Genomic DNA, 113,635 nt, shown 5'->3' with positions numbered 1-113,635 from the left:
ATGGTTTCCCTAAGCTAGACAAGTAAGGAATGTTAACTGAAGTGTGTGTGTGTGCATGCATGAGTATGTTTGGCTTAGTGTACATTGATTAGACGTAGGGGCTGGATGTTAAAGTGGCCGGGCAGATATGGGAGAGGTGTCATGTATCCTTAAATGGGCACTAACAGGAACAGACATCTCAGCCTCAAAAGGAACATCACTTTCCATCAGTGCCTTAGTTGCTTCCTAATTTGGAGCTTGCTCTCCCTTTATAAAGTGCAGACCAGTGTACCGTTCCCACACATCAAGCTACTTTGCTTCTCGATTCAGTCTCCTGACTCTGTGCTCGCTGTGCTTTAACAATGGGTGACTCTATCATGGCTGAGTTTGGCAAAGCTGCTCCGTACCTGAGGAAATCCGACAAGGAGCGCCTGGAAGCCCAGACCAGGCTATTTGACATTAAGACCGAGTGTTTTGTGGTGGATGAAAAGGAGGAATACGTCAAGGGCCAGATCACCAGCAAGGAAGCCGGCAAGGTGACCGTGAAAAGAGAAGATGGGACGATCGTCACTGTGAAAGAGACAGATGTGCACCCTCAGAATCCGCCGAAGTTTGACAAAATCGAAGACATGGCTATGTTCACCTTCCTCCATGAGCCTGCCGTGCTGTTTAACCTCAAAGAGCGTTATGCAGCTTGGATGATCTATACCTACTCTGGGCTGTTCTGTGTTACTGTTAACCCCTATAAGTGGTTGCCGGTGTATGACCAGGAGGTTGTTAATGCTTACCGGGGGAAGAAGAGATCAGAGGCTCCCCCGCACATCTACTCCATTTCTGACAACGCCTATCAGTACATGCTGACAGATCGTGAGAATCAATCTATCCTTATCACTGGAGAATCCGGGGCAGGGAAGACTGTCAACACCAAAAGAGTCATCCAATATTTTGCCAGCATTGCTGCTGTAGGTGGTGGCAGCAAGAAAGATGCAAACAAAGGTACGCTGGAAGACCAGATAATCCAGGCTAATCCTGCTTTGGAGGCTTTCGGCAATGCTAAGACTTTGAGGAATGACAATTCCTCTCGGTTTGGTAAATTCATCCGCATTCATTTTGGAGTAAGTGGAAAACTGTCTTCTGCTGACATCGAGACGTATTTACTTGAGAAATCTCGTGTCACCTTCCAGCTCAAGGCTGAAAGAAACTACCACATTTTTTACCAAATTTTATCCAATAAAAAGCCAGAGCTGCTGGATATGCTGCTGATCACCAACAACCCTTATGATTATGCCTATGTCTCACAAGGAGAAGTAACTGTTGCTTCCATCGATGACGGAGAGGAACTGGTTGCTACTGATAATGCTTTTGATGTACTTGGTTTCACAAGTGAGGAGAAAGTTGGCGTCTACAAGCTGACCGGTGCAATCATGCATTATGGCAACATGAAGTTCAAGAATAAGCAACGTGAAGAACAGGCAGAGCCTGATGGAACAGAATCTGCTGACAAGTCAGCCTATCTGATGGGACTAAATTCAGCTGACTTATTGAAGGGTTTGTGCCACCCTAGGGTCAAGGTTGGCAATGAATATGTTACCAAGGGTCAAAGTGTGTCACAAGTCTACTACTCTATTGGTGCACTGTCTAAGTCAGTGTATGAGAAGATGTTCAACTGGATGGTGGTGAGAATCAACCAATCTCTTGAGACTAAGCAGCAGCGTCAGTACTTCATTGGTGTGCTGGACATTGCTGGATTTGAGATCTTTGACTTTAACAGCTTTGAGCAACTCTGCATCAACTTCACCAATGAAAAACTGCAACAATTTTTCAACCATCATATGTTTGTGCTTGAGCAAGAGGAGTACAAGAAAGAGGGTATTGACTGGGAATTCATTGATTTCGGCATGGACTTGCAGGCCTGCATTGAACTAATCGAAAAGCCCCTTGGGATCATGTCTATACTAGAGGAAGAATGTATGTTTCCAAAGGCCACAGATCAAACTTTCAAGTCTAAGCTCTATGACAATCATTTAGGAAAATCAAACATATTCCAAAAACCACGGACAGTGAAGGGTGGACCAGAGGCACACTTTGCCCTCGGCCATTATGCAGGAACTGTAGATTACAACATCACAGGCTGGCTGGTGAAGAACAAAGACCCGCTGAATGAAACTGTAGTAGGGCTTTACCAGAAGTCTTCCCTCAAACTCCTTAGTCATCTGTTCTCCAGCTATGCAGCAGCTGATGGGGCAGAGAAATCTAGCAAAGGGGCGAAGAAAAAGGGCTCATCTTTCCAAACTGTGTCAGCACTACACAGGGAAAATCTCAACAAACTGATGACGAATCTGAAGACCACTCACCCCCACTTTGTACGTTGTCTGATCCCTAATGAAAGGAAAACACCCGGGATTATGGAGAACTGCCTTGTTATGCACCAGCTGCGGTGTAACGGTGTGCTCGAGGGCATCAGAATCTGCAGAAAGGGTTTTCCCAACAGAGTCCTCTATGGAGACTTCAAACAGAGATACCGTATCCTGAACGCTTCCGCAATTCCCGAGGGCCAGTTTATCGACAGCAAGAAGGGTACGGAGAAACTCCTTGGATCCTTGGACATCGATCACACGCAGTATCGCTTTGGAAACACTAAGGTATTCTTTAAAGCTGGTTTGCTGGGTACACTGGAAGAAATGAGAGATGAACAGCTCGCTCGCATTATCACAAGGATCCAGGCTAACTCCCGTGGTTTGCTCATGAGGGAAGAGTTCAAAAAGCTTGTGGAACGCAGGGACGCACTGATGGTTATTCAGTGGAACCTTCGTTCCTTCCTTGGTGTAAAAAACTGGCCGTGGATGAAAATGTATTTCAAGATAAAGCCACTTCTGAAGAGTGCAGAGTCGGAGAAAGAGATGGCCAATATGAAAGAGGAGTTCAATAAACTGAAGGAGACCCTAGATAAATCTGATGGCAGGCGAAAAGAGCTGGAGGAAAAGATGGTCTCACTACTGCAGGAGAAAAATGATCTGCTTCTCCAACTGCAGTCTGAACAGGACACGCTTACTGATGCAGAGGAGCGCTGTGAGCAGCTGATCAAAAGCAAGATCCAGTTGGAAGCCAAAGTAAAGGAAATCACAGAACGAATGGAGGAGGAGGAGGAAATGAATGCAGAACTCACAGCCAAGAAACGCAAGCTGGAAGATGAGTGTGCAGAGTTAAAGAAGGACATTGATGATTTAGAACTAACACTGGCCAAGGTAGAAAAGGAGAAACATGCCATAGAAAATAAGGTAAAAAACCTAACTGAAGAGATGGCCTCTCAAGAGGAGAACATTATGAAGCTTACAAAAGAGAAGAAAGCTTTACAAGAGGCACACCAGCAAACACTGGATGACCTACAAAGCGAAGAGGACAAGGTCAACTCATTGACTAAGGCTAAAGTTAAGCTTGAGCAACAAGTGGATGATCTTGAAGGCTCCCTGGAACAAGAAAAAAAGGTCAGGATGGATTTGGAGCGTGCCAAGAGAAAGCTTGAGGGAGATCTTAAGTTGACTCAAGAAAATGTGATGGATTTGGAAAATGACAAACAACAACTAGAAGAAAAGCTCAAGAAAAAAGACTTTGAGATTAACAACCTGAACAGCAAGGTTGAGGATGAACAAATGGTTAGTATCCAGTTACAGAAGAAAATGAAAGAGAGTCAGGCACGCATTGAGGAGCTTGAAGAGGAGCTAGACGCCGAACGAGCAACACGTGCTAAAGTAGAGAAGCAGAGGTCTGACCTATCCCGAGAACTAGAAGATATCAGTGAACGTCTTGAAGAAGCTGGAGGTGCCACATCTGCTCAAGTGGAGCTCAACAAGAAGCGAGAGACAGAGTTTCAGAAGCTTCGCAGAGACTTAGAAGAGGCCACACTCCAGCATGAGACCACTACAGCTGCGCTGCGTAAGAAGCATGCTGATAGCATGGCTGAGCTGGGAGAGCAGATCGATAACCTCCAGCGTGTGAAGCAGAAACTGGAGAAAGAGAAAGGTGAGCTCAAGCTGGAACTCGACGACTTTGCCTCCAACATGGAGAATATAGTGAAGTCTAAATGTAACCTTGAAAAAATGTGTCGTACTCTGGAGGACCAAATGAATGAATACAAGGCTAAAACTGATGAAAACCAACGATCCATCAATGACTTAACTACTCAGAGGGCCAAACTGCTGACAGAAAATGGAGAGCTCAGTCGGCAGCTGGAGGAGAGAGAGTGTCTGATCTCCCAGCTTACGCGGGGGAAGAGTTCCTCCACGCAGCAGATGGAAGACTTACGCAGGCAGCTGGAGGAAGAGGTAAAAGCCAAAAATGCACTAGCTCATGCAGTGCAGTCAGCCCGCCATGACTGTGACCTGCTCAGGGAGCAATATGAAGAAGAGCAGGAGGCAAAGGCAGAGCTCCAAAGGGCTCTATCCAAAGCTAACAGTGAAGTATCCACATGGAGGGCTAAGTATGAAACCGATGGTATCCAGAGAACCGAGGAGCTAGAAGAAGCTAAGAAAAAACTGGCTCAAAGGCTGCAGGAGGCAGAGGAGGCTGTGGAAGCAGTGAATGCAAAGTGCTCCTCCCTTGAAAAGACCAAGCATCGCCTGCAAAATGAGATCGAGGACCTCATGCTGGACCTTGAGCGCTCTAATGCAGCATCTGCAGTTCTCGACAAGAAGCAGAGGTCCTTTGACAAGGTCATGGCAGAGTGGAAGCAGAAATACGAAGAATCTCAGTGTGAGCTGGAGGCATCTCAAAAAGAGGCCCGCACTCTTAGCACGGAACTTTTCAAACTAAAGAATGCGTATGAGGAAGCACTTGACCAGTTAGAAACAATTAAAAGAGAAAACAAGAACTTGCAGGAGGAGATCTCTGACCTGACTGATCAGCTTGGGGAGGGAGCGAAGAATGTTCACGAGCTGGAGAAGATCAGAAAGCAGATAGAACAGGAGAAGGCTGAGCTGCAGTCCGCTCTTGAGGAAGCAGAGGGCTCTCTGGAGCATGAAGAGAGTAAGATCCTTCGTGCCCAGCTAGAGTTCAACCAGGTAAAAGCAGAAATTGAACGTAAGCTCTCTGAAAAGGATGAGGAGATGGAACAAGCTAAAAGAAACTATCAGCGCATGGTGGAGTCCTTGCAGACATCCCTTGAATCTGAAACGAGAAGTCGAAACGAGATCCTGAGAATCAAAAAGAAGATGGAGGGAGATCTCAATGAAATGGAGATACAACTGAGCCAGGCTAACAGACAAGCTGCAGAAGCCCAAAAGCAGCTCAAATGTGTCCAAGCGTACCTGAAAGACTCCCAGCTACAGCTGGATGATTCTGTACGAGGTAACGAGGAGCTAAAAGAGAATGTTGCCATTTTGGAGCGTAGAAACAACCTCATACAAGCAGAGATAGAGGAGCTGCGCGCTGTAGTGGAACAGACAGAAAGGGGGCGAAAGTTAGCTGAGCAGGAGCTTACAGAGGCCACAGAGAGAATGCAACTCCTTCACTCTCAGAACACCAGTCTGATCAACCAGAAAAAGAAGATGGAGGGGGACCTCATGCAGCTGCAGACTGAGGTGGAGGAAGCGGTGCAGGAGAGCCGCAATGCAGAAGAGAAGGCCAAGAAGGCCATCACAGATGCTGCCATGATGGCAGAGGAGCTTAAGAAAGAGCAGGATACCAGTGCTCACCTGGAGCGCATGAAGAAAAATATGGAGCAGACCATTAAGGACCTGCAGCACCGTCTGGATGAGGCAGAGCAGATCGCTATGAAAGGAGGGAAGAAGCAAGTCCAGAAACTGGAAGCCCGGCTACGGGAACTGGAGAGTGAGCTGGAAGGAGAGCAGAAGCGTGGGATAGAGTCCATGAAGGGAGTACGCAAGTACGAGAGGCGCATCAAGGAGCTGACCTATCAGACAGAAGAGGACCGCAAGAACATGGCACGGCTCCAGGACCTGGTGGACAAGCTGCAGCTTAAGGTCAAAGCCTACAAGCGATCCACTGAAGAGGCAGAGGAGCTGGCCAACGCCAACCTGGCCAAGTTTCGCAAGCTACAGCATGAGCTGGAGGAAGCAGAGGAGAGGGCAGACATTGCCGAGTCTCAGGTGAATAAGCTTCGTGCCAAAACCAGAGAAACACCTGGCAAGAAATCACTCGATGACTGATGGGCTTTTAGCAGCTAAGCTATTCTTGAGTTTGCATGCGTGCCCAATTCTGTCACATTATGCCAGTATTTTACAGAAATTCTTGAATTTAAATTTAAACGTATTCAGCTATTCACTAACAAAACTAAAAAATAAATATCCTTATTATTAGGTATTCAGCAGTTTATACAGCATCCAACACTTCCCTGCTCTAAAATACAAAATAATTTGAAACTTTCTATTTTACCTGTTTTCACACAAGTAACTGACAATTACTTGATGAGGCATCCCTCTGCTGTTTCAATATCCAATATCTCTTGGCACGCTATTTCACATGCAGGCCTTCCCTGACAACAATTGCTGTAGCATCTGCCCAATCCTTGGAGGGTAAGCTAAATTGTTTTCAGGAAACTGAGGATAAGTGATGCAACTGGAAATTGATACATCAGGGACTGGAATAATGGAACTGAAGCACTAGTTACATTTTGATAAAAGGCAGCTGATTAAATGTACATGCAGCACATTGCACTGGAAGGGCAGATGCTCAGAATATTATTCTTTGGTTTTCCACACTCGTCACAGCAAATATGAAAATTCTCTGTGCAAATTTAGAAAAGATAAGATATAGTATTAGGGGTTTCTTTGCAGTCTCCTGCCTTAGAGAATCACAGTTATAATGTATGTTTACCCATGAAATAAAAGTGAAACTTTACAGGAAGTGAAAACATAAAACACACAGAGCAAGCTGAGGTTTGAGTTGCATGAAGAATGCGTGACATTCAGGGTTGGAAAATGTTGGGTTTTTAAATCACAAATATGGTAAAATAATAAAACACTGTCAAAAAATAAGACTGACTGCTTATGGGTCTTCTGTGCGTGGAAAAATAACTTCCTTAAATAATATATTCATTGTAATCTCTCAGAATTATTTATTGGAACCAGGGAGCAGAATTAAAGATTTAATTTGTGCCTTCATTCTCCTTTACTCCTCCTGTCATTCTCCTCCCACAGTTCCACTTTTATGTAGCCCTAAATTGGTCTTGCTGGAATAGCAACCACGTTCACCGGTGATGCACGATGTGACCTAAACAAGCCGCTTTGGCCTGCTGTGACAAATGAGAGTAACGCTGTGCTCATGCTCAAATAAAATCCGGGCGAGTGCTTGAGCTCAAAGGGTGAAACTGTCGATACGCAGCGCAGGAAACACTAACATCAGGCTTGAAGGAAAAACAGAAGAGCCTTGGTCATTGAACACTGAGAAAAATAACCTCACACCTGCGATCATAATATTAAGGGGTTGGCAGTTGTTTTTCCACAACCAAAACATCAGGCACTTCTAGCACTGTCACAAACTGACCTTGAGTTTACACAGTGCCATAAGAACAGGGAACAGCCAATGAGACATTAGCACATGCATAGCAAACAAAGAAATGAAAAGCTCCATAACGACCGAAGACCAGGTAAAAGAAAGAAACTCTAAAGAAAAGAACTGTAAACACACCGAATGAAAAGCAATAAATCGTAGTGTAATGTATTACACTCATCATGTGATCTTCCTGAAAGCAGTCATTTTCACCAGTGTTTTCACCCCACTCGCAGTATCTGCTTGGTTGTCTTTTGTGACATCATTCCTGAATTGTCCTTTTCGAGATGGACAAGGAAAAGTGAGGAGTTCTAAAAACCTTGCTTTCACTCTGTGTGTTAGTCCATTGGTTTTTCAACCTTTCGGACTGGTTTTAAAAATAACCGAGTTCGGCCGTTGCGGGGAAATTACTAGGCAACGCTATTTCCAGATGGCACCGGGAGGTGGGGGAGAGAAAGGCTTTCATTGGCTGGGCAGCCTTGACGAGAAGCACTCAAGCGGACAGAGCTGCCTCACAAACACGGACGCGTTAAAATTCAAGAGGCCGTGGAGAAGGAGCCTCGAGGGCTGGGGGGGCGGGAACGCAGAGCTCAGTTCCTCTGCCACCGTCTGACTCTCTGCATCTGTGGGAGGTTTGGGGAGGACAGAATCAGTAACTAACATCCCCACCATGTCCTCTTTGACTCTAGACTCCATGACCAGGCATGAGTCTGACTGGCGATGGTGCAACTTAGAACTGCTGGAACGATAAGCCAGACGAACTCACACTCAAGATTCGCACCGTGAAGCTCTTCATTTATCAAACTTTGCATCTCTTTCGCATAGTCAGTTCTTCAATCAATTGGTCTTCTGACCAACCCCAGACTAAAATGAAAGCCCCTTTGTCTTAACAGTGTGAAGTTTAAAGCTAGATGAGCGATGAATCTCAGATAGCCAGAAGCTTCATCTGAAACACTGATTTTTATCATAGCAACGCTATAGCCAATGAGCATCCTTCATCAACACAATGAATAGTCAAACAGCAATTGTGGGGGGGGGGGGGGGGCAATAAAAAGGACCTAGGCTGATGGTTTGGTTTGTCTCGTATTTCAAAGACAGCTCAGAGGCATTCATGGGCACCTGTGGTCCCCAGGTTCAGCTGGGTCACTTGAGAAACACGGATGAAATGCGGGCAGTTAAAAGTCACCTTGGAATGATGGGAACGTGATTGTGGGTAAGTTTTGGCAAGTGCTGGTGTAGATCTTCCATGATGTTGGATGCACTCCTGAACAGCACTGCCCTGATGGAGCCAGCAAATGACTCAGCAGTGATACAATTCACGGAGTCCGGCACCGAGAGCAAACATCAACAGCAGAGCAACCAGAGAGTGGCAAGGCTCCAGCCATTTGGCAGAAAGCTAATAATGATGATGATGACAATTATATTAGTAACATCCACCCCCCTGAAATTTTTTTGCTACCGATCAGGCATATAGCCAGGTAGTGAAATTACGAGTTTGCACACCCCCTGAAATTTGTTCCAGCCCCCTGGTCAGCAAAATCTACAGGGGAGACCCCCCTAGTTAATGAAATCTACCAAGGGGATGCCAGCGCCCCCCCCCCACCTCAGCAAAATCTATTTTGTGACTACAGGCCTGATTGACAGCAATAAATCCCTAGCTGTGCGATAATTCCTGCCCCATCACCTTTATCTGCGTCAAGAGAGAAAACAACCCTGCTGACTGGTTTCTCTCAACCGCTTCTAAACTCCGCCTGTTTCTTTAAACGTGGGTGGAGAATTCATGATGGCCCTGCGCTACATTTACCAGAGCAAGTCAGCGGGCGAGCTCTAAAGGACTTACATAAGACATGAGATACGTGGGCAGGTGGCACCAGGATGGATATGTTATGAAAGGACACCTTCAAAGTCAGGGCACCCTAATGCACCCACAAAATATGTGGCTTATTTAATATCAGTGCTGGTGATCTTAAGATGTTTACAAATGTGTTACCAACAATAAGTACTAACGTATGCAGCAAACATAACTTCTTCATCATTCTCAGAATATGCCAACCTGCCAGCATGTCTCTCTACCCATCTGTCTTACCTTTCATGTGATATTAAATCTTCTGTGCTTTCTGCACCAATGCAGGCACGGTAAAGGCTGGAACCAGCGGTTGTAAGTGAATTCAAAATTAGAAAAATAATCCTCTAGGCAAAGCATTCATGCGTACAGTACAGGCCGAAGGTCAAGGCAAAACATCTCCGGTGTGTTTTTGTCAGATGTGTTCCACGTAATCACTCTCACACGGTCACATGTGAACGCAAAACGAACGGAAATGCAGCGAATGTACCAGCCATGTAAATATCAGTCAAGCACAAATGAACAACTCTGCCTGTGTATATAGTTAGTGTTTATTAACTTTATTTGTGTTCGTGTACAAATTTGATACTTCAAAGAGACGACATCACAAAGTATGTACGTGGTGCAATCCCCCCCCCCCCCCCCAAATCCATAACGTTTCTCAAACAATTTCTAAACCAGAACTGAAACAGCTACTTAATTATTCATCCGTTAAATATAAATATAAAACTAAAATGTGAAGGTACATGACACACAAAAGGCAAACGAGTAGTATTTAGTGTTTTTTTACGCTTCTGTCGCCATGTTACATGGATTTTCCTGATAGAAAAACTGACAACCAAGGATAATTTCAAATCTGCTATATGGTGATTAGAGTCGAATAGCCTGTATGGCAAGTATAACATAGGCACTACTGTTGTACAGTACATTCTACAGTACAGTATAGAAAAATATTAATAACATTAGAGAGTCACAACCCAACAGCCCATTGATATTCTGACTAATGTTTACAGCAGTGTTTTTAAGGCCCGTGACTGTTCAACATGTCACTCACATCCAACTTAGGAAAAAAAAAAAAAACAGGAAGAGAAAGTTCACAAAGTCCAGTATTATTTGAAATCATCTTGAGTCAAGGCCTTCTTGAACTCCGGCTTTCTTTTTTTTTTAACTTTTACCATTTCCGTGGACAAAAAGTCCTGTCAACCAGTAACAAGTTATTCAACGCTCAAAAAACCTGTAAATGGATTCCATCTTTAGTCTCACAAAACAAACATAATTTCAGAGTTTGTCTGTCAGGAAGGAAAATTATTAGTGATCTTTGCAACGGTCTGAGCCTCAGTGTGACAGGCTGACTCACTGCCTCAGATCAGCGCCTGTTCTGAAAGGAGGCTTTTATCGAACCCTTGTCACCCTACTCCCGGACTGGCACCCGCTGACGAGTGCTGTGCACCCAGCGAAGGCACTTAGATGTACACAGGCTTTAAGAGAGGAGCATGTTTTTTCACTGCATGTTTGTTTCACTTATTTACATTATACGGGGGTTTTGATGTTGTTTAGTGGAATGACAACTTACCTTAAAATGAAAATATATTTCGGGCCTTTGTTGCTGTCTCCCATGTCATCATCACAAATTTCCTGACTAACACAACATCGAACTCAAGCAGTACGATTAGATGCTCTGAAAAATAAATATAAGGCTACGAAAAACCTCCGGGAGATGGATTGTTGGTCTACCCCAGGAATATGCTGCCGTAGGGGCCACCCTCTGTCTGCACCGCGGAGCCCTGGTCCACCTGCTCAGGAAAGTGCTCTCCTACACAAGCGTTTACGGCGTCACGCAGGTCATTGGGAAGTGTCCTTATCTTGTTATGGTACTCTTCCAGGGCCTGCTGGTTGAGCTGTGGTCAGAAGGGGAACAGCGGTCAAAAGGCAGGGAGTGAGGATGCAGTTAGCTCTAAGGAAGTAGTCATCACAGGACTGAACACCCAGCTTACACAATAACAATGCAATTACCCCTTACATCTTAATTTCCATCCATACATCCATACATCCATTCCCACTTGTTCTATGCAGGGTATTTAAAGCACAGTAAAGGATGAAAATAATTTATTCTCTATCCATTTAATCAAAGTAACCTTTACCTTTTAACCGTTAACGTCTCATTTTAATAAATCTACGAGTAGGCCAGGGTGAGCATCCTTAAGGCAGTGACTGATCATGTGAAAAAATTAGCAAAATTTTAACCATTAATACCGGCCTATACCATAAACCTGCAGGTCACCCTGATACAGTAACAGCCTTCCAACAACACAGTTGCCTAAATGTAGCCCAAACACCTCTCTTCTCCAGAACTTTGATGGATATGGCTTTTTAATAACCAGGGGCGGGTAGTTCTGGTACAGAGAGTGAAAGTCCAGCCCAAGATTTTGTTTCAACCAACCAGTTGAGTACTCTGTGACTGTGACTCTTTATACTCACCTGGTTGGTTGAAACAAAATCTTGGTCTAAATTTTTACTTGCTGAACCTGAATTACCCACCTCTGTTAATAACCGGCGGCATTAGCCTGTTTACCTGGTTGGTCTGCTCTTTGATCTGCTCTACGGTGGCTGCCTGCTTCTTCTCGAGTAACTCCTGCTGTGCAGCATACCCATCTGAGAGCTGTGGGTAACACAAATGAGAGGCAGCCGGTCAGTGTTCCCATCAAACAGCCAGCGGACAGACTGACACTGCTGCCCTGTCTGAGTTCACATCCTCACCTTCAGAACTTCTCACTTGAAGCACCTCAGAACAACTTTTTATATTTACTAAAAATCAGTTTCTCTTGGGGGGGGCACTCGAAAAGGATATTGCAATTTATTTCAGATGCATATCTACGTTTTGAAACACTGACGTGAATCCTCAACGCAGAAATTATTCAGATTGAAAAAGGAGAGCTACACCGGGTTGATTGGTGAGCAACAGTGATTAAATTAGGATGAATCTTAATGAAAAAACATGTAAACGAGGAGGACAATAACATTCACTGACTCATCACACATCTAACCATTTCTGTGTATAAAAACTGTGGCGGATCTGGGGGGGTGGGGGGATTATCTGTGGGATAAATCAATTGAAATTCTGCCGATCCTGCGAGCGCAAGGCTGATACTCTGGGAGATAGGGGCTTTGTGTTTTCCCAGTAAGTGCAGCACACCATGCATTCCTATTGGCTGCACCTTCTATTATATCCCACCCACTGCCATTACAGATGAGTACTGAAAACAATGAAACATTAATTCTACATCTTATTTTTACAGGCAGTACAATGTTGCCATTTTTTGTTTTTTTTTCCAGAAAATCCAAGATTTTAAGTCACATAAAGCAAATATGCTACATGAAGCAAAAGTCCCTTGACATTTATTACAACAAAGTAATTACACAATAATTTTTTCTGAACGTCTGCCGCAATATTTTGGCTCTGAAAAAAAATTGCAGTTTAGGGATTTATTAAAAGCTGGAGGAAAACACACGCCCTGGGAAGACAGGAGGAGAGAGGGGGTCGCTTACGCCTTGATTCGTCTGCTCCTCTGACTGTCCTCCATCGTCTCCTTTCTGTGTCCTACAGTAACATTAAATGAGGTTGATTCAGCCTTCTGAGACATTCCTCACAGGACAGGTCATTCTCTGCACCAGCGGCCTTTTGGGGCTCACCTGCCCTTCCCCGAGCCTGACTTGCCAGAGGACGTCAGCTTCTTCTTCTTATCTTTGACCTCCCTAGAAGAAAGACTGTGTGAGGCCACCTGCCAGCACTGAGGATTTCATGAGACTATCAGCTGGAAGATCGCGGCTGGTACATTTCAAAATAAAGGTCTGATCAGTATCCATAAGGCGAAAACCCATCGAACCTGGTATAACCAGGCTTTTTGTTTGTTTTTCATTTCTGCCCATGGAACAGGGTAAATATTGAAGATGCTTGTCCTGTTTTAGCGAACAGGAGTCCCGGACAGGATAACAGAGCCCGTCATTCTGACGGACCTGTTCGAAACCCTTCACCAGTGGACGGCAAAAACACAGGGAGGCAGGATGACTCACTAACTGCAGACTCATCCCTCTACAGCACCGCACACTCACTTGGCAGATGTGGGGAAAAGCACTGGCTTTGCAAACGCTATACCTGCTTTCGCAGCTGTATGACAGGAATTAAAGACACACAGGACGTCGACAACCTGGCTGTGAATTTGTGGTGATACAGTGGCAAGATACAAGCTTTCTGTGTGGGGGTTGAGATTACGCACAGGTGGCTCAATCCACATATTCCGATACTGTGAGACAGTGTTTCTCAACCCGGTCCTCGGGGACCCCCAAATAATAAAAATTTTTGCTCCTACCGGGAGCTGGAAGGAAGCAAAAATATGTACTGTCTGGCAGGGAGCTTGGAGGGAGCAAAAACATGCACTGACTGGGTTTCCCTGAGGACCAAGTTGGGAGACACTGCTGTAAGATACAAGAAGCTCTTGCCCTCCCCCTTGACCCCTCCCCAGAACTGGCTGTTCAGTTCCTGTCCCATCTCTGTGCCAGGAATAGGGGCCCCACCTCTCTCGACACTCTCGTAAGGACTTGGCTTCGCTCGTGTGCCTCTCCTTGGCGATCTCCAGCAGTTTAGCTAATTGCTGTGACATGGGATGAAGAAAATGAGAAATGTCACGGTCACTTTTAAGCCAAGACGTGTGCCTGGAAGTTGAAAGTGATATATCATTGGGCAGGGGGCGGGGGGGGCGTCATGTGAGCAAAAAAAGTGCACGTGTAGCTGTTGTTCTGGTTTATCTGCTACTGTGAAACACAGCAGAATCAGAAATCAAATCTCCAAAAGATGGATGTCTCAGGCTTAATAGAGACGGACTAGAAATGAACGTGCTCAGGTTGACATTCACTGTGGAGCTGACAGGCTGATATATGACCCATTTCTGATGAACAGCTGAGCTGCATTTGGGCCAAGAAACACAAGCAACCGGGAAGTTCCAGCTAAGAATTCCTTAATAATTCCTGGAGATGAATAAGAATGTTGCGTGACTCATTTAATAGTTTTCAGTTTGCATCATATCCTGATGACATATGCTCACATGTACAGGTGATAAACTAAATGTCACTAACGTTCTGCTTTGTGCCTTGCTCATATTACATAGTTCTGCGGAGAATTCCTGAGTGATTTGCTATTCTTCTGTATGATATAATGCCCCAACTGACCTACGCTGAGAAGGTCGGAGCTCAGCTCTCGAGAGAAGTGCCATACCTCAGTAGTGTGCTGCTCCTTCTTCTTCTTCACCAGCTCATACTGATCTTCACGCAAGCCTTTGAGGTCCGCATGCAGCTTTGCCTTCAGCTCTGTCACCTTGTCACCCAAGTCAACCTTGTCGGCCCTGCAGGTCATAAGTAGAGCAGGTTATGAACATGGCAGAAGGGTGTGGATTTGTATACATTTACTGTATGTCTCTTACTAGAAACTCATATTCATATCTACTTATATGTCTTTGAGCTTTTCCGAGTGTACCGAGCATCCCGCCCACGTTTAAATGCATCCCTTTCTCTCTTTCCATAAACAGCAGATTTGAATGTACTCTGGGACTCATCCTCCTCTCATTCCAAATTATTGAAAGTGAATAAAATAGGCGCAGCAGCAGGAGCGACACACTGTAGTGAAAAGGTCCAAATTCCAGTAATCTAGTTCCACCTAGTGGACACTGATCAAAATTGCGCATCAGGAAAATGAGACTTGAATAAAATCATCTATTCAAGAAGTCACTCAGGAGATTAAACGGAAACTGTGAAAGGGAAGCCATTACTCTTTCTTCTTCACTGAGTTCTTCTTCTTGATGGATTTGAACATGTCTCTGTACTTCTGAATCAGTTCTTCTCCTTTCTTCTCGTTCTTCTTCTCCAGCTCCTTTATCTCTTTCTCCTGTCTCTTGGTTACCTTGACGAAGCTCTTGTGTTGTGTCAGCTCCTCTATGCTCACAGTTGAGAGCTCTGTGGGGGAAAATGTAGACAGAATGAACATCTGTGCACGGCAGCTCTGAATACGGGAAAAGTCTGATCAAAGCAATATTTAGAGAGATCTGCGTTAACCAGAAAAAAAAAATCTGTTTTGATTGCACCAACCAATTGTGCACTGAGATAGCATACTGCATATTAGTCACGGCAAATTCAGGCAGGTTAGGAGAAATTAGGAGATGGGAAAGGGTTGGTGGATTGTATGCCTCACCTGAAATCTGAGTTTGTTGAAGGAGGCTCCTCTTTATTTGGGAATAAGGCATCAGCTGAGGAGTCAGAGGAAGGGTTTGATTCAGAATCTACAGAAGGTCCAGCTTCAGTCGATATGCAAGGGTCCATTATGACAGTACAGACCACAGCAGACTCCTGAGTAATATCTGGAACTGAGGGCTCATCTGAGGGGGAGCTGTCTTGGTTGGACAGACATCCTGGCTAGAGTCAACGTCAAGATTTGGGGCAACATCAGCAGCAAGAGCTTCTACCTCTGGGTTGGGGTCAGAATCTGTGATTTGAGTTGTGGTGGGTGGAGCTTCTACTTCTGGGGTCGGGTCAGGATCTGGGATTTGAGTTGTGGTGGGTGGAGCTTCTACTTCTGGGGTGGGGTCAGAATCTGGGATTTGAGTTGTGGTGGGTGGAGCTTCTACATCTGGGGTGGAGTCTACTGCGACAAGGGAACTTTCTTCAGGTTCATCTGCGGGTGCAAATTCAGTTGCATCGCTTCCAGCTGGAGTAGGATCCACAGATGAAACACAACCCTCTTTTGGTGTAGTGCAAGAGCCAAGATCTTGATGTTGTCTTCTGATGTGTCAGAAGTGACAACCCCATTTTGAAGGCCAGTGTCCTCTGGGGGAGGGGTAGATCTTTCAGTCTCCGCCCCTGCATCAAATAAGGTGACATTTTGAGTTACTGTGTGACTTTCCGTACTGTTTTTCAGCCGCCCATCATTCTGTACTTGGACACTTCACAACCTCAGGAAAGCAGTCAATTTACCTGAGTCTGTCTGTGCACTGGGGAGCTCCATCTTTTCTTCTGTTGCCCCAGGAAGTGGCTGAAAGGGCATCTCATAGGGGCAAGTATACTGGAGGAAAGACCGCAATCTCAATTTATTTCTCAACAGCTACCAACAACCCACAGAAAATACTCACTGTTTGTGACTGGCTTACCTCAGAAGACTTGGTTGGCTTGTCGGAGGATTTTGTTGGGTTGAATAAGGCATCGCTGAAATCTGGAACACAAGTAAATCGTTTGAACACAACAAAAAACATCGAATTGTAGCTCCTAATCTGTTGCATTTTATGTTCCCAAAACCTTGAATTCAAAGACCCACTGAAACCGTTAATAATAGTATCTAGCTCTGTTTCACCCTGTTTTTATTTATGTTTCCATTTGTGGTTATAAATGGCTGTGTTTTACTTTGATTTTCCCCCTCTGGATTTGTTAAATCCACCTCCACTCCCACCCCCAACAGAAGTCATCATTCCTTTTCTCCCAAAATCATGCGACATGGTTCCATTCCACATCCCACCTGGAACGAGCCTGTGCATTTCATCATTGATACCCTAAATGGTCACAATTTACACTTTCACCAACAGAACATTTGCAGTTGCCCATTTAAATGCGCATAAAAGCTGCTATTGTTAAACGACCTTCAATCTACTGATATTGCGCCCAGCTGGATAAAATTCAGGTTAGATACATAAACACAAACACATCAGTGACGACAATCTGTTGCCCTATTGGTTGTGCATTTTTAGGCCACACGGTGATTTTGTGGCGATTTGCATTTTCAGTGAACTTGACTGCAACTCTGTCGGTTGATGAGAGAAAGAACGTGAAGCAGGTTACCCGCAAAAGCAGCTGGAATGTAGTCCTTCACCTCGATGTACACGAACAGGGATGGGAGGGTGAGGGGCACATTGCTCTCGCTGCGGAGGCAGATGTGCTGGTAGCCTGGAGGATCGAAATCACAAAACGTCGGCAAGGCACAGCAAAGCCTGTAACACAACTGGTAATACGGTAAGCCATTTTACAAAACGCTGGTATTACACCGTAAAAATCTCTTTTACCTGACTGTAAGGCATAAATAGGGATTATTCTGTGCCCGAGGAATTTCCCGCTCTCGTCATGAACCACAAGTCTAAGGGACGCCATCTCAGGCAGCAGGATCTGGTGGGACAAATTTACCGCTTAAAAAAAGTACTCTTTATTAGCCAGGATTTTTTGTTATGGCAGCTGTCCATCAACAAAAATAGGATTGTCAGCTCACCTTCTCAAAGACAAAGGGCTCCTCATTCCACACCGGATTAATGGCATTGGCAGTGCTTGACCATTTGGTCCGGAATTTGCGCTTTGGGTCATTGGGCAGCCCTACGATCTCTGCCTCTACCCCTGTTTTCACATTTTTGTCCGATAGGAACTGACCTGAATAGACCTGGATGATAAACAAGGGCAGAAAGTCCATGGCAAACACAGTTTGGCTTTGCAAACACACAAAGCACAATCGCTGGAACTGAGAGCTGAGTGATTTATTAATTTCAGGAGAGGATGAAGAAGACTCTACAAACATCTCCCCACCAACATAGCCCTATGACTGCCAAGCCAGAGAGCTCCCCAGGGTGCCTTAGGGGGACATGGTGACAGTATGACGTTGTTCACTGATGCAAAGAACTTGCCACACAGCATTCCTAGCATTGACTCATCGTAAGCATGTGCACATACATGCCTTCCCTGGGCTGTATTCCTTTTCCGTACCACAACTCCTAAAGGGCAGAAAATAAGTCTGAGGAGTCTATTGCTGCCATTACAAGTGCAGCATTGCTGATACCTTGACTGTCAGAGTGCTGGCCACGATAGTATCAAGCCGGTCCGTGTGAGGGTCGAACGTCTTGTCACCTCCGCGCAGAAGCTCGTGCTTAAGAAGGTAACCTGTCCTGCCATTGAACTCAAACAGGGCCATATTCAGCTGCATTGGAAAATCTACAAACCACAAATGTGATTGGTAAAAAAAACACATTCACCTTCTGTAATATTAGTCTCTTTGTAGCGTAATTCTTAGGTCTTTAGTCCTTCGTCTTTGGCGTTTTTATTACTTGCACAACAGTGGTCTCTAGTGGTGTTTTTGAAAAACTGTAAGGTACAATTCTGGATGGATTTTACTCATTTCTTCAGTTGGCAGAGCCAAAACCAATTGATATTCACTTGGTACAAAACATCATAAAGGAACATTCATTATTACCAGGCTATCAAACTGAAACATTTTACCCATAGTTTGGTAGTTGAGTGCTACCATTTGGCACCCAGCGTTCCAGAAAGGCTGAGGGTTGTAGTTAGAAGAATCCATTCTGGTGCCCTTGGGATAAATTCTGCTCATTTGTCTCTTGTTATATCTGAAAAGGCTTGTATAGGAACCCGTGTCTCCATAACATACAGGGTCTGTGAAGATTGAACTCTGCCTGGCATCACTGTACTTAAAGGTTACATCACAGGTAAAAAAGGACTTTCCCAGGAGAGGCCTGTTGCTGTATCCTTGAAAGATTCATTTGACACAATAAGCTTCGGTAAATAAGTAGGATAATCCTGGACAGGTATGGAGTGCATTCTAAACAGGATGTCTGTCAGTCACGGGGCACATGTTCTGAGGGCTGAAGAAAAAAATATTGGTTCAGAGAGATAACCAATCAGAATGTAGATGAGGTGGGTCCAAGTAAGTAGAGGAGGCGGGACCAAGATATCTGATTGGTTGGCCCTGCCTAGTCTAGTTGCTTGGACCCACCTCCTCTACCATCTGATTGGTCATCAGTCTAAACCAATCTTTTTCCTTCTACTCTCAAAACAAATTTTGTGTAACTAAAACTCCCATGATCTACATAACCTACAGGGGAATTCAGAAATGCCAGTTATGCCAGAATGTGCAGACTCCACACACACAGAGCGTGAGTGGGAATCAAACACCGAAAACCTGTTGTGTCTGAAGACAACGTTACCCCGTGCTGCCGAAGAAAACACAACAATAACAGCAATAACGTCCTGTCCTTAGGCCCACTGTCACACATGTCCATCACTCCTCACCAAGGAAGGATACTCGACAAACTCCACAGCCGACTTGGAGATCAGATCACTCCCTTTGGTCTCCACAAAGGAAGATATTGCATAACTCCTATTTTTCTCTGGTCAAAGGAAAAGTAAAAATCACGGTCACTTTAGCTGTCACATGAGTGCGAGGACCTTCTGTCTCTGTCTCACACCCAGCAACATAAAACAAACAACACAAAGATCATCTTACTCCTGATTTCACCCCAAACACAATGCATCTACCCCACACCTGAATGTCTTACTTCTGGCATTCTCGAAGGAGATGAATTTATTAGGCTGTATGTAGTTGACCAGGGAGGACATGGCTTCATACGCTGTCACTTCCTGTCCTGCCGTGCCCTGATTGGAGAGTTTGAGTGAGAAGCCTATTGGCCCTGAGAATGATCATATGGACATGTGGGCACCCTCTACCTCATCAGAGTTCTTCATTTTCTCTTCGTCTTGCTCGTCGTGGTCGTCATGCTCTTCATGGTCGTCAAGCACCTCCCCATCTGGAATCACGTCTCAGGTTTTAAGGTTACAAAGGTACATGCACATTTTCATACATACGCAGCTCTTCGGCTTTTACAAGGGTCCTTCTTAAATGAAAGTTAAGAATCCCTATAATTGAAAAAACATCCTGAACTATTCTGGAAATTGCTGTTTGTACTCAGTATTCATGTGGCGTCTTCAGATATGTATGCGATGTAAATGCCAGAATACAACAGCCTCTGCTTTAAAGCACAGAATGGCTGTGTAACAATCGATAAGGGAAGGGATCCAAATTCCCCATCACTACAGGATGTGAAAACATATGCCTGACTAGTGCTGGTTGGCCTTTTCGAGATGCAACCATAAATATGTTCTGGGTGAGAAAATAGGGCGTTAGGACCTGGAATCCATTCATCATGAGGAAATGTTGGCACTCCACAGGTGACAAGGCTTTCCTCACAGATGGGAGTGGTGAACACACCTTGGCTTTCATGTGGGCCCGACATGCCATGGTGCTGATCCGGCCCTGTGGTCTTCTTGGCAGCCCCCTGGCTCTGTTTGTCGGAATTGTTCTTCTTGTTCTTGATCAGGATCTTCCCCATCAGCTCAGCCGGGCTTGGAATCTGGTGGCCTGGCTCGAGCTGGTGAGACAGAGAGGACAGGCACATCGATGGGCAGACCCACATGCCGACAGGAAGCGGAGGAACACAGATGTAGCGGACGGACATTCGAATTAAATGGCCCAAGTCGAACGGACGTGTAACAAATGAAGGAGCAAATAAGCATTAAAAATGCAGGCAGACAAGCAGACAAAAAGATGAGAACAAGCCTAGAACATTGTTTCATCTTGGAGAAGGTAGGAACAATTATTTAGTACAGAAATACACAGAAGGAGTGAAGGTTATTGAGGCGGAAAGAGGAGGGTGGGGGGGGTGTGTTTGACAAAATACATGAGCCAAGTAATGTGAATGCCCAGGGCCTTTTGGCAGCATTAAAAGGAGAGATCTTTAAGGTGTAAATGACTCAGTGCAAATGACCTTTCTGATAGCATGAAATGCTTAAAAACAAGTGCCACAGTGCAGTAACCTCTCAGCTAAATTAAGTTTGCAGCCTGCAGCTGAGGGAGGCCAAAACATTTTTTTTTTGTTTTTTTTTGTGACGGATGACTTGTTGTCGCCACCTCCAAAATAGCTGCAATGTCAGGCGTACAGCATTGATGGGAAAAGATGAAAGACTCACCTCTGCGACAGACATTGAAATAATAGGCAGCTGAGGAAGTGCAGGGATCCTGCGGGGGGGTCATATGATTCAGACAGGAAGCAGATACTCACAGGATACTTTTCCAGGGGGTCAACAAGGAGAGAATCGCCAAATATGGTCCTCAAATAGTTGGCCATCTTGTCCTGTTGCTTGACCCTAAAAATATTCATAGAATCATTTAGAATAATCATTCGAAGTGTCGCCCTCAGAGCAAATCTTCCTTTAAATAAACAGCTGAGTCACACCTGAAGAGGACACAAATATCAATTAATGGAAGAGCTGGGAATACACATGGTAGCATAAGTTCTTCACGGTGAAACACGAGGAAGCGATGCAGACGAGGTTGTCTTACGAGTCAACGTGGTTCTCAAAGGACAGGATGACCGGGTACTGGGAAGTCTTGAAAGCACTCTCGTGAATGGCCTCGATCACATCCTGTGTCACAGAAAGGGATTTGATTATTCACTCATTTCCCAGAACTGCAATTTAGGGTCATCATTATCTCCGAACCGATGCTGAGAAACTTTGGATGCAAAACATTGTGCGTCTTAGACAAGATGCCCGTGCGTCACACTACAAATTCTACCCTTTCCTATTGTGGCAATACTGTGTGACGCATTTGGTAGCCAAGCTAGTCTGCTTGGTACCATGAGGGCTGGTGACGTGGGTGTCCGTCACCCTTAGATGCGCAGGCTTACTGACATGGGCAGGCACAGGGCACAGGGCCAGGATGAGGGACAGACTGACATGTCTCGGCCAAGGCAGAGAAATACCAGTCAGGCTGCGACACAAAGCAGAACTCATTGCCCCCACACTTCCTGAGATGTGCCAGAGGCTCGGGGAAAAGGTTGCATTACTTTATTGCATTACTATCCATTAAGCTTTCCTCTGATCTTTAAGTGTGGGGTGGAATCCATGCAGAAAGGATGCATCTGTTTGTTTGTGGTTTGGTGGGTTTGCTAGGCCAGACAATATTGGTTTGCTTATTGTGTCTTATGCTACATTACAATCTTAAAAGGAACATCCGTGGCAGCATTTATGAGAGCTGTTAATGGAAGGAGTGATTGAAGTAATGAGATAGTCATGGACTTTGAGGTTAATAACAGCCTGTCACACAATAATGACGATCGCCATAGGAAACGCATTATGACCATCAGATCTATAGCTACTGTAGCTCTTCCCCAAAGCCTAGCTTGCCCCTAAACTTTCATCAACCCCATTCCCAGAGATGGGAGGTATCAAGCACCTTGAACAGGATTTCAGTGGTCATGGTGAAACCGTGGGTGATGATTGGCTCCTCATCTACAGGCTTGCCCTTCCAGCAATCCAGTTCCAAGCAACGGCATCCAGCCAACAGACACTGACGGTACATCTCCGGGGACGATATGCCGGAAAACTGACCCGCTGTCGAGATGACCAGAGATAAGGTTTCAGTCAACCTCCAGATGTTCCAGAACATGACGGACTTGCTGAGATACGCAACCCGAATACCACAAACGCCCATCGCATTATAACAGTGTCACCACTACCTTTATACCATGCATTTGATAGTCCACATGCTGGCAAGGAAAATGAACAGACAGGTAGGCATGGGTTCCCTCACCTGTGAGGTAGGTGTTGTGAGATGACTTGACAAAGTAGTGAGGCACTGGCTGCATCATGTCCTGGTACCTGGCGAGCTTGTCCAGTGCCACAACAGAGAGATCGGGCCCTATCAGATAGTAGAGGAGCCCTTCAGGGGAGATGTTGCCTGGATTTTGCAACACAAACACAACACACGCAAAGTAAATGAAACAGTAATCAAAGTCTGAATACTCAACCTGCAAACCCAAGCGTAAAGGTGTGTGTGTGGGGGGGGAGGAACTCTCACCTCGGTTGGCAGTGGAGGAGCAGGGTTCATACTTCTCAATAATCGTCTTCACCTGCTCCAGGCGCAGAGGCGGGAACAGCTCCTCATTGAGCCGTGAGTCGCGCTGCTTCTCGTTCAGGAATTTGAGCAGGGTCTCCTTTGTCATATACGGCTTGGTAGAGCTGCCAAGAGGCAACAGGAAGTTACCAGGTAATCAACTTGGTTGATCTCTGCTCACACAACTAAATGTCATACTCAACAATTAGAAAGGGTCAACCCTTAACCTACTGAAAGATAGCAAGAAGTATTTTTTCATAAGAAATTACTTAAAGAGGCTCTATTATGCTTATTTTCACTGTTCATAACTTTATTTTTGGGGTGTACTAGAATAGACTTATATGCTTCAATGTTCCAGAAACACTTTCTCATACTGTACACCTCTTTCTGTATAACTCTGTTTATAACTCTGTCTGAAACGTTCTGTTAGAGTTTTAAGCCCCTCCCCCTATGAGCTCAGTGGTCTCTGATTGGATAGGTTGCTCGATCAATCAGCTTGCTCTACACATTCCATGCTGTCTTACAGTCTGCAGACAGATCCTTGCAGGTAAGCGACCAATAAGGATTGTGTTATGAAGTGACCTCACCATGTCACAGAAGTAAGGGCTGGAATTCCAACAAGGCGTTTCAGGCAGATTAGAGAAGAGTGGTTTCTTTGGACTTTGCAGACCGTTTATATGCACATAAAGCTACGCAAAACACCAAAGGAAAGAGGGGAAAACCGGAAAACCTTAATAGATTCCTTTTAATAAGTAAATGTCACATTCCTGGCCTTGTACAAAGACAATATCTATGGGCATTAACCCAAACTGTCTTGAATCTGGCCTTAGTGCTGAAGAAATGTTACATCATTACACTAAATTTCATGATTCTCAATCATATACAAGGGTAATTATAGCTTGCTGAAATTTGATTGGCTATTGTCAGCCTATTTAATGAATAGATGAACTTTTATTAAATGATTAGTTAGGACATTTGCCCAAGAATACCTATCCAAACTTTCAAGTCATGAGCTATTTTGAGTCGAGTGCTAACTACACCTAGCAAGTTTTTATGAGAATCGGACGTTTTGTTGATCAGAAATCAGTCATTAATTGCAAAAAGGCCTCTCTCAAGAAATTTCTTTGTCTGTAGAATCGGAATGATTTGCCATAGTCTCAAGATGCGGCAGTTCACATTTTGAGTGATTCTGATGAATCGTCTAGGACAAGTTCGAAAAAGTAGATTTTTAACATGCAAATTAGCAAAAAAAATCAAAGTAGGTGGAGCTTCCTAGTCCCAGTTGCAAAAGTGTATTTTTACCATGAGCCAGGGAATGTCTGGAAAAAGGAATTTTGCTTCTATGACTCACGATTCCAGAGATATAGCCCAGAACATAAAACATCGCACTAAAGCAACATCATCAGGAGAATTGCTGAGATTATGCTTGCCTGAGAAATGTGGGGAATTCTGCTCCACTCCACCAAATTTGGTGCTTCTACACCTTACATTTTCTGCTCCCCTTATCATTTTAGTGCAAAAGAATAATAATAAAAGAAAAATCCTAACACAGCATTCTTGGTACCCCTAATAAATGCAATGGATATACTGGAGGCTTCGACAAGGAAACCAGATTGTGTCCAAAGAGACTAACTAGGTTGTGAAGATTTCATATATTTCTGGCCTGGGGCACAGGTGCGTCAAGAAGGCTTTAAAGGCAGATTCGGTGAAGACATCTGGCTTCATGGTGTCCCCCTGTGCAGGAGAAGGAAATGCATGACATCAAGGCTGCACGACCAGCAGGAAGACAGAGGCAGGGCGACACACCGCTGAGAGGCACGGAATAAGCGTCACCTTTCCTTTCGGCAGATTGGCTGCGGCCAGAGCGCTCTCCACCCTCTTCTTGTCCGCAGGGAACATCTTATAGATGCTAGGAGACAGAAACAGCAGCAGGTGCATGGGCCAGGTGTTCCACATGTTTTACATGTAGCTAGAATATATTTGGCTTTTCAAGAAAAGTGTCAAGACGAATGCTCACTTTTTCACAGGGATTTTTCCATCTTTGTTGGTCTGCAAAGAGATGCGGATGAACCTGCAAAAAGCCCAGAAGGAAATGGGTGGGTGGTGGTGGGGGGGGGGGGGGGTCCTGTGGGAATCTCACATTACCACTTGCGTAATGTTTGTAATTGCCTAGCGCTGCACTTCTTGGGGACTGTGTGCAAACTTGGATGGTAGTAAGAGTGGGATCATTTATCAAACGGTTCACTCACACTTTTTCCAGGAAGACATGTTTGCAAGCGTTGTTCCTCAGCGTGTTGTAAGCAATCGCCAGGATGTCTTCCGCCCAGTGCTGCAGCCAAATATTTATCATACTGTTTTATGATGAAATAAAACTTGCAATGCAGGGAACTAGCAGTCTGTACACGTTCAACGCCGTAACAGGCAAGTGAAAAGAGCTAACTGTAGAATTAAACTGCAAGGCTTCTTGCTAGCACTATAGAGAATCAAAATAGCTTCTGCTCAAGGGAAGCGATCCATTATTACATTGTACCAAACACATTTAATCACAGCCAGTTATATCCAGAATGGACGTTGATATGGTGTCATAAATATATCATAAAAAATACTGAAGTGTCAGACAGCTGGTCTTCTTCGAATTCCTGCCAGATTAACCTCGAATTGCTAAAAATGCTGTGATGATTTTGTTGTCCATTGCTAAACTATCTGCTGAATTCAGACCTCATGTTTAATGTCTGAAGGATGAAGGGGAGATGCACAACTTGGGTAGCCTACCCTCCCTTTTCAGGATATCGCTCAAGATCACAACCCCTCACACGATGCTCATCACTGTTCCTGAGACATCCCCATGGCCTCACCTCCACTACTTTCTCCTTGTGGGCAAAGAAGTTATGGTAGGTCAGGTTCACCATGTCCATGCCAGACACAATGGTCAGCATTTTGGCTAAGTGGTGACTGTCTGGAAAGTCCATGTTGAAGACATTGCGGACCTTGGGATGCTGCAGGTGTGAATGGCACAGAAGAATCACAGTTATTGCACGGAATCAAAATTAGCACGGGTGTCTGCCAGTCACATCAACACTGTTACCAACACTTTGAAGCGGATCAAACCTTGAAAGAACAGAATAAATCCCAAGTAAACATAAGATAAAAAAACCTTAAAATAGGTCATAATAAAGCCTTGTGCAGTGAGCCTAGACTGTGTGTGCGGAGCGCACTGTAACCCTAGCTCCAGCTAATCGCAGCCAAGGCTAATTTGCATGGGAAGTAGTTCAACCAAAGTCACCACCCCCCACCCCCCCGCCAATGATTGAGTTACCAGGCCCCATCCTGTATACAAGGTTTTCATACCAAGGCCTATGCAAGGAGAAGCTTAACCCAAACAGGCAAATGACAAGCTGAATGCAAAGCAAGGACACGTGACTGAAAATGCGCTGGAACTTTCCGCTGGTGAGGCAAATGCTCAGCGAGAGAAGAATTAAACACTCGGCTACAGCTGAACCCATGACGTGAGACTGAGGCCAGCACTGCGACATGCAAACATAAGGATGGCCGGTACCTCTGAGCGACGTTTGGCTGTCCCATGTTCTAGCAACTCAATGTTCCACATCTTTGATTTTGATAAGACCAGCATTTATAAGTCATATTTGTAATTAATTAGTCCTCAAATTACTGTAATTCCACCCAGGGTGTTTCTGTCTTGTGTGCCATGCTGCCTTGAATAAGCTCCAAGCTTCCCCATGACCCTGCTCAGGATTAGCAGTTAGAATATGGATGGATAATCCCCAAACTGCCTCTGTTTTCTTGCCATTTTCATAGATCCTTCACAAAACACTGAACATACGTGTCTCACTACAGATTCTAAAGCACGTTTTCACAGCAATGGCTGGTCCGCTCTGCAGATCTCCAGTATCAGGCTCTGCGGAGCACTGTCCACTCTGGGGCCTCTTTGGCCTGACTGGGCCTTCACACAGTGGGTCTGCTGCGTCTGCAGGCTGCAGTGCCCAGTCATGGCGAGCAAAGTCTACGGGTCACAAAGAGCCAGCTGGGACTCCACCGTTTGCCAGGAAACATTGGCTCCCGATGCCTCCAAAGCAGGGTTGAAAATAGCAGGATGGGAACTTCCAATTATTTCTATTACTGTCACAATGGGTGAATTGTCTTCCCAGCATCAGAGACATTTAGGCTTACAAATTTAAGATAAAAAAAAAAAAAAAAAAACACGCTAGGATTACATTGGCTCCCAGTCAATATCCACATGCCCCAATGGCCTCTAGAGAACATTCGTCTGCAGATTCGGGAACATCGCGATGGCTGAGCCATGGAGACGTCCAGAGTGGTAATTCTGCCAGCGCAAGGCAAAGCACTAGCAAAATGCCATACAATCAGGTTGTATCACAGAGACTAGCACAGGGATGGTGTTTGGATGAATCAGCAGTGCAATCTTTGTGAAATTAATTAGCAGCTCAGCTCCATTAAATACAAAGTCCAACAAGACTGAATAATATATAGAATGTTTTTTTTCTTCTGCGGCTGAAGCTACTGGGGGTGTATGAAAACCAATGCAATGCACTGACCTCCGGACGGCACACATTTTTGCTGTCTCCCAGTTCCCTGGGAGCTTGGAGGGAGCAAAAACATGGAGCGCCTGGGAAGACCCCAAGGACGGATTTTAAAAACACTGTGTCCGCTGGCAGGGTCTGACCAAAATACACATCAACCAATTACGTGCTTCCAGGCTCCAAGGTTTTGTACTCAGCAGTAGGTTACTCTTTTTTTCTGAAAGCATTTCTCTCTACACGTGCTCACTTGTGTGTAGGCTGCACAACCACAGGCTCTGTACTCTGGTGCCAAGACGAGAGCGGCAAAATGCGCTGACATCAGACCCGACGTTTGCGATGCAAATCCTCTGCAGAGACCGCACGGACGACCCCACGACGCGACAGCCCGAGTTAAATGGTCACATCCTCAGCTGACATCATATGACAGGCCCCCCAGTGCGATGGCAGTTCACGGGGGGAGCGTGAAGTGGCACTGATGTGTCCCCTCATCATGCCAGACTTAAAAACAGTAATGGCAGGAAGCCCGTTACGGGAGACGGAGTTATACCTCAGAAAAACATGAATGGAATTCGTCGTCGTCCCCCCCCACCACAGAGGAATAATACATCTCTGTCAACCTGGGTCTCAAACCTAAGGCTTTCTGGCCTCACCTCCAAGGAGGAGATCTATAATTCATACATGACTCCAAAGAGACAGAAAGGTTATTTCCATACACACACACACACACACACACAGGAAAGGACAGGCAGAAAGTGCACAACAGATAATAATGGCTCATTCTCCCTCTGTCTTTCTCTCTCACCCACAAATGTCAGTTCAGTTATATACGAACACGTGGATGCAGAGAGGCACTCAGCTATCGATCTACCTGGGGACTGCAGCATCGAAGGAGTACACCTACCTTTGGCATTTTGGCATATTTCCCACATCTTGTGTCTCGGATGGTGGCAACATCCAGGAACACTGTCTCCTGTATTTAATAACAGACTTATATTTACCACAATGCCAAGAATGAAGCAGTTACTGCAAACATGCAGCCGCATCTACACTGGGCACCCGTCATGTGACGTCGTGCGAAGCCATCCGGTGATTGTCAGTCATAAGCAATTCGCCAGGGAGCGACGACCAAATTGAACCTGGAGGCAGCATTATTCAGCACATTTGCATACAGAACAACAATATTTTTGCACAGATGTTGTGGTTTTTCTTATTATGAAAACACTTGGCTGAGATCCTGAGGGTCTTACATCACTACAGTGTAAAATAACAGGACTATATCTATTATTTATGTATGTTATGTATCGTTTATGTGTCTGTCCAGGATACCTGTATATATTCAATACACCTTATATTAGCGAACTTGTTTTATGTGCTTCATGTAGTAAATCATGCAATCGCCTAGCAAGACGACCCAAAACCTCAAACACCCAAAAAACATGCAAATACCTGTTACAACTCAATGGGAAACACCACTAAATGCTTAATAAGCCATCCGGATTGTGTTATTAGCCATAGTGTGCACAGTAGCGGGTGTAACCAAAAGTTTCCGGCACCTCTCACCCGGTTCTGATTGGTCCAGTAGAGGTAGTAACCTTTCGGGTCCATTTTCATGGTGACAGGTGAAGTTCTGGTTGACTCCTGTGACACACAACATGAAGCATATGTACCATCTCCACAGGTAGATTATAGCTTCACCCTTCCTGCATAGATTTTAGCCAGAGAGTGGCTAGGAATTACCACTGGAACAAAGCAAAGCTTTTTCACTCCTGCTGAAGGACAGCACTACTGTGAAGCTCAAAGCAATGTGGAGTCAAGTATCCAAACAGAGGAACAGGAGGCTACCAAATACATGTGGGTAAGGTGGGCTTCCTGCTGGCACGGATACCTGCTAAAACAAAGGCTGCTATCGTCATAGTAATAGTGACTGGAGATCAAGAATGCAGTGCGGTGAACATAGCATGGAAATGAACAGGCTTCCTCTAAGCCTGAAGAGCACTCTCCTTCAAGCAGATGTTTGAAACAATTCTGTTATCGGTATCCCAGCATGGGGGGGGGGGGGGGGGGGGGGTGGTTGTTCTGGACGCAAATAACATTTATTAAAGGAATAGAAAAAAAATCTGCCAAGAGTAATGAACTCAAATTCTGCTATTAAAACTACATTCGCAGGCCATTGCCATGACGACTGCTTTTTATACGAATAAACGTTCAGTTTTCTTTTACGTGACCTGAAATATATTCTGTTTAAATAAAATAGTTCATTCATTTGCCAAATTTCCCCATTGCTTTTATGAATCGCTTTTTGATTTCTGCATACTGTGGTCTTTAAAGGAATTTTCAAGATTTTTTATTAAAAAAAAAAAACACAACCTCAATAGCTAGGAAGCAGATGAGTTTTGAAAAAACAGGCAAAACAAAAGCTTTTGCTCTGAAGGATTAGTAACTATGATGGATTATATTCTGCAAACAGTTCTTTGCTTGAATGCGACAGCTTGAAGAATGACTTTCCTAATCTAAACTCCCAGAAGTCTCTGTGGCCAACTTAAACTTCTTGTGAATCCATGGTAGATTGTATGATGAGATACACTATTTCATGTGATCTATACAACCCACAAGCAAACTCCGGTTTAGCAGCAGAAGGCAGTCTGTGAAACAAGACTGACGATTAGGTAATGTCTTGTCAGTCTTGAGTTACAGTGGCATGCAGTCAAACATTGAGCAAAGTGGCTCATTGTACCATAGATAATTTTTTACAGACTGTGTGTTTAGCATACCAGCCTGGGTTATCCCTCAAATACTGAAAAATCAGGGCTTTTGGCTGGTGCAGTGAAATTAAGAGAGATGGATTAACTAGCAGATGGCCGGTTTTCTGCGAACTTACTTCTGTCCATTTGATGAACCTGTCCCCTTTTATAAGGTAGTCTTTTACATCTGGAGGTTCCAGACCACGAGGCTTCTTCTCCATCTCTGCCTCCACACGTGCTCGATCACACGGCTATTCTCTCCCCCTTCTCAACGAAACCGTCGTCTTGTCTTGGTACGTCTGACACCGGCGGATATGAAATCCCTACATCATCTAACCCGACCACAAAGCTGTGAGCGTCTGCACCATGCAGGAAGCTGGCGTGCAGCAGGGCACCTGACAAACTCTCCAGAAATGACTGAGGAGGAGGTTGCCTGGTGAGTTATGCATTGCAAATTAGTGCAGTGACGAATGGGACACCCCTTACAACCACCCCCATATAAGAGCAATGCCGCAAAGTTATTGGGGAGGGAGGCAACTGGGCACTTCTGCATCTGAAGAAATATGGAACAAAAATGATCATTTGACGTATTATTCTCAGGCTTTTTCGTTTAATCATATGTGAGTATTTGGGTCAATACTCAAACACGTACAATACGAATGAAAGAACACATCTACATTTGACTCATCGAACATCTAATTTACAGACTCAAGAAAATTTTTTTTCATCATAAAAATATTCCAGGGTATTCTCAGGTCTGTATTGTAAAGAGCTCAGATTTGTAGTCAATTGGATCTAGGCAGGACTGCTCTTCGAAATTTGTGTAGTATTCAAATGGGAAGCTTTGAGTTTAACTCTTCAGGCAAATAGTACGGAGTCACAACCATCGTGCAATGATTCAAGGACACAAATGACACAGATGAGGCATGAAAAGGAAACCGAACCTGCTAAGTTCAGAAATGTGACCCGTTGCCACGAAATGAGTCTTAAGTCGCACTGGTAGAACTGCACCCATAAGACTTTGTGGTGATGGGTCACAAATGTAATCAAAGGGACGGGAAAAGTACCTCTTCATGTCCCACTCGACCAGCCGTCACTCCACAGTCGCTGAGGCATCTCCAACTTGGTGCTTCAGAAACAAATATTTTGGGGTGCTTCAAGTCATAAAAATGGCTAAAAAGGATACTGTAAGGTGTCTTACGCAAAACAAATACAGCATATCGTTGATTAGAAGCGACATGTCCCTCTGCAGAGCTATCAAGAAGACGACTGAAATAGAAGGCTTGTGAAAATGAGGATTGCTGATACAGTCCACTCAGCATCAAGTGGTGCAACGGCTGCAATGCGCAGCAGGGACCTGTCTGCAACTTAGTAATGTCTGCGCCTTATCAACTGTCCACAGTCTCGCTATCAGCCAAGTGCATCTGTGTGAAAGTCTCAGAGCTGCATTGTTCCTTACCAGCGAGAGGAAATAGATGGCCACTGGGTGACTGATTTCAGTGCTGTCTCTAGCATTTTCAATATAGTCACCATATGTAGCGTTGTCGAGTTGCCTTTCGCTAGCTGAGGTAATTTACATGCTCCCAGTGCATTCTGGGTGTGTGTTGTAAATAGCCCCTGTTAGGTATCACTGTTAATGACTGTGCCATGTTTTGTGTGTCGCGTGTTCCCCGCTTGTTGTGTCATGTGTAGTAACTAGCGTGTGTAATGTTAGCGTACTGAGTAGTGTACCTTGTGTGCATCCTATTGTGTGTTGTGGGACCTCCCTGTGTTTCCCTGTGTACAAAGGAGAGCGTAGTGGGTTGTTGTTACTGTCTGGCCTAGTGTGCCAGTCCTCTTAAGGGCTATCAATAAAACTGCCTTTTATGTGAAGATGTTGCCTCACTTCTTCTGAAGCCTGAGTCTGCTAGGTGTCACAATAATATAATTATTGTGGATCATGCTAACTCTGTCATGATGGGCCTCCATGTGAACAGTATTACCCATGAGTAATATTGCAGAGGTAGTAAGATTGTTGACACATGCTGACATTCCAGCCATGCTCACGGTGGGATGACCAGCTGGGGCCCTCTGCCCTGTCAAGCACCATGCCGCTGAGTTTCAAAGCTCAAGTGGACCTGCAGAGCCGGTGTTGGTCTTCTGGGACTGTCGGTGTGGCTGGAGAGAGGCAGATCTAGCTGCAGACCTCACCTATAGCTGGAAGGTTTAGGCATAAAAACTACAGAACTACCTGACTGTGTCAGCAATGATTAAACACTATTACTTACACAATAATTACTACTATGGGTAAATTACCCTTTGGTTCAATAACATTTTTGTAACGCAATCCTTCTGGACATGGGTACCCAAAAGCAGTTTGACAGCAGTAAAGTTATAGAGAATTTTTCAATAATTAGCGTGGGCAAAAACTCAACAGAAAATATAGAGGCAACAAAAATACTTAATCCTAAGTATACAAGTCATTTCATATTACATGACTCGTGTATAAATGCGACTGCAAGAGCAGTGTGTCCGCCCCACCTGCCTGCAATAGGGCCAAAGCCCCCCCCCCCCCCCATACGGGAACAGGAGGAAGAGCTTTGTTTGGACATATTACAAATGTGTAGAGCATTTACAGAAGGGTGAACATTGGGGGTGTTGAGGTCTCTGTCATGACCTGCTCGTCCGCTCCTCCTGTGTGCCACGCCCCCCTCGCTACCTCGTGTGGAAACCAACTCTTTGTCCTTGTTGTTAATTAATCTGATGTACTTAAGTCTGCGTTTGAGTATGTTTCCCCAGTTCTGTCATTAACGTCATATCGTGTTTTGAACGGTCGTGGTCATGACCAAAGGGGGTTCTTTGGCCAAGGGGGGGGGCCCTTCCGTAATTTATCCCTATGCATTTGCATGAATTGCATCACAAGCAATATATAGCTCATTTTAAAACCACCGCATTCCCACCACTGGGTTACATAGTAACATCCTGATTATGAGCAGCTGAGAAGCTCGAATATAAGCCATGTTTCTGCCATTATGTTGTTTCTCTCCAATAGCCTTTGCCATGGATTAATATAATGTCCCTTCAACATTATTAATTTTCTTGTGCTTTTTGCAAAAATGTGCTTCCCAAGGTCGGTGCCCAGCCATCCCTGTACTATGTGTTCGGTCCCTGCTTGGCCAGCAGGTGTTGCTGGCCAACCTGTTCCCTCTGTCATCGTATTAGTCCCAGTACTAGTTTTCCTTGTTCCTAGGTCCGCTGCAGAGATCAGTGAGTTGAGTGTGCGGCACAGAGACTGTTAACCTCAGTTGTTGGTTTGAAACCACCTGTTTTGTTTATTTGATTTTTTGTTTTTCCTGGTGTTTAGACCTTTGCTTCCATGTTTTGGTTTATCCTTAGTTTAATACTGTTTCTCCCTGTGTCTTGTTTATGGTTCTTTGGCCTTGCCTTGCATTTCATACCTACTGTAGTGTTTAATTCCCAGTTATGGTTTTGGGGATTTGTAAACCTCCCTACTTTCTGTGCCCATTAGTTGTTATTAGTTCCACCTGCTGCCCATTTCCGTTTGCCGGTGTTTGTTTATTGGTTAATTGATTGTCTTACACCTGTTCATTGTTTGCCCCCGTTTTCTGCGTATTTTAGCCCTGCTCTGTTCTCCAGTAAGTCATTATAGGTATAATGTGCATGGTTTGCTAATGTCATACTGCCTGGTCTCTTAGTTCTGTTCCTGGTGTTGACCTGCTTCTCACATTTGTTACTTGTAGTTATCTCTTGTTTTCCCCATTTGCTTTTGACCCCCTCATAGTCCTGTTTCTTTGTGCATTTCCCCAATATTCTTTGTTTAGTTCAAAAAACCCTTGTTAGTCTCTGAGCTGCACACTCCATGCCGCGCCGTGACCTAGCGTGAACATCAAAATCCTTTCTTCTGTTCTATATGCCGAACCTCCCATTAGATTAGTTTGATATCGACATTAACAGACATCATGTTGCTTGAGGTCACTGTCCTGGGTGCTGAACTGTTGTTGGCTTACAGCAGTGTTTCCCAACCTGGTTCTCGGAGAACGACAGACAGTCCACATTTTTGCTCCCTCCCAGCTCCTGGTAGGAGCAAAAACATGGAGTGTCTGCAGGTCCCTGTGGACCGGATTGGGAAACACTGGCTTAGAGTTAATTAGTTTGGCCTACGGGATGAACTACAAATGCACCATAAGTCTAACATTCACTGCACTGTTAAATCAAGGGGTCTTTATAAAATATTGATTTCAACTATTGTTCGCAAGCTATATATGCAATAATTCTCTGGTAAAGTATGATAAGCATAAATCCCAATCTGTTAGAAGGACCCCAATGTTAATGTACTAAATGAGAAAACAAATTGGAAGCTTTGTAAAGATGTTAGTATTATTATTGTAGTTGTTTTTTATTATCATTAAAGTCGAAGCCACGTTTTAAAAAAAAATAAATATCATATACTGTCAGAAAAAATGTGAATTTGTACCTTTTGAGGGTACTGTTACTTTTCACTGGGGTTGTACCTTCAAGATTCTGCCAGTTGTACCCTAGTTGTAGGTAAAGGTACCTTTTAGTCTAATGTGAGGTACAGAAATGGACTCTGAGGAACATTTTTGTACCATTGGCTTGGGGAACAAAACTGTACCAGGACTATATCTTTTTCTGACAGTGTAGTAACCGTTTTCCCGATAAGCCTTAAGTACTTCTAAAATCATTTTATGCTCAGTCAAGATTTTCAAAGCATTTAATCTTGCATAATGCCAAAATTCTCCTATGGTCTGTGGCTAAATATTACTTAGATTAGGGGTACAAATGCAAACTATCAAGTGGTGTAATGCGACATAAAATTACAGGACTTAAGTAAAACGGAAGGAGAAAACACTTTGGTTGCTCACTTAAGGATCTTTCTGTCGTTCCATGGCCATAAATTGTGGTCTTGAAGGAGATGCTCTCCCATTAGCAAACGCATTTGCTTCGTCCCTGCCGCCCCTTTAAGAGCCCTTACCCGCCTCCCTTTCTCTGTTTGTAGCTGAGGCAGCCACTTCATTTGTTGGATAAGACAGACAGTTGTGCACCTTATGATCTCACTTAATCGGTCTGATAAATCACATGAAATCTTGTACTGCGGATCCTTTATGCTTTTACTCCCATGGAGCTGGAATAAAAGAACTGTCTTGGATACCGGACCCAAAAAAAAATGAGAAAATAATAATTCTGCGCTTGATTGTATGCAGAAATGGTGTGCTGCAGAGGATTTAAAACACAAGCTGCGGTGGTTTCTAGGGCCAGCTGAATGAGCGCAAAATCAATTTTGCAGCCAAACGTGTCTGTCGTCTTATTTCATTCTTCCTGCACAAAGAGCTGTTTTATTCGTGGACTGTGGATCAGCAAAGACCTTCAAGACGGAGGGGTCGGTGGAGCATCGGGGGAAAAACAGGGGGAACATGAGGGAGCGGGATTTCATGCCGAACATGGAAAGAGGTAAACCTGCAACATACACTGGGGACAAAAAGGCGAAGATGGCTGCGAAGACCAACAAAAAGTGGGTTAGACTGGCCACCGTTTTCGCGTACGTGTTATCAGTATCCCTGGCTGCCATCATCTTAGCCATTTATTACAGTTTGATATGGAAACCAACGTCCGCGTCCTCATCGCCTGGAGGAACCGAAGCGCCCACGGTCACATCCCTGGCGAACCTTTCCATGAATAACAGCCCCGGCACCAATTCAACAGACGCCAATTCAACGTTGACGGACCTGATGGCACTGAATGAAACCATCACGAACGCGACGAACCTGCAAAGAGAACATCGCCTCTGGGCGCCGAGGATCGCCCGGCAGACCGTTATCTCACACAGCGGAGATGCTGAGCCTGCAGCGCAGCACAACGGACGCAGCTACACGGCAGCGGGGACCCCAGAGATGGGCACAGCAGGGAAAGGCATCCGTGCGCCCCAGACTGCTAATGACGGGAAGGATGAAATGGAAAACCGGAGCCCGTCAAGTAGTTTTGGGGCACAGGCATCCACACTCAAAGAGATAAGTGCGTCCAGGCCGATCAGTGGACTACAACTTGATGCATACGAAGATGCTGCGGATGGCTTTTCGGAAGCTGCTACCACGAATGAAAAAGAGACCGCAGAGGGGCACGACCATTGACCATGCCCAAAAAGGTGCCATAGTGTCCGAAAGCCTCGCACCGCGCAGGTCGGATACAATACAAGGGTCTCCCGAAAACAACCGCTGTCTGAGGACATGGACGGTCTTCGGGGAAATGCGCCGGCTTTAAACGCAATCGCAATTGTTTGATTACGCATAAGCAACTATACGAATGATGTAAGGCAGTAAAAATTACTTATAAACGCTTCTCAAAGGTGACAGTTACTTTGATAAGCCACTGCATTTGTGTTTTGCCTTAAATTATATGTATCTTTTGTTACAAACAGCCGACATCAAGGTCTCGATCTACATTCTTATTCTTATAACAAACAAATAATATATATATTGTGTACATAAATATATTAACAGCGAAAGCTTCGGGTTGCACACCTTGTAAATAACAGGCAGTTTAAAAAAACGTTTCAATGGCGAGTGAGCCATAACCCTAATGAGCTATTTATATGTATCAGAACGCGCTATATTAATGCGGTTCATTTCAATCTTTCCACTTTTACTAATTAATCAGAATTCCCGGCCTAGACTACCCTGTATGATTTCCGCTCAGGTATGTGCATAGAAACATGTAAATGTACTGTATTTGGTATTGTATATAGGGCAGACACTGTACATGCTGCAGCCTGAATAGAAGTTTTAGTCAAACTAGAGTTTTTAAGAAAAGTATGTACAGTAGGTACAGTATATATATATACATATCTCATCGACTAAATAAACGTCGTTAAAAACGAAATGCTGCTTTATTACAGACTTCATTATACAATTTACAATACATTTTTACAAGCTTTTTTTTTTGTTTTAAACAGCATTTAGTTGTTTTTCAACCACAAATAGACACATAAGAATTTTCTCAAATGTTTACAACATTTTGGAAACATATTAAGGGTGACCGACGGAAAAAACAACATTAAGGTTGGGCTATGTAATCTGTGACGATGTTTTAGTCATCCTGTTTAAACTCTACTCTTGTGGTTTATGTATGGGACGGTCGTATGTTTCCGCTACAGATATTATACAACCGTGCGAATTTCATTGTTTTTTTTCTTATACATTTCCGTAAATTGTTTGGATAATTTAGGGCTATGACGATAATTTATAAATTTCTTTAAAACATGCTCTTCGAGGTGAAGCTGTGTAGTTAATACTCACAAACCTTCAAGGTTAAACTAGAAATACCTGCTTCCATTGCGATGTTTGCAGAAGCGGACATACTGGACACAATCCCTCTAACTGGTTACCGTGGTCGTGGGGCGAATTGGATAAAAATAAAGAAGTGACGAATTAGATAACAGTGGAACGAAGCTGATGATATTATTGTGAGACAGGGCAAATTATATAACCTTAATACTCTGAAAACTAATTCACAGTAATTTATTACCCCAGAGACCAAAACCCTAAAGGAAATCGTATTTTGCACCGGCAGTAACTAGAGGCCGCAAAACTGTTTGGTGCAGTTACTTCCTGTTTTTCTAGAACCAGATGGACAGCAGAAACTGAAGAGCCAGAAACAGTAGCTGGAAAGTGCCCTGTTCACGAGTCACATCACCTTTTAGTGAATCTATAGAAAAGCCAAGCTTGCACTTTGCTCCAATTCTTCGTATAGCATATGAAGGTCTTATTGATTGGGAAAAAAACTGTAAAAGGAGGAGAATGTTACACAAGATTACTTGGTGGTACACCTCTTTCGTTCTGCCACTGGCCCATTTGAGGGGTATTCGGTCTTGTTGAGGGCAAGCAGCGTGCAGTAATTGTCTAGAAAATGTTCAGCAGCCCATTGGCTTTTTACTTGACCTCAGTACCAACATCATGCACAGTGTTTTTTCCCTTAATGGATGTATGTAGGTGTGTGTGAGCGAGTGAGGAAACAGGCGAGAGAGAGAGAGTGCAGGAAAGGCTAAAAGAGGCTACTCTAGCATATGATTTCAAGTTAAACACACTGAACGGCACAGTGAAAACTGTCTTTTTGGCTTACTTAGCTTTGTGACAAGTTTCGCTGACGGGAAACACTTTTAGAACTGAATTGTTGGCTGGGACACAACCGTTTACATCTCCACAAACTGTTTCTGGTCATTCTGGTTCTGCAAGCCAAACCTTTTGCTTATTTTCGTAAACTGAGTGTTGTGAGATTGGAAAGTATCGCACAGCCGGGCACAAAGACATTGGGACACCTTCAAGCTGCACGAATACCAGCATGTTGCGATATTGTCACATGCCCAAAATGCAGAAAATATTCTGAACAGAAAGTCCCCTTTGTTAAACTAAATTAGGCATTGTCACCACAAAGTAAGAGAATTACTGACATGTTATCTCAGGCTCTATAATAGAAGATGATGACAACCTTTACTTTGTATAGCTATCACTGATAGGCTGGTTTAAGTCCAGGGCATTTTTACGGGCTGCGTGAGCTTTTTATGGCCATGAGCTGCCAGAGGCAAGGAGTAGGAAGCTATTAGCTCTGTCTGCTGAAAAGTGCTTCCTGTCATATGGTAGACGGCAAATGGAGACACGAGATGTCGCAAAGACCAATCGAACTGCAGCAGTCTGCGCCGTCCAGTGGTGGTGGTGAAGTGCCGAGCGTAGACCATCGATACAGTGGTACAGGGTGGAGCCAAAGCACAACAGCTTTCTCAGTTTCTGATAGGGAAGAATTATAGGTACTACATTTATTAATCAGGGAACAACACAGGGAAGCTGTTTCTCCTGGGTAGGCGAGAATAAAACCTGCCAATTAACAGCCAATATGTTATCATCATTTAGCAGGAAGCACAGCAATGAAGCCACTTTGATTGCAATTGTGTAAGAGTGGCTTTAGAGTAGGAGATATTTGCAGGAAATGCTGAACATGCTGTATAGTTTTGGTCCATCTGATACTTCGGTACTGGAGTCCCTTAAACTGCTCTCTCTGTAAGGAAACAGAGGGAGGCAGACAAAGCCGAGGGGTCGTTCCACGACCCTCCCAGCTCTGCAGCACCTTCTAATTAAATATGAAGGTGCCAAAAGTGTCTAGTGTCACTGGTGATTACTGCTCTTGCTGTGACAGACGCCACCTCAGCTCCCTTATTTCTGCAAAAGAGTGTTGCATGTGTAGAGACTGGCTCTGAAGCCCCCCCCCCCCCCCCCCCGGCTGCCCTTCACAGGAAGCTGAAGCAGCCCAGACTGTGTGTCAGAAAAGCTGTCCACACTCTTCGTGGCTTTTCTTTTCTTTGCCAGGCGTAATGTGCTATGTTTAGGCCTAAACTACAGGGGCACGGAACAAAAGGGGACAATGTGCACAGACGCAGCATAAAAACCCCAGGAAATACACCCTATAAGAAGCTTCACATGGGAAAGCAGGTCACCCAGGGCTCCGGGCAGCATCGACGCATATGACTGATCTGTAGATTTTCAGGCTCTGTGCGCGTTCAACATGGCAAGTATTAATACTTATTGTCGGCCAATCAAGTGATATTCTGACGAGACCAGCTCGCAGCTGACCAATGAAAGCCATGCACATACGTCAGAGCCTTCAAAGTCACAGAGCCATAAAACAAATTTCCTCTTCTATGTATTATATAGCACAGTGTTCTCCAAACCAGTCCATGGGGCATACTGGACACATCCACATTTCTGGTTTACCCCAGTTTCCGGAGCACCTGATCCAAGCAGTCAATAAAACAAAAAATGTGCATCCCCACAGTTTGGGAAACACTGATATATCAAGAGAGGATTTAAACAGCCAAACTACTGCATGCTGCCATATTAGTGATCAGATCTGTTAACTAACTTGCATTCCTATAGGATCTTTTTTTTAATACGAAAGTTTGACTACAGAAAGAGGCATGAGGAATGCAGGTGTTTAAAATGTGCAAAGTGGTACAAAGTTATTCCCCCAAATTGAGCTAAGTAATGCAGCATCATATAGAAAAATGTCTTGAAAGCTTTGAGATAAGCGTCTTGTCCTCTATCTTTTCACACCCGTAACCAATTTAAAAAATCTGGAATGCTCCATGGGAAAGGTATAAGCGGGTTCTGAATCTTATCAATGTGAACCAAAGACCTTACTTGGGCAGGCCTCAAATAACCTGCAGTGCAGAGAATTGTTACATAGCAACCAAAAGGTCATAACAAACGCAGTGCTGAAACGCCATTCCACGAGAAGGGCGCCATCATGTAGACAATGCCCCTGCGGTGAACCTGCAAAATTAGATCGGGCCAAAAGCAGCGGTCGCTTAGCTGTCATTCCATCGGGTGTCGTCTCCACCGTTTTGCAATTCAAAGACTAAAAACACGAAATTCACTGGAAGCGGTGGTCCAGTGGTGATAAATTAAATGGTTAACTGGAGCATGAAGCACCAGCTGAGCAGTGCAGGAGGAGCACTGCCTCCACCCAAGGTGGCATCTGAGCCTGTTATGAAATTTAACCTGCCAGGAGTAAAATGAGCTATTGGCACCAAATGGGCTGTTCTCAGGCCTCCGTTTGCCAGCACTGCACGGGATGCGTGTTCCTTTTGGGCTCGTCGCGTGTGGACGTAATCTCACGTGATCCGCTCCAGCCAGAACTAACATTCGGCCCTTTCACTTTTAAGGATATTTTACATTGTTGCATAATAAGATAGAAATGGGAATCACACTCTTAGGTCATAAACACATTCTGACCACGAGAAGAGGGAAGATGGTTTGGCATGTGTGCAGTCTGCCCCTGCCATACGGTGGCTCACGATTGGCTGCAGTCGCTCAGGGGCTGAGGAGAATAGGGGGGGGGGGAAGGTGATTAAAAGTGTAACGCCGCCACAGAGCCTGCAGAAGGAGGAGTTTCCAGCGCATCGATCCCAGTGCGAGGGCTTCAAATTAATCAAGCCCAACTCCCACATGGAGCCAGCTTAATTAACACGCACCCTACTGCCGTCTCTCCTGTCTGATTAAAACATCCTCAGTTCCACAGTCTCCTCAGAGAACATCTTTGTGGCCTGCAAACACAGTGCCTCCAAATGTGATAAACAGTATTACTGGTGATAGTGTTTGCCTGACAGCTGCCGGTACCACTTTAATCTGTATGAACATATTTCATTGGTTAAAGCACATCATCCTCAAAATGTTACTAAGACACACGCCACCGTATTTACAAAGATAAGTGAACAGCAGTGGCACCTTGTGTTTATTTTCTTCATCACGATACTGATGTATTTAGTGATTTTTTTTCCCACGGCAACCAGCTAGTAGGCTGGCTATCCTTCAAGATCTGCTTCGTCTCCATCGCAGGCTGTTACTCATCTCGCGGCCTTTAAATAGCCCGCAGGATGGGCTTTAACAGTCCCGTTCTAATCAGTGATAATTAGTAAGCTATTTTGTTTCCCAAGCAGTTTCGAGCAGCATGTGATGCGGTGATGTAGACGTCAGGTTCAGGTGACGGGCCGTGGGCAGGAATGTGCGTGACGCTCTGGGACAGACCAGCGAGGGACGCTCACAGACGCACAAATCACCTTCCCTCCAGTCTCTCACCATCTGGATGTTTCTGCATTTTAGGCACCACTGTGAAGTCCTTCCATCCCATGTATGAGGAACCAGTTTCAGCTAAGGTCTTGGTGCTATTTCATTAAGGTCACGTTATTATTTTATTAATCATTATGTAGGTTTCCAGGCCTGAACAAACTGATTCACATTAAGATGCAATACATTACATTGTCGTCTGCAGTCTAAGTCAGTACCATTTCCACAGATAACACAGCGAAAATAACCAAGACACTTTATTTTAAACAATTCTACAGTAAATACACATACATGAAAACATGAATGATTCACAATATCCGACACACACAGCATGGGATTTTCTAAGGCATGATTCTATTCAAACTAGTGGTGTTTTTGGTACTATGTAAACCGGGATTATGGGCGGTGGGACGAAGAAATTAGCCAGCTGAGTTTTGAAACCTACATGGAAAACACCAAGAGCCAAACACTGACATTAGCACATACAGGACATACACAAAGTGGGACACTAATAGGGGTTATCAGCAGTAAAGTGTTTTAAAAGCGACATAGTTTAAGAATTTTTACATTTGTATTCCTTCAAATCTGACGGTTAATGGAAAAAGAGAAATATGTTTTTAATATATAAAAACAACACAGGAAGTTCAATGTTTTAACAAGGCCCTGGGAACAGCATACTATAACCACTGTCAAACAAGAACCTAATAAATAGGCTGCCATCAGGTCACATTGTCTCTGAAGCAGTCATGTGACTCTAGCATGACCTACAGGTGAGTTTTTTTCCCCCAGCACTGCTATATGTCCAGGTTATCCAGTGCTATAAGATATATTTCTTTATGTCGCTGGTTGCTGAGGTACTTCTGAGGGAAAGATACCACAACAAAGGCACTACGTCTTACGCAAAACAGATGTATGCGTTACTAAAAAAAACTGAACTTGTTTCAGCCGCCTTAACTACACAGGCAAATGACAATGGTGCCCTTTGATTTGGGGAGATACACTGGCGGGCAGAATGGTAACAGATACACTCCTACTTTCCGGTTTCCACAGCCAAACATTTAGCGAGGACCCAGTGAAAACAAACGGGGCGAAACAGGACTTTAGGTAACAGTGCACACAAGTCAATGATGCCCGTAAATCGTGTTCAGACTTTGCTGGGATTAATATCGGGCACATCAGTCCTGTAGGATCACTTAGCTGTGTCATTTGTGTCCCAGGAGAGCAGAAACCAAATGCACACTGTGACCCTTGGGAGGGGTTTCGTTACAAAGTGTCTGTCTGCTCCATTGCTGTCACTGCAGCACCATGACGACCACGGTTTGGCCCGCGCTCCAAGGAATCGACTTCCTGACCATCCGATGAAACACAAGTGTGGGTCAAATCCCACCTGGAGCAGAATCAAGCTGTGACACTTAATTTCCAAATTGATATTATAAACAGCTGGTCTTCATCATCTGCCCGATCAAGCGATTTCCTAATCAGTACCTGGACTTTTGTGTGTCTGAGACCATCTAAAGACCCGCAAATGTGCAAATGTGCTGCTGATGGAGTTTATGTGGTCACGCTAGCAATCATGTCCTCTGACACATCGCTGCTCCACGCTGAATTTAATTCACACTCTGTAATGATGTGCTACAACTGACACAAACCCCAGCACTGGCCGCTAGCTGCCTGCTGTGGACTTTCTCCAGGGTTCATATGCCAACCTCCGCCACTCTTCCTAAAACGGTCAGGTTTCCACATACATCAGATGCATATGAATTGTCATACGAAAGTGCTTAGCAAACATTCTCTCCTTTTTTTACATTAAGGCTCCATTAAATCTCAGGTGAAAGAGATAATGAAATAAATTCATCTTCTCTTCTTCTAGCTGCTCATCCTGGAGGTCACAGAGGAGCCTGGAGCCTATCCCAGGCAGCAAAGGACACAAAGCTGGGAATGGGATGCTGTCCTCTCCCAGGACACACATGCAATCACACTCCCCGTGCAATTTAGCAATACCAATTAGCCTACCTGCATGTCTTTGGACTGTGGGAGGAACCCGGAGGATATCCTAGAAGCATCATGGGAATATGCAAATTCCACCCACACAGGGTGTGGACAGGAGGGCAAGAGTGCCCCCCACTGTACCATCCCTGCCACCATAATGAGATAAATAGGTACGCTAAGTGCATTTTTAAATATCGACATCCAATCTCTTTTTTTTTTTCCTTTCTGAGCAATGAAATCAACCATTTTGAATATTTACAACACAGGCTTTCACTGCACGTGGACGTAAAACTAAAAGTGACGATGGCTGTGCAATCTAAAGCCAAAGGGTCGAGCACTGCTCCTCCGAAATGCTGCCCCCACATGGCTCCGCATCTCTCCGCTCAATTCTAACCTCATCAGTTACAGAACAGCAGATCCGATGCACAAAAGGCGAGAGACACTGCACATCTACATTCAGACGGCCTTCTCTTATAACTGTGAGGCTCTACATGAAGGATCCAATTAGTATCATTAGTATTTATAGGCTTAGATAACGGACTTACGCCCATAAGCAACCTTGAATTCCAAAAAAAAAAAAGTCAAAAGTGTTCGAAATTCAAACACAAATAAATAGACTATTTTATGTGCAAAGGCTATCGCTAATCTATCCAGTCTTAAAAACCACATAGAAATGTTTGAAACGCTGATTGCTTACATGAACACAAGAGTTTCTGTGTCACATGTAGTAAATCAATCCACAAAAAAAACACAAAAACTGAGAGCCAGTATTATAGTAACTTCCCTAAGAAAAACAGGAGTTTACAGTGTAATAATATTAATAATGACTTCCCCAACTCTAAGTTTAATTTGAGAAGTGTGACATTCTCTAAACCCGGGTCATATATGAATGTAAATGTTTCAAGTAAATAAAGAGCAAAACCAAGGTTCTTCTCATACACTTCAACAGTGAAATATATTAACCGTAATGTGATTAATCTACAATATACATAATACTCCAGAAAGCAAAGCAAAACTAATTCTTCACCACTACAGCACTGCCTGTGCGTTGATTCCGCCTGTGATAATGTTTTTCATTCCCACTTTTCTCCACAAGCCCGTCAATGACATTTAAGCAACTGTGCAAAACAGTGCATCAGTTCCTTAGCGTAGTGCATAAGACCCCTCTTCTTCACTTTCAAACTATTTTCCCATTTTCTTTTGCCTAGAAGAAAAACAAAACAAAAGGTTGTAACCATGCAGTTGTGAACAGGCAGCGAGGTCCTCAATGCCATCCACGTGGATACATTCTCTTAAAGACATTCCTGGACTCACTTCTTCATGTGTAGACCATTAAACTGTTAGCTAAATATCACGTTAGAGTCCGCGTTTCAGCCCCCTTCAGCAATGCTCTGTTAGAGACCACAGCACAGTCGTCCCAGATTATAGGAGCACCGCGGCTGGTTTGAGGAGGGGGGGTGGATGCGAGTCGGTCTGAAAGCTCCTCCACCTTTGGCACCTCACCTTCTCAGTGTTGCTCTTGTGAGCAGCGTGAGGAGCCTCACAGTCAGTGGTCATCACAGAGAACCCAGCGTCAATTCTCTCTCCTGAGGACGAGAGACACGTCAGGGCCTCGAGACACACAGAGCATCGGCCACTCCTGCTCTCTTGGGGGAAGGACAGCATGACACACTGAATGGCGATGGTAGCTACCTGGGCTTTTGCTGGCACTGCCCTTTGAATGTCCCGTGGGCTGAGCGGTCGGAGAGTCGTCGTCCACAGGGTGGGACACTGGCTCCACTTTGGCTGTGACCACGTTACTGGGTTTGCTGTCAGACCTTCCAGTTCTGGGAGTCTCAGGAAGGCAAACACCTTTTTTCTGCTCAGGCCTGCCTGAAGTATGGTCTCCCTGAAGCCCAGGTGAGTCGGCGCCCCCTGGAGGGCTGTCTGTGCGCTGCAGGGCTCTATCGAGGCCGTCCTCCTGGGTCTCTGGAAGGGTCAGCTCAGGGGTTTCTTCGTCTGACCATTCGCTGCCCTTCAAAGCTTCTGCGGAGAAGCGGACCTTCTTTTCTCGCTGGGGCAAGGCCTCCGGGTTGGCTGGCTTATGGCCCTGCTCTTCTTCTCCTTTTCTCAAAGCTGACTCACTGTCCTGATCTAGAACAGTGGCTTCCTTTACACCTCTGGAACCGTCTTCCGTAACAGTCCCCACAGCACATACTGTATCCCTAGTCTTATCTCTCGTAGTTCCATCTCCACTGTCTGCCCCAGGATGGGTATCCTCGACGTCAGCATCTCCATAGGCATCCAGTTCCTCTAAGAACTCCTCAAAATTCTCTGGGATCTGGAGATATAAATACCAAAAATGTGTGGGGGAGGACATTCTGATATGATCCAAATTCTCAACATAAGTCAAACAGCTTGCTGACAAACTTTCACATGATCTCACTGTGGAAGAAAACTGACTGCCCTGTAGATACAATCCTATGGTAGAAGGCAGTTTTGTGTCCCGGCACCAGTGTAATCAAACAAGGTTTCTTGCTGGAGCCACAGTGCCCTTTCCCATTTGAGCGAATCACAAAGCACACTGCAAACATGCAGACAACTGACTGATAATCCTAACCTGTGGGCTCTTTGCTTCTTCCTTGGCATCCCATCTGAAAAGCCAAATATTCCACGTTAGCAAGTGAAGTACAGAGCACATTGCTGTGAAGGTCACCGAACATTTCCCCTGCACCCCTGTGAGGTCACAGCAAAGCTGAACACACGCTTTCGATAAAACACCACGTTTCCATGTTAATGGTCTCGCCTTCATGCACTAAAGTCTCATTCCCGCTTTTGGCCTGCAGTCTGGAGTACTGCCTGTATGCTCTGCACCATCGACATGGTGAATCAGAAACTGCGACATGTTACATTTCTCTACTGTAGGATAAAAATCTTGGGAAACATCTGAAAAAAAAAAACATATTCAGACAAATCCTCATTTAACTTGCTACCAGTTTTCAGGCAGAAAGTGAACATGGGACAAGTGTTCTCCATGAAGTGTTATGCACAGTCAGCATGGGCAGGGTGGTCTTCTTTTCTTGGTCACCCTCTCCATCCACTGGTGACTTCCTGTTCAAGAAGTGTGGCCCCCAAGGAGTGACTAGGGCCCCAGGACACAGTCCTCTATCTACAGAATCTCACCTCCTAGCTCTTCCTGTCAGACGATCCTTGCCCTTGGCTTTGCTGCTGACAGCCTGCAGGTTCTTCGTCCCCCTGTCCCGGGTTCGATGCCCTGGACACCCCAGAGAACACCAGTCAGGCCAGAACGTATAATCACCACTTTACATTTTATGGGGGCTTTTTCCAACATACAAACTGAAAAAAAAAAATCAGATTAATGCAGACAGGTTTGATTCTTTTTAATTGTACTTCAACCTGCCAAACCTGCTTCAGCTAAAGAACACAAAGAGCGGGTTCCCTTATCGGAGATCGGAGACCTTTGATGTCGGGAGGTGGGCATCTTTAGAAAGAGAATATGCAGACCATTAACGCTTTTCATTTATAATGCATAATAATGTTAAAGTGCCGTCCCAGGTGTCACAACAGCTAATGGCATAAGGACAATTTAATAATTCATAAGGGGAAAGCGGCCTGATTGAAAAAGTATCCATAATTTAGGTAATGCTATGCATGCTGGAGGATCTGTGGCTCCAGGTAATCATTTATCATAACCCTAAAATCCAGGGCTTCCGCAGCTCATCAGCATTAATGTGTTAAATATTATGGAAGATATTTTACTGGAAATGTTTGCAAATTAAAAAAAGAGTAAAAGACTATGTAAGCTTCACAGATATGCTTGGGGGCCTACGACACAAGCCAAATACGGATTAAGACAGAAGGTGCTTATAGTAAATAGGCAGAAGAAAAGAGAACGGATTTGATTTAGTGTAGATCCTGGGATTATAAACACGCTAAATCATTGTTCCCTAGTCCAGTCCTTGGGGGCCTGCAGACAGCCAAAGTTACTGGAAAGACGTGAGGACCGGAAGCAAAAAATGTGGACCATCTGTGGGTCCACGGGGACCGGGCTGGGAAACACTGCTCTAAATTAAACACCAGGTCCATAAGCCATAATTACTTCAGATTGTGTTGTCATCGCTGTGCCGTTTCCGGCTCCATTCTGCTCGACATGCACTCACCCCGCGACTCCGCGTACGGTCTCAGGCTACCCCGTCGCACATTTCTTCCTCCTGAGGAAAAAGAGCACAGGTCCAGCTAGGATATTTCATGCAGGCTTTATAATCCTACCCCGCCTTAGACCCTGTGGGATCAGTGACTGGTCCCCTGTGCAGTAAACCTCCACAAGCCGCCCCCCTCGGAAGGATCATATGATGATGTCACAGTGCCACCAGACATCAGTAGGCCTTATGGTTTTGGGGCGCAGAGTTTGTGGTGCTATCTGCAGGCTCAGGAGGCGCCAGCAAGCCACAGATTCCGCCAAAGGCGACAATGAGAGCCAAACCCCAGGGGGACAGTGAAACTGAAGGCCTGTCAAAGATCATCGCTGGAGAAACGTGTCGCGAGGCGCCATCAACAAAGATGGCGGAGGTTGAACAGGGGCACAGTGAACCCAGGTGACCTATCTTTCACAGACAATGACAAAAATGGGGGTGCTTATGCTCAGTTTCACAGCTAGTCCCCTCCCCCCAAAGTCAGTTGCAAGTGAGCAACGTTCAGCACTGTGATTTCCCCAGCAGACCACCCCTCACCTCTGCCTTGACTTCCACGATCAACTTCCCCATGAACTCTCTCCCGGAGCCTGCAGACCAAAAAACAATCACAAGTAAATTATCACCAGCAACAGTAGCTAGCAAGAATACTAAGGGGCCTCCCAGCAGGAACAAATTAACCCCCCCCCCAGGGCTGCTTCTCCAGCTAATATTCAAGAAGGAAGCGTAGACAAATGAAGCATTCCTTCATCTGGGAAGTCGCTGGAGCATTATCAAACCTTCCCAAATAAGGTAAGGCATTTCAAGCCATGCTAAAAATACTCCGCGTCCCTTTGCTCTAATTCACATTAAGCATCTATTTATTCAAACGCTATCCCATGCTGAAGTCCCAGTGCACTAATCCACGGCCGAGAGCTTCCAGACATTGAGCAGAAAGACACCTTCATAAAGTGAAGTTGAACAAAGGTTCTACAGCATTACTGTAAAAGGCATCTCTCTCACAGGCTTGTGTCTCGGGAACTGAACAGGCGAGCACAGGAACGGGTCTCAATAAAATCACAGCACTGTCAGGTGGCAGAGATCTGCTCTGTATTTAAACAGGATCGCTCTGCCCTGACCACACACACAAACACACGCACACAGACACACACAAACACAGATGTTAGTATTCATATCATTATGGGGACTCTATTTATTTCTATGGGCATAACCCCATAACCCCAATCTCAACTATGAGAACCATCACCCCATAACCTAAGCAGCCCTAACCTTAACCATAAGGAGCCAGACAAAATATAAGACCTTTAGCAATTTTTTTTTTTATTGCAGTCACAGATTTTTATTAAATTGGGTTTTCCCTTGTGGGGCCTGGAAAGATGTCCCCACAATGTAAAAAGAATCAGTGTTTTATTACATTATTGAGACCCAATAATACACAAAATCACACACATGCAAACCAAGAAGGTTGAAATGATGTGATACTTCCATCACCAGAGGAAATTAAGCAAACAGAGTGTGACAGAAGTAAGTGACTTTCCTGGGTGTTAATAAAGTAACCAAACGCAGCTCAGTCCTAGTGCGTCAGCCCTGTTCCCCCCCAATGAAATGATTCAATAGTCTTGTGAAAATCAATGTAATAAAGAGAGAGTCAACAGAGCAGATATGGGATCCATACCCCATCATCCAAAGTACAGATGTTTATTCATTCCCACAAATATGACCATATGCGTTTTATTTTTCATTCACGCTACATGCTGCTTTTGGTTGATGATAACACTTGACTTAACGGATGGTTGTAAAAAAAAAAGTATTTCCATTAGCTGGCCAGACATACAGGCAGGCATACAAGCTTTTCACATCAAATTGTCCTCTTCAAGTCCAGTCATATCTGCTGTGGCTGATAATCGGAGCACTTGACCCGAACATCTCCTGTAAAATTTGCAGCTTCTATAAATGGGTGAATCTGCTATTTATTTTGAATGCAGCCCATCCCTGCTGTGAAAGGAATGAGGGGAGGTGTTTTGCGTTCTTCAAAAGGTTTTCATTTAAGTTTGGCCTTCCATAGTCAAGTACTTTCACTGTGCTAAAATGCAATCAACATATTTGATGACATACTGACACCAGGGTAACTGGTAAAGGGTAAGCTCATGTACAAATACAGTATCTTTTTCCTCTGAACTGGAGGAACCTAAGGATGAATCAGAGAAATGCTGCATGAAATAGTTTTTTGTGCCATGGTGACACTACATCCCCGAGGCATGACAAGATACGCAACCAGAAATCAGAGCGAGAAGAACCAGATCTCATGTTTCAATCCACGAGGTCATTTCTCACTGCAGCGCTACTGCAGGCAGCTGGGGTAACACGATCTGTTCACATGCAAATTTCCACTTTAGTGGGTCATTTCAGACTCACTCATGGGCTAACAAGGCAGACAAACCTCCATGAGGATGCTGAGAGTGCACAAGAGGGAAAGAAGTACCCTCTTGTTTGGTAATTAAAGTTAAGGGCCACACACAAACATAAATGGACGTCAGTGATGGCCTGCCTTACTCTGTCTCTGGAGGCCTGCCTTACTCTGTCTCTGGAGACCTGCCTTTCTCTGTCTCTGGAGGCCTGCCTTACTCTGTCTCTGGAGACCTGCCTTTCTCTGTCTCTGGAGGCCTGCCTTACTCTGTCTCTGGAGACCTGCCTTTCTCTGTCTCTGGAGGCCTGCCTTACGCTGTCTCTGGAGGCCTGCCTTACGCTGTCTCTGGAGGCCTGTCTTACGCTGTCTCTGGAGGCCTGCCTTACCCTGTCTCTGGCTTGTCCATGTCCCAGGCCCTCCTCCACTGGCCCTTGGCATTTTTGTGACGTTCCACGCGCTCTCGGTCGATCCGCTCACGCTCCTTCTTCCAACGCAGGTACTCCAGCTGCTCCTCTTTGGAGGTGGGGACGGTGAGGTCCGTGTGGGCCTGCCGGCCAGAGCCCTGGCCATCCTGCCAACGGGACGCACATGGCGCTCACTCACTCTGCTCGTGGTGATCGGGGCTGCTTTTTGCAGAAGCTGCAACCCCATTTGGTAAATGCACTTACATACAGGAAAACCCTACAAGGCAGAGACACATGTATGTCCCACATGAAAAACTAACAAAATTGTGCTGAAAGAACATAGTCAAAGACTGGAGGAAATAGAGGGCTACTCAGGGTTGTCTGTGGTGGAGTGGGGGGGGGGTTAACTAAGGAATTCTTTGCCTCTCAATGTCCTCATTCGCGCATCATCAGCTTCAGGTCGCTTATCAGAAGCCTTCGTTACACTCTGTAGAGCGCCTCTTGTGGACACACTGATGTGATCTGCCCTGAAGCAGAGCCGGTCTTTCCATGCACACAGAAACACACATGCGCTCCATGTCTCCCTGTGGCCAAATCTCTGCATAAAATACAGGAATCTTGCGAACCTGAGCCGAGTGGACCACCGCAGACCCTGACAACACCGACGATTCCTCTCTTTGTTCATGTCATCCCACCAATCAGTTGCATGCTAAGAGGCTATTCTGCACGTTTGACACTCAGCAGTCCCATACAGTACGTGTCCAGTTCTGATCCACTAGTGCCTGCCCTTACTGGACCGTGTGAGCTGTCTGAGGCCCAGCTGTGAGGGCCCAGCTGTGAGACCCAGCCATGCCCAGCCCACGTTCTGTACCTCGCTGAGCCTCTGAGTCGTGCCAACACGACCTCAGATAGCTTCTCGCTGTCTCACTGACTTGGCCATCTCATAGTAGCCCAGCATGCAGGTGGAGAAAGAAGGGGGGGGCAAGGAGAAACCAAGAGAACTGGGTGCTGTGTTTTCCTCCAAGTCAAGGAGCCAATCAGAGGCCAGTAAACAAGCATCCCTCCCTGCGGATCGCCCCCCCTCCCCTCCAATTAGCCTTTTCAATTTCCTGCCCCGGCGGGAGTTCCTCGGTTATAACAGTTACAGGGAGAGCGGCTTCCGCCGGCCTCCAGGTGAAGCTGGAGCGCAAACAAACACGGCACACCATCGTTTCCCAGGGCGGCATGAGCACCCGGAACATTCTGAGCAATAAGACAACCTCTCTCTGACCCGGGAACATAAACATGGCTCCCTCAGCCTGGTTGCTGACTCTTGTTTGCTACAGCTGAACATAATTATCTTTATTTAGTTTCCTTTGGCCATTGACCAAACACTATTCTAAATTCAGCAGCTCCCTCTGTCGTCAAACTGATATACTATTAGCACAAAGGTACTTAAAGGTAACTATAACAGCTAAACCTCACTGATCTAAAGCTCTCTTTTACCTGCTACTGTTATATGTTGTCCTGACAGTAATATTTGATGAATAGTACCTACACTCTGTGATTCATCCCAGCCGAATAATTAAGAGCTCAGCTGGAAGGGAAAGCAGCACACGGGGGGGGGGGGGGGGGGGGTTAAAAAACAGAAACATTCCCAGAATACACCTCTGCAGCCTAGACCAACTGACACGCACACCAGAGAGCAGCCCCATGGCGAACAAGTCGTCACCAAGGTCGAGAACAGCCAGGCACAGTAGGTCTCCCTTTAAAAGACGCAGTGATGTGGTAGCATGAACAGCACCCCCCCCCCAACACACACTTACACTTGCATAGACCTGAGAGCTGTCTGTGTGTGTGTGTGTGTGCGTGCGAGCGGGCATACCTATCTTTATGGGGACACAATGACACATATTTTGCTTGGTTACTTATGGTTATGGTTAGGGCAGGGTGGGGGTTAAGGTTGTCATAGTTAGCATTAGCATTTTTCCCATAGAAGTGAATGAGCGGGCCCCATAAGCATAGGTATACCCTACGTGTGTGTGTGTGTGTGTGTGTGCGCGCTCATGACCTCAGATTATAACAGAAGACACATTTGACTTGATGAACAAACTGTGAGTGAACCAGACTGTATCTGGGGGGAGGGGGGACTGATGGCTGTGCCACTTCACTGATAGAGTCGCCGGGGGGGGGGAGGGGGGTTACGTAAGCCGACGAGCGTCTTCACCTGGTAATAGGGGTTGTGTTCGGCCTCCGCTGAGCTGTGTGGCTCCTGCTTCCCAGCATCTTCCTAAGAAAGAGAGAGAGAGAGAGAGAGAGAGTTACTTACCATTTCTCACCTGAATCATTTTGTTTCTCATCATTAAAAACACTGTTTCCTGCCAACAGGGCAACATGTAAGCTGAGAGACGTCAGACGTGAGTCAACCTGCATACTGTGTGCGCCCATATAAAGAGCCTGATATGTTCAAGGTGCAAAAAGATTCATTAAACAGCACAGATTCTGACCTAATTCCGGCCTGCAGCTAAGCGGAGCCACAAGGAGGACCTGGCAACATCCTAATTTACTAGTGCGAGAACACATTTCATCCAGGTCCTTATCACCAAATCCCCATCCTGTTGGACGAAGGGGGTAGACAGTCACCTCCACCCTGCCCTCCAGAAGGAGAGGGTATAACACCAACAGGCAGGAGACGCGGGCAGGCAGACAGAGGAAAAACGTTACACATAGATGCCGGGTATCATTTCATTGAGGGACCAACTTTACACATACAAGGCATGTTTTGCAGTGGATGTCACTGAAGGTCGTGCTTTAATTTAGAAAGAGAGAACAATGTAAGACGAGCATAAACAGGGAAAGACACTGCGCACGGCGTGGCTGCCAGGTGTCCTCTGGTGACCTCTCCAAATCTCAGAGAGGCGGTGACGCACACACGCTCAAAGCACATGGCACTCTCAACAGTCAACATTCAGGTTGGTAATTACCACCAGCGTACATTCGGTTTACAAGTAAATAACAAGCCAGACAAGTAACGAGCAAATATTAGCCAGAGGTAGATAGTTCAGGTCCAGAAATTAACAATCCAGACCGAGATTTTCTTTCAACCAACCAGTTGAGTATGAAGAGTCAGTCACAAAACGCTCAACTGGCTGGATGTAACAAACTCGTGGTCTGGATTTTTACTTTCTGGACCTGAACTATCCATCTCTGTCAATAGCCATACACACCACGACAGAAAAACCAGTTATTGTTCTGGCTATGAGGAGTCTTTCTCCTGGTTTTGTGCCCAGACTCTAATGGAAAAAGTCGGATGGCCTTTCATAGCCTGCTTTACCCAAACATGGAGGTGAGATGAAGCATGCACTTAGATCCAAATGGTGAGACAAATCAAACTGCCTGCAGGGAAGAAAGTGTCTACACAGAGTTCAACACTGCCCCCCTGTGGACAAAGCCGACAAGCTCACCGTTAGACTGCTCTGTGCGGAGTTCTGTAGATGGAGCTGCTGTACCTAAATGTTTAAAACTGCTATGTAGCTCTATGTAGGAGTAAACAAACACAGATGACTTCCATCCATCACAGCTCTCATGTGTGAAATAATGTGGGTTTTCCCCTAATAAAATCGTTCTCGATAAAAGAGGTTAAACCCAGGAATAGCAGAAGTAAACACCAGGGCAGAGGACACAGCGGGAGCAGAAAAGGAGGCAGGGAGAACATTACAAAGGACCTCAGATGTCCTTCCAATTTTCAGTCAAGAGAAGGCACCAGAGATAAAGGCCGGCATCCGAGTTACAGCCTGCAGCCGTCACAGCACTGCTGGCCAACCCTGCACCCCCATCAGGCAGACCACAGAAACGGCCTTTCTACAGCCATTCCGCGGCTTCCTGCCAAACTCATCCCCGTCTGCGCCGATAATAAGCCCATTCAATGCAAAACGTTGGGAAATGCTAATTAGATTAAACCATTCTGTTCCACTGTGGCGGGGTGGGGGGAGATGAGCACGTTAGCTATTAGCGGCGGTTAGGAGCAGACAGGCCAGGCCAACTCAAACTTCAGCCCCTTAGTTCCCACACTGAAGCTGAGTGGTAACAGAAGCAGACAGCAGATATCCAGTGGAAAACTGGTTTCATAAATTTGGGCAAAACGTACAGGAATTCAGGCGCTGCCTTCAGCACCACGCCCCCCCCCCCCCCAACAGAATGGCGCCACTCACACCCTTCCAGAATGTTCTGGAGCGTGACCGGAATGAGCTGAAAAGGCACACGCCCAAGAATTTTTCAGGTCAGGAACTGAGAGGCTCTCCGTGTTTATAGTGACTCAATCGGTCGTCAGGCAGCACATGACGACGAGAGCTAGCAGAGCCACGCCCTGCCCTGCCCCCACCCTACCCCCACCCTGCCCATTTAAAATATTCCAGGAGAGGACTGGGAGGAACACACACACACCCACATCCATGCACAGGATCAGCGAGCCCAGCTGAACTCCAAAAACACCGAAGGGCAAGCAGAGTGAAAAAATAAAGTACAAATGACTCGTTTCCACACCAGCTTCACTTTTTTCTGTTTTCAGCAAATTCGGGCGCTGAACGATGTTACTGAAAACAGCTGAATCACGCGATGAAAGCCCCCCGCAGAAGCCTCGTGCCAAAGACCGTATCTGGGGGAACTTTAAAATAGAAGGGGTGTCAGTCTACCCCCACCCATACGCAAGCTGAGATCACTTAACTGGCCTGTGGAGTTTCTAAACAAAACAGGCCAGTTAAACTCCCAAAGACAAATGATCCAACTCAGCTCTGACTTGATCCAAAATAGAAATTTTCAAAAAAAAAAATAAACAATACATAAAATCCTGCAAGGAAAGTCACTGCAAACATTTTATTCTTATTTTACATTGATCTGCCTTTAAAACGCCGTAGCATGTTTGGGTGTTTTTAGGTCAGGGATTGTTAATGACATTAAAATGCGAGTCAGCAGCTTAATTGAGTTGTACTATGGGCTGGTAGGTGGGACTAATGGAAGAATGGGAGGGGCTATTTTCTTCTACCCTCTGCTGATTCTGGCCCACAATACTAATTATGAATATTCATTAGAGGACTGGGCTTTGTTGGAGAGACAGGGTGGGGCTCCCAATCCATGACCCCCACCTCTCCTCCAGTTTCCCGAATTCTTGTCTGTCTGGGCCAGGGCGCTGGGCATTTTCCCATGTCTGACATGCTGAGCATCTGCGCAAGCAGGAGTGTCACTGAGGAACAAACAAAAGGCCAGACGAGACCACAAAATTCAGCGCTTCACCCATAATCTGCCTGATAAAAGTCTTCCTTCATCACAAAATGATGCTGCCCCCTCCCATGAGGCTAGGCTCATGTCTGCTGTGGAATACCCAAAAGGCCATGTGACCAGCCCACCTGTGTCTGCGTGTCCCCTTTCAAGCTCTGGGGAGGTTTTCCACTGACCATCCTGGAGTCTTCCTCAGCTTTTCCAGGCTCCCTGGGGCCCCCGGGGCCTGAGTGTAGGCCCGCCCCCTTCCTCTCACTTACAATCCTCCTGCCCTAGAAACAGTGAGAGCCTCGTGCTAACAGTGTTGGCCAGCATGAAAACAAGACAGTGACCAGTAAAGGGAACCACCATCCAGCAGTCAATCAAAAGGCCGTGGATGATGTCAGAATCCAAAGGCCTCTACTCTGTATTCATACATTGTTGCCTCTCAGAGTAGCTTAGGGGAAACGTAAGAGAATCCAGCACATTCCCATGGGGGAGACACTGCTTGCCTTGGTGCTGCCCCCGGTGGTGACCAACAGTTGCCTCCTTTTCCCTCGCCCAGCGCTGAATGGGTTCAAATCTCCATCAATGGGTTCAGGTGCCACCCGAGGGGCAGGCTGGCTACCAGGCCCAGGTTTCTTTGTGACGACGCGTCCTTCCTGTTCCAGAAACAGGCATTTAGCAGCTCATATACGCCTATGATGTCAATGCACTTGCTTTCCAGACCCTGCCGGTACAGTGTTCGCATGGTGCTTTGGATGTGAACAGCTGCAGATCAGATTTGTTTGAGCTGCCACCTCACTCACATTAGCACACTTATTGATGGTGATGGTCAGGTCCTCTGCCTTGCCCTTACGGCCCTGCAGAGCCATGCCTTCCTGCTCCGCCCTCTTCTTGTCCTCCTCCACTTCCTGTCGAGAACAAACACAGCCTCAGCTCAGACGAGCCCCCTTGAAGCTCGTGGTTTACCGAAGCCTTTACTTGCACTAGCGAAAGCATGTGAACCAGGCAGCATGGTAAACAGATCTGCAAAAGCTTCTCTAATCTGCAAGAAGCTGACCGGCAGTGATGCTGATCTCTGGTGGGAATAATGCTTTTTATACTCAGAAATAAACGATTTATGAAACAAAAACACAGCTTATGCTTAAACCTGCAGGGTTCACCTGAAATAAAATAAGCATGATAAATCACTAACTGTGTAGCATTACCAGTGATTCACACTGTAGTATTGTGTTCATATTGTGTTGTTTGGCCTTTATTACACAGTTTTTGTGTTAGGATACAACAGCCCTGTCTGTTCAGAATTTTCACATGTAATCCTATATACTATATGTAAGTTCTTGCTATGAAAATGATATGATATGAAAATTTTCTTGATATGAAAATCAGCAAATGAGAAGCAAGTGTGGCTTTTCACTTGGATACCAGCGGAGGTAGAGATTTCAGGTCCAGACAGTACAAATCCAGACCAGGATTTTGTTCCAGCTAACCAGTTGAGCTTAAAGAGTCACAAGTAAGAGTACTCAACTGGTTGGTTGAAACAAAATCCTGGACTAGATTTGTACTTTCTGGACCTGAAATCTCCACCTCTGGATACCAGCCAGGCTCTTCCAACCCACGGAGCCGCAAATACGCACCTGATACCTCTTCATCAGTGCCTCGTTCTTCTTCCTCAGGGCCTCGATCTTCCTGTCCAGCTCGGCATCCTTCTGCTCCTTCTTCCGGAGCATGGCATCCACCAGGCTCTGCACACCGGCGTTCAGAACAGGCGTTAGGGAGCTGAGCATGAACACAGGACTTTCCTAGCCTGCCCCTCCCCTCCCTCCAAACACACAGAGACAGGCAGCAGAGAGAGATATAACAGAAACATTACGACAGACCCACTGCAAAACATTCCTACCCCAAAGACTACTACAGCATATTAAAAAAATGACTAAAAAAAGCTCATCCTGACCCACAGGAACGTCGTCCAAAGCCAGCCCGTGATACTACATGTGTTGTTATGTGCAGTTTGCTGCTATGGTCCCAGTTACAAACAGTTTAAGGAGAAGCTCATATCTCCTTCATCAAAATGCCCTCCAGGACAGTCACATCCACGTCCTGGCAAATCCGACGGCGCCCTGAAATCGGGTGCTTGCTCCTGCAGCGGTGGGCGGTTCGGACCACCGGGAATCTTTTCAGAGCTAGAGGAGCCACCCTACGCGCTTCTCTGCGCTACTGCGACTCTGCCGTTATGGCGTCCGGGGCAAAAATAAACACGAGAGGAGAGTGAGGCCGGGAGAAAGAGGAAGAATTCTTTGGGAAAGAGCAGTTAGCCGGCCATGCTAAACCTGCGCAGCAGATGGGCACCATCGGAACGGCCGGTCCCCAGCTCCGAGCCTCTCGTGCAGCCGTAGAACACAATGCAGGAGCTGGAGGCAGCCTGAGGTGGGAGACGTCGCCATAACAACCGGCTGTATCGCACTCTCTCCCCCCGTCTCCCATTCCTCCTGTGTCCCCGCCCTCCCACAGATGGCCGGGTCGTTACTGGGGTCGGTTACCAGGACGGGAACGCAAGACCGCTGTCATCAGCACCCACACTGCAGCGGGGGGGGGGGGGGGTCATTCCTTAGGGACACCCCCCGCCCCCTGCAGCCTCTCGTCAGACTGATGATGTAGCTATAGCGTTCTGATAAAAGGTCCCTAGAAAGACGTGTAAGGGAGCAGGAAACAGCTGACATTGGTGGTAGTTCCACAGACAAATGTCCGTCTATCGGCTGCTGGGAGCTACGGCAGAGAACTTCTGGGCTTATGAACATCCTGATGCAGCAAGGCGCTTAAAATAAATAACGACATGGAGCACGTCCAAGCATGAAGGTCAGCAGCCAGTCACGGCTTCCAACAATGACACAAACGCCCGATTATCTTAATTATCACTCCATTAGACAAAATAAAACCCCAAAATAGCGACGTACCATTCCATCACTGCCCACTGACCCCATCAAGTTTAATTCCACTAAATAAAACAACCACCCCCCCACCCCCCCGGGAGAGACTTCATGGAGGAGCAAGTAGAGGGTTGATTGTGGATAAGGTCCTAAACCAGAGGTAGGAAACCTGATCCATGGAGGGCCGGTGTGGGTGCAGGTTTATGGGATGACCTCTCAATCAGCCAATAATAAAGCAGTGGTTCTCAACTCCAGTCCTGGGGACCCACTGTGATTGGCTGATTGAGAGGTCATCCCAAAGACCTGCACCCACACTGGCCTCCATTTCTTACCCCTGTTCTAACCGGTACCGATGGCCACCCTCTTCCAGATGCGAAAAGCAGAACCACTGACCCTTGAAGCTCACATCAGCTCAGCAGACCCAGAGAAGCAGACAGGCACCATCAAAACTGCATGAGTCACACACCCACCTGACCAACATCTGAGTCATGACTAAACAGACAGGCACGGGGCAGCGGTGGGCACCTCACCGACCCCCCCAGTTACGCAGCACTGATACGGAAATCTCCTCATCCGCCAAAGGGGAATGGTCACACTGTCGCTTCAGTAAGCAAAGCAGAATCACACACAGAGCACAGTGTTTACTAATGCCAGTAAGCAGAGTCACAAAGTGGGGAAGGACATCTCATTCCAATTCCTCCGAAATGGGATACAAGGGGAAACCTGGAAGTACTCACCGCCTACACACCGGCCTGCTGGGACAAACTGGCACCGCGTGCTGGCACTGCCCAGCGAAAGATTACCCCGTGGCTGGCATGCAAAAAGGCAGGGGCATGTAGTGTATGTGTGTGTGTGTGTGTGTGTGGTGGGGGGGCACAAAATGATATGGTGGTGGGCCGGGGGGGGCACACTGTCTAGCTGCCGCTCACCCTCCATTTCCACAGTGACAACAAAAGGGAATCCTGGGACTGCTGTGGAATCCCATCTGGGGTGGGGCTTGGAAAGTGGGGGTGGGCAGGGCGTAATGCACAAAGCGGGACAATGGCTTTGGGCGTTGACAGGATTTCGCACTAGATCTCCTGCCGCCATTAGCCGACCCTTCGGAAATGGCACGGGAGTGACACAGCCTCCGGGAGGACGACCTGGGCGCATTACATGGTCAGTTACGGCCCTGTAGCTGGAAAACAGCAATGTGTACTAAAGCCACATTCACCCTAAGAGATGCACAGTGTAAATTGTAACTCCTGTTAGAGGTGATCCGGACAGCAGAACACAGAACCTCAGCTAGAAATGAGTTAGCGTGCGCAGTCACTTCCCTCAGGAACGTGGAACTTAGGCCCACGGATTACGTGACGCCACCAGACAGAACCCAGCTGCTATCCAGGTCCAGGATCCAGATCACGCGACATCGACAGGTCCCCCCCCCCCGGTGAAGGTGGGCTCCCCAGCCAATGCGCCTCAGCAGCCGTGCATACTTGCACTGTGTGATACATTTCCCCAGAGGCGGCAGTCGGGTCCTGATCCACGCGCACAGAAATACACACACACACACACACACACACACACAGATGCTCCTCCATAGACACACACACACACACATACACTCAGCTGACAGGGTCTGGGCCCAGGGGAGGGGTTGCCACACTCTCAGACGGCAGGACAGCTGCTACTGACGCATGGCCTGTCCTCCGCCCCGCAGCAAAAGAGTAGGGGGGGGGGGGGGGGTCAGGCAGCATGGGAGGGTGAGGGATGAGAGATAGGGAGGTAAAGCAGCATCTGGCCACACTGGCGATCACTCATGCAGTTAGCATTATGTCCACTGAGTTAGCGAGGGAGGGAGGGAAGGGGAGCAGTGGGGGGTGGCACTCACGGGTCTGTGTGTTTCGGAGGTCAGCGACGCTGCCTGGGCTCCTTCCGGGTGCGCAGGGGCCGACAGAGGCACGGCGATCTGCGCAGGGTCTGCAATCATGCCTCGGCTGCGAGAAGAAAAGGGGAGAAAAGGGGAAAGGGCCCCCCTCTGTTGGGGCAGCTGGCCAAGGAGCCCCCTAGACGAGCGGTACGGCCATGAGACCGCGCTTCACAGCGACTGACCGACCGACCGCCCGCCTGCTCGCTCCCTCTCTCACCAGAGCCAGCTCTCTGTTAAAATTACCCTCTACACCCCTCCTTTCTCTCTGCTCCCCTCCTCCCTCTGTTCCTTTACCCACCACTCCCCCCCCCACCACAGAATTTAAAGGGACATTCAAGTAGCTGAATACATAAAAACATGTCAAATCAAACTATAAGGTGACACTGTCTGGTTACGGAGACCAAAGAAACATTACCTGAAGGCGAAAATCAATACCTACATCACTCAAAAAGTAATTTTAACAAATTAGTTTTATTGCAGAATCTGTACATGTAATTCCAGCACATGCTTTTATTAACTACTAGGTAAGAACTGGTATGGTGCCCAGTGCACCCCCGCAAACCTTCAGTGGGTGTTAATACACCACAAAACTCCAGTACCTGCAGGTCATAAATGGGGATATCCCATGGTATTGCCGGTTATTTTCTTTTGTGTGTGTGTCTTGCCGCCTGTGTGTGGATTAGGTTTATATTTCATTGTGGGGACCAAATGTCACCCATAATGTAATAAAACCTGTTTTATGTGACATTGTGGGGATCATTTTTCAGGTACCCACAAGATCTCTGTGAATGCAGTCATAAAAGTAAAAATGCCAAAATTCTCATAATTTGTTTGGTTACTTATGGTTAAGGTTAGGGCTGGATAGGGGTTCGGGTGGTCATGTTGTCATTAGCGTTTTCCCCATAGAAATGAATGGAAAGTCCACGTAAAGATATAGTTAAAAACATGTGCGTGAAAGCGAGGGAATGAGTTAGGGATAGGGTCTTCTGAAGAAAGATCGGGGGACCCGCAGGATTTCCCACGATTCCGCATGCAGAGCGGGCGAGAGACACCGGCCGCCGTGCATATTAATGGCCGCACGGACAAACGGGACAGGCATATAAAGGCGGGAATAAACATGACGCGACAACGGACAGTGGCGTCTTTGCTTAATCGTCTTAGTATTTTCATAACGTTTACTTGCAGGACATTGGACGCAGGCCTAGTCCAATACTTACATGTGTTAAAAAAAATCTGGACACTGAAGTGTCGGAAGAGCCCCTTAACTTTCGTACAAGCACGCGTTCCCAGTTCGTTGAGCGCTATTCGCTATATTTTTCTATACATGAACACAAATATTATTTTTAAAATATATTATAAGCACTGCAAAACATTTCACAGTAAAATACAACAAATTATAAATATTTATATATAATTATAACATTAATATTTACATACAGGCAATGATGTGTAGAGTTCATGCATCTACTATAAACCATGTAAACCCCATTAAACAAACATAAGTAGATTAATGTAAAATATTACACAACATTATTAAACATCCACGATAAAACGAACATTTCAATTACGTTAGGAGGGGGTTATTAAAATGTCGTAAGCCATTTTACAGGCCTATAAAGTATGCCTACTTACAATAACATTTTATTATAGATATTTAAAATCTATATAAAAGTTTCACCAGTGAGTTTCATATTTAACACATTTTTAAAATGCTAATTCAAAACAAACCTAATCCCGACTGACGTATTCGCCCGAAACGAATTAGCACTAACGGTTGCGGATTTTGGGCACGTTCCTGCTCCAAGTCGATGGATGCGACTTGCCCATTTTACTTAATCAACACTAGAGGGCGATGAAAACAAGCACGGGAGCTCAATGGAACAGAATATCTTTGTTGTCATTTTAACACTACACATACCATGGAATTGTGTATGTCAGGGGTCCAGCTGAGGCAAACATAAACCAAGCAGTGGAATTCACTGTGCCTGCTACTCCCTGATGATTGTAATACAAATGCAACTATAATGAAGAATCACGAATTCTTCTAAACCTAAGAGACGATTATTTGAATATCGTAAAAAAGAGTTTTATAAATACAAAGAGGGAGTGTCAATGTACGCCCGGATGAAAATAGTCACGCGGCGTTTATTTGGCTATTTACACCCGCCCTTCTCAGTCCCCGCCCCCTGGCTCCATAAAAAAACGTATAAACACTGTCATACATACTTGCTTGCGCGAAACTTCAGTTGGTGAAGGCGACAATAAGCGCCTTAAAAATATATTATATAAATTTATTTCTCACATGGGAAACAATTTAAATGGAATCGGATTCTCTGTCTCTTGGGAAAGCATCCTCCCTGTTTGCTATATATACCCAGGTACCAATAGCCATATTGGCTATCTATCGATGGGTGCAAATATCATTGCTGCAAATAGCAAAACGCCATTAAAAAAATAATACCATAACACTCTTAAAGGAACTAAATCGCCTGTTCTCCACTGCCGAGTAGGGCCGCATATTTGTACTGATAACACGCCTGTAGCCTATAATTATTTTTCAGTGCAGTCAGAATTTCCTGGTAAAAGCGCCAACGGGAAACTGACTAGAACAGGTTGTTTCTACTTTGCTCCGGTCGGACAACCCATCTGCTGATCTCCCAAAAGTGTTTGCATGGACATGTATCCTCAATCGTTTCATTGTGTGTACCGAAGAGAAACCGCAGTACCTAACTGCATGTACACGTGTTCTGTTACAGCCCTGATATTTAGCCTACGTGCTACGATACAATGCAACTGCAAATAGAAAACAATACTAACTTATTATTTTTTAGTTTATCGTTCGTTTCCTTTTTGACTGACGCCTCGCAAGCGTCCAGGGGTTGCACCCTCCCAGCGACGGCTCTGGGGTCTGGTCTCAGGGCTGCCAACTTTGGTCAGAGATTTCCCAGACAAATCTGCATGCGCATTTACACGTATTTAATAGTTTTATTACCTTGTAAATAGTTTCTAGGATTACTCCCCTACACCAATACTTTTGGTGTAGCAAATATTAGGCATATAATGGAATGAGTTAGATTTGCCGTAAGATTTCTTGCGTGAGACTCTGGAAGTCTGTCACACCGGATGCGTGAGAATTGGCAGCCCAGTGGTCTGAATGTATGTGAAAAACAAAATATTTTTTAAATATTCTTTTGTGTTTTTAAACTGAGATGGATGACGACGACAGTTCCCCCTTTAAAAATTTTTTTTTTACCCAGAGATATAAAATAATCAACTAAGAATAGCCTTCACGATTATACAGCCTTGGCGCTAATTGAACTGCACTGCATTTCCCTCGTTTAGTCTGATTGAAGAAAACTTATATAAAGCGATATGTCATGAAGACACCTCTGCAAACAGAGTTGGCTTTACTCTCTTGGAAAATTCGGGGTGATCATATATTTAACCAGTACGCGATAAAATGAAATCCGAGGTGGGCAACTCTCACGCATCAGGCCTGATACTCACGCTGGAAATCTTAAGGCAAATCAAAATTATTGCAACATAATCTTAAAATGTGCTACGTCAAAAGCCTTGGGGCAGTTTGCAAACCCTACGGATTATTTACAAGGTAATACAACTCGTACATACATGTAACTGCGTGTGCAGACTTGTCTCGAACTGAAAATCTCCCGCCAGTCAGCTGGCCAGAATTGGCAACCCTGGAAATCCACATGCAAAAGCACGCTAAAAGTCTACGTATAATTCAATATAACTTAAAGCTATGCTTAAAGAGGCAGGGGCATAGCTGGGCCCGGCAAAATATAATATTTCCTCACCCCCCAGTGTTACATGTCTTTTTATGTATTCATGGGCCCTTGTAAAGTGGTAGGAGGCAGAGATTTCAGGAGCTGCCAGAGTTATCTTGCCCCTACTTCGCCCCTGCAAAGAGCCATGACTCAATTACATTTTTCTGTTTTTTTTCCACAAAATAGGTGTGACCAGAGGAGTAACTAGTAAAAAAAGGATTAATTAGAAGTGGCAGGACAGGTTCCTGCGACTGAAGGTACAATTATCTTGACAGGTCCTGAGTAGAAAATATTGTACCTCCCCGAAACTGCCCTATTGAAAACTAAAATCAACAGCTTGTCTCATCCCACTCAGCACCGGAATCTTTAATTGAGGTTTTCTGCAGGGAACAATCATGTTTTTTTTTTTGGTTAATCACTGTATTTGTGTTTGATATTTGTTGACATACCACGCTTCCAGCAACAGACTTTATGGTTACGTTTTACAGTCCGTTTCACTAAGTAATCGATTTGCAGAGACACACTATGCATATTCTGTTACTTGGAACCGAGTGCTTGGTCAGAGCCGGGGTAAAAAAAAAATGGAGGGTTTTCCAACAGGCCGCATGGTGCAGTGTGACAAAGGTGAAGTGTGTCTGTTTCTCTCAAAATGCAGACTGTGCACTCAGTTGCAAACACACTTTGATGGAAATGATGAATTACATCCTGCAGTTGATTAATGGGGATGTGTACTGAGCAAGTGATGAAATACACACACACACACACATATATATATATGTGTGTGTATCTGTGTGTGTCTGTGTCTGTAAGTATATATTAACCATAAATACAATAGCAGTTCTTCACTTGGATTATGCTAAGTGACCTTTAGTGCTTGGTGTTCTTGCACTGCATGGATTCTCCTCATTCCAGCCTCTCAGTATTAAACATGCTTTGCCAGTCCATTCATTTTCTTAGGAGCGATTTTACATGCTGGCTCTTCCTTTGTGTGTCTTCTGGCTTACATGCTTGGCAGCTCTCAGGGTTCATCTTCCAACATACTTCAGGAGAGTGACCCCCGCCCTCTCTAAGCATTTACCTCACCCTCTGTCTCTCTTGTTATTTGCTCTGCAAAGCTCAAATCAGCTGCACTCTGTGCCATATGCCAGAGTGGAAGCCTATTTTGTCTAGTTCCCTGACAGACAGGTTTCTAAAACTGTGCAGAATAAGCCGTTCATATGCAGAGGGTTGCAGAGAAGGTCCACGGTTCATACCAGCTTCCTTCGGTCTGGAGGAAGCACTTGAATCTGTCAGAAAAAAGGGATGACTTGTGTTTTTCTTCATGCCACTGTGTGTTTTGTAAATAACTTTACACGCCATGTGTCCTTTGGCCAGACAGCCAAAGGGAACACGTGAGGAGCCTTCCCCAGCTCCCCAATCATTCAGCACAGCAGACAAGCCCAGGATGGAAACACCCCAAGGTATTATATAATTCAGATGCTTGTCCTGTAATTACAGCTAGTAAATCAGACGAGTCAAAGCTCCACCAAACCTTATCCTCATACTTGACGTTTGAGAAACTTTGGCATCTCACAAAACTACAAACTAGCAAGAGTCTCCAAGCAAGTTGGATGACTGTCTGTGTGAGCTGCCAGTTGTAACAGGTTTATCCTGCCCGGTCATATCATATGAACTAACTTGCATTTTTTTGGATTCTCAGGTATGAGGTAAACAACGATGAACAGAAGCCACAACAGTGGACTGCTTCTTTTCCTATAGTTGTCGAGTGGCTCACATTTGAGGCGCTGGCTTTCAGTCACTCCAGCTCATCTAAACCTGCAATTATTTCACTGAGTTTGAGAAACACATATGAAACATGAGCAGCTTCTGCTTTGTGTATCTAGCAATTACTTTAGAACAACCTTAACCTAAGTTATTAAAGATCAGTTTGTGAATATTTAACCTGATATATATTGATAGGGTGCCATGCGATGGGTTGGTTACCCACCCTAGATCATTCATTGCCTTCTGCCCATTGTTTCCAGCTCCGGACCTGTGCCAACCTGTATACAACAAGCAGTATAGAAGATGAATGAATAAATGACCATATTCATATGGTGGGCATCATAGTCACTCAGTGGGTGGCACTGTTGCCTCACTTGCAGAGTTGGTGGTTGGATTCCTTCCTGTGTTTAGTGTGTGTCGCATTTTTGCGTGTGTGACTTGAATTTCCACTTGATAGTTCCATGGCATGACCTTGGTCTTGGGTTCGGTTGTTTCTGACACTGTGATTTATAATCATAAAAAGACATCTAAAGTCCATATCACACATTAACAGTTTGTTTTAAAATGTGAAAATCCACTAACCCACTAAATGCACACTATATGGACAAAAGTATTGGGACACACCTCTTAATCATTGAATTCAGGTGTTTCAATCAGTCCAGTTTTGGTGAGTCACTGCCCAATTTAGCCCCAGTCTCCTGTTCTTAGCTGACAGGAGTGGCACCCAATGTGGTCTCATGCTGCTGTAGCCTATCTGCATCAAGGTTCAACATGTTGTGCATGCAGAGATGCTCTCCTGCATACGCGTACCTTGGTTGTAACAAGGGATTAATTGAGTTACTGTTGCCTTTCTATCAGCTTGAATCACTCTGGCCATTCTTCTCTGACCTCTGCCATCAACAAGGCATTTTCAGCCAAAGAACCTCCGTTCACCGGATGCTTTTTCTTTTTCAGCCCATTCTCTGGAAACCCTAGAAATGGCTGTGCATGAAAATCACAGATCAGCAGTTTCTGAAATCTTCATACCAGCTTGTCTGGCACAAACAGCCATGCCCCGTTCAAAGTCACTTACATCACCTTTCCTCCTCATTCTGATGTTTGATGTGAACATTACCTGAAGCTCCTGACCTGTCTCTGCAAGAGTTTATACATTGTGTTTATACATTGTTTAGAAATTGGCGTCAACGAGCACTTGAACAGGTTTACCTAATGAATGAACTGTAATTCTTTGCTAGCTATCATATATAACACTTAATGAATACTAAAATACTTTATTACTAAAATACTTTATTATATTAAAACATACAAAAGTGAGTAAACTTATATTTCATATATTACAGTCATCTTTGTGCTAGTGTATTAAGTTTTTTATATAATGACTTTTGCAACTTGAACTTTTGTTGGGGTGACTTGATGACAACCCTGCTGCGTGTGTGGATTCCCATATTCTCCCGGCATTGCGTGGCTTCCCTCCGGATACTCATACTGTTTTTGTCCTGCAGCACAAGGAATTGTAATTAGGCTAATTGCCTGCAGTGTATGATTGCCTGTATGAAAGCGCTCTATGATACACTTGCATCCCCAACCTTGGGCCCTGTGCTGCCTGTGAAAGTCTCTGTGTCCCCTCTTGACCAGGATAAACAGCTGGATGATGGATAAATATTCATATGTGGAGATTTTCTACACCGATTTTAGAAAAGCAAGTTAACACCACTCTGAGAAGCTCCTACCTAAACTCTCCTGAAACGCCCAAGTCATTCTTCAAACTGTGTTGGAAATTTGGTTTGGTGCCAATGTTGTGTTTGCTGTGTTTATGAAGAACATCGTGAAAATCAAATAGCCAGCTATGCTCATTGTTTTTCTCACCATGACGAAAACGTGTTGTTTATCACCTTAATATCATCTTGAGGAATTAAACAAACCGTAGGCCAGCACATTCGAGGCTTTGTTTTCTTTTTCCTTTGTCTTCCTGCCAGACCGACCGGTCTCATCGCATCTCTTACCTGTCTCAAAACCGAAGGGTGGGGCCCAAACATGCCGCCTCGCCCATTCCTCCAGCCTATAAAAGGAGTGAGACGCTAGCTTTGACAACAGAGCGAGTCGAGACTTAGAACCAGGTGAGATTTTTTCCACTCCGTCTAATGCATTGGTGGCTTGGCTGCACCGAGCGCCTGGAATGAGCATCTTAACCCTTTTTGATCTCTCCCCTCTTCCAGCTGTTTCTTTTCTGATCCAGGTAGATCGCAGAGGAGTTTAAAATGAGTGACTCACAGAGTAAGTACCTGCAGTTATGAGAATGCAGAGAATATAAACTGTATCGTCCCGTCAGTAATGTGTGCAAGATTTGTGAAATAAACAGTCAACGTTCATGAAACTTCCAAATAAAATAGATTGAGCAAAATTCCTGTGTATTCAAAAATACTGTGTTTAACTATTGCTTTTCTTTCTCATTTTTACAGAGAAGTGCGAGAAATCGGTAAGGCAACCGAAATCTTCCACCAAATGTGGAAAATGTCAGCGTACGACTGCTGCGACATACAGGCACGCAACGCATCCCAGCAAATGAAAATTAAACATGTTCTTTCTTTTTCTTCCTCAGCATTGCCATCAAGGCGATGTAAGTAACATTTTCTCATCTCCTCACTTAACTGGCACGTTACACCTACAATTTGTACCTGAGCAGGGACGTCCATAGCATTATCCAATGAAAAATGCTCACGTCTCACGATAAAAGCAGTGCGGTGCCAGTTATTCTGTCCAGTAGAAGTTAGCAATTATTTGTATTGCTGGCATTGACTTAGGCTTCTGTACAGTTTGTTTTATACTTTACATGATAGCTGATTGTTCATTCTGCTGGCAAACCTTGTCCATCTGGGACGTGTGTAATAATTAGCGACCCCTGATGGTGTATTTTGGTACTACCATTGGGCATTCTTCAGAAGCTCAGCCCAGCTGCACTTACTCCTTAGTCCTCCTTACTCCTCCGACGTATGTATGTTTGTAATGTGCTATTTGACTCACTGGTATGAGTCACTATGGACAAAAGCGTCTGTTAAATAAAAGTAAAGGTACTATCTTTAGTGCTTCCTGCAACAGAAAGAAGGAAAAGAGGTAAATTGCTGACATTATATCACTGATCTGAGTCACTTTCAACAGCAAAAATAAGATTTTCTTTTGTGAATATTGCACTCTTGCTGATTTCCTTTTAAAGAACCTGGAGTCTGTAACTGTTCGTGTTAGAGAAAGTGATCCTTCCACCTACATGTGACAAACTCCGACTGACCTCTGGTCTTTTTTGGGGCATTTAGGGCAAAGGGCAAGGCAAGGGACAGGGACACGGGAAGGAACACGGACACGGGAAGGGACACGGACACGGGAAGGAACACGAACATGGACACGGGAAGGAACACGAACATTGCCATGACAAAGACCAGAGTCATGGTCCCGATGGCAAGGGATGCGGCACCAAGGGCCAGTGTAAGAAGTGACACTGCACACACCAGCCGGATTCACAGCACACTGGCCAAATGGTGTGCTTCAAGCACTGCGATGATTGAAATGTGTTACAAGTTATATCAATAAAGTCATTTTCAAACACACCGCGAGTCTGTGTTCTTCCTAAACTGACAGGAATTGGGGTGATAAATCATTCTGTGCCGCAAACGCGACAGTGCAAGATTGCTGGCTTTGGGAATAATTCCAAGTCAGGTGGGGGAATGCTGGATGCCTGGTACAGACGAGGCAGCCCAGACCTGCAGTTCATTTCTTACATGTCGTCTTTCTGTCCTGACTTAATCCTAGGATGTTGATCAACCCATGTGACCCAGCCTCGCACACTCGGCGACAACAAAAACGGACAGACTTATACAAGATTGGCAGACTTATTAAAAAAACTGTTTGTTTGTTTTTTAACTAGAACATTTATTGCAGAAATTTAAAAAACACAATTTAAACAAAAAATGTATGTCCTTGCAAATATAGAGCTTCTCTACATTAGAGGCTAATTGTCACAACGGCTGGGACCCCTTCTGAAAACAGCATATTACTTGCAGTAACAGTACGACTAATAGATAACCACTGCATTACTGCCCCCTACCGGTGAACAAAGAGAATAAATGTTTGCAATAAGCAAGGAAAAGTGTATAGTCTGTTAGCTTCCATTGTTTAATAGTAGAAAACATATATTTGCACTTCTCTTGTTTTCATACTGGAAAACCCGCTCTGTGCTTGCAAAAAGCAGCTGGATTGATCTGACCGCTTTCCTTGCAGCAATCTTTCTAAAGATCTACGTAGAAGGCCAAAAAAATGAAGGCACAATTATTGTGCTAAACCTGTTAGCCGACCCACTGCTCCGTGAGTGTTCGTCAGTCTCATTGCATCATGCCTGTTCGATAAGAGCTGATCATTGGAGGGCATGCCTAGGTGTGGCGCTGCCAGGGGTTCGAGCATTCCTTGGGGTCCACGTGGCACGGCTGTAACCTGTTCTCTGCTCGGAAGAGTGCTATCACTCCCTGAAGCGGCAGTACTAACCCTAACCCTCATGCCAGGAGTAAAACAACATGGGGCAGGAAAAAAAAACAGGTATTTGCATTTTCTAAGGGGCAAGTGTGAAGCCAGCCAATCAGAGTGAGCCGGTTTCACAACACGTACGACGCATACATTTTTCCTCTGCTGAACATGGGTGCAACACTGAAAGTGGACCAGCGCCACTTCAAGGCGCAGCAACTTAAGTAACATTTTAAAATGAAGCACAAGATTCCTTTGCACACACACACACACACACGCACGCACGCACGCGCGCACACACATTAAAAAATACATAGTTTCACTGAAGAGGTCACTGTATTTTGTAAACAGTAAATGCAAATTCAGCACCTTAAAAAACGATTTAGCCCTCAGCAGAAAAGTGCTCCTGTTTCTGATACAGGAAAGTCGCGTAACGGGAGACAATAAGATATGACCAGGTGCACGTTCTTAAGAAGAAAGCCAATTCTGCTTTTCTGAAACAGGCAAACATAAAAACACTTGCTGTTATCCCCAGCATCATCAACTCATAACAATATATCCAATATGAATCCAACCACATATTCTGTTCATGAATTGAAATGATTAATAGGTCACACTTAACCATAAAGGTTTTTATACAGAGGTGTAAAGACATTATTTTACACCTGTTTGCATGATGTGGAAACTAACCGCTGTGCTTCGTAAGGAAAAAGCAGGAGCAAGTCAGAGATTCAGGTCTTCAGATATTTTGAAAATCAGGATGAAAGGAATAGACCTGCAGCACCATACAGTCACCGGATGAAGCTGGAAGAAATGTCTTGCAGCTGGAACAAGTCGAGCTGACTGCCGAACACACTGACTCTAGTGTTTTATCATGTTGTAGCTGCATTTCATTCACATACATTTTTAACCCTTTGCATCTGAATCCATCTTTCTACTATGCTTCCTGCTTGGCTGATGGCTCCAGACCGCACTGTTCAGCATTCACGCAGGTCAGAACATTGCCCTATATACTCCAGTTGGGATCGTTCAGTAGGGGGAGGGGGGTGGGTTTCACGGGTCGCTGGAGAATCTGACAGAATCTCACTTGATGTCCCAACGAGGGAGCGAACAGATTCCAGATTCCCGCCAACCCCAAGAATAAATAAATAAATAAAAACAGGGCTCGCTGATACACCTGGAAAGGCGTCTTCTGGAAAATTCTGCCTATTCTACAAGGATAGCTCTAACACAACATGGAGCTAGATGGAAAAGCCAAGCTTCTATATATGAATATATATGTCAAGTGCGTGTGAAGTAACGCATGAGCCTTCATGAATGTCTCATACAAGTGAAATGTATACGGACGACATGGAGTTGGACAAACAGAAAAAAAAATACATCATACAATGTGTATGCAACACTACTGCATTCGATCTTGCACACACCCGTATATCAGGTGCCCTGGTTACTGTTGCTAGCTTTGTTTACAGAAGGTCACACACCAATGTGACGAATTTAACTGAAACTGTGCTGAGGCGACTTCTGTCGCTCTCGCATTTATGGCTTGTGTACCAGACAGACGCTTACGTCTCGCCACTACCCCTTATAACCTCTTGGTGTGTTTGGAGTTGTAGTGGCTCCTCATGTCCTTGCGGAGGCGGAACTTCTCCCCGCACACGCCGCAGATGTACAGGTGCACGTCCATGTGCTGCTCCAGGTGCTCACTGCCCGGAAAGATCTGGAAGCACACCTGGCAGATGGTCTCCCCGGCCAACAGGTGGGAGATCATGTGCCGCACATGGTCGTGCTTCAGGAAGGTGCCCTGGTCACAGACGGGGCAGACGTAGCGGGCCATGCCCTTGTGCATGTCGTTGTGCAGCCGCAGCTGCCGCTCACGCAGGAACTGTTTCCCGCAGGTCTGGCACGCAAACTGCTTCTCCTTGGTGTGGACGGTGTAGTGCTCACGCAAGTGGCAACGCTGGAAAAAGCCCTTGCCACAAATGCCGCAGGAGTGCTTACACCGGTGGTCCCGCTCGCCATCCTCCAGCAGTCCAGAACGTAGCAGCTCCTGCTCTGGACAGCGGGCCACATGCTCCAGGGCTTGCCGCTCGCTGCCCAGGTGCAGACCACAGTGGGGGCAGCGGTAGGCCAGGCAGTTCTCATCAGTGTCATCGTGGCACGGGGCACCCAGCTCACCTTCGAATGTGCCATCGGCCTCCAGCAGGCCCTCCTCCACAACCTGCCGCTCCTCAGACAGCGAGTCATCGCCCAGTGAATCTGTCTCGGCATCCTGGGGCTCGCCACAGCGCTCGGCGTGCTCCTGCAACTGCCGGCCCTTGACAAGGATCTGGCCACACTTGCCGCAGGCGCATATGTGGCCCATGTGGCTAGCGATGTAGTGAGCTGACTGGTCGTCCTCCGTCAGCAGCTCCCCACACAGCTCACAGGGCAGACACAGCCGGCCGTCCCTCTCCTCCTTGAAGCGTTTTGCCCGAGTGCCCGTACTCTTATCTTTGCTGGTGGACATGTGCGCCTCAAAAGCGTCATTACTATCCTCCATGCTGGTGGGCCCGACCACCTCGTCTGGGTCGAAGGCACCCGGATCGGGGAGTGAGTTCCTGAAACGGTTGGCCAGTGAGCTACAGCCCTCCACACAGTTCTCGTCAACCTGGACAACTTCTATCAGCTTGAATCACTCTGGCCATTCTACTCTGACCTCTGCCATCAACAAGGCATTTTCAGCCAAAGAACCTCCGTTCACCGGATGCTTTTTCTTTTTCAGCCCATTCTCTGGAAACCCTAGAAATGGCTGTGCATGAAAATCACAGATCAGCAGTTTCTGAAATCTTCATACCAGCTTGTCTGGCACAAACAGCCATGCCCCGTTCAAAGTCACTTACATCACCTTTCCTCCTCATTCTGATGTTTGATGTGAACATTACCTGAAGCTCCTGACCTGTCTCTGCAAGAGTTTATACATTGTGTTTATACATTGTTTAGAAATTGGCGTCAACGAGCGCTTGAACAGGTTTACCTAATGAATGAACTGTAATTCTTTGCTAGCTATCATATATAACACTTAATGAATACTAAAATACTTTATTACTAAAATACTTTATTATATTAAAACATACAAAAGTGAGTAAACTTATATTTCATATATTACAGTCATCTTTGTGCTAGTGTATTAAGTTTTTTATATAATGACTTTTGCAACTTGAACTTTTGTTGGGGTGACTTGATGACAACCCTGCTGCGTGTGTGGATTCCCATATTCTCCCGGCATTGCGTGGCTTCCCTCCGGATACTCATACTGTTTTTGTCCTGCAGCACAAGGAATTGCAATTAGGCTAATTGCCTGCAGTGTATGATTGCCTGTATGAAAGTGCTCTGTGATACACTTGCATCCCCAACCTTGGGCCCTGTGCTGCCTGTGAAAGTCTCTGTGTCCCCTCTTGACCAGGATAGACAGCTGGATGATGGATAAATATTCATGTGGAGATTTTCTACACCGATTTTAGAAAAGCAAGTTAACACCACTCTGAGAAGCTCCTACCTAAACTCTCCTGAAACGCCCAAGTCATTCTTCAAACTGTGTTGGAAATTTGGTTTGGTGCCAATGTTGTGTTTGCTGTGTTTATGAATAACATCGTGAAAATCAAATAGCCAGCTATGCTCATTGTTTTTCTCACCATGACGAAAACGTGTTGTTTATCATCTTAATATCATCTTGAGGAATTAAACAAACCGTAGGTCAGCACATTCGAGGCTTTGTTTTCTTTTTCCTTTGTCTTCCTGCCAGACCGACCGGTCTCATCGCATCTCTTACCCGTCTCAAAACCGAAGGGTGGGGCCCAAACATGCCGCCTCGCCCATTCCTCCAGCCTATAAAAGGAGTGAGACCCCAGCTTTGACAACAGAGCGAGTCGAGACTTAGAACCAGGTGAGATTTTTTCCACTCCGTCTAATGCATTGGTGGCTTGGCTGCACCGAGCGCCTGGAATGAGCATCTTAACCCTTTTTGATCTCTCCCCTCTTCCAGCTGTTTCTTTTCTGATCCAGGTAGATCGCAGAGGAGTTTAAAATGAGTGACTCACAGAGTAAGTACCTGCAGTTATGAGAATGCAGAGAATATAAACTGCATCGTCCCGTCAGTAATGTGTGCAAGATTTGTGAAATAAACAGTCAACGTTCATGAAACTTCCAAATAATATAGATTGAGCAATATTCCTGTGTATTCAAAAATTAACTATTGCTTTTCTTTCTCATTTTTACAGAGAAGTGCGACCAATTGGTAAGGCAACCGAAATCTTCCACCAAATGTGGAAAATGTCAGCGTACGACTGCTGCGACATACAGGCACGCAACGCATCCCAGCAAATGAAAATTAAACATGTTCTTTCTTTTTCTTCCTCAGCCAAAGGAATGCCATCAAGGCGATGTAAGTAACATTTTCTCATCTCCTCACTTAACTGACACGATACACCTACAATTTGTACCTGAGCAGGGACGTCCATAGCATTATCCAATGAAAAATGCTCACGTCTCACGATAAAAGCAGCGCGGTGCCAGTTATTCTGTCCAGTAGAAGTTAGCAATTATTTGAATTGCTGGCATTGACTTAGGCTTCTGTACAGTTTGTTTTATACTTTACATGATAGCTGATTGTTCATTCTGCTGGCAAACCTTATCCATCTGGGACATGTGTAATAATTAGCGACCCCTGATGGTATATTTTGGTACTACCATTGGGCATTCTTCAGAAGCTCAGCCCAGCTGCACTTACTCCTTAGTCCTCCTTAGTCTTCCTTACTCCTCCGAAGTATGTATGTTTGTAATGTGCTATTTGACTCACTGGTATGAGTCACTATGGACAAAAGCGTCTGTTAAATAAAAGTAAAGGTACTATCTTTAGTGCTTCCTGCAACAGAAAGAAGGAAAAGAGGTAAATTGCTGACATTATATCACTGATCTGAGTCACTTTCAATAGCAAAAATAAGATTTTGTTTTGTGAATATTGCACTCTTGCTGATTTCCTTTTAAAGAACCTGGAGTCTGTAACTGTTCGTGTTAGAGAAAGTGATCCTTCCACCTACATGTGACAAACTCCGACTGACCTCTGTTTTTTTTTGGGGCATTTAGGGCAAAGGGCAAGGCAAGGGACAGGGACACGGGAAGGAACACGGACACGGACATGGGAAGGAACACGAACATGGACACGGGAAGGAACATGGACACGGACACGGGAAGGAACATGGACACGGACACGGGAAGGAACATGGACACGGACACGGACATTGCCATGACAAAGACCAGAGTCATGGTCCCGATGGCAAGGGATGCGGCACCAAGGACTAGTGTAAGAAGTGACACTGCACACACCAGCCAGATTCACAGCACACTGGCCAAATGCTGTGCTTCGAGCACTGCGATGATTGAAATGTGTTACAAGTTATATCAATAAAGTCATTTTCAAACACACCGCGAGTCTGTGTTCTTCCTAAACTGACAGGAATTGGGGTGATAAATCATTCTGTGCCGCAAACGCGACAGTGCAAGATTGCTGGCTTTGGGAATAATTCCAAGTCAGGTGGGGGAATGCTGGATGCTTGGTACAGACGAGGCAGCCCAGACCTGCAGTTCACTTCTTACATGTCGTCTTTCTGTCCTGACTTAATCCTAGGATGTTGATCAACCCATGTGACCCAGCCTCACACACTCGGCGACAACAAAAACGGACAGACTTATATAAGATTGGCAGACTTATTAAAAAAACTGTTTGTTTGTTTTTTAACTAGAACATTTATTGCAGAAATTTAAAAAACACAATTTAAACAAAAAATGTATGTCCTTGCAAATATAGAGCTTCTCTACATTAGAGGCTAATTGTCACAACGGCTGGGACCCCTTCTGAAAACAGCATATTACTAGCAGTAACAGTACGACTAATAGATAACCACTGCATTACTGCCCCCTACCGGTGAACAAAGAGAATAAATGTTTGCAATAAGCAAGGAAAAGTGTACAGTCTGTTAGCTTCCATTGTTTAATAGTAGAAAACATATATTTGCACTTCTCTTGTTTTCATACTGGAAAACCCGCTCTGTGCTTGCAAAAAGCAGCTGGATTGATCCGACCGCTTTCCTTGCAGCAATCTTTCTAAAGATCTACGTAGAAGGCCAAAAAAATGAAGGCACAATTATTGTGCTAAACCTGTTAGCCGACCCACTGCTCCGTGAGTGTTCGTCAGTCTCATTGCATCATGCCTGTTCGATAAGAGCTGATCATTGGAGGGCATGCCTAGGTGTGGCGCTGCCAGGGGTTCGAGCATTCCTTGGGGTCCACGTGGCACGGCTGTAACCTGTTCTCTGCTCGGAAGAGTGCTATCACTCCCTGAAGCGGCAGTACTAACCCTAACCCTCATGCCAGGAGTAAAACAACATGGGGCAGGAAAAAAAATCAGGTACTTGCATTTTCTGAGGGGCAGGTGTGAAGCCAGCCAATCAGAGTGAGCCGGTTTCACAACACGTACGACGCATACATTTTTCCTCTGCTGAACATGGGTGCAACACTGAAAGTGGACCAGCGCCACTTCAAGGCGCAGCAACTTAAGTAACATTTTAAAATGAAGCACAAGATTCCTTTGCACACACACACACACGCACGCACGCGCGCACACACATTAAAAAATACATAGTTTCACTGAAGAGGTCACTGTATTTTGTAAACAGTAAATGCAAATTCAGCACCTTAAAAAACGATTTAGCCCTCAGCAGAAAAGTGCTCCTGTTTCTGATACAGGAAAGTCGCGTAACGGGAGACAATAAGATATGACCAGATGCACGTTCTTAAGAGGAAAGCCAATTCTGCTTTTCTGAAACAGGCAAACATAAAAACACTTGCTGTTATCCCCAGCATCATCAACTCATAACAATATATCCAATATGAATCCAACCACATATTCTGTTCATGAATTGAAATGATTAATAGGTTACACTTAACCATAAAGGTTTTTATACAGAGGTGTAAAGACATTATTTTACACCTGTTTGCATGATGTGGAAACTAACCGCTGTGCTTCGTAAGGAAAAAGCAGGAGCAAGTCAGAGATTCAGGTCTTCAGATATTTTGAAAATCAGGATCTGGAAACTTGGGACCATATTTCACAATGTGCCGCCAAGGGTGAAAACTGAAAAGGAAAAGCCTGCGGGACAACTCCAGTCCTAAGAAATTTCAGACATTTTAAAGGCAAGGGGCCAATTTATTTGGCCTGAAGACCCAGAAGATATCTGAGAAGGAAGAGGAACAGGTATTGGAGGATTGGGTGTCTGATCGCAGACAGAGCCGGCGAGACTAGTGACAGTCCAGCCATGACAGAACACAAACCACAATTCCAAGCAAAAACTGTAAACAGAAATACTGAGCAAGATGAAAGGAATAGACCTGCAGCACCATACAGTCACCGGATGAAGCTGGAAGAAATGTCTTGCAGCTGGAACAAGTCGAGCTGACTGCCGAACACACTGACTCTAGTGTTTTATCATGTTGTAGCTGCATTTCATTCACATACAATTTTAACCCTTTGCATCTGAATCCATCTTTCTACTATGCTTCCTGCTTGGCTGATGGCTCCAGACCGCACTGTTCAGCATTCACGCAGGTCAGAACATTGCCCTATATACTCCAGTTGGGATCGTTCAGTAGGGGGAGGGGGGTGGGTTTCACGGGTCGCTGGAGAATCTGACAGAATCTCACTTGATGTCCCAACGAGGGAGCGAACAGATTCCAGATTCCCGCCAACCCCAAGAATAAATAAATAAATAAAAACAGGGCTCGCTGATACACCTGGAAAGGCGTCTTCTGGAAAATTCTGCCTATTCTACAAGGATAGCTCTAACACAACATGGAGCTAGATGGAAAAGCCAAGCTTCTATATATGAATATATATGTCAAGTGCGTGTGAAGTAACGCATGAGCCTTCATGAATGTCTCATACAAGTGAAATGTATACGGACGACAGGGAGTTGGACAAACAGAAAAAGAATACATCATACAATGTGTATGCAACATTACTGCATTCGATCTTGCACACACCTGTATATCAGGTGCCCTGGTTACTGTTGCTAGCTTTGTTTACAGAAGGTCACACACCAATGTGACGAATTTAACTGAAACTGTGCTGAGGCGACTTCTGTCGCTCTCGCATTTATGGCTTGTGTACCAGACAGACGTTTACGTCTCGCCACTACCCCTTATAACCTCTTGGTGTGTTTGGAGTTGTAGTGGCTCCTCATGTCCTTGCGGAGGCGGAACTTCTCCCCGCACACGCCGCAGATGTACAGGTGCACGTCCATGTGCTGCTCCAGGTGCTCACTGCCCGGAAAGATCTGGAAGCACACCTGGCAGATGGTCTCCCCGGCCGACAGGTGGGAGATCATGTGCCGCACATGGTCGTGCTTCAGGAAGGTGCCCTGGTCACAGACGGGGCAGACGTAGCGGGCCATGCCCTTGTGCATGTCGTTGTGCAGCCGCAGCTGCCGCTCACGCAGGAACTGTTTCCCGCAGGTCTGGCAGGCAAACTGCTTCTCCTTGGTGTGGACGGTGTAGTGCTCACGCAAGTGGCAACGCTGGAAAAATCCCTTGCCACAAATGCCGCAGAAGTGCTTACGCCGGTGGTCCCGCTCGCCATCCTCCAGCAGTCCAGAACGTAGCAGCTCCTGCTCTGGACAGCGGGCCACATGCTCCAGGGCTTGCCGCTCGCTGCCCAGGTGCAGACCACAGTGGGGGCAGCGGTAGGCCAAGCAGTTCTCATCAGTGTCATCGTGGCACGGGGCACCCAGCTCACCTTCGAATGTGCCATCGGCCTCCAGCAGGCCCTCCTCCACAACCTGCCGCTCCTCAGACAGCGAGTCATCGCCCAGTGAATCTGTCTCGGCATCCTGGGGCTCGCCACAGCGCTCGGCGTGCTCCTGCAACTGCCGGCCCTTGACAAGGATCTGGCCACACTTGCCGCAGGCGCATATGTGGCCCATGTGGCTAGCGATGTAGTGAGCTGACTGGTCGTCCTCCGTCAGCAGCTCCCCACACAGCTCACAGGGCAGACACAGCCGGCCGTCCCTCTCCTCCTTGATACGTTTTGCCCGAGTGCCTGTACTCTTATCTTCGCTGGTGGACATGTGTGCCTCAAAAGCGTCATTACTATCCTCCATGCTGGTGGGCCCGACCACCTCGTCTGGGTTGAAGGCACCCGGATCGGGGAGTGAGTCCCTGAAACGGTTGGCCAGTGAGCTGCAGCCCTCCACACAGTTCTCGTCAACCTGGACTACTTGTATGCCATCCATTTCAAGCTCAGGGCTATCCTCAGGCTCCATTTTGATGATGATAGTATTCCGCGAAGATTTGGGCTGGCTGTCAGCCCCTGTGCCGACGGACTTGATCACAGTCCCTTTGCTCAACACCTCCACATCAGACTTCTCAAGAGCTTCACCCTCCGCCTTGCAGGGGTCCAAGTTCTCCTCTGAGCCCTCAGAGGAGGAGCTCTCTGCCTTGCTAGCGTCTGTCTCCAGGCCTTTGGCCCCCCTGGGTGTATGGAAGGTCTTGCGGTTGGTGCAGGTGAGGATGTGCTCAATGAGGAGCTTCTCGCAGCTGAAGACAAAGCCACAGTCGTCGCAGGTGTAGGTGCGCCCGAAGCGAGGCCGCTCTTTCATGGTGGCACTCCTGCCTGACGGCTTCTTGCGCAGGTCACACGGCTGCTCTGCCATGGCCTCGGCCACAAGAGACAGGCTGAGGGGCAGCCCCGGTTCCTCCGTGGGCTTTGTTGTAGCCCCGCCAAGGCCACCCAAGGTCTGGAGGGAGGACGCAGAAGCCGGAGCCTGTTGGAGGCACTCTCCGTCAGTAGCCCCCTGGCGTTGCGGCTGCTGCTCATACATCCGCACTCCAAACATCATCCTCCTTCCAGGCAGAGCCAGCGCCGTGGAGGAGGATGATGAGGAGGAGGAGGAAGAGGAAGATGACGACGACGAGGATGACGGCGCCAGGTTTGAATTGCGGATGTCCTTGAGGTCATCCAGAGAGTCTGGGATGTAGTACATCTGCAGGTAGACCATGGCAGCCTTGAGCTCATCAAATTCGTAGGAGCCCACAGCAATGCGGCCAAGGTACATGAGCTGAAGAATGAGGTCAAAGCATTCAGCGCTGATTTGCATGTTGCTGAGGTTCACCCGCGCCATGGCCTGCTGGTCTTTGATGAACATCATCCTAAAGTAGGAGCTACAGGCTGCCAGCACAGCCTTGTGAGCCCTGAAGTAGATGTCCCCCACGGCGATGCAGCAGTCGCACAGGAAGCCCCACTCCCGCTGGTTGTTGAGCTGCTGCAGGACGTGCTCACTGTGGCTCAGCCTCGTCATGGTGCCGTCAGCTTTGCTCACAGCCCTGGGATTTGCTAGCATGCCAAAGATGTGCAGACCCCAGAAGAAAGATCATTGGAAATAGTGAGCGACCGTCCAATAGTTTTGTTTAAAGTAAAACAACAACACTAAATAAATATCAAGTTGCTTTATGCATAGAACTTACATTTATTAAAATGAATAAACTATTTACAGATTAGCTCTTCACACTGTGACTATAGACTGGTTTGACAGGCAACTATTTTGGTCTGGGTCGCCATCTTTTCTGACTAAAATTAAACCCATACTCTAGTGGGGGGGGTGTTTTTAGAGATGAACTGCAAAGTAACAGCATGACAGAAATGACAACTCTATGTATGAAACAAAAAAAAATCCCAGAGTTCACTTCTCCCCCCACACTGTCTGCGTGCTTGCACCCAACCCCCGCAAGCATATCACTCAGCTCTGACAGCAAACACGTTTATTAATACTACTCCAGTCCAAAACCCGGCAACTTCCGCGCAGCTAAATGCTATTAAAATACGTGTACATAAAGCTGCGAATGAGAAATTAGCGTCACGCAGCTTGCATTGTAAACCCCTCTCTTTTCTGCCTCCCAAAGCACAAGTGCGAATGTCAGTGCGTGAGCTGACTATTTTGGGCTCGACCCACCCAGCGGTTGCTAAGTCAAAGACAGCAGCTAGTTGGCTACCTCCGCCTCCACTCGCCACTCTTGCCATTTTGTATTCTGCTTTCTGAATTAGTTACCAGTCTAGTTAGAGGGGGAGATAAAACGACTGAGCACGCGTAAGAGGTTAATGCGACGACGGCTATTCGTCGTGATGCATACAACACGCGTTAGCATGCGCTAATATGCTCGCTACAGCTAAGCTAAACAGGGCACTGGAGCAGTCTAACGGCCAGAGAAAACGCACCCTGCTAAGAGCCATATATGCCTTCACGTTAAATATGAAAGCAGCGTGTGTTTTGAGAGGCATTTACACTAACAAACTTTGAATAATAGCAGCCTTTGACGGTTGTGCGATCCCCGTGACAGCATTACGGAGGGCGGGGATTAGCTTTCGTCCCGCCTACGTTCGCGGTCATTGGCTACTTTCGGAGGTCGCTCATGCGGGCATCACGACTGTCAATCATACCGCACCAAAAAAAAAAGAAAAAAGTCATTAAAACTATGCTGTAAAATAACGCCCGTTCGGGCCTTAGCCGTCGTGAGCATCACCGTGAAACACGTTTCGGTACGTGTATCCGACCGGGTGAAGTGAGAGCAGAAAGGAGGGGGCGCCATCGCATTGCTGTCCGGGCGACTGAGGTCTCACGCACTACCGCCCCCGCGCTACTTCCCGCATTCACGCTGAGAAAAAAAACACACACATTATACTGTACACAGGAATGATCCTCAAAAACTGGACAACTATTACGCGCACGATTCTTACCGGCAGGAAGGTGAGTCTATGTAAAACACCGCCAACTCCAAACGGGGTGTATCTTGTCCGGGAGTTGCGCTTTCCCCCCCTGCTTTATCCCAGTAAAGTTGTGGCGAGAATAATCGCAGAGAGGCGAACCCCTCCTGCAGCACGGATGAAAGAACTTCCGCACAGCCGCTCTGTGAGCTGTATCACCGCACTGAGTCTGTCTAAACCAGATCCAGCCCCACTCACGCAAATCCAGCCCTCCCGCTGCTGTTTATAGCCGCCTGCTTATACAGTAGCCTACAGTACTGAATTTCCAAGCATCCCGAGCCGGTGGAACTACCACTAATAAAACATCGGTGTATTCATTACTAAGTCAAACCAGTTTTAATGTTTCACCTATTTTCTGAAGTCCAATCGTATTCAGCAAACAAAGGACTGAAATTTACATTGTTATGAAACGCATAACAATTTTTTACATTTACATTCATGTCATTCATATATTCATTTAAAATGCAGCTGCAACTTAATCGAGCCAGATGGGGCTATTTGTCTATTTTTTTTTTTTATCAAAAACAAAAGTTTGTGCAAAGATCTTGAACCGGTCCCACAGAATCAGTTCATGCAGTTAACGAAATCAAGGTTGCATGCTCAAAAAAAGAAATCCCCAAAATGTTAAACTAACCTTAGCCATAAACCCTAACTGCAAATTTATGGTGTGTAATCATATCTGATTTGAGGTCAGTCGCTCATTAATACGTAATTCTTACTACGTTTGAGCTAGTTATTTAAGTCCACTAAAATATTCATTTCAAAATCCACGTTCGGTCCATTTTCAGGCTCACAAGTGAAAGGCAATTTACAAAACCAGGCAACAACACGTGCTGGTTTTCCTCTAGATGAAAACCTGTCAATAATATCTCCTTGTGAAACTAATAACCTGATAAGTATTTTTGTTAAGTACTTTGCCAAGTTCGGGTCCCTCTGATAAAATCCAGATGGAAATAAAATACTGTATTGCACTCATTTTTATATCTGACAGCGGCTTGTTTATTTCAGCACAACTAAAATTTACGTTTATGTGTACAGTACTAATACACGACTACAGTGCGGTCACGTGGTGCAAAAAATGATCTGCGTTCACCCTGGAAGAAGCGCGAGACTGCACGAGAACTTCCCTGTAGCAACAAATACGAAATCAAAACCCATCTCTCGCGCATAGGTGGCAAGAAATAGTTTTCCATTGCAGGTAATAAATCGTCGTGCTTCATAGGTAGGTGCGCCATTTGCCTGCCGGGATCCAGAACGCTTTGGTGGGGTCTGTCAGGGCTTGTGATTTCAGCAATATACTGGATCCGAATGCAGACCTTTGAAAATGGATGTGCTGCCTTGAAATTAGTTAGGGTATCTTGCAATCTAGTTGTAATGCATGGTAGATCTTAGTAGCGTGTTCCCTTACGGATGATGCATACCTCAATTTTTCGAGGCACTGCATGCAAAAATGCATTGTTTTGTGTTTTTTTTAAGTAAGAAAAACACATAAGGCCATGTTATTGATGCATGCCAGTGACAAGTTTTGCATTGATGTGTGCCATGTACCAGGTATCGGTGCGCTCCCAAATGAAAACGGAGAATGAAAGGTTCACTACTGGTTTTAAAATCCATGTGTCATTTTTCAGTCGGAGAGATTTTAAACGCCGCATGACTACGTCTTTTATAAAAAGAGATACGTGACATGACTTTACGTGAGCCTTTAAATAAGCTTTAAATAGATAAAATAACGAATTGTGAAAGATGTCAATCTTGCTCTCAATTTTATTTCATGGGACTGACAAAAAAAATACTAGATGGACAGTGTGATTATTTAATTGTCATATATTTACATTATAATTACCCCATTTATATATTAAATGCTACTTGGTATAATTTAAAATTGTGCAATTGGCAGTGCGTTCAATCATCATATGAATCCACAAATTAAACACGTATGCTGTTTCTGTATTAAAAGTTTAAAAGCAAGATAATGACCAATATAATCGCTACTTTTAAATAAACCGAATAGATAACAGAATTGCAGCTTTGTCCAGCTTCATGTGTTCATCATAGGTGTGGCCAGCAGAGGTCACCATCTACAACAAGTTGTAGAAAAGTAACGTAACGTGTGTTGTATGACAGGTCGAAGGGGCACCATGGAGGTATCCAGCCATAGCCTGTTTCTCCTCCAGCAGCTGAACATTCAGAGGGAGTTTGGCTTCCTGTGTGACTGCACTGTTGCCATTGGAAATGTCTACTTCAAGGCTCACCGTGCTGTTCTGGCTGCCTTTTCAAACTACTTCAAAATGATATTCATCCACCAGTCCAGGTCAGAGTCCTACCAGAATGTTCAATCCCCAGCATGTGTTATAGAAATCAAATTAATAAAAAAATAAACCAAGAAAGCCAAAGCAGTTTTTACACAGTAACTTGATATTGAAGACAGTCTCACACCACACAAAGTTTCCAATTATATCAGAACCGATTTGACAGTTGAAATGGATTAAAATGTTCCAAAACCTCAAAGCAGGTAGTTAGATATTAATTTATAAATTAGCATCAGCTTTCATTAAAGTTCCTATTCAACAAAAATCAGAATTGTAATTTACCACTGAAAACGGCATTTAACTTTTTTTACATTAACACTGGTGGATTGTGGAATCAGCCCTTTGCGTGTCTTTCACCCTAGTGAGTGCATTAAGATTCAGCCCACCGACATCCAGCCGGACATCTTCAGCTACTTGCTGCACATCATGTACACAGGGATGGGCCCCAAACAACAGGTGGACCAGAGCCGGCTGCAGGAGGGCATCAAATTCCTGCACGCCCACCAGCTGTGCCGCAGCACTGGCGAGGGCAGCCAGGACGCCGACGCTGCCAAGATATCTAACCTCTACGGCATCCAGATCTCCTCCCAGTCGGCCACCAAGGAGCACCTGACCCTGAAGGACTGCCAGGTACGCAGCTTGGAGGGGTCACGCCCCAACAGCCAGGCAGAGAGACCCCAGACTCAAACCTCTTTAGCATCGGGCCCGGAAGGGGAATCCTGCGACCGGCGGCCCACCGATCTCCACTGTGCATCCTCCATGGGCTCTACAGAGGACGGCGAGGCGTGCGAGCTCCCTGTGAGGGTAAAGCAGGAGAAGATGGAGATGGAGGTGACTGGCAAGCCTCAAGATGGCTCCCCATCCCTGGGCCAGGACAGTCCCGGCCTGGGGCTCTTGAAGGAAAATCCGCGAGTGCTGTGCTGTCACTTCTGCGGGGAGCGTTGCAGCTCCCGCCAGGGTTTGCGAGAGCACCTCCTCACCCACAGCACCTCCAGTCTGCCCTTCAGCATGCCTGCTATCCTGGAGAACAGCCACCTGGGTGAGGTCGCTGGGGCTGGGGGGGAGGAACTGGAGAGCCCTGATGAGCGCCTCCCCCATCAGGGTTCCTTCTTGGTGGGGAAGAGCGCCGGTGGGTCTGAGCCGCCAGACGTGGCCGGCCTGGAGGAGGCGCTGCAGCAGAGCGAGGCCCTTTCGGAGGAACTAGCGGCTGAGCGGAAAAGTGGCGCGAATTCACGGAAGCGAAAGATCGCGTGCGCCATCTGCAGCCTTCGCTTTACCCAGAAAAGCCAACTACAGGAACACATGTATAGCCACACCGGCAAGCAAGCCCGGTACCACCGGTACAGCCGCCTCTGCAGCCAGTTCATCCAGGCCTCCCAGCACTTCTGCGAGAGCCCGGCCGAGTTCATGAGCGAGGAGGCCAACAGGGACACGCAAGACAACGTCAGCTCCTGCTACTCACTTGACTCTGAGGTCTCCCAGGAGAGCATAGATACTGTTGTGGTCGAGTGAAAAAGACGGACTTGCCTTCTTTTCAGAACCTTCTGCGATGTGATGGCAGCATCCACAGTTTGGTTTCCTGCAATAATGTGTTGTACTTTATAGTGTTTGTCAGTCTGGTCATTATGCAAGTGACAGTCACTACACTGTAAAATATTGCTGTAAAAGAGCTTGTGGACATATTTATTTCTTTTTCCATTTCTGACAGCCAGTTTTAATTTAATGGACTGAGACACCGCATGCAAATGCATTGACAGCAAACGGTCATATTTAAGCTATGTGCAGTTTATAAAACTATTCGTTTTGAGGATGAGTCAAAAAGATTCGACCGTTAAGCATTCTGGTGTGGTTACTTTGCAAAGATTTTATCGCGAAATAATGTGGGGCGCAGTTAATTATACATAAAATCTTAGACCACTATGTTGCAGTTTCAGGAGCGTATCAAGTTTCTTTTTGAGTACTGAAAGCCTGCAGCACCATATTCAGATGACGACCCATTGCTGTAAAGTATTAAATATTCTTGCATTACTTCGCTACGTATCACCGAAGCTCTTTCAGAAGCACACTAACCATCTTTACATATATGCAAAATCAGCACTGGAATGGAATAGCATTGTGAGAATAGTACAGGCTGATCAGAGAGCTAGAACACATGCAAAAAGATGTGTTTGCTAAACACGGCTAAATTCTAATAACTTACCGTAATTAGCTTAACTGTACGCAGATTCCCGTTGGTAAAACGTGTAAATGCGTACTTCTCACACATTATCATTTTAAGGTGTGTGTTAATTTAAAGTCCACACTCTATATCCACTGTATGTAAATTATGCGTGCCCAAAATAGTGCGAGGCAAACGAATTATGGTAATTAAATATAGATTTGGAGAAATATGAACGCCAGTCAAGCATAATAACTTCCTAATCGCCCTTCGATAAACTTATTTTTGTTACAATTCGTAGGCCTCATACAATTGTTGATATTGCTTTCTCTTTTGCACGGTGTTCGAGCTAAACTGATCACTATATTTCCTGGAATAGAGGTTCTTAAAATGTGTTCCTCTAACGAAAGTACTGTAATTATTGTAGCAGTTAGTGTGCATTCATTTTTAATACCGGGGTATTGTTCACTCAGCATTCCATTTTCGTTTATGAGAAGTCTTACATTGAACCAGGGTGGAAAATGATCGTTCGTCACAGTAATGCAAAGTTGTACAATCAAGTTGGATACTGAAGCAGTTAGCACGAACTGAGTAAAAGCTGACGTTTCTTTTTGGTTTATTTTTACAATTTCTTTGAACCCAACCTTGTATGTGTTTTAAATTTGCTTGCGTTGACAAGAAAAAAAAGTGAAAACACATGGTTGTATTTAAGTATGACTCAGCTGTGTAATTAACATTTTAAACGGAAATTATATTTTTGGCTGTGCAGAGCCTTTAATTTTGCCACGCGCCCTGTCTGTGTTCTTAATAGTTCGGAGTGCAGTCATTCCCGTCTTTTGAAATTGCATTAACTCGCGTTCAAATGAGGATTATTTGAAAAATAAACAAATTTGCAAATAAAAGTGTTTTTTTTTTTTTTTTTTTTTTTTTTACAAACGTCGCCTAATCACACATCACCACCCATCATAAGCAGAATAACGGAAGCAGTAAACAATCTTAATGTAAAATATTCAGCATTCATTCATTCATATTTTGTATATTTTATTTTGTTAGGAAGCAAGGGACAAATCTATAAAGAGAACCCAGTTTTTTATGACTGCATATTCTTATAAATTGATAAGAGTGTTATTTACTTGGAGGAACATGCCGTAAAAGCCGACTCCGTCTGTGTAGTAATTCATGTCAACCACTAGATGGGGTGTTTAGGACGTGTTTTTCAATCTCATATAGCGAAGGTTTCAGAGCCGAGGGAAGCATGGTGATCCGGTGGTTAGCACTGTCGCCTTGCCCCCTCTAGTACCTGCTTTAGAGGCTCTGCCCTGGCCCTGTAAGGAGTTTGTATGTTGTCGTTGGGTTTCCTCTGAGTGCTCCACAGTACAAAAACAGGCTGAGGTTAATTTGAAATAGGGGTGAGTAACAGGTGAGTGCGCTCTGCGATGGCTTAGGATCCCATCCTGAGTTCAGAGGCCCTTTAACCCTGAACATAACGAACGATTTCAGAAAATAGATGGTTTCGGAATCTTACGTAGGCACACGGCAAATATTATTCCTCCCGAAACCGTCAGATTATAATTTCTAAAGTAATTCACCTGTTTTAGTTTCAGGAACATAGGGCTCTTTTTAAGGGTAAGTTTTCTTGATTGCAACTGATGAATTGCTTTGGAAATAAAGAACCAAATAATAGGATGAGACTAAACGCAAAAAGGGTATCTTAAGCTTGCTTCCAGTGTTGGGGTTAACGTGTGAGGTACAGCGTGTTCGATATGCAGCTCAGCGGACTGCCCGCATGGGCTGCTATTCTCGTGTTTTACATTTGGTGGCAGCGATGACGTAAAATCACAGCGCAAGTATATTCTTAGATGCCCTTAAAGGAATCGCGTAATCATCCGACGAAATATAGGTTCCTGCGTATTTAACAGTATACACAACTGCCACAATCAATTAAATGGAATGACAGGTGTGAGCTCTATCCGTATGACAGTGATGCGTTCCTCAGTGTTTCAGGTACTGATGCACAACGACTGAACCAACGCTATTTGGCAGCCCATAGCCTTCATGGCCAGTACAGATTCCATTTAATGACTTTTCCAGAGGTTCATCTCCACATGAAATATGAAATAGTCAATATCCAGATTTAGAGTTTGTTGGATACATTCCATTGAAATCTGGGACTGTTAAGCCCACAGGAACCGGTGCTCCTTTTCTGTGACATGTTTGCACTATGAATATGTCTATCCATAGAGATTACATCCATTGTAAATTCCTTTAAAAGATATGAGATGTGTGTGTGTGTGTGTGGTGTTATGGAGTTATAGAAACACTGCCACTTATTTCCCAGATTCCATATTGAAACTCTCAATCCACTGGTTTTATATCACCACGTTTTCTGGAGGTGGAATGTTTAGGTCCAGACAGTACCAATCCAGACCAAGATTTTGTTACAACCAAGCAGTTGAGCATTAAGAGTCACAGCCACAGAGTACTTAACTGGTTGGTGCAAACAAAACCTTGGTATGGATTTGTACTTTTGGGGCCTGAACTTCCCACCTCGGACATTTGTGCTTTCAAACAGAGAATATCTTCTTTAGAAACCAATTTACATGTAACATGTAGATTTTTATTTCACCAAATATTCCTCAGTTATTCACTTAAATAACAAATAGGTTCTGCATTCAGCTTTTTACATTTCTCTGAAACTAACATGTAGTTATTCATATGTAAAAAAAATTACAAGAATATACAGACCAGATTACAAACACATCACTGTTAAGAAGTACTTAGAGATAACTTTATTAGGTATACCTAGCTAGTACCAGGGACAACTAACAGAGACAATGTGTTTTTGTCTGGAGAACTGTTGCTGAATGAATAATTTTGTTTATTGCAGTTATCTGTAAACTCCAGACTACACTGCAGTATGTGGAAATCCCAGGAAAACGGCTGCTTATGAAATAATGCATCTTAGCCCTTGTAATGCTTAGCCAAACAGTAAATGAAACTCTTGACCCTGTCATTGCGTTGTATGTATACCTCTGTAGCCACAGTTTTGGTTTTGACACTCTTCATTTGCAGTGCTTGTGGGCCACCTACCAAGAGTAATCCTGCATCAGAATTGAGTTACACTGCAACTGTCACTGCAACTTCTCCTACCACTACGATCTCCCGGCACATTCCTTTCGAAGCGTTACTAAATCACCTACACCTTGGACACCTCAATACATGGCATAACAAGAGAAACACCTCAGGAAGCAAGGTGCTCCATACTTACCACTGAACTCACCATCTAACAGTTCCACACAACTGCAAGCTCTACCTTTCAACAACATGGACACTGCAGTAAGCTTGTAAGGAATGGCAAATTCTAAACACCAGCCAGACAAACAATGCCATTTGTTTTACAGAAACATTTCTCACATGTTTGTTTGCATCACTAAAAGCTTAGGCTGAAATACTGCAGGTGCTGAAAAATAGGTCTAAGTGTGGGGAATGACCCATCAACCTTTTATTCACCATTGACTTCACTCAGCTCACATTAGGTATAGGTTCACCTCTCCTGGAACATGGAATAACGGATCAAGGTGAATCCTTCCCGGCAATTCATTAGCTTGAAAATGAAACCTACATAATCTTGTTTGACAGAAGCCATGTTCATGTACGTCAAATAAATGTTCACAGTACTGCCACTAGAAAATGACAAAGGCTGCAGGGGGGATATTTCAATGCGTTACATTAATTTCAGTCCTCATTCAGGTAACCAGTGGATTTTAATGGAATATAAAGGATTTATTTTGATCCCTCATAACACTGCACAAGTTAAGTCTGACTGTTCTCTGTAGGGTACAGCAGTAGTAGATGATCTTTTGAGGTATTTTTATATGCAGGAAAAGTCATGATGGGGTGAACTCTAAGGCTTAAGCCTGACTTTGGAGCTCTTGCTTCTCCCTATGGATATTTGCCACACCGTCCTTCATCTCCTCCTTGAGCTGATTGAGGGCAGCCGTCATGGCTGCCTGAACCAAAGCACATGCAGTCTGCCTCAGCAGGATGTCATTGGGCTGGGGAAGCAGGCCGTCAATAGTTGGGTACAACTGGCCGCCAGTGTTAAGAGCTTGAAGGGTCTCCAAAGGAAACTTGTCAGTGCCATTTTGCAACGTGTCACTGGTTTCGAGGGAGATGATCACATGATTGCATACATTATTTTTCAATGGAGAATAATCCTGCATGGGTGATCCTGCATTGCCGGGTGGTGCCGTTCCTTCAAGCACTTTCTCGTGTTCTACACCCTGTTCAGACCTTGCATCTATAAATTCACCAGTCATAGGTGAGCTGAGTTCCTCAGTCTGCAATGGCTCTTCCTGCAACTCAACACCTACATCAACACATGCATTGATAGACACAGTATCCATATCTACTGGCAGTTCCTCTTGGAATTCACCACCAAGAAAATCATCCTTGGGCTGCAGCACAGGACTGCTCTCTATAAGTATAATTTTGCATGACTCTGGTCCTTCCTCTGCACATTTTGGAGATCCATCCTCATCTTGCTTCTGTCCTTCTACAGATGTTAGGTCTTCAGGGTGGCTATAGCTTGTACTTCCTCCTGAAATGTCTTGGTCTTCTTCTACTGTTGGTATCACGGCAGTCACTTCTGCACTTATGGTCAGAGTTTCAGAGCATGACCCTTTGATCTCGGTGTCCCCTTCTATAAGGTCTCCTTCTTGACTGACTGGAGATGCCTCCAGATACACTTCATCTGTACATCTGTTAGAAAGCACTATATTTTCTTCCTCTATGTATTCATTAGTACCTACAAGCTTCTCCTGGAAGAAAGGAGAAGGCTTCTTGGCTCTACGTCTCAAGACACTGCTAAGTTTGTCCTTGAAGGAAAAACGAGGGGGTGCTGTGTCCACAGATGCAGAGTGCTGTTTTTGTTCCGGCTGTCTTTCCTTTGACCTAGACTGATAGTTGGATGTGCGCAAAAGCCTCTTTAAAGTTCCCCAAGCTGAGAATCTTCCTGTTCCTCTAACCACAGAATTAGCAGGGATGTCAGAGGTATTTCTTTGAGTTACAGGGGTGACATCACCATGACCCACACTGCCCATTGGCTGTGCATTGCAGGAAATGACATCACACTGTTCCTCCTTCTTGTCTGACACTTTTCCCGGTTGTTCCACTTTTCCTTTTAGGCAAAACAGAGACGGGGAGAAGCATCGTTTCCACCCCCATCTTTTCTTGTCCTGTCCAGCATTCAAGCTCTCTTTTTTAGTTCCACTCTGGAATGCAGCAGGGCTTCCGTATGAACCGTCTGAGGTTTTGTGGGCCTCCTTTGTGCTTCCCATCTCTGGCGTCTGGGGATCTACAGAAGCAGCCTCTCCCTGCTTATCTCCTTGAACTTTGCTTTGACAATCCAGAGACTTGGAGCTCCTCTGGATCCCGTTGCTTTCACTAGTGTCCTTGTGTCCTCTGGTGTTCCTCCCTTCACGGTGACCTTTGGACTTGGATTTGCCCAGCAGGAGCCTTGGAGGACCAGTTGGCTTCCTCTTCAGACCCACTTTTCCCTGATTATCTCCATCTGGAGACTCCAGGACAGACATGGTAGATTTGGTGTTCAGCACCAAAATAGGATATAACTCTATAAATATATCAATCTATAAGAGAGCTTTAAAATCTCATAGTGTAGTTGCCATGACACAAAACCAAAGCACTGTCTAGACATGGACCTTCCATTCAATTATGAAGTCGGTTTTCATTTGTGATTACTTACAGTACCAGAGAAAAAGCACTGAGAAATCTGAAAAAGCAGAAAACAAAACATTATTACTAATTTCTGAATAATCTACCACCATTTTAATATTTGTCTTGCATGCGATTAAATAAGTCCTTGTATTTTATAATATAGTTGGAAACAGGAAAGAATCTACATCGGAATATCAAAATCAGTCAAATCGACTAGATGGTGGACTCAGTTGTGCTTGTTTGCTCTACACACAATTTAAGATATGCGATCAGTTAGTCCATCTAGGTAGGAATGAAGCACGTCTTTTAAGTCAACTGGCAATTACACATTTTTGACCCATAACACTATTTTTATACGCACTGACTCATACTCTAATTAATTTTATGAGACATAAATAGCGCTTATAATTTACATGGGTGGTATCCGACCGTCATCACTGATTTTATTACATCAATGAATGTTATTTATATATTTCGTTATGCAGTTTCCCATACTGAAGATAATGTTCATGCACGATAGATACTCTTCGCTTTGTAAAACATATATTAACTTAATATTCAACAACGAAACGAAATATGTGTTTTCATATTCTTATTATAACACATAAAATGCAGATCATACAAGTTTGGACATGGTATTAAATGCTCAAAACTAATGCTTATCACATAAACAGAATCCTTGTTTTCTCGTCAACTTCCAAGTCCCGTAGCCTAAGAATCTATTGAAGAATATCCACTTCTAGCTTGGGTCTATCTTCAACTGACAGACGCAAAAAAATCCCCAAAACCATAAATCAGGATTTCGTGAATCACTTGTTATTGCGGGCATCATGATTAAAAATCTTCATTATTTGGATTTTTTAGATAATATCACAGTACTTCCACATAACTACACATATTTGCACCTATTCTTACCTTTTAAAAGTTTATTTTAACAAGAACTGATTGCACATTGCTTGCAATGCGTATTTTTATCAGTTTTAAAATACTGCTAATTACTCAATCAAAAATATCAATATTATTTAAAAACGAGCAATATTTAACATTTGACGTGCAAAACAGAAATACGTTGTACTTACGATCCTACGTAATTCCAAGGGTCAGGAAGCTGCAAAGCCGCCGCCTTCAAAGTTTATACCGAAGCTACTGACACCGAGCGGCCGCGAGCCGTCCCGCTTCTGCAGCCGAGCGACTATCCGCGAGCCTTTAACACATCACGCGGGAGAGGCGCGCTGGAAGGGAGGTGTCACGCTCAGTTTCCATGGAAACTCAAAGGATTAGCGGGTATTATGTGAAAATTTATCGTACATGAGTGAAGGAGATGGTTGTATTTAAACCAGAATCACGTTAATTAATGTGAATTATACTCGGTGTGCTCTATCTGCTGAGAAAAATTGAGCCGTAGCTGACTTAATGACATGATTATAAGCTAAATTAACGAAGGCTATTTGTCTTACCACACTAAAACGTCCATTACGCGTGTATCACACGCGTTACACAACGTAGATAACATCTTATTTTGCAGCACTACTTGTCATGTCTCTTGCAAAATAAGAGATTTAATTATGGAGGCTTTTCTTACGTGCAGGCTGCGGACAAAAGGCTGGTCCGTTGCCGTAGGCTGCTTTATGTCCGTGGGTACCGCTGCTGTTCGCAGTTCAAATTTGCCTCCGGCAAAACACAGAAAGCGGTTTTGAGTACCAGCTGGGGAGGACGAAAGTATAACGAGCTGCTCCCCAGGTTCTGACAGGCCTAATTAAAGACATTTCCTTTATATGCCAAGACTTCCCATCTTCCTCATTTAATCTGGCAGCAGCTTTCACAACTAACCTGCTTACATTTGAGATTTGTGGAAGAACATCTTTGTAGCAAAACGTATAGTATGATCATTTTGTAGAAATTGCACAATGACATCACTGCGATAGAAATGGATGGTGGATTCCGACAAAACCTGACGCATTTCTTATGGCAATATGTGTTCCTACAGATGGGTTATCTATCAAGGGTAGTCACGATCCAGATGCCCTTTTGACACCAGTTCCAAGAAGTCATCCGTCTGTATTTGAGAAGAACCAAACTTGTACACACATCCGACCAGGAAACAGTTTACAGTTACCAGAAGGCAAGCGGTTGACAAATCCACATCGGAAACTCTTTCGGAAGCCTGCTTATTTTATATTAGCAACCTGTCAAATTGTTCTTGTTTCCAATTCCAGGACTCAATATCTCTATCATATGAAGCCAAGACTGAACATCTTTGGTTTGGCCATGGTGCCGAAATAAAGGTAAGTAGGCCAAAGCATTTGTTCTGGCTTTTTATTTGAATTTTTACTGCATTTGAAAATTGAATTAGGTTGTAAATTAGAATATGTCCCCCTTGAGGGGTTTTGACCTAATTTCTGGTCTCATAATATTGGTTCACTTAAGTCAAACTCTTTATGACTTTGCCATTGCCTGACCTCTGATTAGATGTCACTCAAGGGCTTCCAGATTCTGCAGGGGGTCTGGAGAGTGGTAGCCTTCAGTTTAGCTTGCTGGTCAAGGGCCACGGCAAATTTGAGACTCCGAATTCAGTTCTAAGAGCAAGTGACTTCACTTCATTCATGAGCAGTGTAGCACCAGGTTCTTTTTCTTGACATTTTTCTCCTCACTGCATTTATTAAAATGAACCCTCACCTGCATAAGTGATTGGAAAAGTCGAAGGACGGGTGGGTGGGTATCAGATGGTGAGAACATACAGTACTATTCATAGTTACACTGAGTCACTGTAGTAAGATTCTAGAGGGAAATTAGTATTAGTATTTAAACTTCAGGTTGCTGTGTTTTCTGTCCATCTGTCCTTGGCAAGCAAGTCATTTTGGACTTAATCATGAATGGGTGGGCTCTAGGGGATAACCTAAAGGTACCATTGAGGGCCAGGAGCCTTTCTAGCACAGTGAGCTGGCGTGAAGGTCATTTTTGTACATGGTAGACACCATTTGGCGTTAAGGAGCTAATTACTCCTAACAACTACAGCACTGGGCCACCTCTAAAAATAAATTGGCAGTGCATATCTGACTGGCCTCTGGTTAGAGGTGCGACTCCTAGTTAGAATCCCTTCCATACACTACTTAATTGGTATTGAGATGTGGAATGGCTTTCTGTCAATTATCGCCAATTTGGAAACCCTGCAAAATACACAGATTGCATAACACGAATTAACATTAAATTCTGTGACGCATACTTCTACTTCAAATCAATAAGCTTGCAAACAAGAAGCCTGTTTTTTTTCCAATTTGTGTAAATCAATGTGTTTTAAATACAGCATGACACTACGTTCTATATGCTAGTTAGGGGACCAAGCCAAGGATAAAGGAAATCAAGCTGGCAGATCAGTGTTGGGGGGGCTGTAAGAGATTCAGTATGGGGTTCAGCAGATCTCACTCAGGCATTGGATACACAGATTGGAAGCTTGGCAGGCATTGACACCCTGTGTTTCGCAAGCTTGTTAACAGCAAGAAGTAGAGGGCAAGGCAGAAACGATGCAGACTGTTTTGGAATAAGAAAGTGAGAGGCTTGGTGTAGTCGTTTGCTATTTTAATAACCTTCATATTATAGCATTGCACAAGTAGTGTTTATATTTTAGTTAAGCTTCTGTCACACATTTTAATTTGCACATGCAAAGATAACACATTTTAGGAACATTCAATCTTCACAGACAACATAAATATGAGGACCATAAGAACAGAGGAGTCAATTGTAGGGGTTGTGTTTCAAGAATCTGCCATGAAAGGTAAATGCTACATACCATCAGGTTCATGTTTTGCACATACTGTGAAGACAGACACACCACCCAAGTAGACTGTCAGTGATGGCTTGTTTACTTTGTTAGTGTGACCATATCCAGCTATGAGGGAGAACGACCTCATCTCGTAATTTTTTGGGGGTTTTACTGTTCCTCACATGGAGAGCTCCATCCTAAATATTACCCAACAGGAACAGAATACAGGAAGACCTCTGTCCCATCACTTAGTATGGCTGCTGACAGGTTCAATTCCCTGGGTGGCGTTAGGTCGAGTTTTTTTTTTTTTTTTTTTTAAGGCTTTCTGTTTACCCCAGATTGCTGGAGTTATGACAAACAAGCAAGCAGGGTGCTGGCAGGATGACACACCAAATTGCTATGGTGACTCAAAACATCTACTCACCGCCTTGCCTCCAAATCACCTTCTCTTCATACCCCCATCTGTTTGATTATGCATGTAGCACAATTCCCACTATTCCAAATGCATCTCAACAATAGCAGAGATAAATCCTCATTGTCAGTCCTGTGCCGAATGACAGACGTCTAAAAATGACAGTCCGCATTTCAGACAGGGAATGTAATTTGTGGGATAAGGTCATGGCAAGGACAGATTTTTTTGTTGTCCTCTTCACTGCGAACAAAGAAGCTCTGGCCAGTCAGATTAAGATCACATCTCCTGAGGCAACAAATCAACAGTGGTCCAAAAAAAAACACTCAAAAAAGGTTAGTACACAGACTCAGAGGCTACTGAGGTTAACGGTGGCCCAAGGTTAGGAATAACCGATGATGGCTGGTTGTTTTTCTGTGTCTGAGGAAATTCAGCATGTGTGGGCAGGGATTGCACTACGGGGGTACCAGGGGCAATATTTAGGATAAAAAGTATACGGGTGTTGAGATCCCATCGGTGTCCCTCAACACCAATAGGTATCTTTGCTTGTACTGGCATATTCTATGAAAGCCAATGAAAAAAAGGGACGAACTTGTATTTCCAGTCTCAAAGGGCCTGCAGTTTATTAGCATTTTGATATAAAAGACCAAACCTACATTCACATCAGAATTTTCAAAATGTCTGTTTCAGCACAGTTCACAGCAGTCAGTTCAGTCATTGGGCAAGTTGGCAGGAAGAGAGAACAAAGAGGCAGCTAATGAAAGGAATGGGTGAATTCTGCACCAGAATAACCATGAGGGAGATCTGACTGTCTTGTACTATGGCTTGAACTCGGAACGGTAACTGCTTTATAAAGAGAGGTGGTCCACTGGAGACACAATGATCCTACTTGTCCACGCCTCGTTTGATCCAGTTATTGGATGGGGCGTGGTTCATCACATCTTGGTAAAGTTCTACAGCACAGTGGTCTGGCCCTGTGTGGCAACTGGGAAAGAATGAGGACAATCAGATTTGCCACCGATATCTAGACAAAGATAACGACAATGCAACACAACAACATTTATGAACAAAGTCTTCCTTTAGAGGAGGGCGGACTAAATCAGAAGTGGGATCAAACAACGCAACTGCTGCAGCTTCATGCCGATACATACAAAACACAGATTTTTCCCAATATACTGAACACAATAAGTCGAGATGACTGAAGTGTACAGATGAAGAATTCATGCTATTTTGTTATTGAGCTTTGCATTAAATACATATTTTAGCCAAAGTGGAGAAATTGACTAGTTTCTTTTTCATTCCTCCTGAGCTTTACTTTGCTGTTGGGTTTGAGACTGGGGCAGTAAGCGATGTAATAACAGCTTTCTTGCCCTACCAGGGGTTCCACTTTTCTGCCCTGTCCAGGCCTAAAACCACAGTGCAGATGGCTGGGATGGCTCCTTACTTGTCTCCAGGTGAGCTCCTCTCAGAAGAGGCCGTCAACTTGCTCGGTCTCTGGATCCAGGTCAATGTCGTAGAAACAAGGTCTGGTGGGCAGCCCAGGCATAGTGCTCATCTAGAGTGAGAGTAAAAAGACATGTTCTGGCTGTATTCTGAGCTTGGCAGACTTGCGCAGTACTCTGGTTTTTGTGCCAGAACAGCAGATCTGTATGACAGATGGAATGAATGGTAAAGAGAGCCCTAAGTATCACACCAATGTATTTACCCAGTCTTTTGTGGCACTGTTTAGAAAATTTTAAATATAAAATGATGAATCAATATATAAACAAAACACAGAGCCATTTTATCTCAATCTCACCTGGGTAGCCCCCATTAAACACTGTCAAACACAGATGGCAGTAACAGATTTTTGTGAAGCTATAGTAGATAGGATGAATATGTGCTGTCACATCAACAGTAGGTTTAATCCACTATCTATTGCTTACTTTACTGGTTTCAGTTTGGTTAAACAGGTGATGATTGGACAGTGTTCAGTAATCTCACCCATTACGCTTCTCAAATCTCATTTCTCAGATTGCCATATCTTCTGTTAATGACTGGAATGGTTATTTTCCCTAATCCTTATTTTCTCATTACATTCTAGTAACTTAAGGGGGAAAAAATCCAACCATAAGGCTTCTTCAGGGTCAGTGTACTTTAGATACCACAACTTGTACATATGCACCACTCAGTGGTTTAATATTAGGGCTGCACGATATCATGTCGCAATATAACTGCGATATGTGCCCGTGCGCAATAATCACTAGGGCTTTAAATAATGGATGTAAAGATTTTGCGGGATACTTGCTTTTCGGTAGTATACAGATGCTTACTCATACCCACAATTTCATTAGGAAATTAACAGCATGTCTAAAATATTAATGAGCTACGTATTGTAACAGCAAAAAAGTTAGTCTGTATAAATTCAGCAAATCCTTATGTATATAAATTTGATTAGCAGAGCACACCATATCGCTACTATTTTGGTAAATCACAGAAGCAATACATAGGTGAAGAAAGGGACAGCTTAGCAGTCTCAACATATTTAAAGAAAAAGATATTGTGCATAAAAAATGTTGGTGATGTGGCTGTATTTTTTGCAGTTTAAAATCCAACACGCATCAAATTTTTACACCCATCTTCTGAAGTTCTGGTGATTATTGTGCATGTGCTATAAGATCGTGATGTGATATCATGCAGCCCAGAAGATGACACATTCCCCTCAACAGGACTGCTTGATGTTTCAAACAAAGCAAGATGAACATTTGCAAATAAAACGCCCACTGTTTGCTCACATGTTGACTGAAATGTATTATCAAGATCGTGAGGGAAGCTCATTACGGCGAACAATGACATCCCACAATACTCACAGAGCACTGCCCACTCTCGTTCAGTAAGCTGTTCTGCAACTTAATGACTGGTCTATTTTCACACATCTGAGAAAGTTTTCAATACAAATAAATATCTACCAGCTCCCCGACTGGCTGGCCATTACTGCCTCCTGCAGTTCTTACCGTGCCCACCAACGGGTAAAGAAAACCGGCACCAACACTGGCTCGGATGTCTCGGATGGGCAGCACAAAACCAGTGGGGGCCCCCTTCTTCTCTGGGTCATGGGACAGTGACAAGTGGGTCTTTGCCATGCATATGGGCAAATTTCCAAATCCCTTTAGAAAGTACAATAAAGACCAAAACATGGACTTGAATCACACAGAACATTTATCATTTACATCATTTATGATTAAAACTGGCCAAATCTGAAGAACGTCACATAGGAAAAGCTATCTATCAAGGTAGGAACAGACTAATTAACCCAAAATCAGAGTTCATACAGAGGCTAGGCTGAGATATATTCAGCCTTTTTAGTGAGAGTATGACATCCATAATGGTTGGGTCATCACCTGCTTGGTGTACAGCTCCACTTTGTGCTGGGCTTCTGGAAGTAGCTCAACATCATCTGCGCCATAGATTTTCTGTGCAATGATCCTGATCTTGTCAATGATGGGCAGCTGCAGAGCACATAGAGCATGTGAAATATGAATCTAATTTTTCAGGGACTCTGCTTGTCAAACACTACATCTCACAGACCAGCTTCTGAAAATGATTTGAAATATACCAAGAAGGGAAAAAAAAAAAAACGCTGGACTTTTCATTAGCTAAGTGCTCCCCCACCCACTCTCAAACCTCCTGTGAGAAATCCAGACATGCATTCAGATGCCTGCGACGTACATTTAGAATCCTTTTCAATCAATGAGGTAATACATCTTGTTTACGCCAGAAATGTGAATGGCAGATACCCCTTCGCCATTATCATGAGAACACAGCTTGTGAGAAACTCAAAGGAAACTGATTCTGTTTGATGGAATAGATAAAATGTCTCACTAAGAAACCTGGCCAGGAAGCAGAGCCTGGGTTCAGACTTACAGGTCTTTACCTCAACATCATAGAGAAACTTGAAGTCACTAGGTGCTTCCGCTGCCCTCTGCACAGCCCTGGCCAAGGCCACCGCACCAGTGCCCCCTTCAGCCCAATGTGTGCAACGCACTGCATCAAACGCCCCTGTTGCCTTGGCTAGGCTGCAGACCAGATCCAGCTCAGAGTCTGTGTCTGTCCTAACACCACAAGATGGAAAGATAAATGAAAATTAACTCCTAAGTCCTCAACATTACTGGGCCTGCTATAGTCATTTCAGGCACTCCGTTGGAATAGGGATTTGACTTGATGCAATTTAAGGTGACAGAACTTTAAGAATGAACCCTAAAAATATCTTAAAATAAGTCCCTGTCCATGACATTTAATAATTTATCGGAATACTCATGCAGCCCTGCAGTATAAACCATTTCTAAAGTAGGGTAGGTACTGCTGCTTAGCTTTAGCATCACCCTCAAGGGTACAACAGCCGAACCAAATATTTTCACGTAAACACAAAGGTTTTAAACAGTTCACTCACTTGAAGGTGTTGACGGCCACCACCACAGGTACCCCAAAGGTTTTGGCATTCTCTATCTGCTTCCTCAGATTGTTGCAGCCTTTTTCCAGCAACTCCAGGTTCTACATGGCAAGGCAGTCAATCACTTGACCTAATTTCATTAATGTAGTTTCCCTACATCTCAAGAGGCTTTTGTTACAAGTGGGCAATTACAGTTATAAACATAACCAGTTCCTAAAAAGGGTCTCTATATATGGAAAACTGCCTGACTGGGCCACCAGTGTATCCTTACTCCAACTTTACCTGTATTAAGATAATAAACGAGGACGTTGTTGTTTTCCCAAATGCATTTATGCCGGTACACAAATACAATAGCAACTGGTCTATATAAAAAAAAGACAAATATGCAAAGCAATAACAATAACACTGATGGCCAAATCTAGAGGTCAATCAGGTGCAGAAACAAGGAACTATAGGCAAATTACCTCTTCAGTGTATTCTTTTGGCAAAGGAACACCAGCAGTAACCTGTGAAAGTGGAACACGTGAGAAGGAATGTATGAAGTGAACATCTGAAGAATTGCTTACTAACTTATGTGCAAATACCTGGAGTTTCGTTAATTACAGAGCTGGTATGGTTCTTTCAAAACAATGGTCAGGGATACATTATTCTGGTAAGAATGACCAGTTCAAAATGTCCCAGCCTCAGCCCACCCCAGACGTAGCACTCACTGTGGGTCCACCTCCATGCATTTTGAGTGCCCGCACTGTGGCAACCAGGACCACAACGTGAGGTCGCAGGCCCGAATACCGGCACTTGATGTCAAAGAACTTCTCCATACCGATATCAGCCCCAAACCCTGCCTCAGTCACTAGAAGGGAGAGCGACATGCAGTGTCAGTCAAAACAGACCAGCAAGTGGAATGTCCTTAACGTCAAACAGCCATAACTGCCGCGGGAAACACTTCAGGTCAAATAAAAAAGCAACATGCTTGTACTCGCTAACATTTATGTTTCAGTACAAAGGAGACAATAAAGATGAAACACTCTAAAATGCAACATACATACAGACGTTTGTGCTTGTGTGCATGCATGCATGCGCACACACGCAAAACAATAAACAACCTAATCCAATTAGCTCACCTACAAATCCGTCTGGGCCCACCAGTTTCAATGCTATTTTATCAGCCAGGATGGAGGAGTTGCCGTGGGCGATGTTGGCGAAAGGGCCAGCATGTACGAACACCGGGGTCCCCTAGGCAGTTGGGCGGAGGTTTGCAATTTAGCATTCAGACAAGGGTGAAAGAGTCACTCTTTAAAAAGAAAAAGCACGCCAGACATAATCATAACTTCCATCAGCAAGCTGGCCAGTGAAACACATCCTTAGAAATACAAAAATAATCGAAAGCTTCATTTAACGCCAAAAAATATAAATATTTATATTTAGAAAAATCTTACAAAAAGAAGGAAAACATGCAGCATGCATGAGATGAAAAGTAGGGTTTTGTAGGAGCAGGAATAGAAGGGGAATGCATTTGCATGCTCGAGGCATTTCTCTCTTGGTGCTGTATGTGGGTGGGTGTCTTTAATTACTTTAAGGCTGCATATGCATGACACACATGATTCAATCTAATTGTCAGTCTGGGAAACAGTTAACCCACTCCCATTGCACATCTGTTTCCACCAACAGGCCCATGACTGGTTGATGAGCAAGGAAGCTGGGTCAGGAGATAGAAATGCAAGGGAGCCTCTCCCGGTTCATTTTCTGTCCACTGCTTCCTACCTCCAAAGTCTGCATCAGATTGGGCTTGATAGCGTCACGCATCAATACAGTCAGAGCGCCACTTACACCCTGCAGGTTGAAACAGCACCATTAAGGATTATATTAGGGAATACAGGCTTTCATATGCTCGTCACATAGTGAGATGCCTCTCAACCACACTCTTTCAACACCCACCAGGTCCTCAGTTGTGATCGGCTCGCCACTTCGACTGGTGGCCACCACCATCTTGGCCAGGCGCTGCCGCATATCCACCATATCGCTGGTCAACGCAAGGACAGCCATGATCTCACTGGCCACAGAGATGTCAAACTGGGCCTTGGGAAGTGGAAGCACAACTTTTAAACTGGGGTGGTCTATCAGCTAGTGAGCAAGATGTGAAACTGCCAGTTTAGGTCTCAGGTTAACAGCACCCAGAGAAAAAGGTGCTGAGCGGCGAAGAGGCACAGCTCAGCACAAATGGGTGTGAAGCTAGGGGTCTGAAAAAACTTGCCCCCTGTTGAAATTCATCCCTAGATTACTACCTGTTAATAATCAAGATCACATCCCATCATCCAGGTGGACTGCTTACCGTCCTGGTGAAGCCCTTCTCTGTGGGAGACTGACCAACAGTGATCTTTCTCAGGAAGCGGTCATTGGTGTCCATCACTGGAAAACAAACAGTCAATGCAATCTATTTGTCAAAGACCCAAACCAACCAAAAATGAATTTACAGCCATTAAACATGCCATAAATACCATAACAATCAAAAACAACAATCAAAAACAAAGAATATTTTATAAGTTCTTCTATGTTTTAGGCAAATGATAGAACTGGTACCTCTTTGCCAGGTAACTGTGTCTGGGTTGATGTCCAGTCTCACAAAACGGGTCACCTCTTCCTCTGTCAGGGTGCTAGGGTCAGCCTTGTCAATTCCCAGCCTCTGGAAGAAAAATGCAAGGCATAAGTAGTGAATCCTGGCTCTCTTGTTTCAACGGTTTATCTGCCATTCTCACACCACTGGGGATTCTGCATCAGCCCAGAGTTGAACAAAGTTCACCTTCAGCCGGTTGACTTGGATGGGGGAGAACATCCTCTGGCCACTGTTCAGGGGAACCAGCCGATTGAACAGGGCCTATGGGATATGGAGAAAAAGATAAAGAACACTGAAAATTAATGAGAAGTAAGACTGCTGCGAATATGAGATCAGAATAATCTACAAGCACTACCAAAAATAACATCTACAAAGTTCTAGATTATCCAGAGTAGGTCCTCACTTTGTCGGACTGTGTGGCCTCATGGAACATGCGAGCGTCGATGGCGGCCGACACCAGGTTATTAGCAGCTGTGATGGCGTGGATGTCACCAGTGAGGTGGAGGTTGAACTGGGTGGGGCGGAGGGGGCAGAAGACAACTACAAATCAGTACCATACTACACCATCCCTTTATCACCTGAGTGCTGTCAAAACAATCCATACCTCTTCCATAGGGATGACTTGGGAATAGCCACCACCTGCAGCGCCCCCTGTGGACAGAATTTCATCATGACCCACATTTAAAAAAAAAACATATCAGTACCAGTCCAAAAGTAAACACAAGTGGACATTGTATCATCTCCTGTTGTTGAATCAGGGATCCACGTTATCAAACAAACCTGTCAAGCATGGTGACAGCTTACCTTTGATCCCAAAAGTTGGACCTTGTGAAGGCTGGCGGACACAAGCAAAGACATTTAGGTCGAGGTGCGCCCCCAGCGCCTGAACCAGCCCCACAGTGGTGGTGCTCTTCCCCTCACCCAGTGGGGTGGGTGTGATCCTGGAGGGAAACCCAAGCACAGCAATCAGTTGGAAGGCAAAACGCTAACCCTCCATAGAAGCACCCTAAGGGTCAAAGGGGAGGTCAAATATGAACAATACTGCCCCATAATTGGCCAAAAGCGGCTAGAAAAGGAAGCTCACCCAGTGACCACCACATATTTCCCATCAGCCTGCGCCTGTAGGCGCTTGATGGTGGACAGCTGCACTTTGGCTTTGGTTTTGCCGTACATCTCGAGCTCATCAGAGAGAAGACCAATCTCCTGGGCGAGTTGGTCGATGGGTTTAGGTGGACAGGAGCGAGAGATAGCAATGTCACTGCATGGACAAGACACAAACAGTAAGATTACTCAGAAGGTCAGACAGATTGCATTTCTATAGAGACCAGCTAAATGGCCCATTTTCATTGAGGATAAAGGAAAGCTGAACCGATCAGAGAAGAGGTGTGGTATGTACCTCGGCACTGGATTCTGCAGGTTGAGTTTGTTGTAAGAGATGTTCCACTTCCCTGGTCGGTATGTCTGGAGGAAGCGCTTGGCACTCTCCACTGTGTTCTAATGCAAAAAATAAGACCTCAGCTAGCAGTGGTATGAATGAATGGCCGTAAGTGAGCTTTTAATAGACAAAACTGTGGCAAAAAAGTCACTTAGATTACATCAGCATTTAGGGAGCAAAACACTGAGCAGTGCAGAAACATCAGACACCGTAGACTAAAACATGCACTTGCTTGCCACAGATAGGACCGTGACCAGCTTCATCTTCTGCTGCGGGGAGCAGCATTCAAGCACTGACGAGGAGGACGGCCTTTTCTGTTACCAGGACAACACTGCAGGCTATGACTGCAGGCTAGTCATAGAAGGGCTGGGATACCTGCATAAGCATTGCAACAGTCATGGGGCCCACACCTCCTGGTACCGGGGTGATGAATCCTGCTCTCTCTTTGGCAGAGGCGTAGTGGACATCTCCCGCCATCCGTTTTCCACTGGGCTTGCTACTATCTGCAGGGGGGAAATCAAAGAGACAGGAAAGGACAGTACATCTCAGTACAGATGCCCTCAGCAAAAAGAAAAAAATTCTGGTGCTTAGTCACACCTACCTGGCACATAGTTGATGCCACAGTCAATGACCACTGCACCCTTTTTTATCCACTCCCCCTTCACCATCTCTGCCTTGCCAGCTCCCACGACCAGGATGTCTGCCCTGCTCACCTAGGAAGAACAGTGGATTTACCAACCTTCACTCACATATGCCACTGTCCAGAAGTCAGTAGTGATGCTTTACCTCGGCTGCCAGGTCAGTGGTCTTGGAGTGGCAGGTGGTGACGGTGGCATGGTTCCACAGCAGTAGGTCATACATGGGCGCCCCCACAATCTTGCTGCGACCGATCACCACTGCATTCTTCCCTACCACTGGCACACCTGGGTACAAGACATGTCCTGCTATACCCCTATAACACACTTATTTAATATACACATTTGGAAAACAGGTTTTTGTAATGACAACCCTAAATTTTATTCTGTTGCATGTCTATACTACTGATGTATTTTCACACATACGGCTAAAGACATCAGGACATTTACTGCTTCGGAGACCGGATGACTATCATTCATATCAGCAATGGCTCACAGGTTAGCAGCTTGCTCTCAGCCAACCCTGGCCCACTTGCCCCTTGCCTACCTGTCTGCCTGATGAGTTCCATGCAGCCCTGGGGGGTGCAGGGGATGAAACAGTCACCAAGATCTCCACGGGCGAGCTTCCCCGCATTTATACTGGTCAAACTGGAACACAGGAAAAGAGAGACAAGGCTGGAATGAGATACAAATCTCGTCTATACTATGAATGCACATAGATTCAGAGGAATTCACCCCTATATCTTGTAACACAATTTCATCCATCCATCCATCAATCTGACTATTAATTTGGACTACTCAATCCAGAGACTGCCTCCTTATTGGTGATGTTTCACTACAACCATAAATCCATTCAGGCCTTAACAATCCACTAAAATGGAGGAGCAAATTTACACAAGATGTTGCCTTTCAAGTTCAAAAGCACTATGATCATGTTTAAGGTTCCTAAAACGATGCACTGATCATTCGGATATCTTCGCATTTTATATGCAAACATTCCATTCGGATTACTCCAAACAATATGAGGTAGGCAAAGAGAAGCATCCCATCGTACCTGTAATCATATTTGTGGAAATGACAAATAAAACAATCATTTAAGTCAATATTTTCCCCCCATTTCATTTCAAACAGGAATTTCCCTAAAAAAGCAAAACATCACCCATCCGGACAGAACAGACGCTGCGCTGCGGGACTCGTCAGCGGGTCCACTTAGTACCACCGTGCCCATCGTCCATAGATCCAGGCTATCGCCATCTGCTCAGGATCCCCAGGTATAGCAAGGTCCAAAACGAACTGAGATATTGCCAGGCCCAGATAGAGGCAAGGATTACAGAAGCGAACCTAGTGCGGTCCTTGAATGCACTCCTCTCAAAGGAGAGTGCACTCCAGAGTATTTGTCCACAAAGCTTGGCTTGGCACAGTCCTGTAGGATACATCTGTAAAGCATCTTTAGTTGCCGGAGGAGCTCACCCATCCACGTCTTTCTCTGGTGCCACAGCGTTGGTGACCTTCTCAGTGTTGATGCGGTTGATGGAGTCCAGAGGCAACTGGACGATGAGACCATGCACATCTGGGTTCTTGTTCACTTCTGTAATGCGTCGCAGGACCTATGAGGTTTCAGTACCAAAGAGGGTTTGGTGTGGCCTTGTCCTGCTAAACACAAAGCCTCTACTTGCGGATCTCTTTCGGATCTCACCTCATCCTCAGTGGTAGTTTTTGGCAGCCTCAAGTGGTTGGCGTTGATTCCAATCTTCAGATAGGCAGACAAACAAAGAGCCGATCAGAACAGCTCACGGAATGCATTCTATGGTGTCCATAACGCTCAAGCTACTGAGGAGATGATGTCACTTGCATGTCAATGGTACTACTGCTTTGCTAATCATTTTTACCTCGGCAGCAGCCTTCAGCTTCATGCTGATGTACAGGTTAGAATCCTCCCTGTCCCCCACCTGAAAAAGGGCACAAGTTAGTATTCAACAGGACACAATGTGGGGGGGGGGGGGGGGGGGGGCTCCAGTTCCAGGTCCCACCAATGTTCATCCGCGGCAGCTCTGCTTTTAAGAATGCAAGTCGGTGCAGTTTTTAAACAGGAAAGGAAAATTTCTGAAACAATAGTATGAAGTACATAAAGACGCAACTTTCAAAGTAGTATTCTACATTGTTTATATATTTGTATATGTTTATAGTATTCTACATAACAGTTTCCTAAACATAGAATAACTGCAGTGGTTAGTAATCACCAAATAAATATACACACATGAAAGTCATTATTGGCGGTCAGTGAACTAAATTTAAAAATTCAAGGCCAGGCGTACTGCTGATAAAATGCCAACTGCCATTAGCCCCGAAGTTTACCTAGTAAACTTTAAGGTTAAGGTTATCCTTCTAATAGAATATTCTCCTGAATGAATATGTAGTGCCTTAATGCTGAAAAAGGTGTCAGTGTTGTGAGTGTTTCTCCATCATGAATAAAACAAGGTCATATTTCCCCCCACAACTTGCAGTTGTTGAAATATTAACACAAGCAGAGACGAGTCTGGCCTTTCTACCGGTTTTACACAAATTGGCATGTTAACTGCACAACTCCTAACGTGGTGGAAGTGGCACTGATCTCCTTGTCAAGGCGCGGACAGCACGAAGCCGTCCAATTTCTTTGTCGGCAATCGCAACGGCATGCACTTTCAGAGGCTACGCTGCAGGAAGGTCACACCTTGGAGCAGCAACATGTGTACAACCAGATCCTCATGCTGAAATCCAACTGAAATGAGAATTACATGAAGTCTTACCTGTCATCACGCTGAAGCAGCACACAAGAAGGAAAAAAAACACACACAAAGAGTTCAGATTTGCAGAAGAAGAGATGACAAACACCGCATACACATGAAGGACAAAATGAGCCCTTATGGACATACCTGTAGCACTACAAGGCCAGGACGGAAGCCTGGGGACTGTTTAGTCATCTCCGCCACATCCCTCTTCAGCCTCTCCCTCACCTGCCTGGAGACAGAAGAGGCCAGTCACGTTGGCAACAGCACTCCTCAGTGGGTCTATCCACCAGGCAAGAACCGGAGGGGACTCTTACGCAGAGCTCCTCTTCCCCGACAGCACCGTGAACACAGCTCTCCTTTCCACCATGATTCGGCACAGTTCACACAGCTTCAGGACAGCCAAGGAAAACATGGTCTTTAGAGGGAGGGACGAGGGAGAAGGGGAAGGGAAAACAGAGAGGGAAGGCCTCAAGGAGGCCTCTTATTTCTTCAACTAAGCACAGCTTTTTTTTCCCACCCAGGAATAGCACAGTTAACGTTACTAGACAATGCTGTGCCCAGCTAAACAATGTCGAAGTTCCTAAGTTTTAAGGTCCAAGGCCTGTGACTCAGTAGGTTAGCCAAACGTGGGGGGAGGGTGCCAGTGAGCTTCAGCTGGCGTCCATCTGGTTGAAGAAGCAGCCGATGCTGCCAGATTTGGGACACGCACAGATAAACAACAGAAGAGCTGTTAACTGGTAACCAATAAGGGGGCTGGTCTAAGAGGCATGGCCTTCTCAGCCAATCAGAAGCCAAGACCAATAAGAGTGAAAGAAACTTGGAATTTGAATATGAACCCCCCCCTTCCAGAGACTCTGTAAAAAAGAAAAAAAAATGGCAGAATTCCAAAAAGCATAACAAGTAGTTTTTTACGGTTCTTTCGGCAGCACCATAGCGCCTCACCCACACTTTCACAGAATCAGCTGTCTATTTTTTAAGTCAGGAGGTTGACACATCTATGAGGTGAAGAAACAGGTTTCCACATGCTGCTTGCATATATTATTAATGTCAGGCAACTTCCTGAAACCCTCTAAATTTAAATGTTACTCAACTATGTTATATTCCAAGACAAAAGATAAAAACCACAGCACACTTTAAGGTGAAGGACATATACCCTTCTGACTGTTCCAGACAAATATTAAACGAAAGGACCTTTAGCACTCCTCAATCAGGAGAACAAAGACCTTGTCTGTTAGTGGAATGTAACAGCGACCTTTGCATTCTGATTGAGGTAACCTGACTGAAAGTGTAACATCTCTTCTGCAACAAATCAGTTTATCTATTACCTTTAAATCAGCAGTCCTCATTGCATGTGTGAGGTCAGACAAGCTAAGGTCAGGCACATAAGGGCATTTGTGGCAATAGATACTGGGATGTACATGCTTAAAACAAGCACACTCATGTATGCTCCTATCCGGCATTAAGCAGGCAAACACACACAGCTGTGTGCCTCATCTTCTCGGTCTGTTCTATCCATTCGCCTTCATTTGCCAGGAAAACTAGTCACGGGTGAAACCTGCCACAAAGCCTGAGGGAAAAGCAGCTAATGGGAGACATCAAGGGCAGAATTAACTGAACAAGAGCGAGTCTTGTGATGGGCACAAGTTTAGGGTGGAACAGGAGCTGATGCAGGTTCACGGATTAGAAGGAATGCCAGGATTCTGAGATTAGAGAAATGAGCCGTTTACACTGAAACAGACTAAAGTAAGAAAAAGTACTATGTACAAGTGTGCAGTATGGTAATGAAGTAGGCAGCGAGGTTTAGTGTATTAAACCAAACTAACGAATAAATGCATTAGAAAACAATGCCTTTGCCCTTCATAAGCAGGAGTACTTCAACGTTTATATCATCTGTGCTCCCTACAGGCACATGGTGGCCCCATTCAGCAAGCCTACAGTGAGGATGAGAATTTCTCAGAGCTCCATCAAAACCGCCTGTTGCTGCATTTACCTGAGGCCAAATGTGCAGGTGAGACTAGAGATGGAGAGTCTAATAACTGGGAGGCACATTTTAGGAAGTCATGGTAAAGTAGCTTTTAAACCCTCAATTAGGTTACATTTTCAAACTACCCATATGTGTCTGTGCAAGTCATTGAAAATCAATTAAGATCGCAGATAACTCTGAAAGATGAGTCTTAAATGAGTCTGTGTCTGAAATGTGATACGACTGCTCTTTAACCTTTTCTCTCTTATTCACTGGCCTGCAATTCAAGCTAAGGCCTTGGAGATGGAAAACTAAAGGGACAAATTATAATTCCGATGTGTCCGTCTATAAAAGACACAACTCGACACCCATGGTTACCTACCAAGTCACCTTTAGCTTTAATCTATCAAAATGAACTGGTTCACTTAGCTTTTTCAGGGCAGAGGCGCATATTAAAAATTATTATATTCAAGTGACTTAATGATTAAGGAATAACTATTACTGACGTCTCCGGGCGGCTATGAAGCACTTCAGCAGGTCATAAAATACAATCACATGCCGCCCGCTTACACACATCTTTTCGTTCATGCAAGTTACAGGTCTCAGTCATGAGTGCCGAGAGGTTAAAGTTCAACGATAAGATTTCACTTCCACATATTCACGTTATAAAAACCGGATTCACACATAACCGACCACCTCCGTAAACTGCTATAGCCTGATCAAAACCATCAGACAGCACGTGTGCATCTTTTTTGTCAGATAATCGCATCACACCGCGGATTTACGACACTACCTGGTTAATGCAAATATAAAATCTGCCTATTATTCTTTTAAATATAAAACTTACAATGAGATTTCTTTCCCGTTGATAATCTGCGCAGACATCGTTAACTTTCGGGGTGGTCGGCCGGTGTCAGTGGATTTCGCTCTGTCTCTGAACTTCGCTTCTACCCTTAACCCGGTTAGGAATTCAGTTCACTGTAAGTTGCTGCGCCGCCCAGCACATGCTCTCTACGACACAAAAGGGCGTAACTGCGTTCAGGAATGGCAATTCGCGTTTTGGTTTTCGTATCTTACGAAAGGCGGGCGTGGGCTGCCAACTCGCGGGACATTTGTGCAGCTTCACGTCAGTTTGATTAGCGTTCAGCCAGAAGCGGCCAATCCTAATGCAGCTGGAAATGCGCTGAGAATCCAGAACCAGGCGCTGGTCGGACCTGTTTAATCCGTTTACATTGTCAAAGACACAGGAACTAAAAAAAATGCTGGCACAGTTGAATACTAAATAGAATGCAAAATTTAAGGAAATCAAATCGGTAGTATACCTGTGAAATTAATTAACACTTACCTTGCTCGGCGCACGCATGAATGTAATTTTAATATAAACTTTTAGTGAAGTATTTTAGATGTTCATGCAAAAAAATCTTAAAGCTGAACATAATTGAGCCCATTTACATATATGTTGGAAGGAAGACGCCTTGTACACTTTGCCGATCATTTTCTGGCGTTAGTGAGTTTAGACAGAAAAGCAGCAGAGGTTCGACAGCTTTCTCCAGGAACAGTTACAGACTCGCTCCCAGTGAAACCCGTAATTATACGTGCTTCCCACCAATTTCCGCTTTCGGAGGGTCTACCCCGTTAAATTCCAATTTTGAAAGGCAGATTTTTCCATAGGCTATCCTGTTCAGAAGCAGCTTACAGTATTCCAGGCACCGAATTTAATATTTAGCAGCTTTGTTCCAGTGTAACTCAAAAATAAATTCACCGATCCGCACCGGTTGCTTTAAACGTGCACAGTATCAGTTCCCATTGTTCGCTGTGCTAAAAGGGTACAATATGCATTCCTGCTTCAGGCCATGTAAACCCGGAACCGAGTCTCAGACCGTCGTCCCTAGTAAGAGGTAGTTAACCCCACCTATTAAATATATACGTACACATGCGTAGGTGCTCGATATTATGCACACCTATGGGTTACTACAGTTAAGCACGTTTTACATTCACTGTTGACCTCTATAATACAGTTTTAGTATTTATTATTTTCCAGGTTGATGGCATTAATCATGTTACCCAAAGTCTTTCAGTTTTAAGTGCCGTCATGACATCTGCTGGCCATGAGTATAAATACAGGGAATATGCGATAGTGTGATTAAGTTGTGGTGTTAAAGCAATTCGTTCATGTGCTACTGTACACATTATCTTAAAGAGCAATGCAATTAATAACAGATAATGTAAAATATGTGTTACAATGCAGTTAAATCAAGATGTCACCGTAGGTTTGCGAAACCCAGCCACCGCACCCCTACACAGCCAAACAAACGCAGCGTCTGTTCTAAGTTGTGCAAGTTTCGCTAGTTGTTGGATTTCTGTGTTGAGTAATGGATCCGAATAGAGAAAGGGAAAGTTGTCATTTTTGAGAACGTACTGAAACCGTATCATACGATAAGCTA

General features: G+C 45.0%; 11 protein-coding genes across 22 annotated transcripts; 5 read left to right on the top strand and 6 right to left on the bottom strand.

Annotated features, from left to right (window-relative positions):
• Positions 1–262: 262 nt before the first annotated feature.
• Positions 263–6,971, top strand: LOC125707921 (myosin-6-like). Its single transcript, XM_048975358.1, has one exon. It carries the CDS (start codon positions 342–344, stop codon positions 6,141–6,143), a length of 5,802 nt encoding a protein of 1,933 aa, XP_048831315.1. The 5' UTR covers positions 263–341; the 3' UTR covers positions 6,144–6,971.
• Positions 6,972–9,865: 2,894 nt separating this feature from the next.
• Positions 9,866–31,642, bottom strand: plcb2 (phospholipase C, beta 2). Its single transcript, XM_048974212.1, has 34 exons — positions 31,452–31,642; positions 30,522–30,937; positions 29,204–29,281; positions 28,545–28,613; positions 25,940–26,080; positions 25,334–25,413; positions 25,102–25,155; positions 24,918–24,993; positions 24,718–24,818; positions 23,049–23,209; positions 22,782–22,928; positions 22,425–22,582; positions 21,531–21,613; positions 21,250–21,334; positions 20,400–20,559; positions 19,859–19,938; positions 19,690–19,786; positions 19,437–19,521; positions 18,617–18,741; positions 18,180–18,331; positions 17,622–17,786; positions 17,422–17,521; positions 17,201–17,305; positions 16,519–16,580; positions 16,346–16,433; positions 16,017–16,231; positions 15,567–15,621; positions 15,148–15,331; positions 14,598–14,724; positions 13,901–13,977; positions 13,019–13,081; positions 12,875–12,926; positions 11,901–11,987; positions 9,866–11,226 (listed from the first exon to the last, which is right to left on the bottom strand). Exons 2-34 carry the CDS (start codon positions 30,603–30,605, stop codon positions 11,059–11,061), a joined length of 3,564 nt encoding a protein of 1,187 aa, XP_048830169.1. The 5' UTR covers positions 30,606–30,937; positions 31,452–31,642; the 3' UTR covers positions 9,866–11,058.
• Positions 31,643–35,383: 3,741 nt separating this feature from the next.
• On the top strand, positions 35,384–37,278 carry LOC125707480 (uncharacterized). The gene has a single exon (XM_048974685.1). The coding sequence runs from the start codon at positions 35,817–35,819 to the stop codon at positions 36,528–36,530; it is 714 nt and encodes a 237-aa protein (XP_048830642.1). The 5' UTR covers positions 35,384–35,816; the 3' UTR covers positions 36,531–37,278.
• A 4,977-nt stretch (positions 37,279–42,255) lies between these two features.
• On the bottom strand, positions 42,256–61,314 carry LOC125707478 (coiled-coil domain-containing protein 9B). Of its 3 annotated transcripts, none has more exons than XM_048974683.1 (14): positions 61,034–61,314; positions 57,874–57,981; positions 57,043–57,147; positions 56,746–56,895; positions 56,383–56,526; positions 53,208–53,270; positions 50,984–51,168; positions 48,731–48,780; positions 48,161–48,211; positions 47,163–47,253; positions 46,600–46,633; positions 45,693–46,320; positions 45,504–45,586; positions 42,256–45,204 (listed from the first exon to the last, which is right to left on the bottom strand). In XM_048974683.1, exons 1-14 carry the CDS (start codon positions 61,130–61,132, stop codon positions 45,178–45,180), a joined length of 1,818 nt encoding a protein of 605 aa, XP_048830640.1. In that variant the 5' UTR covers positions 61,133–61,314; the 3' UTR covers positions 42,256–45,177. The 3 variants fall into 3 exon arrangements, with proteins under 3 accessions (XP_048830640.1, XP_048830639.1, XP_048830641.1); XM_048974682.1 differs by lacking the exon at positions 61,034–61,314 and adding an exon at positions 58,567–58,695; XM_048974684.1 differs by lacking the exon at positions 61,034–61,314 and adding an exon at positions 58,191–58,545.
• Positions 61,315–67,919: 6,605 nt separating this feature from the next.
• Positions 67,920–70,223, top strand: LOC125707107 (urease accessory protein UreE-like). 2 transcript variants are annotated; one of them, XR_007382185.1, is made up of 6 exons: positions 67,920–67,934; positions 68,601–68,741; positions 68,841–68,898; positions 69,084–69,100; positions 69,224–69,241; positions 69,933–70,223. XR_007382185.1 is itself a non-coding variant. In XM_048974015.1 (5 exons), exons 2-5 carry the CDS (start codon positions 68,883–68,885, stop codon positions 70,110–70,112), a joined length of 231 nt encoding a protein of 76 aa, XP_048829972.1. In that variant the 5' UTR covers positions 68,602–68,741; positions 68,841–68,882; the 3' UTR covers positions 70,113–70,223. The 2 variants fall into 2 exon arrangements, 1 of the variants encoding a protein (XP_048829972.1); XM_048974015.1 differs by lacking the exon at positions 67,920–67,934 and having other exon boundaries at positions 68,602–68,741.
• On the bottom strand, positions 69,975–83,255 carry zbtb1 (zinc finger and BTB domain containing 1). Its single transcript, XM_048974010.1, has 3 exons — positions 82,952–83,255; positions 76,747–81,553; positions 69,975–70,376 (listed from the first exon to the last, which is right to left on the bottom strand). Exon 2 carries the CDS (start codon positions 81,516–81,518, stop codon positions 79,365–79,367), a length of 2,154 nt encoding a protein of 717 aa, XP_048829967.1. The 5' UTR covers positions 81,519–81,553; positions 82,952–83,255; the 3' UTR covers positions 69,975–70,376; positions 76,747–79,364.
• Positions 70,508–73,991, bottom strand: LOC125707227 (zinc finger and BTB domain-containing protein 1-like). Its single transcript, XM_048974211.1, has 2 exons — positions 73,967–73,991; positions 70,508–73,791 (listed from the first exon to the last, which is right to left on the bottom strand). The coding sequence occupies exons 1-2, from the start codon at positions 73,989–73,991 to the stop codon at positions 72,716–72,718; spliced, it is 1,101 nt and encodes a 366-aa protein (XP_048830168.1). The 3' UTR covers positions 70,508–72,715.
• On the top strand, positions 74,947–76,593 carry LOC125707106 (zinc transporter 7-like). The gene is made up of 5 exons (XM_048974014.1): positions 74,947–75,055; positions 75,155–75,212; positions 75,390–75,406; positions 75,530–75,553; positions 76,255–76,593. Exons 2-5 carry the CDS (start codon positions 75,197–75,199, stop codon positions 76,468–76,470), a joined length of 273 nt encoding a protein of 90 aa, XP_048829971.1. The 5' UTR covers positions 74,947–75,055; positions 75,155–75,196; the 3' UTR covers positions 76,471–76,593.
• On the top strand, positions 82,699–88,349 carry zbtb25 (zinc finger and BTB domain containing 25). 3 transcript variants are annotated; one of them, XM_048974013.1, is made up of 3 exons: positions 82,699–82,961; positions 85,103–85,289; positions 85,650–88,349. In XM_048974013.1, exons 2-3 carry the CDS (start codon positions 85,117–85,119, stop codon positions 86,797–86,799), a joined length of 1,323 nt encoding a protein of 440 aa, XP_048829970.1. In that variant the 5' UTR covers positions 82,699–82,961; positions 85,103–85,116; the 3' UTR covers positions 86,800–88,349. The 3 variants fall into 3 exon arrangements, with proteins under 3 accessions (XP_048829970.1, XP_048829969.1, XP_048829968.1); XM_048974012.1 differs by lacking the exon at positions 82,699–82,961 and adding an exon at positions 84,087–84,176; XM_048974011.1 differs by lacking the exon at positions 82,699–82,961 and adding an exon at positions 84,089–84,200.
• Positions 88,350–90,040: 1,691 nt separating this feature from the next.
• Positions 90,041–94,392, bottom strand: si:dkey-1h6.8 (uncharacterized). Of its 3 annotated transcripts, none has more exons than XM_048974510.1 (3): positions 94,261–94,392; positions 93,215–93,236; positions 90,041–93,024 (listed from the first exon to the last, which is right to left on the bottom strand). In XM_048974510.1, the coding sequence occupies exon 3, from the start codon at positions 92,782–92,784 to the stop codon at positions 91,357–91,359; it is 1,428 nt and encodes a 475-aa protein (XP_048830467.1). In that variant the 5' UTR covers positions 92,785–93,024; positions 93,215–93,236; positions 94,261–94,392; the 3' UTR covers positions 90,041–91,356. The 3 variants fall into 3 exon arrangements, with proteins under 3 accessions (XP_048830467.1, XP_048830466.1, XP_048830465.1); XM_048974509.1 differs by having other exon boundaries at positions 93,210–93,236; positions 94,261–94,358; XM_048974508.1 differs by having other exon boundaries at positions 90,041–93,236; positions 94,261–94,380.
• Positions 94,393–97,942: 3,550 nt separating this feature from the next.
• mthfd1b (methylenetetrahydrofolate dehydrogenase (NADP+ dependent) 1b) lies at positions 97,943–113,125 on the bottom strand. 5 transcript variants are annotated; one of them, XM_048974503.1, is made up of 29 exons: positions 112,537–113,125; positions 109,543–109,643; positions 109,373–109,457; positions 108,350–108,409; positions 108,157–108,210; positions 107,931–108,067; positions 107,008–107,108; positions 106,612–106,748; positions 106,427–106,538; positions 106,201–106,328; positions 105,787–105,884; positions 105,475–105,648; positions 105,195–105,331; positions 104,995–105,041; positions 104,794–104,901; positions 104,577–104,651; positions 104,357–104,459; positions 104,109–104,185; positions 103,715–103,855; positions 103,541–103,609; positions 102,901–103,012; positions 102,490–102,629; positions 102,244–102,285; positions 101,780–101,880; positions 101,264–101,441; positions 100,731–100,838; positions 100,344–100,496; positions 98,795–98,905; positions 97,943–98,335 (listed from the first exon to the last, which is right to left on the bottom strand). In XM_048974503.1, exons 1-28 carry the CDS (start codon positions 112,552–112,554, stop codon positions 98,816–98,818), a joined length of 2,886 nt encoding a protein of 961 aa, XP_048830460.1. In that variant the 5' UTR covers positions 112,555–113,125; the 3' UTR covers positions 97,943–98,335; positions 98,795–98,815. The 5 variants fall into 5 exon arrangements, with proteins under 5 accessions (XP_048830460.1, XP_048830461.1, XP_048830462.1 ...); XM_048974504.1 differs by having other exon boundaries at positions 109,543–109,616; positions 112,537–113,123; XM_048974505.1 differs by lacking the exon at positions 112,537–113,125 and adding an exon at positions 112,039–112,522 and having other exon boundaries at positions 109,543–109,616.
• Positions 113,126–113,635: the final 510 nt, after the last annotated feature.

Source organism: Brienomyrus brachyistius, chromosome 14, assembly GCF_023856365.1.
Source record: "Brienomyrus brachyistius isolate T26 chromosome 14, BBRACH_0.4, whole genome shotgun sequence".
Lineage (NCBI taxonomy): Eukaryota > Metazoa > Chordata > Actinopteri > Osteoglossiformes > Mormyridae > Brienomyrus > Brienomyrus brachyistius.
Note: the sequence above shows the minus strand (reverse complement) of the source record. Positions and strands in the feature narration are given on the sequence as shown.

Coding starts and splice junctions, on each gene's coding strand:
- LOC125707921 (XM_048975358.1), top strand. CDS start 342: ATGGGTGACTCTATCATGGCTGAGTTTGGCAAAGCTGCTCCGTACCTG.
- plcb2 (XM_048974212.1), bottom strand. CDS start 30,605: ATGGAGAAGAAGCCTCGTGGTCTGGAACCTCCAGATGTAAAAGACTAC. Junction 23,210..24,717: donor TATGAAATCTTCACAACCTA/GTTAGTCTCTTT, acceptor GCCTCTTGGCAG/CTCTACCAAGCCGTATATGA. Junction 12,927..13,018: donor TCAGGCTCGGGGAAGGGCAG/GTGAGCCCCAAA, acceptor ATGTTACTGTAG/GACACAGAAAGGAGACGATG.
- LOC125707480 (XM_048974685.1), top strand. CDS start 35,817: ATGAGGGAGCGGGATTTCATGCCGAACATGGAAAGAGGTAAACCTGCA.
- LOC125707478 (XM_048974682.1), bottom strand. CDS start 58,680: ATGGCGACGTCTCCCACCTCAGGCTGCCTCCAGCTCCTGCATTGTGTT. Junction 56,527..56,745: donor CCACCGGGGGCAGCACCAAG/GCAAGCAGTGTC, acceptor CACTGTTTCTAG/GGCAGGAGGATTGTAAGTGA. Junction 47,254..48,160: donor ACCGTACGCGGAGTCGCGGG/GTGAGTGCATGT, acceptor TGGGGTGTCCAG/GGCATCGAACCCGGGACAGG.
- LOC125707227 (XM_048974211.1), bottom strand. CDS start 73,991: ATGGCTGTTTGTGCCAGACAAGCTG. Junction 73,792..73,966: donor TGTTTGTGCCAGACAAGCTG/GTATGAAGATTT, acceptor TCAAGCTGATAG/AAGTTGTCCAGGTTGACGAG.
- LOC125707106 (XM_048974014.1), top strand. Junction 75,554..76,254: donor AGGAATGCCATCAAGGCGAT/GTAAGTAACATT, acceptor TGGGGCATTTAG/GGCAAAGGGCAAGGCAAGGG.
- zbtb1 (XM_048974010.1), bottom strand. CDS start 81,518: ATGACGAGGCTGAGCCACAGTGAGCACGTCCTGCAGCAGCTCAACAAC.
- zbtb25 (XM_048974013.1), top strand. CDS start 85,117: ATGGAGGTATCCAGCCATAGCCTGTTTCTCCTCCAGCAGCTGAACATT. Junction 85,290..85,649: donor ATATTCATCCACCAGTCCAG/GTCAGAGTCCTA, acceptor CTTTCACCCTAG/TGAGTGCATTAAGATTCAGC.
- si:dkey-1h6.8 (XM_048974508.1), bottom strand. CDS start 93,039: ATGTCTGTCCTGGAGTCTCCAGATGGAGATAATCAGGGAAAAGTGGGT.
- mthfd1b (XM_048974503.1), bottom strand. Junction 104,902..104,994: donor AAGTCATCCCTATGGAAGAG/GTATGGATTGTT, acceptor CGCCCCACCCAG/TTCAACCTCCACCTCACTGG. Junction 104,652..104,793: donor AGGCCACACAGTCCGACAAA/GTGAGGACCTAC, acceptor CATATCCCATAG/GCCCTGTTCAATCGGCTGGT.